Genomic DNA, 144179 nt, shown 5'->3' with positions numbered 1-144179 from the left:
CATTTGATAAAATACAACACCCTTTCATGATGAAAACTCTAAGCAAACTGGGTATGGAAGGAACATTCCTCAATACAATCAAAGCAATAAATGAAAAACCCACGGCCAACATCCTATTGAATGGGGAAAAGTTGGAAGCATTTCCGCTGAGATCTGGTACCAGACAGGGATGCCCACTCTCACCACTGCTATTCAATATAGTTCTGGAAGTTTAAGCCAGAGCTATTAGGCAAGAAAAAGAAATTAAAGGGATACAAATCGGGAAGGACGAACTCAAACTATCCCTCTTTGCAGATGATATGATTCTTTATTTAGGGGACCCAAAGAACTCTACTAAGAGACTACTGGAAAACTCGAAGAGTTTGGCAAAGTAGCAGGATATAAAATCAATCCACAAAAATCAAGAGCCTTTGTATACACAGGCAATGCCACGGCTGAGGAAGAACTGCTAAGATCAATCCCATTCACAATAGCTACAAAAACAATCAAACACCTTGGAATAAACTTAACCAAGGACGTTAAAGATCTCTACGATGAAAACTACAAAACCTTAAAGAAAGAAATAGAAGAGGATACCAAAAAATGGAGAAATCTTCCATGCTCATGGACTGGAAGAATCAATATCATCAAAATGTCTATTCTCCCAAAAGCAATTTATACATTCAATGCAATACCAATCAAGATACCGAAGACCTTCTTCTCAGATCTGGAAAAAATGATGCTGAAATTCATATGGAGACACAGAAGACCTCGAATAGTCAAAGCAATCTTGTACAACAAAAACAAAGCCGGAGGCATCACAATACCTGATTTCAGGACATACTACAGGGCAGTTGTTATCAAAACAGCATGGTACAGGTACAGAAACAGATGGATAGACCAATGGAACAGAATAGAAACACCAGAAATCAATCCAAACATCTACAGCCAACTTATATTTGATCAAAGATCCAAATCTAATCCCTGGAATAAGGACAGTCTATTCAATAAATGGTGCTGGGAAAATGGGATTTCCATGTGCAGAAGCTTGAAGCAAGACCCATACCTTTCACCTTACACAAAAATTCACTCAATGTGGATTAAAGACTTAAATCTACAACCCGAAACCATCAAATTATTAGAGAGCATTGGAGAAACCCTGCAAGATATAGGCACAGGCAAAGACTTCTTGGAAAAGACCCCAGGAGCACAGGTAGTCAAAACCAAAATTAACATTTGGGATTGCATCAAATTGAGAAGTTTCTGTACTTCAAAAGAAACAGTCAGGAAAGTGAAGAGGCAACCGACAGAATGGGAAAAAATATTTGCAAACTATACTACAGATAAAGGGTTGATAACCAGAATCTACAAAGCAATCAAGAAAATCCACAACAACAGAACAAACAACCCACTTAAGAGATGGGCCAAGGACCTCAATAGACATTTTTCGAAAGAGGAAATCCAAATGGCCAACAGACACATGAAAAAATGTTCAAGATCACTAGCAATCAGAGAAATGCAAATCAAAACCACAATGAGGTTTCACCTCATCCCGGTGAGAATGGCTCACATCCAGAAATCTACCCACAATAGATGCTGATGAGATGTGGGGGAAAAGGGACACTAACCCACTGTTGGTGGGAATGCAAACTGGTTAAGCCACTATGGAAGTCAGTCTGGAGATTCCTCAGAAACCTGAACATAACCCTACCATACAACCCAGCCATCCCACTCCTTGGAATTTACCCAAAGGAAATTAATTTGGCTAATAAAAAAGCCATCTGCACATTAATGTTTATTGCAGCTCAATTCACAATAGCTAAGACCTGGAACCAACCCAAATGCCCATCAACAGTAGACTGGATAAAGAAATTATGGGACATGTACTCCATAGAATACTATACAGCAGTAAGGAACAATGAAACCCAGTCATTTGCAACAAGATGGAGGGATCTGGAAACCATCATGCTGAGTGAATTAAGCCAGTCCCAAAGAGACAAATATCATTTGTTTTCCCTGATCGGCGACAACTGAGCACCAAAGGGGAAACCTGTTGAAGTGAAATGGACACTATAAGAAACAATGACCTGATGAGCTTTTGTCCTGACTCTAGATGTACAATGTAATACTTTATCCTTTTTAGTATTTGTTGTTGTTGTTGTTGTTGTTCTAGTACTAGTGGTTGAACTCTGTAAATAACACACAATTATTCTTAGGTGTTTAAATTTTAACTGAAAAGTGATCCCTGTTAAATTTCAGAGTGGAAAAAGAGAGGGAGGAGATGCACAATTTGGGACATGCACAATCAGTCTTGCCCCAAATGATGGAGTTAGAAATGTGCCAGTGGATTCCAATACAATCCCATCAAGGTGGCATGTACCAATGCCATCTCACTAGTCCAAGTGATCAATTTCAGTTCACATTCGATGGCTTGGATAGGTCTAAGAATCAAAGGGATCACACAAACAAGACAAGTGTCTGCTAATACTAACTGATAGAATCAAAAAGGGAGAGAAAGATCCAACATGGGAAGTGGGATACACAGCAGACTCATAGAATGGCAGATTTCCTAAACAACACTCTGGCCTCAGAATCAGCCCTTAAGGCATTCGGATCTGGCTGAAGAGCCCATGAGAGTATTTCAGGCATGGAAAGCCAAGATATCATGGAAAAGAAAAAAAGAAGAAGACCTAAATGAAAGATCTCTGTGAGTGAGATCCCAGTGGAAAGAACGGGGCCATCAAAGAAGGAGGTACCTTTCTCTGAAGGGAGGACAGAACTTCCACTTTGACTGTGACCCTATCCGAATAAGATCAAAGTCAGCGAACTCTAAAGGCTTCCATAGCCCTGGCAACTCATGACTAGAGCCTAGGGAGATTACTGATGACATGAACAGGAGTGTCAAATTGTTAAGTCAGCAACAGAAGTCACTGTGTACTTACATCCCATGTGGGATCTGTCCTTAATGTGTTGTCTAATGTGCAGTGATGCTATAACTAGTACTGAAACAGTATTTTTACACTTTGTGTTTCTGCATGGGTACAAACTGATGAGATCTTTACTAATTATATACTGAATCAATCTTCTGTATATAAGGATAATTGGAAATGAAAAAAAAAAAACCTGGTGTTAAATTGGAAATGGCATAGAAAATTAATTAATTTTTTAAAAAAAATATTATGTAGGATCTCTGTCCTTAATGTGCTGTACATTGTGATTTAATGCTATAACTAGTACTCCAACAGTATTTTTTTTTCACTTTGTGTTGCTATATGGCGGCAAACTGTTGAAATCGTTACCTAATATATACTAAACTGATCTTTTGTATATAAAGATAATTGAAAATGAATCATGATGTGATAGGAAGGGGAGAGGGAGCGGGAAAGGGGAGGGTTGTGGGTGGGAGAAAAGTTTTGGGAGGGGGAAGCCATTGTAACCCATAAGCTGTACTTTGGAAATTTATATTCATTAAATAAAAGTTTAATTAAAAAAATAAAAAAATAAAAATATTGATCTCATGGAAGTTGAGAGCATAATGGTGATTACCAGAAGCTCAAGAGGGAAAGGAGGAGGGAGGGACAGGGAAAGGTTAATTAACAGGTATCAAGTTGTAGTTAGAAAAGAATAAGAAATTCTGGCATTCTGTTACACAATAAAGTGACAACAGGAGTAATGCACTGTCTATTTCTTTAAAAGTACTAGAATGGAAGATTGTAATGTTTTCCCATATAGAAACTTTAAGTGTTTATGGTAATACTAGTTTATCCTGATTGTATATTACATAATATATACATGCATTGAAACATCATATGGTACCCCATAAATATGCAGTTTGTCAGTTAAACATTTGAAAAATACATTTTTAAAAAGAGGTATAAGAAAACTCACCTTGGGTAAAATATAGCTGAAGGGATGCCACACGGCGATCCTGATGCCTTCTTCAAGTACTTTCCCAAGTCAAATAACTACCAGCTTCAGCAGATTTAAAGTGGATTAACCTCAGAACTCACTTATCAATTCTCAATCACTATGGTCCATCAATAGCTTCTCATCTTTCCCCTGGATTATTGCCTTGACCTTCAAAATGGTCTGGCTGCTTTTGCTTTTGACTCATTGCAGCAACTTGTTCTAAACACAGCGGGCTGAGTGCCTGCCCAACATTTCAATGATATTCAAATCCCCACCACCACTCTTGCTAGAACTTTCTGTTGTACCTAGGATAAAACCCAAAATCCTTATCCTGTCCAGTAAGGGCCTGTGTCATTTTGCCTTCCCATTTCCAGCCTCCTGTAATTGCATGCCACACTTGCCTTCCTCGAAGCCAGTTCCTCCAGTCCCGTTCATTTATTCAAAGTTGCTCAATTCTTTCCTGCAACCAAACTTTTGCATGCATTGTCCACTTTTCCCAGAAAGCTCCAAACCCACCACACTGCTCCCCCTTCATTGGCTAAGACACAGTCCTACTCCTAGTCTTGACAGGTCTCACAGAGGATGTTGTTGGTCATGCTTACTAACTTCCAAATTTTCATGTTATGAAGTACTTTTTACAATTTGTCATCTTGGGCCGGCACTGTGGCTCACTTGGTTGATCCTCCGCCTGAGGCGCCGGCACCCAATATGGGCGCCGGCTTCTGATCCCGGTTGTTCCTCTTCAGCTCTCTGCTATGGCCCAGGAGGGCAGTAGAAGATGGCCCAGGTACTTGGGCCCCTGCACCCACATGGTAGACCAGGAAGGGGCACCTGGCTCCTGGCTTCGGATGGGTGCAGCGCCGGCCATGCCGGCCATTTGGGGAGTGAGCCTACGGAAGGAAGACCTTTCTCTGTCTCTCACTCTCACTGTCTGTAACTCTACCTGTCAAATAAAAAAAAAAAAAAAAAAAAAAGGTCTCCCGGAAAAAAAAAATTGTCATCTTACTATTATATTATTATATATACTATTATATTATTATATTATATATATTATATTATTTTTTCTTTAATATTTCGCTGTCGGAGGCCACCCGACAAACCACATGGAGACACGCAGCACTCAGTCAATTCATCACCACGTTTATTGCCTCATCGCGTTCCAAGCCAAAGTAGGGGGCCCGGCGATGAGGGACTGGAGGCAGTCTCCCTAAGGAAACCCTTCAGTCTCCAGCCCCGAGCACACAGAAAGACAAGGATATATACCCCAGACCCCATACAGATAACATTCATTGTGTGCAATCATGCATAGCACAGGACTAGAGCAAGTTTACAAAGTAGCAATGATCAGGGTACAAGCTCTGCAGATAGAGCAAAGAACATCATAAACCTTCATCAGAAGTCACATCCTGCCTGCAGGAATATGGGACGAAAAGTCTTGGAAACAGGATTAGATAAGGGACAGCCTCAGCCTGCTGCATCTCATGTCGGGCCAGGGCCACTGGCCCCGACATTTCGCTCCTTACCACAGCAATATGCATGCAAGCAGGAATTACCTATTGGAAACAAATGAACAGTGAAACAATCTATAAAAATTTTTCTAGCTTGATACCAGGCAGGATAAGAAATCATTTTAAGTGAATGAATAAATGAAGGGATATGTTTGCCTCTCCCAGGTTGATGATCATTTCTTTTTTATAAAAGAATTATTTTATTTCTTTGAAAGACAGAATTACAGAGAGAGGCAAAGCCAGAGACAGAGAGGTCCTCCATCTGCTGGTTCACTCCCCAGATGGCTGCAACAGCCGGAGCTGTGCCAATCCGAAGCCAGGAGCCAGGAGCTTCTTCTGGGTCTCCCATGTGAGTGCAGGGGCCCAAGTACTTGAGCCATATTCTACTGCTTTCCCAGGCCACAGCAGAGAGCTGGATTGGAAAAGGAGCAGCCAGGACTAGAACCAGCGCCCATATGGGATGCTGGCGCCTCAGGCCAGGGCCTTAGCCCATTGCGCCACAGCATCGGCCCTGATGTTAATTTCTTAAAAAAAAATTTAGCCCACTTTCTTCATCACCACATGAAGTATTTCAAAGTAAACTGGAACCCCAGACCAATATACCACAATGCAGAAGTGTTATTAATAGTGTTATTATTTTGTTAATAAAATATTAACTAAAATACTATTCTAGTGAGTAGAAACATCCTTGGATGTCACTGGCAAAAACAGACCATTCTTTTCATATTTTCTTCATCAATAGGCAAGTGGGTGTCTTAGTGCTGCTAATCACTTGCACTGCTAGGATCCCAGTTACCAGGGGAACCCAGCATCATCCTTGTTTAAACTGTCCTATCTTAACTCACATTAATTTCTGATTGGCTTAATTTTTATACCCTTCTACCTTTATAAATAGTACCACAGCTGATCTGTTCTTACACCCCTCCAACTTAGAAGTTTCCTTTTGATGAAGGAGGTGGTAATATGGGGAAATGTAGGAAAGCCTTCTACTAAAAATATCCTTTTGAGGAGAAAGACAAACTGAAGTCTAATCTATGAGTCAAGTGTTGCACTCTTCTTTTAGATGAGCTTTCCAAAAGGTTTCATCAACATGCAAGCTTTCTTCATAAGCTCCAGAGTTACATTTGTCCAAATTTTATTTCTTTTTCCCACCAGAAATATCTTGAAACCGCATTTTATACTAGCTCATAAAATGCCTTACACTAATGTTAATTAAGTTTTTGGAAGCTGTGTAAAGTAGAACCCAGAGGCACTCAAAAATAAAGACAAAAAATGTTTTAGATAGTTTATAAAATATTAAAGACTAGCAAAAAACACTGGAAAACATGGGAACCATGCTGCTCAAAATTCATCAGCTTTTTTAAAAAATATTTTTATTGCCCTCCTCATATGCCATCAACGTTTCCCATTATCTCCAACAAACATAATGTGATAGTTCCTGCATCTGTAAAGAAATATGACTATAAATTTATCTTTTATTTAAAATTTTTAAGTTATCTTACTCTGTTACATGATTATAAAAAGTTTTATGGTTTTATCTGGCACATATAAGTGTTCAATATCATTGGAGAAAATAATGTCAGATAGACATCTATGGAAGTTCTAGTACAGATTACTGATTTTGATATATGAGCACCTAAAACGAGTTAAAGTTATAGCCCCAGAATATCCAGTGAGTATTAAAGAACTACTCCATTCTCAATCCACGTATGCACTTGTGAACAACCTCCAAAGGCAGAAATAATTTGTAGTGAGACCCTTCAGAACCTGGTTAGATTTCCAGAATGCATCCAATTTTGATTTAATGACCTCTTCAAATGTTATTTCTCTAAATTCAGTGATATCAATGCCTTCTCTTATTTAAAATTTTTAGCCTTTTTAAATATGTCCAACATGTAAGTTGCATAGATGGCAGCAATAGAAACACAAAAAACTTGTGTCAAAATGACATTCAGGACTGAGGTCAGAGTCTACTTTAGGTTTTACCCTAAAACACTGCTACTTTTGTGACTTCTTTAACATAAATATTTCACTTTAGAAAGATCCAATATTTTCAGTAAATAGTGATTGTGTTGTAAATAACTGCTAAAATGTCAAGTGTGATGGTGTTTCAAGACTCTAAGCAAGGAATTACATACAAAGACAAGATTTCTTCTCCTTGCTGGACCTCTGCCAATCACCTCTATAGACAGATTAGACTGACTCTTGAAGATTTCATATTATGGGATTGGGCTATAGAAGAAAAGAGTTTGTTGTTTTTTTCTTCCCCAGGTAATTCTTTTACACAAAAGCTCTTCAAAATGCCTAATTTGAATATAAGTATTTACTTTCATAGAACTTATTTTTTGACATCCAGAACAAACACAGTTGTCTGTTCCTTTCTCAATATTTATCTGGTTAAAATTTTCAAAGCAAGATGCTGATTGGACCAGCTTGAGTTTGGTGCTTATGTCAGTGTCCAGTAGCCACTACCATCTAAAACCACTTCTGTGAATGGAGTAGGCAGGAAGAGGTGCTTGGAAGACCTCTCACTGGGGACTCATCACACACAGGCTATGAATTTTGTTGAAACAATTTATAGATTGATAATAATTCTATAATTAATAATATATTCATAATACAATAATATAATTAATTGTTAATAATTCTAAATTGTAGATGAATAACTTATTGAGAAATTTTGAGAGTCATATCTAACCATAGGGTTCTGAAGAGAAATACCTGAACCTTGTCCAAAAACAGAGAAAGTTGTAGGACACTGAGGCACACAAGAAACTCGTATGCTTGAGAGTGGATTGTTGACCTTAAAGCAATATGGTGTTGTATTTCTCCAGAACTGAATGCAAGAAAGGGCATTTTCTTTTGTCCATAGTGTTTTTCTTGACTTTGACTATCTTCCCTTCTTCTTACTCACCTGAATTCTCACCATCAGTTCTCTTTGGTTTATCTCCATATCCTACTACAACCCCATTATCTTTGTTACTTCATAATATTGCCCTCAACTTATCGTTCCCAAAGATTCACATTGGTAATCATTCCTTTGCCTAGAGTTATATACCTTCTTTATTACACCTTTCATGTGTTACAAAGATTAATCTTTCTAAAGTACCAGTTTTGTCATGATGGCAAACTGCTCAAAAATATTTTCCCATTTTTGTTCCCTATATAATTAGTCAACATTCTATGATTATCTTTTCGGTTCCTTTGATAGCTTGGACATGCTTATCCACATTTAATTCCTACTCTCCCTTAGCCTAACTACTTTGGCTGATTGACTTGCTTCATTTATTATTTTATTTTTTTAAAAGATTTATTTATTTATTTGTAAAAGTTACAGAGAGAGAGAGGAGAGGCAGAGAGAGAGAGAGAGAGAGAGAGAGAGCGAGGTCTTCCATCCAATGGTTCACTCCTCAATTGGCCGGAATGGCCGGAGCCGCACCGATCCGAAGCCAGGAGCCAGGAGCTTCTTTGGGTTTCCCACACTGGTGCAGGGGCCCAAGTACTTGGGCAATCCTTCACTTCTATCCCAGGCCATAGCAGAGAGCTGGATCAGAAGAGGAGCAGCCGGAACTAGAACCGGCACCGATATGGGATGCCGGCGCTTCAGGCCAGGACTTTAACCTGCTGCTCCACAGCACTGGTCCCTCATTTATTATTTTAAACAAATATTTATCACAAACCTTCCACATGCCTCTCATTGTTCTAGATAATGAAGGTTTAAAAAAACAAAACAAACAAGAACACATATTCTCATGGGGCTAAATTATGGAGGCAGAAGGTACTCATAGATTGCATTCTGGGCAAGGTAAGAAGTCTCAACAGGCAGGGCAGTGCAAAACTGCGGAGGAATTGAAAACTATGATCTAGAGAACATTTCATGATTTCTCTTCCATCTGCTCCTTTCCATCTTCCTCCTGTTTTCCTCTCATGTTAAACAGCATGGATTTTTAAGTGCAATGGATGACCATCACTTCTTTGTAGAGCAAGGTAGGAGGGCAAAAGGAACAATGGAGAAGACATGCAGAGATCTAAGAATGAGATAACTGAGTTGAGAGCAAGGTGACAATAATAGCACTGGAGGAATTGTTTCCTGGTCAAGTGTGAGCTCACCTAATGTATTAAAAATTATCACTGATGGTGTCATATCTTAATGGATGAAATATCTCACAGGTAAAAACACATAGCAAATGTTCCATATGTGTCTGCTGGTGAGGTTATTGAATTTTATTTATCTCTGTGTTACTTTAAGAAAAATTGAGAGATAGAATACTGGTGGTATATAATGTCTGAACTGACTATTTTTGCTAAATATCTACCTTCATCATCATGATGGGTAGCTGCAATATTTATTTGTCCAATTTTTCCAGACAATGATATTCCATTAAGTCAGAGCCAAACTACTAACTTGAATTTTCCTGATTCTTTCCATTTAGCCAAACTACTAACTTGAATGTTCCTGATTCTTTCCATTTTTGGACATGTCCTCAATATGTCACAACATTTTAAGTATTTTTAATAAGAAAATCGCAAGGTAATATAAGATGACTGAACATTATTTCTCCTCACAAATGCATTTTATTTTAGCTCAGTATATTTCCCTGTATATAACTAAATATCATGGCAATGTTTCAAATAATTATTTAGTCCCAAATGTATAGTTTTTTTGAGTAGGATGTGCCAATGATTAAAAATCTGTGTGTGGAAATATAACTGCTGCTTACAAAGGCTGTGAAATCTCAAAACTGTGCCTGGGTGTATAATTCATTTTTCTTTTTATAACTGTAACTTGACTGTTTGAGAATTAACTTTCCCCAAGTAGCTTTCTTTAACAATTAAATACTCAGAAGAGAAAAGCTTTGTATAAGTGAGCTGAGCCAATGACATGTGATTTGCTCCTTGCAGATCAATTATGCAGTGGATGGAGAGTCTAAGATATCAGGTTGCTAGTTCAGAATGTATCTGAAAAAAATCATTACTAAGTTAGAGAAAGTGAACTCATAAATACAAAACATGTTTAGTGTTTAGTAATTTTCAAAACATTTGTACATATTTGGTACTTTTTGTTTAATCAATCAGATACCTTTTTTTTTTTTTTTTTCACTTTTTCTGGAACAGTTCTAAGTCCATGGTATCTAACGAAGGGGTTATTTAAGGGACTTGACTAAAAGTCAAAATTCGCTTTACCAACTTGAAAAGCCTCTTCAACAACATCTACTATTGCCATTAAAAAAAAAAAACCACATTTCTAACTAAATAATTTATTGTTTTAAAAAATTATGCCATTTTCTCTTCTTGTTTTTAATTTTTTTTTTTTTTTAATTTTTGACAGGCAGAGTGGACAGTGAGAGAGAGACAGAGAGAAAGGTCTTCCTTTTGCCGTTGGTTCACCCTCCAATGGCCGCCACGGTAGGCGCGCTGTAGCCAGCGCACCACGCTGAACCGATGGCAGGAGCCAGGTGCTTCTCCTGGTCTCCCATGCGGGTGCAGGGCCCAAGCACTTGGACCATCCTCCACTGCACTCCCTGGCCACAGCAGAGAGCTGGCCTGGAAGAGGGGCGACAGGGACAGAATCTGGTGCTCCGACCGGGACTAGAACTTGGTGTGCCGGCGCCGCAAGGCTGAGGATTAGCCTAGTGAGCCACGTAAGCCTGGGCTTCAGCAGAAGTCAGCTTGTGAAGAGCCCTGGCAGCTCTGCCAAGAGTTGGATCACTGGAAATGGACCTGCCCTGGAGTCGAAGGATGCCCAGGTCAGAGCCACAGATCTTATTGGCTCTAAGCTGAAAAGCCCTTCACTCAGCCCAACTTCCAAAGTGACCACAGCAGCTGAGGGGATGGCCAATAGAGATGCCCCCTGCCTTTATCTGGCCAGCTCTCCTCCCAGGCCAGCTAAGTAATTAAAGTCAACAGAGTGCCTTCCCCTAGGAGGTTCACACCTCCCTTAGGATGTACCCCATGTAAAGAGATAGATAGGTCTGGGCCTCTTAACTTACAAGGCCTAAAGCCCACCAGATTATTATCAAGCCCCTTCTATCAGGTTCTATTTGCCTCTCAATCAGAAAACTTAATTGTAGCTTAGACAGCACCTTTCGTAGCTCCTCTAATAATGACTCTGTCCTTTGTTCTAGACCCTGTCTAGCGTACTTGGGCCTCATTCCTTTGTAATCATAACCTCTACTCTACCACCAATGGCTCTACTCCCAACCTGTGTGCACTGATGGTCCTCTTCCCCACTTAATGCTGTGTAATTGTTCAAACCTGGTAAATGCCACTCTTCGGATCATTGGTTACTATCCTCACTCTGTCTTTTATGACCTTGTCTAAATATGATCAGAGTCGGCAAACTTGGAAGGCTTCCATAGCCTTGGCAACTCATGACGACAGCCTAGGGTGGTTACTGGCGCCATAAACTAGAGTGTCAATTTGTTGGGTCAACAACAGGAGCCACTGTACACTTGCTTCTCATGTGGGATCTCTTTCCTTAATGTGCTGTACATTTTGATTTAATGCTATAACTAGTACTCAAACAGTATGTTTCACTTTGTGTTTCTATGTGGGTGCAAACTGTTGAAATCTTTATACTAAATTGATCTTCTGTATATAAAGAGAATTGAAAATGAATCTTGATGCAAATGGAGGGGGAGAGGGAGCGGGAGAGGGGAGGGTTGCGGGTGGGAGGGAAGTTATGGGAGGGGGAAGCCATTGTAATCCATAAGCTGTACACTGGAAATTTATATTCATTAAATAAAAGTTAAAAAAAAAGAAAAAAAAAGAAAAAAAATTATGCCAAGACCCAAGTTATTGGAACTGAATCACAGAATTTTTGAAGTGGATAGGTCAGTATAAATTTTATTGTTGAAGTTCTTCATTTGTCACATTAGCAGTGAAAAACAGGCCAGATAAACGAATGAACCAATATAACTCTATCCTCATAATAAAATTAAACACTGTTGACTGACTTACCTGAACTCCTTTGTGGCAGTTTAAGGTTCACAAACATTCCACTAAACAAACTGTGGGAATCAAATTTTCCATGACTTTATTAAGTTCCAGGAACTATTCTAGCATTCTATATGTATTAAATTGTTTCATCAACACCATGGCCCGATGAGAGTCATACCATTATTATTTCTACTTTACAGATGACAAAAGGCACAAGCATTTGGTCACTCATCAAAATCGCAGGGCTACTGAGTGATAGTCTGGATATGAAATCACACAATATGAGAACTAAATCCTTGCTCACTATTTATGGCTATCTGGAGTAGTCAAGTCAAAATTATAAAAGAAGATGGTGGCTGAGCAAGCGGCTCTGGGCAAATACCTCCCCACAGATAGAGCAATGTAAAAAACTACACGCACACACACACACACACCAAGTCACCACCACAAGAACTATGGAATCCAGCTGAGTACATGTAGATACATTCTATGGACTTGCCTCTATGTCAGGCAGAGAACTGTGCCCTGGTAAAACAGACTGGTTTGGATCACCTACCTCTCCTGGGCATGGTGTACATCTTTGCATATTTAAGATTGCACAGTGCCCAGTGACTGTGAGACTCAGGTGTGACCTTCCTAAGGCCTGTCTGGGTGGCTGAAGCTGCCTCTGTCACTCCTTTGTACAGCCCTGAGCAGACAGCAAGAAATCTCAAGACTGTCTTGGAATTCAGTGCCAAGTTCATCAAATTCATCCTTGAGTAGATTATATTTGTCCCTTTCCCCAGCTGAGTGCCTACAGACAGTGCCTCAGGACCTGCTTCAGTGCCCAGTGGAGCTTCATAGTCCTGGCTAAGCAGTCATACAGCCCAACCAGTATTACCAGTGAGTGATATATGCACCATAAGACTGATTAGAAATTTTAGGACAACCACAAAGCCAGATTACTAAAATCAGTCCTTCATTGTGCAGATGACACCACACTTCACATGCATCAGAAACTTCCAGGAAACCATGACCTCACCTAAAGAGCAAAACAGGTTGCCAGATACCAACTATCTAAGGAATTGAAATTTCCAAATACTCCAGTGAAGATTTCAAAATAACCATTGAAGGGAAACTCAGCAAAATTCAAGAGAATACAGAGAAATGGTTTGATTTTCCAACAGACAGATTGAAGTAATTAAACAAAATCAATAGCCAGACATTGACAAAACATTTTGTCCAACAGCTGTGAAATACACATTCTTCTCAACAGCTTTTGGACCATTTTCCAGTATAGCTCATATCGTAGGTTAGAAAATGTCTTTTATTTATTTATTTAAATGTAAAGAGAACAGATTTAATGTAGTTCATTGGTACAATTCTAAAAAAATTATAATACTTCCCTTCATCCCTTCCCCTCTCCTGCTTTCCTTCTCTCCCCCCTTCTTTTAAGTTTTGAAATAACAAATATTTTTTTAATATTTCTTTGAAAGGCAGAGCTACAGAGAGGCAGAGGCAGAGAAAGGTCTTCTATCCACTGGTTCACTCCCCAAAAGGCTGCAATGGCCTAGATGACCCGATCCAAAGCCAGGATCCAGGAGCTTCTTCTGGGTATCCCATGCGGGTTCAGGGGCCCAAGGACTTGGGCCATCTTAAACTGCTTCCCCAGGCTACAGCAAAGGGCTTGATCAGAAGTGGAGCAGCTGGGTCTCCAATTTGCTCCGTATGGGATGCCAGCACTGCAGGCAGCAGGTTGGAAACAACACAAATAAATGGAAATTAAAAAACTTACTCTGGAAAAACCATTGTACCAAGTGAAACCTCAAAGGAAATTTCAATGTTTATTAAAATGAATGAAAATGGAGACAGAACACATTAAAACCTGCAGGATATGGCAAAAGCAGTGCTAAGAGGGAAGCTTATAGTAATCAATTCCTGCACCAGAAAAAAAAAATCCAGAAAGCTCTGAAATCAACAAGTTATCATCACACCTCAAAGAACTAGAAAAAAAGAAAAAGAAAAAAAGGCTCTCTAATGTGTTTGTCATTTGATCTATTGAATTCTTCATTTCATTATGATTTCTGGTCACTATCACAGTTTCTTGTTCTACTAGTTATTTCATTTCATTTTGAGTCCTCCTTAAGATTTCATTTTCACGAGAGAGATTTTCTATCTTGTCCATTAAGGATTTCTGTAGTTCAAGAATTTGTTTTTGAGAACTTCTTAATGTTCTTATCAATTTTTTGAGATCCGCTTCTTGCATTTCTTCTATCTCATCATCTTCATAATCTTGAATTGGGGTGTCTTTTTCATTTGCGGGTGTCATAGTGTCTTCCTTGTTCTTGTTACCTCGGTTTTTGCGTTTGTTGTATGGCATGTTGGAGATATTTGGTTTCTTCACTGTGGTGTTTTTTCTTGTTACACTATGGCTCTATATTAAGTGGACTGTCTGCTTTCGGTGGAGCCTTAGAGGCTTGAGATGAGTGTGGACTGAGAGCTGGGTTTGGTTCCTCAGGGTTGAGGGTGTGTCAAAGATGACACTCCCAGGTTAGGTGTGGTAAATCTCTCTTTCTTTCTTTTTTTGATTCAAAAGGGAAGTAATTCCGCACAGCTGAATGCAATTGGAGGTAGTTAGCAGGCAAATGATATACCCACAGGAGCCAGAGATCGGAAGCTCTTTCCCAAGGACCACACAGGGAATCTGTGCTGCCCTCAGTGTGGGCTCCAATTCTCCTGCAATCTCCCACTGGGTTGCCAAGTTAGATGCTAATCTCCTGTTATTTCACCCCTCCCCCCAGAGTCAGGTTTTTCTGCTAGGCTCAGGGCCGGTGCAGACCTGAGGTCGCCCTGCTTATGACGTATGTCCAAAATGGCGCCTGCTCTTTGTCTTGCTCGCCTTTGAGGGGTGAGCAGAGAGAGAGAAACTTGTGTCCGTATCGGTCACTTTTTTTTTTCCTCTCTCTCTTGTAGTTAGCCTTGTGAACTTTTCCCCACGGAGTTTCAAGCCTTGTTCCCTCTAGTCTCCTCTTTCCGCTTTCCCGCTGGTGTCTCGGGCTATTGATGTTCAGCTCACCTCGCGTTCCAGCGCTGGTGTGTTGATTCTGCCGCTGGTTTCCCGAACTTGGGCTCCCACACTCTCCACGCAGGTCCACTGTGAATCACTAGTTCCAGAAGAGTTTCCTCTGCTGTTTCTTCCCCTACTCTTCCTTGACCCTGCAGTATCTCCACTTTATTAAAGTGTCTCTCCCCTGGACTAATAGTGTGCTACCTTCCTATTCCGCCAGATCAAATGACAAACACATTAGAGAGCCTTAAAAACAGAATGGGCGAAGCAGAAGAGAGAATATCAGACTTATAAGACAGAGAACAGGAAAGGAAACAGGCAAACCAAAGAAAAGAAGAGGAAATTAGAAATCTAAAAATATTGTCAGGAATCTACAGGATACTATTAAAAAACCCAACATTTGAGTTCTAGGAGTTCCTGAAGGCATGGAGAGGGAGAAAGGATTAGAAGGCATTTTCAGTGAGATACTAGCAGAAAATTTCCCAGGTTTGGAGAAGGACAGAGGCATCTTAGTTCATGAAGCTCATAGAACCCCTAGTAAACCTGACCAAAAGAGATCCTCACCACGACATGTTGTAACAAAACTCACCACAGTGAAACATAAAGAAAAGATTCTAAAAGGTGCAAGAGAGAAACGTCAGATTACTCTTAGAGGATCTCCAATTAGACTCACAGCAGACTTCTCATCAGAAACCCTACAAGCTAGAAGGGAATGGCGAGACATAGCCCAGGCACTAAGAGAGAAAAACTGCCAGCCCAGAATATTATATCCTGCAAAGCTCTCATTTGTGAATGAAAGTGAAATTAAGACTTTTCATAGCAAACAGAAACTGAAAGAATTTGTTGCCACTCGTCCTGCCCTGCAAAAGTTGCTTAAAGATGTGTTACACACAGAAACACAGAAACATGGTCACCAATATGAAAGAAGGTAAAGGAAGGAAACCTCACAGCAAAAGATCACAGGAAGCTCAATTTCTCTTTGACATAGAATTAAACTCTGATGCTCTGTTAAATCAATGTGTTAAAGTAATCTATTATGTTCTCTTGATGTCTGTTAAATTCTAATTGTTCAAAAACAGCTGCATTTTTATTAAGAGCTATGGGTTATTTAAATATGTGCTTCTTTTCAAAGATTTGAATAATCACCTTGTAACAATGATCAGATTTGGTCTATGTTATGTCATGATTTTAAGGAATCTAATTTCAACCAGATATTTTGGATTTTGAGCCTTCTTGGCATTCTTGACAGGCATTCAAAAAATCAACGTTTCAAACAATCTGGTCTCTAAAATTTCCAGTAAATCCTGGACTTTGGTTTTTCCAGTTTGGGCCCAACTGAAAAAAATCGAAGGACCTATGTCTCTCATCTTATAGAGACACCGACTAATCAGGCTATTTGGATTATATGAGAAGTACTGTCAAGATGTGAAGTGGTACCAGACTTTAACTTTCTATAATGGAAATGCTATTAATACAAATGTTTGAGAATTAAAAAGTCTAATGATCTTGTGTTACTAGACATGATAGTTATCTTAATGAGAAAGCCCCAGAGGCCTAAAGGGTTAAATACTTGTAAAATCCTACAGGTGCTTTCAAAAATACTGTGAAGTAAGCAAGTGCCTCTTGTTGGTTGATAATTTTAAACATGGCGACTTAAAGTCTTTTGTCATCCACAGTTATATATGATTTGCTGCTCATAAAACTAAGGCGTTGTTGGTTCTGTGTTTAGCTGTCCTCCTATAGGTTCCTATGGACTTTTTCCAGCCACTTTTATTGTATTCAGTACTTTGGGATGGCTCTGTAAACAGATGAAGCCAATAATGTATTAACAGTACCAACTGAGAGAAAGTATGGTTAACCGAGGTTACTAAAACCAAAAAGCAATTCAAATCAATTGGCAATCTACAAAAAGAGTTAAAGATTTTAAAATCTATTATTAACATTGCTATATTGGTCTATTATGCTATGTTATATGTGTGTACATATTGTATGTCCACATGGGGAAATTTTTATTAAGAGTTTTATTTTAAATGGCTTATAGATAAGATTGTCCATAAATTTAAGCTGCTAAAATCAATCAAAGATACATTTTAATTTGTGTGACCTGAATCTGTGTATCATATGTTTTAAACTTGTTGGTAGAAAGAAACTAAAAACATTTTATATGGTTGTGCTTAAGTTTACTGGTTAAACAAACTACACCATGTTAGATATTTAAGAGGTGTTCTCAAATACATGATTCTTAAAATTTATAGAAGGCATCGGATCTTCTGGTAAATGTTTTCTTAAGTTGTTATCTAATGGTTGAAACGGTTTGCTAAGTATTCATGTAATATTGCTATTGTCAGCAAGCGATCTAGGACTTGCTCCCTCATTTCTCTATTCTAAGCCCAACTTGTTCTTTCATTTCTCTATTCTCTTCAAGGTAGGAAACTAATTCTATTATGAAGGAATCTGTAGGACGCACAATTTAATCTTTAGACCTTAGAAAAGAGATGGCTAACATTGTTCTGTAATAGCATAGCCAAAATAAGAACTTAAATAATAATCTCATAGCTAGATTCACTTCGCCATCAGCGAAGTATACAGTAAGTAGAAAAAACCTCCCTTTCAGACCAAAGGGAAAGAAAGTTTTAAAGTGAGAATATAATTTTCCTCATGGGCATTGTCTACCTTAGAAAAACTACTACAGAATGTGCCTGTGACTATAGACTTGTAGTTCAGGCCACCGAAGATTAGAGATGGGACACGGGCACTCCCTTGACTTGCATCCCCTGGTTTGTTTTAACACAAACCAGGAAGAAAAGAAAGCTAGGCATCAGAAGCAATGGGTGGCAGGCCTATTAATGTCTGATATACAGTGATCTGCCCTCAAGGAGACCCAACAGGCCAGTCCACTGCAGTGGCTTTCAAAGTGGTAAGCCTGGGCTTCAGCAGAAGTCAGCTTGTGAAGAGCCCTGGCAGCTCTGCCAAGAGTTGGATCACTGGAAATGGACCTGCCCTGGAGTCGAAGGATGCTCAGGTCAGAGCCACAGATCTTATTGGCTCTAAGCTGAAAAGCCCTTCACTCAGCCCAACTTCCAAAGTGACCACTGCAGCTGAGGGTATGGCCAAGTAGGGTCAGCAACATTGCAGGCAGAACTGTAAATTTCTTGTTAGAGATGCCCCTGCCTTTACCTGGCCAGCTCTCCTCCCAGGCCAGCTAAGTAATGAAAGTCAACAGAGTGCCTTCCCCTAGAAGGTTCACACCTCCCTTAGGATGTACCCCATGTGAAGAGATAGATAGGTCTGGGCCTCTTAACTTACAAGGCCTAAAGCCCACCAGATTATTATCAAGCCCCTTCTATCAGGTTCTATTTGCCTCTCAATCAGAAAACTTAATTGTAGCTTAGACAGCACCTTTCTTAGCTCCTCTAATAATGACTCTGTCCTTTGTTCTAGACCCTGTCTAGTGCACTTGGGCCTCATTCCTTTGTAATCATAACCTCTATTCTACCACCAATGGCTCTACTCCCAACCTGTGTGCACTGATGGTCCTCTTCCCCACTTAATGCTGTGTAATTGTTCAAACCTGGTAAATGCCACTCTTAGGATCATTGGTTACTATCCTCACTCTGTCTTTTATGACCTTGTCTAAATATGATCAGAGTCGGCGATCTTGGAAAGCTTCCATAGCCTTGGCAACTCATGACGACAGCCTAGGGTGGTTACTGGCGCCATAAACTAGAGTGTCAATTTGTTGGGTCAACAACAGGAGCCACTGTGCACTTGCTCCTCATGTGGGATCTCTGTCCTTAATGTGCTGTACATTTTGATTTAATGCTATAACTAGTACTCAAACAGTATGTTTCACTTTGTGTTTCTATGTGGGTGCAAACTGTTGAAATCTTTATACTAAATTGATCTTCTGTATATAAAGAGAAGTGAAAATGAATCTTGATGCAAATGGAAGGGGAGAGGGAGCGGGAGAGGGGAGGGTTGCGGGTGGGAGGGAAGTTATGGGAGGGGGAAGCCATTGTAATCCATAAGGTGTACACTGGAAATTTATATTCATTAAATAAAAGTTAAAAAAAAAAACCCTCCAGTTTAACCTTTTCCCAGTCAAGAAAAAAAAAAGAAAAAAAAAGAAAAAAACCTCAAAATTGGTAGGAGATAATAAAATTTGGAGCACAAATAAATGATGTAGAAACTGAAAAACAAATAAAAAATCAATCAAATAAAGAGCTGGTTCTTTGAAGACACACAAAATAAACTTATCTAGACTTATCAGTAAAAAAGAGAAAATCTTCAAATATGTAGAATCACAGATGAAAATGAAGAAATTACCATTGGCACCACAGAAATACAAAGAATTGTTAGAATTACTTTGAACAAATATTTGTAAAGAAATTCAATAACCTAGAAGAAATGGACAAATTCTTGGACACAAACACTGCCCAAATTGAATCATGAGGAAATAGAATACATAAACTGACCAATAACAAGAAACAAATTGAATCAGTAATAATAATAATTTAAAAAATCCTCTCATCAAAAAAAGTCCAGGACCACGTGACTTCATTGCTGAATCCTATCAAACATTTAAAGAAGAATTAACACCAACCCTTTTAAAATAATTAAAAAAAAAAAAAAACAAAACAGAAAAGGAATTCCAGATTCTTTCATTGAGGCCAGCACTAACTTGATAAATAAATTGGACAAGGACATGGCAAAAAAAGAAAGTTATTGGCCAATATCCTTGATTAGAGAATAGATTCAGTGCCAAGTTGATCAAATTCATCACTGAGCAGATTATAATTGTCCCACTCCCCAGGTGAGTGCCCATAGACAGTACCTCAGGACCTGCTTCATTGCCCAGTGGCGTTTCGTAGTAATGGCTGAGTAGTCATACAGCCCAGCCAGTATTACCAGTGACTGATATCCTTGGTTAGAGAATAGATACATAAATCCTCGTCAAAATATTAGCAAATAAAATCCAATAGCATATTAAAAAATCATTCACTCTAATTAAGTGGAATTCATCCCAGAGATCCAATGGTGATTCAACATAAACAAATCAATAAAAATAAACAGAATGAAGGACATAAATCATACTGTCCTCTCAAAAGATTCAAAAAAGGCATTTGCTAGAACTCAGCTTCCCTTCATCACAAAAACTCTAACCAAATTAGGCATGAAGGGAACATACTTCAATATCGTAAAGGTCACATATATAGCAAGCCAACAGCTAACATCATGTTGAATGGGGAAAAGCTGAAGGCTTTCTCTCTAAAATCTGGTGAAAGAAAAGGAAGCCTACTTTTACCACTTCTGTTCAACACAGTATGGGTAGTCCTAGCTTGGGCAATTAGTTGAGAGAATTCGAAAGAAAGTGAAATCGTCACTGTTTGCAAAAAACATTGTCTTCGTGTATAAAGCTCTATAAAGATTCACCAAAAAGCTGTTAGAATAAACAAATTCAGCAAAGTTGCAGGATACAATTTCAATGTGCACAAAATCAGTGGCATTGTTATACTTTAATACTGAATCTTAAAAAATAATCAAGGAAATAATCCCGTTTACAAAAGCTATGGAAAGAAAATACATGTGAATAAATTTAACCAAAGAAGTCACATTGAGGACTATAAATTATTGATAAAAGAAATTAAAGAAGACATAAAAATACAGAAATATATCCTTTATTCATAGATTAGAAGAATCAATATCATTAAAATGTGCAGAATACTAAAAATGATTTACTGATTCAAAGCAATCCATATCAGAATTCCGATGAGATTTTTCATAAAACTAGGGTAACACTATTATAATTAATATGAACCGACAAAGGACCCTGAGTAGCACAAGCACTTCTTTTTTAAAAAAAGATTTATTGATTTATTTGAAAGGCAGAGTGATAGTAAGGGGGTGGGGGAGAAAGGACAAAAGAGGTCTTCCATCCACTTGTCTACTCCCAAAATGGCCACAGCAACCAGGTCTGAGCCACAGAAAGTTCTATCCTGTTCTCCCATACAGGAGGCAAGGACTTAAGTATCTTGAATATCCTCCATTGCCTTCCTAAGTGCATTAGCAGGAGTTGAATCAGAAGCGGAACAACCAGGACTTGAACTGGTGTTCCAAAATTGGATGGTGTTCCAAAATTGGAGTCATAAGTGGTGGCTTAAACCATTGTGCCACAACACCAGTCTCAATCATCTTAACTATTTTAAAAATAAGATATATTTGGGGCCAGTGCTATGGCATAGCAGGTAAAGCTGCTGCCTGTAGTGCTGGAATCCCATATGGGAACTTGTTCTAGTTCCAGCTGCTCCTTTTCCTATTCAGCTCTCTGCTATGGCCTGAGAAAGCAGTAGAAGATGGTCCAAGCCCTTGGGTTTCTGCACCCAAGTGGGAGACCCGAAAGAAGCTCCTGGATCCTGGCTTCAGATCAGCACAACCCTGGCCATTGTGGTGAATTGGGGAGTGAACCAGTGGATGGAAGACCTTTCTCTTTGTCTCTCCCTCTCGTAACTCTACCTCTCAAATAAATAAATAAATCTTTAAAAAATAACTTTAATTATATTCAAATTCAGTATAATAGGTGAGAGGATTTCATATTCAGCCCGAGTATATTTGAATATTTCTTGAACTAAATACTTCTTGGTTGCATTGAATAGTATCACATCCTGGGCAGTTGGTTTGATTATAATGACATTAACTTTCAAATAATGGGATTTCTTAGATTTTTTCAATACTAATTGACCTACCATATTGACTTGACCTATCATAATTGACCTGTGATAGTATATTTCTAGTCAATTATTAAAGATTATATTCAGAGAATCAAATTTCATACTTATTCAGAGTAATATTCAAAGTTATTACTTGTTTGCTTTGTTGGTCGTTGGTATCTTCTCCAATAATTTAAATGATTCAATGATCCTGCGGGGGAAGCAGGACACACAGCAGACTCATAGAATGGCAAATGCCCAAAACAGCACTCCTGCCTCAGAATCAACCCTTGGGACATTCAGATCTGGCTAAAAGGTCCATGAGAGTCTCACAGGCATGGAAAGCCATGACATGGTGGCAAAAAACAATCTAAATGAAAGACCCTGGTGAATAAGACCCCAGCAGAAGGAACAGGCCATCAAGGAGAGAGGTGTCTTTCTCTGAAGGGAGGAAGGAACCTCCACTGTGACATGGCCTTGACTAAACAAGTTCAGAGTCGGTGAACTCAAGGAGCTTCCATAGTCTAGACAGCTCATAGCAAGAGTCTCTGGTGATTGCTGACGTCATAAATAAGAGTGCCAATTGTTAAATCAACAACGGGAGTCACTGGGTACATGCTCCCCACGTAGGATCTCTGCCCTTAATGTGTTTTACTATGAAACTTAAAACACTACTAGTCGAACAATACCCTATACCCTGTGTGGTTGTGTGAATGCAGCCTGTTGAAATCCTTGCTTAGTATATACTAGGTTGATCTTCAGTATATGAAGGTAATTGAAAATGAAACTCGATAAAGGGCGGGATGGGAGAGGGAGAGGGGAGGGCCACGGGAGGGAGGGAGGTTGGGGGGGAAGCCACAACAATACAAAAGTTGCACTTTGTAAATTCACATTTATGAAATAAAAAATTAAAAAAATATAAATGATTCAACTCTTCTCTTCACTAGTATGTGGTGGAAGTTTCAAAAACTAAAGTTTTCAAGAACTTCTTGTTTTGATATCATCTTGCACAGACTTCTACTATACCCTAAATTATTTTTTGAATAATATTTCCCTAAAGCAAAGAATAACTGTATAATTTTCACCTTCTCTAACCATCAGCTCTTGCCTTTCCTTCTCTCCAACAACCCCACCGATGGTTGATGCCATATCATCATTGGTTGTTGGAATTCTTGGTTACTTTAAAGGCTACAGAGAAAGTTAAGAGTAAATATACCCAGTAACAAGCACTTATCAGAGTGGTAAAAATAATTCCACCATAAGATCTGAAGACTGAATGCTAACTGAAAACGCAGTCATGGAGCCAGTGCTGTGACACAGTGGGTTAAAGCCCTGGCCTGAAGAGCTGGCATCCCATATGGGTGCCGGTTCTAGATCCGGCTGCTCCTTTTCTGATCCAGCTTTCTGTTATGGCCTGGAAAAGCAGTAGAAGATGGCCCAAGTCCTTGGGCCCCTGCACCCACGTGGGAGACCCAGAAGAACCTCCTGGCTCCTGGCTTTGGATAGGCGCAGCTCCAGCTATTGCGGCCATCTAGGGAGTGAACCAGCAGATGGAAGACCTCTCTCTCTCTCTCTCTCTCTTTCAAATACATAAAATAAATCTTAAAAAAAGAAAAAAGAAAACACAGTCATGTCTTGACCTGGCTGGCTTGACACCATGATGGCAGAGCACAATTGGCTGAAACTGGTGGATCATTCCTAAGAAGTCTCCTCCTTGAAGAAATCTGCTGGATTCCACATGAGAAATGGTATCAATGCCAGCATCCAGCATCACCCATCTGGGAGAAGAGTACAGGGGCCGGAAAGATAAGTTCATCTGCTAACAGATTTATCTGTCCTCTCTACTTCCCAACACTTATTTTTTTTCCTTTTTCTTTCCTGTCACCAAAAATATTATTTTAATAGTATATTTTTGGGACCAGTGCTATGGCATAGCAGGTAAAGCTGCTGCCTGCGATACCAGCATCCCATGTGGGTGCTGGGTCAAGTCTCGGCTGCTCCACTTCCAATCCAGCTTCCAGGTAATGCACCTGGGAAAACAGCAGAGGCCGACCCAAGTGTTTGGGCCCCTGAACTCATATGGGTGACCTGGAAGAAGCTCATGGATTCTTGATTTTGGCCTGGTCCAGCCCCAGCCATGGTGGCCATTTGGGGAGTGAACCAGCAGATGGAAGACCCTCTTTCTATCTCTGCCTCTCTCTCTCTCTCTCTGTAACTCTTTCAAATAAATGAAGTAAATCTTAAGAAAAAGAGTTTATTTTTTTGCTAGAAAAAAATTTCTTTTTTTATATTAAAAACTTTTATTTAATGAATATAAATTTCCAAAGTACAGCTTATGAATTACATTGGCTTCCCCCCTCCTATAACTTCCCTCCCACTTGCAACCCTCCCCTTTCCCGATCCCTCTCCCCTTCCATTCACATCAAGATTCATTTTCAATTCTCTTTATATACAGAAGATCTGTTCAGTATATATTAAGTAAAGATTTCAACAGTTTGCCCCCACATAGCAACACAAAGTGAAAAAATACTGTTGGAATACTAGTTATAGCATTAAATAACAGTGTACAGCCATTAAAGAAAGAGATCCTACATGATATTTTTTAAAAATTAATTAATTTTCTATGCCATTTCCAATTTAACACCAGGCTTTTTTTTTTTTTTCATTTCCAATTATCTTTATATACAGAAGATCGATTCTGCATATACTTAGTAAAGATTTCATCAGTTTGCACCCACACAGAAACACAAAGTGTAAAAATACTGTTTTAGTACTAGTTATAGCATCACTTCACATTAGACAACACATTAAGGACAGATCCCACATGGGATGTAAGTACACAGTGACTCCTGTTGCTGACTTAACAATTTTCAATAGGAGAATAATTCAACAGTGCGATCAGCTCTCTGTGACTATGAATTGTAAGCATTTACAAGTGAACATTTTTATAAAAAAATGTATTTATTTGAAAGGCAGAGTGAGAGAGAGAGAGAGAGAGAGATTCTATCCACTGGTTCTCTTCCCCAATGGTCAGAGCTGGGCTGATCTGAAGCTAGGATCCAGGAGCTTCTTCTGGGCCCAAGGACTTAGGCCATCCTCCACTGCTTTCCCAGGTGCATTAGTAGGGAGCTTGATGAGAAGTGGAGCAGCTGGGACTTGAATTGGCACTGCTGGTACTGTAGACAGTGACTTAACCCGCTACACCACAACGCCAGTTTCACAAGTGAACTTTTAAATGAGACGCATGATTCCAAAATTCACTTGGATATATTGGATGGTAAAGTAGGACTAAGGCTTTAGACAGATTGTAGTAGCAATATTTCATCTCATTTTTGTTTTTGTTTGTCTCTTTCAAGTAGAATTATCACCAGGAATTAATCCAACAGCCTTGCAAATGTTGTAAGCTGAAGTCCCTGAGAGCCTTCACTTGATTCTTTTGATCAGCTTTTCCTTCTCTTATTTTTGAAGCATACTTTTCTTCTCTTAAAGAAACATACTTGGTATGGATTTTCTTTTTGTAAAAAATTGAATTTAATAACCATTTTTTTCTTTTTGGTCGGTAATGCAGGAGGACTTCCTGTTTCAGAGAAGGGCCTTCAAGACTAAGGTAGAGGGGCCAATTTCAGTTTTTTTTTTTTTTTTTTTTGAAACTTCCAGTGGGGACCTTGGCACTATGGATTGATAAATGCAAACTCTGCAGAGGGCACCCTTTTATTTTCCAGAAACTCCTGCCCTGGGTAGCACTGTGTTGTTCCCCCTACATAAACAGAAAGTGTGAACATTCTTCCTCTGATCAGCAGTAGGTTACCTTGCATAGATTTCAGAGCTCGTAAAAGATGACTGCTGGTCAGTGCATCTCAGTGTCTGCATGTCCTCTATTAGCTATGCTGTAAGGAATGCTACTTGCTCTTTGTGTTCTGTGAAGCAGAACAATAGGACACTCTCCTCTGAAGAGCTGTTGATTCCTTCAAAGTTCAGTCAAAGCCCACATTTTTCCCCTCTGAATAATGTATGAGCTCGGTTCCCCCATGTGCTGCTAATCTAGTATGGAGGGAATTTTCAACAGCTTCAGTCTTCTGGTCTGATGTCACTAAGAAAACTTCACCAATTCAAACAGGAAGACCTTGTGTTCTTACTTTGTTTGGCAGAGGGTTGTGATGAAAAGGTAGGAATGGGAGGAACTCAGAGGAGTATGCGTGGGCATGCAAGCACCAGGGATGCTGACTTTGAAACTGCACTCAGTCCAGTGTGTTTTACCTTACAGGCACATGCTAAACAGAAGATAAACTCTGCTCCTAAAGCATAGCATGAGCAGATGTTCTGTAGAGTTACCTACTACCCTGCCTCCTTATGAGGTTCAGGACCCAGTCTGTGACTGGCTCTTCAAACTAATGATTCTAACATAGTCGCTGGAGACCGAAGGACAAACCTCTATCATTCACCCATGTGCTTATCCTAAGACTACTCTTGTAAATTATCACAAACTAGGTCATTTAAAACAACGGAAATGTATTCTCTCCCAGGTCTGCAGACAAGAAACCAAAATCAAGGTGTTGGCAGGGGCATGCTCCCTCCAAAGTTGCAAGGAAAGACTCCTGCCTTACCTGTTCCATCTTATGGCTCTTGTAATTCTTTGGCATGTGTTAGTGTTACCTCTAGATTCCATCTCCTTCCCTCTGTGTCTTCATCTACCTTCCTATTGGATGCAGGCCTACTTGTCCTGACAAAGGATTTAAACTAAGATATTTACCTAGTGGATGATTTCTGAATGATGAAAGAGCATATTATAAAAGAAGCAAAAGATCACAAAATAGAAGTCATCTGTTTTGGTCCTTTGGTACTTTTGTAACGGTATTTGATACTGAGTAATTTACAAATAACAAAGATTTATTTCTCACAATTCTGAAGCCTGGGCAGTCCAAGATTGAAGGACTGAATCTGGTGAGGCCCTTATTGCTACCTCATTAAATGGCAGCAGTCATAATATGATGAGAGAGACAGAGAGAGGGAGAGAGAGAGAGAGAGGAAAAGTGCCTAAACTCATCATTGTGTCAGAAACCCCATTCCCATGAAACCTTACCCATTCCCACAATGTTGATCCATTTATGAGGGCAGAAACCTCATGACCTAATCATATCTGTAGGCCCCTACCTGTCAATGTTATTAAATTGGGCATTTAGCTTCAGCATATGAATTTTGAGGGAAACATTAAAACTACAATGTCATCTATTTTATAACTTTGCCTTAAGCTATCCTGAAGCTCACAGAGACCTCTTCTGATCTCAATTCTTGTATATTGAAAAATCAGTGCAGGGTCATGTTAATCCTCTGTGTTGTAGTTTACCAATATCTGCCATACTTGGACATGGTATATCATCTAAGAGTGGAGGAGGAATGTGAGGGGGAAGAGAGTAAGTGAAGGTATTTTTTGTGTTCTGATTCCAAAGAATCCCTGGCTCTCTAATGCCCAGCAGAGAGGCCAGGGAAAAGCAGAGACAGCATTCTCTACGTGACTTGTCATAGATTTGAACATTACAGCAAAATTCCTGTAGTTGCATCATCTCTTTCTAGTGCATTTGTACACTTTCATAAATGTGTGATCTTTATTATTGAGAAGGTTTTTTATTATTATTTGATTATTAAAACATTCATGAAAAATGTGGCCTATAAAACTAAGAATTATTGGGGCCGGTGCTATGATGCAGCGGGTTAACACCCTGGCCTGAAGTGCCGGCATCCCATATGGGCACCAGTTTGAGACCTGGCTGCTCCACTGCAAGATATAGGCACAGGAAAAGACTTATTGGAAAACACCCTAGAGGCACAGGCAGTCAAAGCCAAAATTAACAATTGGGATTACATCAAATTAAGGTTTCTGTAATGAAAAAGAAACAGTCAGGAAAGTGAATAGGCAACCAACAGAATGGGAAAAAAATATTTGCAAACTATGCAACCGATAAAGGTTTAATAACCAGAATCTACAAAGAGATCAAGAAACTCCCAACAACAAAACAAACAACCCACTCAAGAGATGGGCCAAGGACCTCAATAGACATTTTTCAAAAGAGGAAATCCAAATGGCCAACAGGTACATGAAAAAGTGTTCAGGATCAATAGCCATCAGGGAAATGCAAATCAAAACCACAATGAGGTTTCACCTCACCCCGGTGAGAATGGCTTACACACAGAAATCTACCAACAATAGATGCTGTTGAGGATGTGGGGAAAAAGGGACACTAACCCACTGTTGGTGGGAATGCAAACTGGTAAAGCCATTATGGGAGTCAGTTTGCAGATTGCTCAGAAACCTGAATATAGCCCTACCATACAACCCAGCCATCCCACTCCTTGGAATTTACCCAAAGGAAATTAAATTGACAAAAGAGCTGTCTACACCTCAATGTTTATTGCAGCTCAATTCACAATAGCTAAGACCTGGAATCAACCTAAATGACCATCAACAGAAGACAGTATAAAGAAATTATGGGATATCTACTCTATCGAATATTATACAGCAGTCAAAAACAATGAAATCCAGTCATTTGCAACAAAATGGAGGAATCTGGAACACATCATGCTGAGTGAAATAAGCCAGTCCCAAAGGGGCAAATATCATATGTTCTCCCTGATTGGTGACATCTAACTGAGCACCTAAAAGGAAACCTGCTGAAGTAAAAGGGACACTGTGAGAAACAGTGACTTGATCAGCCCTTGTCCTGACTGTTGAGGGACAAATTACTCCTTTATTCCTTTTATTATTTTTTTTTGTTCTACTAAATACCATTGGTTGAACTCTTCAAGTAACACATTTTATTCTTAGCCGTTTAAATTTAACAGAAAAGTGATCCCTGTTAAATAAAAGAATGGAAATAAGAGAGGGAGCAGATGTACAGTTTGGGACATGCTCAAGCTGACTTGCCCCAAATGGTGGAGTTAGAAATGTGCTAGGGGATTCCAATTCAATTCCATCAAGGTGGCATGTACGGATGCCATCTCATTAGTCAAAGTGATCAGTTTCAGTTCAAAATTGATCATAATGATAGGATTAGAGTCAAAGGGATCTCATAAACAAGACTAGTATCTGCTAATACTAACTGATAGAATTACAAAGATGAGAACAATCCAACATGGGAAGCAGGATACACAGCAGACTCATAGAATGGCAGATGTCCTAAACAACACTCTGGCCTCAGAATCAGCTCTTAAGGCATTTGGATCCAGCTAAAAAGCCGATGACAGTATTTCAGGCATGGAAAGCCAAGACACTGTGGCAAAAAAATGGCCTAAGTGAAAGATCTCTGTGAGTGAGATCCCAGTGGAAAAAACGGGCCATCAAAGAAGGAGGTACCTTTCTCTGAAGGGAGGGGAGAACTTCCAATTTGACTATGGCCTTGTCTAAATAAGATCAGAATTGGCGAACTCAAGAGGCTTCCATAGCCTTGGCAACTCATGACAAGAGCCTTGGGTGATTACTGACACCATAAACAAGAGTGTCAATTGTTAAATCAACAAGAGGAGTCACTGTGCACTTACTCCCCATGTAGGATCTCTGTCCTTAATGTGTTGCACTATGTGAATTAATGACATAACTAGTACTCAAATAGTACTTTATACTTTGTGTTTTTGTGTGGGTGCAAACTGTTGAAATCCTTACTTATTATATACTAAATTGATCTTCTTCTGTGTATAAAGATAATTGAAAATGAATCTTGATGTGAATGGGATGGGAGAGGGAGTGGGAGATGGGATGTGTGTGGCAGGGAGGTTGTGGGGGGAAAAAGCCCCTGTAGTTCAAAAGTTGTACTTTGGAAATTTAAATTTATTAAATAAAAGGTTAAAAAAATGAATCTTAATGAAGAATGGGATGGGAGAGGGAGTAGGAGATGGGATGGTTTGTGGGTGGGAGGGTGGTTTTGGGGGGAAGAACCACTATAATCCAAAAGTTATACTTTTTAAATTTATATTTATTAAATAAAAGTTTTCTATTAAATAAAAGATATGACTCCAAGTGTTTCTGTGGGTTTCTCCACACCTACAGTAAATAAAGACTACCATGAGAGGCTAAGAAGAGAGGAGAGATGGTTTAGATTTTAAGGTTTAATTTGACTCCACGAACTTTGTAGACTATGCATTGGTTTTCTCTGTCAAGCAATTTTTTTTTTCTAGACACTCCCATGAGATTGTAGTTCTTCAAAACCCAGAGTTAGAGTACGTGAGCCAATGACTGCCCAATGATTGAGAATATTCCAATTGGCATAGATCAATAGAGATTCACTTTTGGTCAAGGATGATCTGCTTATGTGAACTTGTGGCTACTCAAAATATTAAAACAAAGTCAAGGTCTTCAACCAAGGAAAGATGGGAATAGGATGCAATAGGGATTGGGATTTGCATAGCAAACCAGAAGCACTGGGGGCCAGCATTGTGGCATAGCTGGTAAAGCTTCCACCTCTGATGTCAGCATCCCAAATCCCAGTCCTAGCTGCTCTACTTCTGATCCAGACCCCTGCTACTGGTCTTGGTAATGCAGTCGACAATGGCCCAAGTACTTGGGCCCTTGTCAGCCACATTGCTCCTGATTTTGGCCTCGCCCAGATGTGGCCATTGAGGTTTTCTGGGGAGTAAACTAGTGGATAGAAGATTCTCACTCTCTCTCTCTCACTCTGTGTGTGTGTGTGTTGTGTGAGTGTTTGTGTGTCCCTCTCTGTAACTCTGACTTTCAAATAAATATAAATCTTTAAAAACGAAAAAGAAAACCAGTTGCATATGTCACACTGTTCTCTCCCTGACTTATTTCTTTATATTATTTTATAATACCAGCTAGAGAAGCCATAATGATCCTCAGAAATAATCTAACCTCAATTTTCTCCTGTTATTTTAGCAGTGGGAACTTTTCTTCTAATGAAATCCCATAGTGAACCTCAGAATATCAGAATAATATTGTGAATATCAATGATATATCAGAAAGCATTAAGAAAAATGAAACACAACTACTTTGAAAGAGATGAGCACTGCCTGGGTCCTCACAAATTAGGGAACCATTGTCTCTAAATGAAAGTCTATCAAACCAACTCAGTACTGTCAACTTAAGAGTTATTGTCTGAAAATATTTCTGTGCTAATTACATTATTTTCTTGAAAACTCAAAAATATCTTCAAAACTGATGTTTGATCATCAGTTGATGTTTGACTTTTTTCATTTTCTAATTCTAATATAATATGTTCCCCATTCAGTGCATATAAAGTAAACTAATCCATCAGGAAGAGATACTATAAAAACTAATGTTTTTAACTTCAGTTGAATTCTTGTCTTTATTTAGGTATTTAGTATCTCACTAGGACTGCTGATGTTGTGGCTCCTCTACTTAAGTTCTACAACACCAGGGTTACATTAGAATCCTCAACTTCTTGGAAATCAATGACTTGATTGACTAGCTGAGTGTTCTTGAACAACAAACTGAGTTGGAAGTTGATTTTGCTTTCTTTCCACATCAAATCCTCAGCTACATAGCAGGCAGATCTGAAGTATTTCTTTAACCATTGTTCTACAAGATTTCCATGCCAACCATTCAGTACTAACTGTTCAGGTGCATTCCCACAGAGGTACACATGCAACCCACTGAGAATGTCAGAAGAGGAAATCCAAGCCTGACTGTGCCCTTGGGCATGAGGGAAAATGTTGTCAACTTGGAGAGACTTCAACAGAGTGTGTCCTAAGCCTGCCACATTCCATCCACCACTTTAACAGGGTACAAATTCATACATTGCAGAGCCTTATCCAAAAAAATACACACTGTAATCCACACAATTGCACCCCTGTGCCCATATGGTTAGAAACACAGAAGATTTCTTCCACACAGGAATTCTGAAACTAAAGGCCAGAGTCTGGGGTTTTCACTACAAGGCCTCTACCAGGATTAACACAGCTGCCTGGGAAAAGGGGCTCAGACAGGCCAAACACTTCATTCAGGTTCAACTGAGCCTTGCTAGTGTAACTGAGGAAAGCACCTAAGATTCAGGCAGGCTGTAGCATCTTACTGACCATGCTATGAAACCATGCTTTCGTTTATGTTGGTGCACTGTCAGAGATGTTCTTGTGGTGTCTGTCAATGTTTCTTGGCTTTGTTCTAATCTTAAACCAATGACACAGCATACTAAGATCACTTTCCTAGAAGGAGTGCACAAAGAGGATGAGGTAAGTAGTGAACATAGATTAGTACTTGAAAACAATGAACGTTCAAACACTTAAAATACACTATTACTTAAGCAATATCTTTGTCATAAAGAAGAGCATGATGAGATAAGAATCGTACTTTGACCTGCTATTTGTAGATTACTGCAGGGCAGCCAAGCGAGTTCCAGTATTTTACATGGCATTTAAGTATGAGGGAACTTCCAAAAGTTTCTGGAGAAATGACATTAAAAGATATATTTCTTTATTGAAAAAATTGAAAGTCCATGCGTAGTTTTATCAAAATACCCATTTCTGTGAACTCTTTGAAGGCCTCTCAAATATTGGAGATGCCAGATTTGTCTAACATATAGAATAACAAACATAAGCTAATATTGATAGTGAAAGTGTTTAGTAACCTAAGAGAACATTCTTGTTATTTGGTCAAACTCTTTATTTCCAGAGTCAGAATGAAGTCTCTGTGGGTTGTGTGACTTGCCTTTAGTCATGTGACTTCCAGTCTCCTGCTCTCAGTCCAGTCACCACAAAGCAGACAGATATTAAAAAAGATACCCAGAGCAGATTTTTTGGGGTTAGTTAACTTGGTCAGGTATATTATTACACATATAATATTAATAGTTACAATTTGGCTGGAAACCAACATCGTTAACTCTAGTAAGTCCAGGGTGGGTTTTTTTTTTTTGTAATGATCATTTTCCTATGACTCAGGTCAGTCATTGGTTTTGGAACTCAGAGAACTGAAGAAATACAAGAAGTACATTATTTGGCTCCTCTGGTCATCATGGGAAAGAATTCTCTTCTGAGACCAGAGGGACAGGCTGGTGATGAATATATGACCCAGAGCTTGGGGACGCTTGCTAGTATTCCCATTTACAGGACATTTAAGTGACTGTGTGCTGCTGTCGTTCCATGCACTCTGGGCTATGCATCAGTCATGGTCATCCTATATGGGGTCATCAGGTATGGGGTAACAAGTTTGGGAAGAAATTGTAGTTTTAGCAAAGCAGCTAAGTCAGGTAGAAGTTAAAGGTCTACCCTAGCTCTCTGGTTATGCTGAGAGGTTAATAACAGGGCAGCAGGAAACCATGTTTAATCAAAGATGGGATTACTTTGTGGAAAGAACTTCTTTAATTTTTTCCTATTTAAAAATAATTAAATGATGTGTGCACGTTTGGTTTCTAGCTTTGATGCTTGCTTGATAGAAACCGGTTATAAGTTGAATATAAGCATATTTTGGATCTATCACTTTATGATCAGGATGCATAATCTAATCAGAATCTAATCAGTTCTACTGTCCACAGGATTATGTTACTCAGGGATCAGCACATTTGTTCAGTAAAGCACTAGATAGAAAATATGTTGGGCTTTGTTGGTTATACGGTCTCTGTTGGCACTATTCAACATTACCATTTTTGGGTGAAAGTAGCCATAGATAATTTGTACAGAAATGGGGATTATTGTGTCCCAACAAAACTTTGCCAAACAGGAAGGGGGTTGGATTTGACCCATGGGATCATAGTTTGGCAACCTCTACTCTAAGAGTTCTGAAGTTCCTGCTCTCAATATAGAGTGAGAGACCCGACTTAAGAGGTTCAGGGACTTTTTAAACTGGAAGAAAGCCAGCCCAGTGTGAAAGAAAAAGGCAGAGTTCCCCATGTCTCTTAGCTGCCTTTAGGAGTCTGGGCAGGGAGATCTGAAAGTTCCAGTCCTATGAATGTCCCACTGAGGCTTCCCTAGAAGGGTTCAACCCTCTGTGTTTGAGTTGGCTTGACTGATCCCATTACAGCCTTCTGCAAATGCTTCATGCTAAAGATGGAAGAGATCTGTCCAGTGTATCCATCTCATTGCATCTTGAAAGAAAAACCTCACTTGAAGACTGTATACCTCAGTGGAAAATTAAATATGATTTTTCTCAGTGCATGTAACTTTCAGTAGAGAGATACATGGCCTGAACCTGTGGGGGATGTGTGTGTGTGTATGTGTGTGTGTGTGTGAAACAGAAAACAGTACCATCTAACTAAACAGGAAGCTTAGTGCCAGTTGCCAAACTGACTGAAGCAGGCACAAAAGTGAACAAAGCTAACCTCAGCCTCCACTTCCTCCTCCCCCAAGAATCTATTAAAAGACTGAAACAGCCTGTTTAGCATCAGAGAGTAGGACATGATGCTAAAGCGCACATTTTCCAGTGTTGGAAGCAGCAGCAGCTGTAGCCAACTTTTGGTGTCAATCAACACTACTGTCATACCTCAGTACACCTCAGAACTCAGAGGCAGAAACTATGTAGGACTTTCAGTTGGTAGGGATCTGGGCAGGAAATGGAACAAAGCATGCATTATAGGGCCATGGAAGATAGCTAGGTAGACAGAAACTTTCTCTGCCATTCCAAGAGCAGAGAGAGGTCAATTCTGTTGGTGATAAACTTTACTGCACTTTGCCTCTGAAGTAAAACTTAGTGGGGAATAAATGAAGTGACAAAGAAGCAGCCTTTGATCTTGCTGAAGAAGAGGCAAGAATCCTGGGACTTCGAAGTTGGCTAGCTCTTCCACATGTGTGCTCTTGTAGACACAAAGTGAATTGTTTATCAAGTGAATAGTATTTTTACATTAAATATACATCATAGAATCTTTGAAACACACAAGGATGGACTGAGATAGCAAACACCTGTGTATCCACTATGCAAATCAATTAAGGCCTAAGGTTTGCCAAGTTGTGTCAATTTAAAGAAATGAAAGACTAAAATACTAATGAAATAAAACATTACAGACAGAGTTGAAACCTTCTGTGTATCATTCTCTTCTTTTATTTCAATTGCTCTGTTCTCAGAAGTAACTTGAGTAATTTTGGAGTTTGTTGCATATTGTATACTGTCACTATATGAGTAAGGTACTTCACAAAATCATGGAAAAATATAATCAAAAATATGTTTACTTCAATACGAAAAAATTGAAATGCATGCAAAGTTTTCTATAACATGCCTTCAAATGAACTTTTCAAAGACTCCACATGTATATTTATTATTTTGTATGTATTCAATATTTGTACTAATATTATGTTCCTTTAAAAATTTATCTATCTTCTTTTTATTTGAAAGATAGAACAAAAGAGAGAGAGAGAGAGAGAGAGAGAGAGAGAGAGAGCTCTTTCATCCATTAGTTCACTCTCCAAATGCTTGCACCAGCCAGGGCTGTGCCAGGCTAAAACCAAGATCTAGGAATTCCATCTGAGTCTCCCATGTGGGTGACAGGGATGCAAGCACTTCAGCCACCATCTGCATCTCCCAGGGTGCACATTAGCAGGAAGCTGGATCAGAAGCAGAGCTAGAATCCAAACCTGGCTCTCTGATAGGGGATGCAAGCTTGCCAAATGACATCCTAACTGCTGCACCAGATGCCATGCCCATGTTATGCTAATTTGGGGAACTTTTTGTACGGCAGATATTTTAAACTTTAATGTAGTAAGCTCTGGCAATAATACCATTTCCAGTTTGTGTACTTTTGTGTTTTTAAGGACTTATTTCCTATCTTCAGGTCACAGAGTATTGTCTTGTAAAAATTTTCCTCTTCATACTTAAGTCTTAACATTGCCTGATTTCCTGAGATCTAGACAGGCTTATTTTTGTTTTACAATGACTATTTGTTCTATAGCCATTCACTGAATTTTCCTTTTACCTCCCTGACCTACAGGGTCACCTTCATAAATAGGCAAACCTTCCTTTTGTAGCATCTGCTCTTCCACTTGCAGAGAAGAGGCTGAGTGCATCACCTAGCACCTGCTTGGGAGGCTCCTTGTTATTCTAAGAAGCTGCTCCTGTGCTCCTTGATTCAGCAAAAGAGAAAAAACTTGAACACTGTGGGATCTGTCGTTGTGCATTTATGACTTGTGGTGAGCAAACTTTGCAGAGAACTTTTGACTCAAGACCTATTTAAAATCATAAGTGAATTAGTCATGCTAAGCTCATGTGCTATTATCATGAGCTCCTGCCTCCAGAGCATCAGAATGAATCATAGCAAGGTATGGGATGTGCTCCAGAGTTTTCCACAGACTCAAGCCAACCGTCCAATTTCACATATTCCAGGTTCAAAAATTGTAATTAGTTCACCTACAATAAACACATTTTGTCACTTAGGGGCATTTTGTTCTGTTTCTTGCAAACTGTGAGACATGTGCATTAGAAACCTCATACATTATTTAGAAAGTTTGTTTCCTTAAAAAATGGTTTGGCAAAATAATATTGGAATTATACCAATTCAGCTTTCTGGACTTTAAAATGGCACAAATCCAGATTGAGATTCAGGAAAACCTCTCCTCGGCTATTTTAGTAAACGACCAGCACAACAAATCAACCACTTAAAGAAAAATTTAACAAATAACCTTAAGGTAGAAATTGCTGCTAATGTAAATACCAAGGAAATACCAGCAAATTAAAAGGAAAAAGAATCTAACTTTGACTGGACACTTACCATGGTTCAATTTCCACAGAAACCTCTTTCACATATGCTTTGCCATTTAACATTTACCACAGCCCTCAACGATGTTTTTTAGATGCCTGCTTTTAGGATGCAAGCTAAGGTTTTAACAGTCTGCTAAACTTGCCAAGGGTACAGAATTGGTAAATGTTAGGTCAGAGACTCCAACTGGGATCTCCATTGCCTGATGAATTTGCTCATCCACACTCTATTGTGGTTTCTGATTTTAGTACTTGAATATGTTGCTCTTAGAAGAATCATTCAGAGGGACATCCAAACCAGGGATCAAGGTGAAGATCAATACTGGAATTGTTTGTCATCTCTGTGGCTATTATCTTGAGTCTGCATTGAAGTAAACCCAACCTATGACTGTTCCTAGAACCACTAACCTGTGAAATCTGCATAATCTATTTCCAGGACTGTGATATTCCATCAGTGGTGGCTTCTAAACTGGATCAATAGGATCCTGTTCTTGTTACAAACCTCATAATGCATCCAAAAATCCCTAAGGCTGATATGTATTGGAATATAGGGTGTTTGGATTTTAGAAATAAAATAAGCTATATTAGCAATTACAGATATTAACAAATAAATATTCATACTAAATAAAGAAAAATAAGAAAATAAATAGGCTTGTCAGTTCATCTAAAACTTTGTTACTAAATGAGTTAGAATAACCTTGAGTTTTGGAGCTCTGGGTATTTGGGAATTGCAGATAATTGATTGTGTACCTGTTTCATTATAACTGGATGCTTTTGGGAAACTATAGTTACTGTTTGGAGAAGGATAAAAGCATAAGCAGACACAAACTTTGAGTAATATCTTGTTGTCAACAAAATTACTTTCACACATTATTTCATCCTCAGAACAACAGTGTAAGAAGCTTTTATTTTATTCTCTTAATGAAGCTTCTTGAGACCAGAGAGCTTGAGAAACTTGCAGAGAGTCACATAGCCAGGAAACTGGAGGCCTGGAAACACTCAGATCCTTTGACCTTGACAGGAGATCTGATACTGGGTCCTACTTCCAGTTTAACTCCTTCCTACGTGGGAACATGCAAATCACTAAAGCTCAGCAAAGTTCAATTTCCTTGTCTATAACCTGGGGACAATGATATTTTCTGCCTTGTTTAAAGGATTATAGTGGGAAACATATCCTATTGTGTTATGTAAATAAAATATATCATTATTACTATACACCTGCATCCGTTTGGCTGAAAGCCTGAACCGGAATCTGTCAGGGCAGAGAGTGCCGTTGTCTGTACTCCCTGGTGAGCTCATCAGAGCTCCTTGTAGTATGGCCAGAAGGGGACCTGCCGTCTCCTGCTGAGTCTGAGCACTGAGCCACAGCTGCAAAGCACTCATTTTTAAAAACTTTCAGCTGATCTCTGAGCACATTCCATTCTCATGATGTGCAAATTTAGAAGACATTTGCCTCCAAACATGCAGGAAGAAAAGTGGAACATCTTTTTTCAGTTTTGGACCTCAGAATATTTAATTCAGATAATAAAATATACATCATACCACATGTTTCCTGGCACATTTTCATGTAATACAGATATGCATATTTGGATGGAAGTGATCTTTCTTTTTGTTACAGTCTTTTCAGGATCTCACTAACAAAGTAGTGATGCCAAAACCTGTTTATTGGAAAACTGTTGAAAGGCATGTCCTTAAAAATGTAATAAAGGATATTATTATACTAAAGATTTAGTTAAAATGCAGACCAAACCAGTTTCTGTCCTTATATTTGGTAGGTTATCACTTGCACTTAACAGCAAAGGACAAACTGGGCAAGATCCTATTTTCTCAACACTAGCATGATGGAAATATTATACCATATTGGTCATTTACTTCCTTCTAATTTTAGGCACATAAAATTTCATATAAATAAATAAACATATTTAAATTCATGTGTGTGTATCTATTACACATTTATTTATATAAGCACACACATACTCCATGAGTGACCATTTTTCTTTTTTTTTAAAGATTTATTTTATTTATTTGAGAGGTAGAGTTACATACAGTGAGAGGGAGAGACAGAGAGAGAGAGAGGTCTTCTATCCATTAGTTCATGCCCCTAATTGGCCGCTATGGCCAGAGCTGTGCCGATCTGAAGCCAGGAGCCAGGTGCTTCTTCTGGATCTCCCATGCAGGTGCAGGGGCCCAAGCTCTTGGGCCATCTTCTACTGCTTTCCTAGGCCACAACAGAGAGCTGGATTGGAGGAGGAGCAGCCGGGACTAGAACTGGTGCCCATATGGGATGCCGGCGCTGCAGGGGCCATTTTTAAACAAATGTATTTCCATTACCTTCTATGAATTAGCTAATATATGAAGCAGTGAGGATAAAACAAAACGATATATTCGCTCATCTCTAACAGTAGGACAACCATGAATATGAATAAGTTGATTAATATAGTATAAGAAAATTATTGGTTTTATTGAGGCCCAAGGAATTTGTAAAGAGAATGTATGTGTATCTCCTTGATTAGTTATAAATATGCTAGAATCTAGGACTATAGAGATACCATTTTGTATTTTTAATAGGTAGTTTATCGTTCTTTTTTAAAAAAAAAAAACTTTTATTTAATGAATATAAATTCCCAAAGTGCAGTTTATGGATTACAATGGCTTCCCCCCTGCCATAACTTCCCTCCCACCCGCAACCCTCCCCTTTCCCGCTCCCACTCCCCTTCCATTCACATCAAGATTCATTTTCAATTCTCTTTATATATAGAAGATCAGTTTAGTATATATTAAGTAAAGATTTCAACAGTTTGCACCCATATAGCAACATAAAGTGAAAAATACTGTTGGAGTACTAGTAATAGCATTAAATCACAATGTACAGCACATTAAGGACAGAGATCCTACATGATATTTTTAAAAAATTGATTAATTTTCTATGCAATGTCCAATTTAAAACCAAGGTTTTTTTTATTTTCAATTATCTTTATATACAGAAGATCGATTCAGTAGATACTAAGTAAAGATTTCATCAGTTTGCACCCACACAGAAACACAAAGTGTAAAAATACTGTTTCAGCACTAGTTATAGCATTACTTCACATTGGACAACACATTAAGGACAGATCCCACATGAGACGTAAGTACACAGTGACTCTTGTTGTTGACTTAACAATTTGACACTCTTGTTCATGGCGACAGTAATCTCCCTAGGGTCTAGTCATGAGTTGCCAAGGCTATGGAAGCCTTTAGGGTTTGCCGACTTCAATCTTATTCCAACAGGATCATAGTCAAAGTGGAAGTTCTGTCCTCCCTTCAGAGAAAGGTGCCTCCTTCTTTCCTTCTTTGATGGCCCCGTTCTTTCCACTGGGATCTCACTCACAGAGATCTTTCATTTAGGTCTTCTTCTTTTTTTTTTTTCCAGAGTGTCTTGGCTTTCTCATGGGCTCTTCAGCCAGATCTGAATGCCTTAAGGGCTGATTCTGAGGCCAGAGTGCTATTTAGGACATCTGCCATTCTATGAGTCTGCTGTGCATCCTGCTTCCCATGTTGGATCTTTCTCTCCCTTTTTGATTCTATCAGTTAGTATTAGCAGACACTAGTCTTGTTTGTGTGATCCCTTTGACTCTTAGACCTATCAGTGTGATCAATTGTGAACTGAAATTGATCACTTGGACTAGTGAGATGGCATTGGTACATGCCACCTTGATGGGATTGTATTGGAATCCCCTGGCACGTTTCTAACTTCACCATTTGGGGCCAGTCCGATTGAGCATGTCCCAAATTGTACATCTCCTCCCTCTCTTTTTCCCACTCTTATATTTAACAGGGATCACTTTTCGGTTAAAATTTAAACACCTAAGAATAATTGTGTATTAATTACAGAGTTCAAGCAATAGTACTAGAATAAAAAAAAATACTATAATGGATAAAGTATTGCATTGTACATCAACAGTCAGGACAAGAGCTGATCAAGTCACTGTTTCTTATAGTGTCCAATTCACTTCAACAGGTTTCCCCTTTGATGCTCTGTTAGTTATTGTTCTATACATAGTACATGCTAAATTCATATTTTATTTTATTTAATAAGATTTATTTATTTATTTGAAAGGAGAGACCTAGAGAAAAAGAGAAAGAGAGAGAGAAAGTTTCTATCTGCCGATTCACTCCCCAAATGGTGCAACAGTTGGGGCTGGGCCAGGCTGAAGCCAGGAGATCTATCCAGGTCTCGCACATGAGTGGCAGAGACCCCAAGTGATTGGAATATCTTCTATTGCCTTCCTAGGCACATTATCAAGGAGCTGGATCTGAAGAGGAGCAGCTGGTACTCAAACTCTTGCCCATATGGGATGCTGGATTTGCACATACTAGCTTAATCCACAGTACCACAATGCCAGCCACTGAATTCACATTTTATTAACTGTTATTATTTGGTTTCAAAATCTGGGAGAAAGGGATAAACTTTGCATTTGAAGGTCATCCTTGCTGGAGTTATTTCTGCATAGAACTCAGTCAAATCAATGGTTTTTTTTTTTTTCTTTTGGTCCCGGATATTAAATTGTCTTTTCACTTTCTAATAAGTTCCTAAAATGGTGGTCTTGCACCATTTCTTTAGGTCTTAAGTCTTTTTTTATCAGGTTACTATATATGAAGATATGTGTGTTACATTCAAATTGGAGATTTCAGAATACCAATGCCCTGCCAGTTTAAAAACTGGGACACTTCCTGTGTGAGTTTTTTTTTTTTCTATGCTGCATGCTGTCTTGTGTAATGTTTTATAAGAATCTTTGGGATTAAAGTCTGCTTAGGAAAAAAGTAATGTGATGGGGAACTCTTCATGGGTTTTAGTGTACCTTGGGCAATTAAAGTTGGTTCTGATGGTGAAGAAAAATGGGGCTAGGAATGTACCTTGAATGAGATAAAAGAGATAGAAAAACTCCTGTCTCAAGTGTTAAGCTAGTGGCCTTAGTTTTTCTTAGCATCCTTTGTTGAATTGGGTTTAAGTACATGCACAGAGTTGTCACTATTAATTTCTGTTTATGAGGCATTCCAAAGACATAGTAGTATAAAAATAATAACCAACATTGGTATTTTCAGGTATGTGAGCTGTAAAGCTGACATTTTAGCCCTTTGGCCATTTTTCAAGACATTACCTAATACATTACCTCATTATGATGACTAGAGGAAAATATTTTCAAAAGCACAGTCATAGAGTGCTTCAATAAAGCCCACCCTAGATCCTGTAGCAAAACCTAGATGTTAAGACCTCCTTAATGAGTGAGGGGCATCACGGTATCTGTTCACTTGTAGCAGTATCATTTATCTCCTTCAAGAATCTCTATTTGGGACACAGATATTGGCAGGTACACTATGTGACATATATTGAACCTAATTCTGCCCTGTGGAGAAAGAGCTAATGAGTAGCTATGACAGACAAAATTATATTTCCCTCTTTAATTTTTAATTTCTATCAGTGGGAAAAATTATCAGTCAATAAAGCTTTGCTCTTGTAACACTGCTTCTCAGAGCTCGTGTCTATAGGAAGAGACAGGATTGGGACATACAGGCGCAGAGTGAAAGCAGAGACCTACAAAGACACCAACCACTAGGATCCTGTGAAAGAAATGACTGTTGGCACCAAGGCCAAAATCAGATAAACCACAATGAGTGTGGCTAAGGGACTGTAACTGGCAAGCGTGGGTAATGTGGTTCAGTCCCCTTTCACACTCAGAGAGTCAAAACTGTATCTCCCTTCCCAGGACATCTGCAAGCAACACCTCAATGGGCTCAATTCTCTCCTTCTTATTCTGTATTCCACACCATTGTCCCCGTCATTTCCTAACCTGAGTTCTTGAAAAATTATCCAATATAGTGGTACTTAATGCTCATTGCATTTGAGAAGCTTTAAAATGGATGCCAACACTTGGGCCTCACTGTATATAGCACTTCTAATTCAGAGGGTGCAGGCATCAGGATGTTTAAAAATCTCACCAGTTCATTCTAATGTGTGCTGAAGGTCAACAACCATTGACATCCATAGGGGTGTGTGTGAGCAAGATAAATCTGGTGACATTTTGCAAGATAGGGAGAAACTAGATATGGAAAATACAGATTCATCAATTCTGTCAACATTCAAAGAGGAATCATTTCTAGTCATATCAGGTGAAACAACACCACTGAAAATCTTTGTTCTAGCCATATTTGGTATCTTGTTTAAATGTCATTTTAAAATGTCTTCTTCTGGGGTAGAAGATAAAACACACTCAGAATGCATTTATAATGAGGGGAGGGTTTGTGACTGACCATGGATTTGCAGTGATTCCTAAGAAAAATATCTTTGTCTGTGAATTTATATATTAACTTCCTTTCCCACTCTGGACAGGTGCAGGCACCCTCAAACCTATTCTCCCATGACTTTCTTAGGTGAACTTCCCCCTCTTAAAGTCTTTTTGGACTTATTGATTCAACCATATTGGAGATGGCAGAAGGCAGTAAATAATGGCATCTATTCACTACAGACCAGAAAGTGTGGTAGCTACTAGAATCAGTATTGTACAAAGGTAATCTGATCAGAAGTCAAAAAAAGGAGGCATTTGTTATAAAGCATATTCATGCTGCTGGTACTATATTATATATTGCTCTTTTCTAAGAAGTGGAAGAAGTCAGAGAGAAAGAAGTGATCCCAATTTGCTGTAAATATAATAAAATATTATAGAAAAATATAATAATTTTTACTAATTATATACTGAATCGATCTTCTGTATATAAAGAGAATTGGAAATGAAAAAAAAACCTGGTGTTAAATTGGAAATGGTATAGAAAATTAATTAATTTTAAAAAAATATATTATGTAGGATCTCTGTCTTTAATGTGTTGTACACTGTTATTTAATGCTATAACCAGTAATCACTAATCCATTCTTTTAAAAATTTATAATTAAAATAACAAAGTTAACCAATTTTAAATGAAAAAACTTAGATATCATTTAGTACTTTCACACTAACATTAATTTTAAAATGTTTAACTTACCAACCTTACTGTCATCTATGTTGTACCAAACACAGTAAATTATATAAAGAAAAATAAGATCTAATTTATACCCTTAAGATTTAAATATTTAGTTGAGGGCTTGACCACTTTAACCATTAAAATGCAGGATAACATGTAATAAATTGTGTTTTAAAAATAGCACTAAGGAAGGGCAATCTCTAACTTGTGGATGCCACTGGTCATAAAAAAGCATTTGAAACTGGCATCAGATAGGATAGAAGAACAAGTAGAAAGGGCCATATTGTCATGGTAGCAGAAATATTATGAGACTTGGGGAGAAAGAAGAGACATAAAAACATTCCTGGAGTGTTGCATGGCTACTTCTGGGAAGATGGGTGGAGTGGTATATGTTCAGACTAGAAAAGCAGGTTGAGCCATCATCTTGGAGATCTTTGAGTAAATGACTAAGGAATGTGGATTCCATTTAATAAGCAGTAAGCAGTTCCTGAATATTCTCTGAGCATGAAGATATATATATATATATATATATATATATATATATATATAAAACACAGTATTTTAGGAAGGTTAATCTGATGACTTGGCATTGAGTGAATTAGAGAGAGAGAAATTGTCCCTTTAGGTAGTTAGCAATGCAGAAGGGACTGCTTTGCCAATGTGTAAATTAGAAAACAAATCTAGTGCGAAATTTCCAAGCCACCCACAATGAGAAGGTAGGGGCCAGCAGTGAGGAGAACTTAAGGACCTCAACCATTCCATCCTGCTTCTACATTGGTTGCTTCTCCCCTAGAGTCTCTAAGTAACATGGCAGCCTTATTGTAAATCACAAAGCCAGCTTTAACAGCAAATTGCAGCCCAGGAGTTAGTAGTGGTCACCCTTCAGCAATAGCTCTTCAAGGGAGTCTAGTCCAGGGAAACTCATGTCTCTACTGGCAGTGTCTGCTTGACCTCCAGGCATCGGTAGCAGGGGTTATTCTTACAAGTAATGAGCTTAAGCTTGTTTTACGCTTTAGCAGGAGCACATTTTTTTAATGTGCAAAGACTCCATTAGAACATGAGGTGTGTAGACTCATTTCACTACTCACACCAGGATCCCCATTCAATACAAATTTACTGATTGCCTGTAGAGTGTGGACTTTCACAATGTAGAAAGAGTATCAAGGCTGAATGTACCATTTCCCTAACCCACAGGTGAAAAATAGATGGCACATGTGTCTGCTCTTGGCTCCTGATTATACAGGGTCATGGCACATCTCCGCCTTGGGTCTGGTTACAGCTTCCAGTCAACCTCAGCCCAGAATTGCAGGCCATCTTTACTCTCTTCTTCCTCCCAGTATTCAAAAACTTGCTCTGGAACAATATTGTTCATTGAGAATCTTTACCATCATTCAATTTTAAATTTCTCCCTTGTTTAAGTCTCTTTCAAGCTAGGGAAAACACAGCACAAAAGGTAGGTGTGTTCAGTCCTCTCTTTTGAGAAGGCACATACCCAAAGCTTATCTTGTGCTTTCTAGGGTCAGTTTAAATGTGTAGCATCTTTGGGCAAGCATTTGGTACACAGACTCAGATGCTGCTTGGGGTGCCCACATCCTATTTTAGAGAACTATCAATTTCAGCTTCTTGCTAATGTGTACTCTGGAAGGGAGCATGTGATAGCTCTGGTAATTGAATTGTTTCCCACTCATAAAGAAGAACCTGGACTGAAATTTCTGGCTCCTGGCTTTGGCCTAACCCAGTCCTGGCTGTTTTGGGCATTTAAGAGCGAGCCAACACATGAGAGATTTCTCTGTACTTCTCTGTCTCCATATCTTTCAATAAATTGAAATATACAAATTTATATTTAAAAATAAATACATAGGATCTGAAGAGTTATTACATAACCGGAAAAGTTACAACTGTCATGGGAGACTGCTGGATACATCATACCCAATGGAAAGTCTCACCTTAGCATTTTATGACTCCTCCTCCCACATGCTGAGAGCCTCAAGCTTTGAGCAATCAATCCTGCATCTCCTCACTCACCTGACTCTCCCTCAAGGACACCCTTTTTCATGAGTTGGCTTCTAGACCTCAAGGCTGTTCATTCTGCCTTCCCAAACTGTGACTTGTCCCAACTTAGAATTGCTGTTTTCCTCTCTCATCTACAGGAGAAATTCCAAATGCAGCCTTATGCGCAGACACTTTTTGGGGGACAATCATATTCTAGTCCTTGCATCTTCCAGATGTTCACACGTGAGGTTCTATCTGCATTCCTCCGGGGTCCATTCCTTCCTGACACTGAGGTGAGCACCCCTCATGTCCTCCTAGAGTATAGAGGGGTGGATAACACACCAACAGTTCTCCCCTTAAAGAAGTCTGATTATCAATCTATTTAGTCTCCAATGAATTCTTGGCCATATTTTCCACATCCTAGAGATGGATGATAGACTAATCTTGGCAGGATAAAGACCACAATATCCAAGTTTTTCCCACAAGGGTCAATTAACATTTACTTTAGGCTATGCATTTTTTTCTCTGAAAGTCCAAGAGGATAAAACAAATTTAATGTCCAATAGCACCTTCAAATTTTTGTGAGTTAAAGAACACACAAAATCTGTAAATTATATGTCTATAGTCCTTTGTTTAAAACACCTCAGGGCAGATAAGTCTTAGAATTGATAAATATACAGAGTTTACAATTGCAATATGGAATATATTTATTTCACTTTTATAATGGCTTTATTTCCAAATAATAGGTCTGAATGTAGACATTTTGTAGTTTCCTACCAGTAGTGATATTAAAATCATTGTGATTATTTCTAAATACTAGCAACTTGTCTATCATCTGCAATAGTTCTTCAAAAAGTTAATCACAGAGTAATCATATGACCTTGCAACTATTAGGAAAATACCCAAAAGAACTAAAAACATATGTTCCCACACAAACTTTTACACAGATATTTACCAAATTATTTTTAAAAAGCCTAGAGGTGGAAGTGTCCATCAACTGATGGAGAACAAAATGTGATATATTTGTACAGTGGAACACAGAAAGGAATGAAGTGCTGATACATGCTATGGCATGAGTGACCACTGGAAACGATGAAAGCTACACACAAAAGGCCACATATTACAGTATTTCATTTATATGAAATATCCACAGGGCCCAGTGTTGTGACACAGGTTAAGCTGCCACCTGCAACATTGGCATCACATATGGGTGCCAGTTCAAGTACCGGCTGCTCCACTTCTGATCCAGCTTTCTGCTAACGTGCCAGGGAAGGCAGCAGAGAATGGCTCAAATACTTGGGCCCCCCTGCCACCCATGTGGGAGACCAGGACAGAGTTACAAGATCTTGGCTTGGACCTGGCCCTGCTCTGGCCATCGCAGTCATTTGGAGAGTACACCAGCAGATAGAAGATCTGTCTCTCTTTCTCTCTCTCCCTCTCCCTGTAACTCAGTCCTTCAATTAAATAAATTAATCTTTAAAAAAGAAGAAGAAGAAGAAAGAAATGTCTTCTTAGCAAACCCAAAATAAGCTCATCTTTTCCATCTCAGATTACTCATTTTTCTTAATAGCATTACCCTTTTCCAAACCACTTTGAAGTCATTTTGGACTGCACCCAAGTTGCCAAATCAAACGATTTCTCCCTAAAGCATTTAACTTCCTTTTCATTGATTCTTGTTCTATATACCGATACACCTCTCAGCATAAATTCTACAAAAAGCACTTTAACTTTCCTCCTCAAATACAGGTTACAGTAAAGCACCAAAGGCTGCCAAAACAAATATCGTAAAGGACAACTCCAATGAAAAATACCATGCCAAAAGGCATAAGCAGACAAGCTATAAGAGGAAATATAAACTGGAAATCCAACATTAAAGAAAGAATATTGAAGAATTAAAATCAAAAAGGAAATTTACCTCACTAGCACTGTCCTGGCATCATAAGCTGATGTAACCATTTTGAAAAGAAATCTGTTAATAAGTATTCAGAGCCTTAAAATGTATCATTTTGCGTATACCATCTTTCCTGAGATATTCCAGGTGTAGACTAGTTTACACAGATACAAGGTAACAGTACCAAGGATCCTCCAAGGAGAACTAGAAGACAGTGGCAAGGACATGGGAAACTGCATTTTCTAATAAACCTTTTTTTACTCAATAATATCTACTAAAAACAATTTAAGATGGTCAACTCTGAGACCAATATGAATATAAATTAAACCTTGATTATCAAGGCCAGGATAAAGACTCAGGATAGAACGCTGTTTTTACCTCTCAGGGACTTAAGGATCTACATCCTGATCTCACGTCTCTCTTATTTTCCTACTGCATGTGATGACACTATTTTTTTTTCTACCACTTAGGAAATGTCCACAAATCCTGTTACTCCAGTGTTGAGGTTTTTTGTTTGTTTGTTTGTTTTTTCTCTAGACTTGCTCACTCTTTCAGAACCAGTTGAAGGATGAAGGAAGTCATGGAATCCATCTTACAGCAAGTCTTTTACAGAAATTCACCTGTAAACTATTGTAACTGATGAATAAGATGTTTTATTGAAACATTTGAAGGTTTGGTGTCTCATTAAATGACCTCCAGAACTTACTTAATTTCGTTTTTGATCCAGTAATTCCACTTCTGAGAATGCTTTCTACCAAAATAACTTTAAAGACAGAAAATATTTTAAGCCTTCCATGCTATGTTTAACATAAGAAAATTTAGAATAGTAAAAAATTTAGGAGCAACCTACATGTCCAACACAGAGAAATGGTTAAGAAAATGGTAACTATTGGTAAATTGCTTTTCAACAAGGATGCCAGTGCCATTCAGTAGGAAAAGCACACTCTTCCACAAATGGTGCTGAGAAAATTGGATATCCTCATGCAAAAGAATGATATAAAAATTAAGTAGGTCAAAAACCTCTTGTAATGAATTAATACTATAAAACAAAATATTGAGATTAATTTTAGTGACTCTGGATTTGACAATGGTTTCTAGATATAACACAAAAGGCACAAAGCAACCAAAGGGAAAAAATTGGTAAGTTGAACTTAACCAAAATTTTAAACTTTTGTTTTTAAAGGACATCATTAAAGAAAGTGAAAAGACAACTCACCAAACGAGAGAAAATATTGCAAATCATGTATATAATAAGGGCCTTGTGTCCAGATTGCAGAAAAAAAAAAAAAAACCTCATACAACTTCAAAATAAGAGAACTAAACTTAAAAAAGAGCAAAGGAATAGAGTAGACAGTTCTCCAAAGACACACAAAAGACATAGCACATGAAAAGATGTTTAACATGGTTAGTCATCACAGAAATGAATACCATAAGTACAACGAGCCACCACTTCAGACATCAAGATGTTTATGATAAAAAAAAAAAAAAAGTATTAGCAAGAACTAGAGAATACAAACTACTCTAATGTACTGAAAAGAAGGTAATCTGGTACAGCCACTATGAAAAACACTCAGCAATACCTCAAAAAAGTTCAAAAAAGATGCCACCATGACCCGGTGACGCCATTTCTAGGTATAGACCCATAATAACTCAAAATGTTTTTCCACACAAAAATTTACACAAGGATGTTTCTGAAACTGTTAGAAACAGCCAAAAGGTGAAAACAAGCCAGACATAAACTGATGGTGGACAAGCAAAATAGGTGGTACATTTCCATTCATGCAATGGAACACCAACCATCCATAAAAAAAGAATGAAATACTGATAGACAAGGATGAACCTTGAAAGCACTGTGCTAACTGAAAGAAGCTAGACACAGGGAGCCACATTTTATGACTCCACCTACATGGCATGTTCAAAACAGGAAAATCCACCATAGTGATTGCAAGACCTGAGTGGAAGAGGTGGGCAAGAAGAGCAGAATCTAATGGAGAGTGACCCCTGTAAGCACAGAATTTCTTTGGTGGGGGAGGGGGTGATGAAAATGTTCAGGAATTAAATAGCGATGATGAACATATTACTTTGTGACTATATTAAAACCAGTGCATTTTACAACTTAAAAGGATTAATTGTATGGCATGTGAAATATATCTCAGCAAGGGAAAAAACTGACAATCTAGCCATGCGATAGATGCAATGTACACAAATTATGTTTTTCAGTTACAACCGTATTTTATACTATACTCACAGACTAATGTGCATACAAAATTAGAACAAATGATGGGTTCGTAGAACCACAGATGATCTCGTAAGTATGCCTGCATTTCCAGTTATTCTTTAATATCCACTGCTTTTTTAAGTGGTGGAGAAAAGCTTTATTTACAACAAACAGAAAGGGAAATTATCCAATTCCCAAGTGTATGAGCAAAAATTCCTTAGCTTATTACTCAACGATCTCAGTCACAGGGTCCCCAATATACCTTTCTTTCCGCTCCCCTACAGAAGCAAGCCAGGTTGCGCTCCCTCCTTCCGGAAACACGATGCCCTTTATTGCCTGGGCACCTCCAGTTCCTGCTTTTCGCCCTCCTCGCCAGCTGCTCCATCTTCTGGGTGCTTTACTGCTCCTGTGCCAGGGCAGTAGACACTCAGGTCCCACAGGATTCTAACCGGACCTCTCTTACACTACACAGGGCTGCCTTGCCGCCAACCCGCCACCCAAGGCTAAGGGTACACACTTTCGGATCTCTGTGAGCCTCGGACTCCAAGACACCTCCAGCCCCGGACTGCAAGGCTGGTGAGGGCTCTGAGAACTCCCAGACAGTCGTTCCCCGCCACTACACAGAAGCCAAGAGGCCGCCAAACCGGAGACTGGGCTGGATAGAGGGCTGACGCTGGCCCCACGCGAGACCGAGACAAGAGACATCCCAGGCCCTCAACTCCAGCCCCGCCCCGGGCAAGGGCTTCCAGTGTGCTGTCCCCTCCCGGTCCCAGAGAGCAAGTCCCAGCGAGCCTAACGGGACCCACATCCAAGTAGCAGTACGGCGGCAGCAGCCGCGCAGACAGCGTGAGAGAGACGCTCACCCGCTCCCGCAATATGGAATATATTTCATCAAATATGCTATGCTTCCCAGCAGGTTCAGGGCAGCATTCCTTAATGAAATTTAGAAAAATGTTTACATATCCACCCAAAGTGCTGTACAGAAAGATGTCAAATAGCCACAATAAACGATTTGTTGCCTGGATGAAATAAATTGAAGTAAGACACTACTGTGGCTTCTGTCTTCCTTCTATTCTCCTAACTTCTACCAATGACTACTATGGTCCATTAACCTACTGGCAAGAGGATCTGGGATATACAGAATAAGTTATCCTAGACACATAGTAGAGGAGGGACGAACAAGTTCCAACTGGCACAGGCCATCCCTTTCAGGAGCTCCTCATTTTATTTACTGTCCTTCTTCTCATTTCATTGACATGTCTTCTCAGCTAATTCTCAATAGCCTGAAATTAAATAAAAATCCAAGTAATCTAGGTTCTGGTTAGAGGTCTACCATTATATCTTAATGCATTTAGAGTTCCTAAAATGTCAGAGAGGTTTTGAGAAGTACAAATAATCATTTTATGTCATAAGAAAAGAAATTGAATCTATATTTATTTGTCAAGTATAGATATATTTTTAAGGTTTGGCTCAAAGATTTAGAGTGAATAAGAATATATACTATATTAGAGTACTTCAAAAAGTTTATGGAAAGTGCATATTATGAAAAACTATGCATGGATTTCTCATTTTATACAAAAATAAATTTATTTTTTAAAAAATGCTTTAGAGGCTTGGGGACACAGAGAGAATGAGAAAGGGAGAGAGAGATCCTATCCATTGGCTCACTCTCTAAATGCATGCACTAGCCAGGCTGGGCCAAGGCCACAGCTAGGATTCAGGAGTCAGATATTCAATCCAGGTCTCTCATGTTGGTGTCAGAAGCTCACTGGAACCACTATCGCTGCCTTCTAGGGTCTGCATTGGTAGGAAGCTTGAGTCAGGAGTCTGAGCCAGGAATCTAACCAAGGTACTCTGATGTGGAACACTGGTATCTTTTTTTTTTTTTTTTTTTTTTTGACAGGCAGAGTGGACAGTGAGAGAGAGAGACAGAGAGAAAGGTCTTCCTTTTTGCCGTTGGTTCACCCTCCAATGGCCGCCGCGGTAGTGCGCTGCGGCCAGCGCACCGCGCTGATCCGATGGCAGGAGCCAGGTGCTTCTCCTGGTCTCCCATGGGGTGCAGGGCCCAAGCACTTGGGCCATCCTCCACTGCACTCCCTGGCCACAGCAGAGAGCTGGCCTGGAAGAGGGGCAACCGGGACAGGATCGGTGCCCCGACCGGGACTAGAACCCGGTGTGCCGGCGCCGCAAGGCGGAGGATTAGCCTGTTGAGCCACGGCGCCGGCTGGAACACTGGTATCTTAATCGCTATGCTAAATGCCTGCTCCTAAATTTAACATTTAATTCCATTTTTCCATGAGCTTTTTGAAGTGTCCTCATCTATTAATTAATAATTAGTAATTTAAATATTAGAAACTTAATTGATAATTTAAGGAAAAGAAAGTACATAAACACATCAAAGCATTTGGTTTTTAAAATTTATTTATATTGTAAGGAAAAAGTCACTAATGAATGCATATTTATACTTTGCCATTCCACTAAAGAAAATCATGTTGGTGCTTGAGCTTTTGCTGTACTGAAAGACAGTTGTAGAACAGGTTTAGCTAAATGAATCAAAATAATTTTTATTAGATGGCATACAACATTTTGTTATAAAACATAACTGCTCTTCTAAGACCCGAGTGTAAAAGTGTGAGAAAGGATGGGATGGAAAGAAGAGAGAAGGGGGGAGGCACCTGGCTCCTGGCTTCGGATAGGCGCAGCACGCCAGCCACAGCATGCCAGCCGTGGAGGCCATTTGGGGGTGAACCAACGGAAAAGGAGGACCTTTCTCTCTGTCTCTCTCTCTCTGTCTAACTCTGCCTGTCAAAAAAAAAAAAAAAAAAAAGAGAGAGAGAGAGACAAAGTTTGAACTTGGGGGTAGACAACCACCTAGGGCAGAAGTTCTGCTATGTAATCTCTTGGGAGAGAGAAAGATAGAGATTTTTAGGAAGTATTGCTACGTGTTCTTAATGACAGACATTTTTGCTGCCTCTCCATGGTCTTCACTATGACTTCAATTGTTTTTATGCTCAGATGGGTGTTTCTTTTTGTATGACACATGCTGATGTAAGTCACAGATAGGCCGGGATCTAATAGGGTTATATTTTGATAACATCTTTTTAAAATAATCTTTAATGCTGTTGTTTAGCTTTATTAAATAATTCTACCTTTGAGTTTTAAATAATGAGAAGAAAGCTTGTTAATCTTTTTCTCAGTTAACCAGGACCCTGTTGGAATTCTCCACAGAATTATAGACATGCTGATAGAACCAAAGCAAAGTACTTAAGAGGAAAAAAGGCAGCCATTGAGCAATGAACTTGGAAACCCAAACCTACAATATTTCAAGATGAATTATCCCAACAAAAATGCATTTTGTTTTCTAATTTCTGAACACTCTGTGTTCTCTACTTGGAAACAGATACACTGAGGTTTTACAAGCTATTCCCAAGGGAGCATTTCAGTAAAATTTCTCCTTTGTATGTAATGAAGTACATGAACAACTCCAGCATTGAGGTCCATTAATTTCACAGACCCTCTCATTCTAGTCTTTTTGGTCCCAGCTCCAAATCCTATCACGGAGGGGGCATTGCACCTGGTCCTCCTGCAATATTCACCATGCTGGGTCTTTGACAGATGTGTCTTTGTTCTTTATGACTGCATAGAACATCTTTTTCTTTTTTATCTATTTCAAAACCTGGATGTTAGTTTCCCACTCCTTTTCCAATTCTCTTTGTTTATAGCAAAACATTTCTGGTTATTTTCTAGACTCTCACTACAGGTTGAAGGTTTGATAGGTTCTCCTGGAAAATTTGTCTGGGTTTATGTCTCTTCCTTCCCATGGGCACCAGTACTGGCATGCTTCAAACTTCCTTCTGAGGCCAATTCACTATTCTAAAGTAATACATCTTCACAACCTTGTCCTGGGGTGATAACCGACCCTTCTCCCAGGAGTTTGATGACAAGATTGTGGTAGAAATTTTTTTCTAGTGATATTTACCTCCCAGTACATATAAAATACTTTTTTCCTTCCACTGAAACTAATTTCTTTTTTTAACTTCTATTTAATAAATATAAATTTCCAAAGTACAGCTTATGGATTACAATGGCTTTCCCCCCCCATAACTTCCCTCCCACACGCAACCCTCCCATCTCCCACTCCTTCTCCCATTCCATTCACATCAAAATTCATTTTCCATTATCTTTATATACAGAAGATCAATTTAATATATATTAAGTAAAGATTTCAGCACTGAAACTAATTTCAAATATCTCTATCACTGCTTTCATTGTCTTGAACCACTGCTTTTGTCTTGGATTGATTTGTAACTCCCTGACTTATTCTTTTCATTGTCTGTGCATGAGACTCCTGGAAGCTCAGCTGCACTATTGTTTCTCTTCTGTTGACTAATCATGCTAAGAGAAATAAGCCAGACCCAAAAAGAAAATCATATTTTTTTTCCTTTATTTGTAGTAGTTAGTATATAATGAGAGGATGAAAATTGAGTGGATGTCAGATCATTTGGTATATAATTATTAATATTGCTCCACTGAATCATATCATGTAAATGACAATATACTCTTGTTTCATACATTTAAAAGAAAAGAAATGGAGGTGGGGAGTGAGTGAGGACTCTTGGATCACTCTTAATGCTTTGTTCTTAATCTGGCTGTTGGTTATGAGTGTGACAGGATGACCAAAAAAACCCTCATTGATCTGTTCACTTGAGAGCATTTCTGGTTCTGTATACTATATTTCAATAAATGGTTTTTTAAAATTATGATTTTAAATGTTCTCCCATAGAATGGTAGACTCATCTCCATGTGTGTGTGTGCATGTAAATCTTTCAGCTGAACAAACATATGTGATGGTTGACAGATAAATCCAATCAAAAGATATTTGTCATCTACCAATGAAGTATTTTATTTAACAATAATATTTTTATGAATGTACTTTGTGAAAATTCAAATTTCAATACTACTTCAGTTTTCAGTTATCAGTTGTAAAGAAACTGTGCTACTTAGTAAGCCTCCAAGTTTACCAAGTTTGAATTCTTCTTAATAGAAGTTACATGGACTCCAAACCAGGTAACATGAATTCAAATCTTGGTTGCACCATTTAATAGCTCTCAGGGACTTATCACTTCATTTGTAAATTGAGAATAGATTTATTTTGCAATATGGTAGTTGAGATATATCTACCTAAAAAAATGCTTGAAAAATAATAACCACCCCCAAAATGGTGACCACTTGTACATTATTATTGATTTTCCTGACCCTTAGTCTGCTATACTCTAGTGCTCTCACTAGTATGATTAACTGTTATTCTCAAATTTCATAAAACACATTTGGCTTTAATGAAATGATACATATATCCATCTGGAAAGTAAGTTAAAAAAATAAATATAACTCTACAGGGTGACTAATAGCCCCTGGAGAGGAGAAAAGCGCTTGGCAGACTGAGGATTTTTAGGAAGGTCACAGAAATTTTGCCTGGTGGTAAACAATGAATGCTAACTTCTTAATTTTAAAATGCCAGGAGAAATGTACTCCTGCATTCTAAATCTATATTTCCAAGGATTCATTGCTGCAATTTCTCAAAAGTAAATCCCACTGCATTCAATATATCTCCAAGAGAACCAACCACACTCTGGGATATGATAGATCTAAAGGAACATTCCATTATTTGACTTCACTCTGAAAATTATTTAAGACATACTATGAATGCACTTATATGAGTTTGTTTATTAAGAAAGTGATCACTTAGGAAATATAGCCATTCTTGACTCCTAGATTAAAAACAAACAAAAGGATGCAAATGAGATAATATCTTAGATTGAAAGTAAATAAAATTATGAAAATGGGATAAAAATTTTTCACTCTGGCAATGAAGCAAGCCTTTATGGAACTTGTAATTCTTAGGAATTTCTATAGGGTAAATAGTTTTCTATCAGCAGATCTGACCCCTGTGGAACTAAGAAAAACATTTGAGATGAAAATATCCTCCATAAAAATTACTACAAAAGCATAAGTTTTGATTCATGGTGAAAATACCCACAAACAGTTCAATTTTCTAGCAATTGTTATTTAATAAATTTCCATTTTACAATTAAATCCAAAGCATATATAAAAAGTCACTATGCAAAAACAAGTTTAGATATATACCAAAATTAGTTTGCCTGTATGAAACAAATCTTTCAAATCGCACATTATTTTGATGCTTTATTCTCCTGAAGCACAGTGCAGGATTAAGTTAATTAACCCATCATTATTGAATTCAAAGTATGTTTGTTATTTTAAGTACCTTCCATATGCCCTCTAAGTAACTGTGTATTACTTAATCAACATTTTAACAATTCATATTTAAACCACTTGATATATAAAACCCATGATGAATTATAGCTCAGTATCTTCAAATGATAGGAGTTAGGCTACTCTAAGATTTCCAATAAAAAGTAGAATTTTTTCAGCTAACAGAATTAATTTTTCAACTTAAAAAATCTTGTAGGTTCCCTGAGGCAAGAGATACATCCACCATTGGTTAGAATAAAGAGAAAGAGATTGAAAATGTAGGGTCTGGAGCTGGCATTGTGGCACAGTGGGTTAAAGCTCTAGCCTGTGGCACCGGCATCCCATAAGGGTGCCCGTTCAAGTCCTGGCTGCTCCACTTCTGATCTAGCTCTCCGCAGAAACTCCTGGCTTCTGGCTTTGGATCAGCTCAGCTCTGGCAATTGTGGTCATCGGGGGAGTGAAACCAGTGGATGGAAGACCTCTCTGTCTGGTTCTACCTCTCTCTGTAAGTCTTTCAAATAAATAAATCTTAAAAAAAAAAAAAAGAAAGAAAGAAATGTGGAGTACAACAAACGCTGAAGTCAGGGAGAGATTTGACACTCCATACCTGAGAATAGCACATCTGTCAGGCATCATCAACTTTGACATTTACTACACATTTTCTCCAGAAGGTGGTGCTTGTCAGTCACTCCTGGAAAGCATTGTACCTGGGTTCTTCATATACCCTCATTCTTTAAGAGCACCCCCTCATTAAGTCAATGAATGCACAAGCGTTCTTAGATTGGCAACAAAGCACAATATTTTGGCATATCCATGACTTTCAAAGAATATGGATCAGAAGAGTATGTGCTAAAGTATGGTTGGAGATGCATGAGGGTGTTAACACCATGAAAGAAAAATTCACAGAATAATGGAATTTTATGCTGAATAAGACTTTAAATGTCACAGTCCAGAGTTCTTAACAAGCTTCTAGGAGGTATGTGGGTAAGCTCTTGGGAGTCCATAATAACCCTGAAGTTGTTTGTGAATTTCATATGTGTATTTTATTCACAAAGAGATTGCATAGTTTTCCTTTATTCCCCAAACTGCCCCCATAACAAATAAAATTAACAAGCATTCATTTTATATAAAGAAGGAAGGCAACCCATAACATGGTTAAGTATCTTGTTCCTCTTTGAGAACATTTCCCTGAAGTCTGTTGTAAGTACACAAAATTCCAACAAAATTTCTACATTCTAAAGAAATAGATATGTTTACAATGGATTCCACTAAGTTTGCTTTCTAAATCACATCAAAGTAACTATCTTTGGTTAAATAGTCAAAGCTATTAGCGTTACGCTAATCGTTTTAAAATGACTTTTGGTCAAATGTTTCCGTTTTGATTGATTATGTTGGCAATATCCAGACATAGTCCAAATAGCAGCACACACCCATGACCATGATCCTGTAAATATGCTGGCATCTCCCCCATTACCAATAAAATGAATCAGCACAAGCATGTAGTAGAAAAGGAGAAAAATGGGAAACATATGTATGAGGTCTCCCTGTGAAATTCATAACCACTAAATGACTAATTTGCATTATGTATCCTAAGCATACAGTTGGTTGGAAACCGTGGGACCCAGAAAAGTGAAAAGAACTTCGGTTTGAAAAAATAAATGCTTTCACAGGAGAGAAAAATTGCAATCTTTCCTTCTGAAATAAGCCAAAAGCTAGCCCAGTGAGAAGGCATTTATATAGGAGACAAGAAGTCCAAAATCATGGACTCCTGTGATCAGATGTGATTTCTAAAGATTTCAGATAATAGAAAGGCAAGTATTTGGAGAAAACCTGCAAGCAAATAACTTACAAAGTAGCTAACAATATATCCCAAATCTAAGTGAAGCAAACATCGTGAACAACAAAATAACAACTGAGACGCCAAGCAAGCATCACAGGACAACAATTATTATCAGCCCCAACTGTGAGTCTCTGGAAGTGTGAGCTTCATGCTGTGGCTGGGTTAGAGACTCTAGAAGTGTGTGTGTGTGTGTGTGTGTTGAGGGGTACACGCCTATGATAAGAGAGTAGTGTAGTATAGAAGAGGAAAAGTCTCTGGGGGTAGTTATACCAGGAAAAAAGAGACGAGATGAAGATAAATAGACAAAGAGAAACTGGAAACCCTGACTGTCCTGAGAGACACACAGTAATGTGTGACAATTCCAATTTAGGGTTTGGGAGAGGTGGTCCCTTAAATGAGACAGTGTTGATTAAGAGGTCAGGGCAGAAAATGGTCAAGACTTTATGAAAGACTTACACAAGAACAAGAAAAGGGATGGAAAGGAAAAGAAAGAAAAAGAAAGGAAGGGAAGGGAATCCTGTAATCTAAAAACAATGTTCAGGTAGAATTGATATTTAAGACATGGACCCAGGAAGAGTGACTTAATTTTTACAAGGGACACAATGGGGGTCACTCTACATTCCATATAATGGATATATTTATCATCATGTTCACCACAAAAAGAGGTTTTCAGCATGAAATTGAGTCTCATCATAAAGTTGGTGGTAAGGACAAGGGCTGGAAGAAAATGAAGATCAGAAGAAAAGGCCAGATGTACATGCCCAGAAACCCATATGCAGGTCACCTGCAAAGTTCAATATTTGGTAACACCAGGAAGTGAGTGGTGTCTGTGTATCTCCATTTGGGATGACTGCTACCTGCATTAGTCAACTAAGGAAACAAATGAGTCTTGTTCTTCATGTTTGTGAAGGTGGGGAGCACAGGCGAGTGTCCACACTTATTGAGTGTCCACAGCCCCAAGAGAACAGAGTCAATCCTTCCATATATAGGCAAAGACTTTGGATGTGTTTCCTTTGTTTTCCCAGCTCCCAGCAGTCTTTGCTTTAGTGCCTTACTTGCTAGGGAAGGTTTTGAATCAGAACTCACTGTGTGAACTCTTCAAATTATAATTCCATGGAAATGGCTAGGAAGGAAGAACTTTATTGCAGATTAAATATGTGGTATTGGGTTGTTGTTGAGTGAAAGCTTGTGTGGGCAGTTTTTCAGAAACCCATGGGACATTCACACTTAACTGTTTGAAGTGGGTTTTAATGACTTACCACTTTCCATTACTGCAACTAAGCAGCATTGTGTGCTAGACAGCGGGTGCCATTACTCACTGATCACAGCCAGTGGCAGCATGACTCAGGGTAAATTTCACCCAAGTTGGCTTGTGTGTGATATCTCAGACATGATCAATGTTCTGAAACTTCTGCCAAATCAGAAACTTGTTTCAGTGATTGTGGGTTATGTGGATTATCACACTTCCAGATACACTTTTTCTTCTTAAGACTCCTGGGAAGGTATCCCACAGCACGGCAGCATTTCAGCCTTCAAAATTCCCAACATGAAGAATGTATCTGAGATCATGGTATTTTGGAAATGTGGTTTGTCCCAGAGTATGCTTCTCAGTAATCTTCAACCCAGATTAAGAGGGAACCCAGTCCTTACCTCAAAGGACACATCCTCTTCCCATATTGCTATGAAGTCCCCTCAGGTGCTGACAACAGGGATGGACCTGTTTGCTCCCCACTGCACCTAGGATGGACTCCTGCATGCTGTTTTGGGTCTGAAGAATATCATAGCTAGTACACTAGAGCAGCTGCAGCAGAGTGACTCCCACCTATCCATCATGACTGCTGCTGGCAAAGCTGGAGCTCTGCCATGCATCGAAAGAGCCAAGCAAAAGAGCTCTGTTGCTACTATTCATGTAGCAGGGCAGTGCATTTTGCTCATGTCTGAATCAGGACTCCTGGGGTCTGTAACCCCATAATTTAGTCACATCCATTAGTGCATGTCTTTGCTGAGGCCCCCAGAGATTCCAAGACTTGCTTTTTCACCCAAAGGCATCTCCTTTCCAAGTAGCCTTTCCCAAAGTCTCCAATTTCACTGACATATTTTCTGACTACCTAAATAAAACTCGGGCAAGTTTTGGTACTCAGCATACAGGTTACATGACCAACCTCATTGTTTTCTCCATTAAGAAATTTTTTTCACTAGGCTAATCCTTCACCTGTGGCACCGGCACCCCGGGTTCTAGTCCCAGTTGGGGTGCCGGATTCTGTCCCAGTTGCTCCTCTTCCACTCCAGCTCTCTGCTGTGGCCCGGGAAGGCAGTGGAGGATGGCCAAAGTGCTTGGGCCCTGCACCTGCATGGGAGACCAGGAGGAAGCACCTGGCTCCTGGCTTTGGATCGGCACAGCGGGCTGGCCGTGGCGGCCATTTGCGGGATGAACCAATGGAAGGAATACCTTTCTCTCTGTCTCTCTCTCTCTCACTGTCTAACTCTGCCTGTCAAAATTTTTTTTTTCTTTGTGGCATTTGTAGCCCTTCCCAACCATTGGCCATTGATAAAGACTTTCCTGATGAGTCAGAAGAGCTTTGAAAATTGAGCAGGAATTAAGCAGGTCCATAGCCTAATATAGCTTGTTCCATCCTCTCTGTAGCCACCATAAAAGGTGAGGTGTAAGTAGATGTTTTCTTATTCACTTTTCCCCTGAAATCCTCCTAACTCAATACTCCATGATTCAAAGTATAACACAATGGCCAAGTATGAATGTGAGGATTGAGAAGTACTGAAAAATTTAAAAGCTCAATTCTAGTTATGTGTTCTTGAAGAAGTTCCCAAGTCTCCTAACATTGAGCTTCTTTATATATACCCTGATAATAATAAATGTGATAATAACTTCTGGGGTTGTTAATATGATTAGAATTAGCTAACAATGGAAAGCATTTAGAGAGGAATATGGCAAATAGTAAGTTTACAGCACAGGGTAGTTTTAACAAACACCAGTTGTACACCATCATGAATGTCTATTTGTAAACCACAGGTGTGTTCCAGCCATTCCTAGTGGAGCTTATGGAAACATCATGTTGGTGCAAGATTCATTTGTTCCACCCCTCTTGAATAACAGAATCTCCACTACAATTGGCAATAGGGGTCCTCTTATTCCAGGTACTGATCTATGGTAATGCCTGGCTTGCTTCTTCTATATATAAGAATTTTTCTATGAAAGTTTAAAAATTACTAGCTGAAAATGGCTGAATCCAGTCAATGGAAAGAAAATACTTACTATATTTTTCTTCCTTATCATTCAAATGTTTCTATATTTTATATTTTTATTATGAAACAAATTCATGAATCTCTGTCTCAAAACAACACAAGGTTAAATTTTATAAATTCAAAAGTAAGGATTTTGTAAGAAGACAAAATCAGAAGGTTCCTATGAACCTTCTCTCTACTTTTTATCATCTCACTGCTGAGAAGTAGACACTGTAGATAATTTGGTGTGTGGACTTCTGCTAATGTCTATCCTTATATAAATCAATGAGCATGCACATATGTGGATATATACATTTTTTATTAAACTTTTATTTAATGAATATAAATTTCCAAAGTACAGCTTATGGGTTACAATGGCTTCCCCCTCCCAAAACTTCCCTCCCACCCACAACCCTCCCCTTTCCTGCTCCCTCTCCCCTTCCAATCACATCATGATTCATTTTCAATTCTCTTTATATACAGAAGATCAGTTTAGTATATATTAGGTAACGATTTCACCAGTTTGCCCCCATATAGCAACACAAAGTGAAAAAAAATTCTATTGGAGTACTAGTTATAGCATTAAATAAGAGTGTACAAAACATTAAAGACAGAGATCCTACATAATATTTTTTTAAAAAATTAATTCATTTTCTATGCCATTTCCAATTTAACACCAGGTTTTTTTTTTTCATTTCCAATTCTCTTTATATACAGAAGATCAATTCAGTATATAATTAGTAAAGACCTCATCAGTTTGTACCCACACAGAAACACAAAGTATAAAAATACTGTTTCAGTACTAGTTATAGCATCACTGCATATTAGACAACACATTAAGGACAGATCCCACATGGGATGTAAGTACACAGTGACTTCTGTTGCTGACTTAACAATTTGACACTCCTGTTCATGGCGTCAGTAATCTTCCTAGGCTCTAGTCATGAGTTGCCAGGGCTATGGAAGCCTTTCCCTGTTAAATTTAAGAGTGGAAAAAGAGAGGGAGGAGATGTACAATTTGGGACATGCTCAATCAGACTTGCCCCAAATGATGGAGTTAGAAATGTGCCAGGGGATTCCAATACAATCCCATCAAGGTGGCATGTACCAATGCCATCTCACTAGTCCAAGTGATCAATTTCAGTTCACAATCGATGGCTCTGATAGGTCTAAGAATCCAACGGATCACACAAACAAGACAAGTGTCTGCTAATACTAACTGATAGAATCAAAAAGGGAGAGAAAGATCCAACATGGGAAGTGGGATACACAGCAGACTCATAGAATGACAGATGTCCTAAACAACACTCTGGCCTCAGAATCAGCACTTAAGGCATTCGAATTTGGCTGAAGAGCCCATGAGAGTATTGTAGGCATGGAAAGCCAAGATACCATGGAAAAGAAAAAAAAAAAAGAAGACCTAAATGAAAGATCTCTGTGAGTGAGATCCCAGTGGAAAGAACGGGGCCATCAAAGAAGGAGGTACCTTTCTCTGAAGGGAGGAGAGAACTTCCACTTTGACTATGATCCTATCGGAATAGGATATATATATATATTTAGCAAAAATAATCTCATACTAAATGTGTTGTTCTATTCTGCAATGTGCTTTTTTCCTATAACAATATACTTTGGACAGAATATATTTTTTAAACTGTTAACCATTATGCAGTTTAGATTTCTACGACTTTTATTAACATTTGGTATTACTTGTCATTTTAAAGTTTTTGTTTAAAAAACTTAAACAATCAATTTCTTGTTTTGTGATAAGCAAGACTGCAGATGGCCACAATGGCTGGAGCTGCGCTGATCTATAGCCAAGAGTCAGGGACTTCTGGGTCTCCCACGCAGGTGCAGGGACCCATCTTCTACTACTTTCCCATGCCATATCAGAGAGCTAGATCTGAAGTAGAGCAGCTGGGACTGGAACCAGGGTTCATATAGGATGGCGGCATTGCAGGTGGTGGCTTTACCTGTTATACCACAGCACCAGCTCCTATATTTTGTTTTAAACATAAATGTTTGAAAATTTTAGTAGTCAAATTGGTCCAGGTTCATTACTTAGAGATTTGCTGTCACATTGAAATATGTCTTTTCTAGTCCAAGTTTACCAAACACAGAGTACATTTTTTTCTTCATGTATTTTACATTTTAAAAAATATTTAAATCTTCCATCTGTCTGGAATTCGTTATGAAGTAAGGGGGGAGTATTGTCTTTTGTTAAAATAGCTACACATTTGAACCAACAATATTGACTAAATTCTTCATCTTTCCCCAAATGTTGTGCAAAACTATTTTAACATAAACACTAAAGTCTCAAGCTTCTTCTTCATATATACAGTTCTGAATACTCCATTCATTCCATACAGGATTCTCCACTGATCTCTGTACTTTTGTACTATCACTTTAACTATTATCTCTTTTGTGAAGTTTTTAATATGTTGTTTGTTATTATCTCCCTCATTAGATTTTTTTTCAGATTTTTTTCATATTTCACAAGTTCATCCTTTCAAATAAATTATAAAATGGATTTTGTATAAATAATTTTATTATTTTTGACTGAATTTGCAAGTAATTTCAACATCATTTTAGGTTGAATTTGCATCTTTAAAATGTTAAGCGATTTTTTTCTCCAAGAAAAAATATTGCTTTTCCATTTATGCAAGCCATATTCCATGTGACTCAGAAAAACATAAAAAAATTTCTTTCAAATATATTCTATACATTTATGCTCATTGTTTAGTATTTTAATATTTCACTGCTGTTTGTTATAGGATCTTACATTTAATTTTATTTATTTTTATTTATTTTTGATATGAAAGATACTTACTGATCCTACCTAATACTTCAGATACCACCCTGAGAGGTTTTTCATGTTTTCTTTTGTATTTTTCAGGTACAAAAAATTATTATTTCCTAGAATCTATGTAATGAGTGTATAGGTGTTTGCTGCACAAGCTTTTTCAATTTTTTTTTGATTTTGAAAAATTTATGTATGCTTGAAATTTTTCATAATAGAATATGCAAGAGAAATCATTTATCTGATGCAAAATGCCACACTTTGAATATTTCCTTATAATCTATCTACAGTTATAAGGCTACATGCAGTATTATTCATTTCAGATTGTATTTGACCATGTAAGCTTTGCTGTTAGATATGTTTTCTTATTCTTATTTCTAACCCCCCTCCTTTTATCAGAATTTTTGAAAAAACAATGTTTCAAAATTATATATTATTGGAATTATTACTTGTTATTATCATTTCTAAGCACATTCTACATAACCTGCTCTGGGGAGTATATCAAAGCTCAGATTTAATTATTATCTTGAAATTTCATGGTATTCTAGGTACCAACAAAAGCTATGAGAGTCTAGAAATAATTAAAGCATATAATTAATATTACCAGTTTAATGTTACATACACAATCTCCAATTAGACAAATAAATAATTATTTAAAGCTCCAAGATTATTAAAACTAACATCTGTTGGGACAATTTGGCAATAACCTCAAGTCATGATGCCTTATCACTCATATGCCATTAATTTTATTGCTTTTCTGCTTCAATACCCAAATAGAATAAAAGGATTAACTCTGGTTAAGGATTTATATGAGAATAGGTACGCAAATGCTTAGTTCATAAACTGATTCATTAATTATATTATGCTGCACATTACCCTGAGAGGTTTACAGTGCAGGCACTTTACTATAGTTTATGTTTTAGGGAAACTCAAGCATATACACTTATGTGATGAACTTTTTATGGAACGACAAAAGCTACATACAATATTTGAGCTAATTTTAATAAAGTGACAAATTTATTTGAGTTTCTGGGTGTGCTTCTAAGCCCTTTTTTAATCAAGTGTTGGAAATATTATTCCCTTTATGTGTTAAGTTTCTAAAGGACGAAAACATGCTCTTCCTTTTCCTATTGAACTTTCTCAAGCCAACAGGAGTTCTGTTTTGTTCACAAGGAATTTTCAATAAATTATTGTGTGACTGACAAAGCATCTGGGAAGAGTACACTTTTGTAGTCATAAACTCTTATTGCCTTCCCTGTGATCAGCTGTGGTCTTTAAAGGAGAGAGTGGGGAAGAGTTCTAATAAGATTCTACTTGCATTTGGACACCTACCACCTGAAGACTTAGCAGAAAAAGTACCATCTTGTGTCCAATTGGATCAATTCACTTCCAATACTGCCTGTGGGGATGGGAAATTTTATTTAATACAATGCTCTAGTCTCATGAGGTAATAGAGTTTGAAATAGTATAGATGTTCAACCATTATTTGTGTAAAGAATAAATACTAGGAACCCCAAGAAAGGCTTGTTTCTAAGTAAAAATGAACAAAATGAAGAGTGTGGTTCAAAACACTCCCAGTTGTGGACAATCCACTCACAGAAGGATCTGAATCTTCTTTTTTGTGATATAGACCCTTCTGGAAAATTGCTTTAAGATACACTAGATATAGGAGGAATGTCAGGAAACTACGCTTTAGTTATGAACTAGAAAATAAAGATCTGTTCAGTTTTCACAAAGTTTCACATTTTCTTCCCATTATATAATTTATCTTTTCTAGCTTTAGAAAAATATCAACTCTTTCAGTTTTGGTATTCTTTGCTCATGACAATATCTGCCTTTAGGAGATTTCATCACTTCTCTCTTTTTTAATTTTTTTTTTTATTTGACAGATAGAGTTAGACAGTGAGAGAGAGAGAGAGAGAGAGAGAGAGAGAGAGAGAGAGAGAGAGAGAGAGAGAGAGAGGTCTTCCTTCTATTGGTTCACCCCCCCAAAATGGCTGCCACAGCCTGAGCTATACCGATCTGAAGCCAGGAGCCTGGTGCTTCCTCCTGGTCTCCCATGTGGGTACAGGGGCCCAAGCACTTGGGCCATCCCCCATTGCCTTCCCGGGCCACAGCAGAGAGCTGGACTGGAAGAGGAGCAACGGGGACAGAATCCAGCGCCCATATGGGATGCTGGCGCCGCAGATGGAGGATTAACCAAGTGAGCCACGGCACTGGCCCCTACTTCTCTTAATTTCTGCTCTGACTTCTGTTTTGCTGCTCAGAGCCATCTGAAAGTTTTAGGTATAGCTCTAGAATTAGCTCCTTTTTTGATCAAGGTGACCATCAGGGACACAGCTTCTCTGTTGATACTTGAAGGTAATGAAGTCTTGGCCAATTTTAAAGACAGTCTATTGTCCTGGAGTTCTAAGATTTGATGATAATCATAGTTGGGTCCAGTATCTTAATTAGAAACAGACTCTAAAATGTTTTAGCTCTCTCAACCCCTTTGTTAATTGCCTTGAAGCCAGTATCTATTGGTAAAGTCCATTGACCAGGGAGATCCATGCACTATTCTAGGCTCCAAAGCACTAAGTGATTTTATAGATGTGCAATGTATTCTGATGATTTCCAATGTTTTTCTGACCTTTTTCAATATCTTTAAACAACAGTCTATTATGGCTTAGAGATCTCTTTCTTGGTCTCTAGTATTGGAAAAGCAATGCAATCTTCTAGAACTTTTGAGAGCATTTCATTTTGTTGGACTATGTTTTGTCAACTGATTTGATGTTTAAGTTGTTACAGTTATTTTTAAGAAGGAATTCCATCACAGATATAGATAAGTGTGCCACATGGAGTTGCAGAAGTTTCCACTTCTAATCTGCCAAATGTACCTGCAGAAATGTGAACAAACAATAAACATTTCCTGCATTCTATTTTTCTTAATCTACAATGTATTGTTTTGGAAAGGGGCTGCTATTTCTTATCTTTTTGCTTGTTTTATAATTTTTAACTTCTGTTTTGTGTATAATACTTGACCATCAAATAGACTACTTGGGAATACATCAATGGGCATAGGTTAATTATATGAGATAAATTAGCTGTCTGAGGTCAGTTACTCTCTTCTTCATTAATGATGTAACCTGATTTTTTTCTAGTTATTTGGGAAATGTTTTCTTCTTTGATGAAAAGAAAGCTGCAGAGGTGAAGAGCCCCAGGTTCCCTTCTCAACTTCTGGGAACACTGTCATGTGAGAGATGATGCTTGGGGCTCCTCCAACCACTTTGCTCCATGAGAGACAGAACAGAACAAGAGAACTCAGAATAGTTCATTCAAATGTTTACATTATTAATCTACTCAACCAACCACCAAATCACAGATTTTCATACTTTTGTGACAATGAAATGTCTTATTAAGTCTCAATAACTATAAAATTTATTTATTTAAATTCACATAGTTGCATCTGAACCAATATATAAGTAAAAGTGAAGTTATTATTTACCTCTAAACATATCTAATGAAAAAATATTTGCATTATTTCCTTTTAAACATTCTTCTGTGCATGTATACAAATATATTGAATTTCTGTTTGTATAAAACCAGAATCATTGATATACAATTTTGTGTCCTGCTTTTTGCTCACCATTATATTGTGTTTTAGAATGTCACTGAATAATCCCCAAAACCATGGTTTACAATAGTAAGAATGTGTTGAAATTAATTTGCATATATTTTTAAACAGAATATCAGGCTTTTGTTGCATAAAAGCTATTATACTACTTTCAGAGCAAGGAATAGATGCACAGTAATTTTTAGTGAAAACTAAACATTCACAGGAAACAAAATTACACTTCTTTAGAAATTAACAATTGCCTAGGAAGCCAGACAAAACACAATCTAAGACCTGTGACATTTCTAAAACACAGGTGTGAATAGCTGAATATGCAAAGAGAAGAGAGCAGAGCAAGCGAGTGTTAAGTTTTGAGTGTTGGAAAGGTAATTGTTTCCGTTTGGTCCCTCAAAGGGACCAGCATAGACACTCACCCTGCTCTTGTAGCTCCAGGATCTAAATCTATTTCAGCTCCGTTTAATAAGCAGAAAGTGCATATCCAGAGCTCTGGTCCTTTGTGTGGGCCATTAAGTTTCTTATGTTTTCTAGAATTGTGACCAGGAGAGTACTCAAATCTAGCTGAAATTTCTCCAAAAGTTTCTGGCATGTTTCCTCCCATATAAATCATGGGGGAAAATCATGGGGAAGGAAAGTTTGTTAGTTCATGCACTCCACATGTATGGGTCCCCAGGATCAGATCACCTGTGTATAATTGATGTAGCAGTAGGCACCTGCTGCAACCAGAATACCTTTCATGAAAGTTTGTCTTGGAAGTAGAATGGCTGTTATTTACAGAGACAGAACACTCTCACTGGCTTTCTTCTACCTGACTAACACATACTGACTTAGTAACACGTAGTAAGTCCGTTGAAGTACTCATATGTTTATAATAATATCCACTTTATGAGGAAAGAGATGGGAGAACATAGAGTTTTAGCTTAAAATGGCACAGCTGGTAAGTAGTGAAGCTGTAATCCAACTCTGGAATCCACATTCTTAACAATTATGACAAAGATTCTGAAACTTTCTTAGTTCATGGTGCCTTTACTGTTTTGTAAATTTTATTCTTACATTGTCCCAAGGCCAGGAAATATCTAAGATTTCCATTTATGAAGTAGCTAAGTCAAACAACTTAGCTTTATATCCAATCATTTACTGTCCATTTTAAAAAATAATATGCTTACATTGAAAGAAAATATATTTGAATTTACTGTTACAAAGCTACAACTAGTTACTAATGTGCAGTATATACCTGCTGGTCATAACACACTTAAATCTTAGAAACAGGTTGGTATGGCTACTCATTTCCTGATTTACATTCATTATAATGGTATATTTGGTTTTTATTATAGCAACTGCTAAAAAATCAGCTTTATAGTATAAGCTGCCATTGAAAGAAATACAGCGAACTAATGTTTTTTTTTAATTTTTTTATTTGCTTGAAAGAGTGACACAGAGAGAGAAGGAGAGGCAGAGAGATAAAGATAGGTCCTCCATCCACTGGTTCACTACCCAGTTGGCTGCAATGGCCGGAGCTGCGCCAATCCGAAGCCAGGAGCCAGGTGCATCTTCCCAGTCTCCCATGTGGGTACAGGGGCCCAAGTTGGACCATCTTCTACTGCTTTCCCAGGCCATAGCAGAGCTGGATTGGAAGTGGAGCATCCGGGACTCAAACCTGCACCCATATGGGATGCCAGCACTGCAGGCGGCGGCCTTACCCGCTATGCCACAGCACTGGCTCCAATGACCTAATGTTTACATTTGAACTCTCTCGAAATAGTAGTTCTCATGTTGTCTGGAAATATTTTTAAATACTTTGTTTTTCTCTAAAAATTTAAAATATTCTGTGTATCCCCTGTGAGTTATCTCTATTGCCCTGGTGCACATCAGTGCAATTTGGGAACTATCACCACAGGACATATTGCCACCTGAGTTTAGGACCTAGTAAAGAAGTAGTTGTGACTACTTTAATTCAAAAAAATCACTTACTATGTGAGGGCAAACTGTTGAAATCTTTACTTAATATATACTAAACTGATTTTCTGTATATAAAGAGAATTGAAAATGAATCTTGATGCAAATGGAAGGGGAGAGGGAGCGGGAAAGGGGAGGGTTGCGAGTGGGAGGGAAGTTATGGGGGGGGGAAGCCATTGTAATCCATAAGCTGTACTTTGGAAATTTATATTCATTAAATAAAAGCTTTAAAATAAAAAAAGAGAAAGGTCCACAATAAGGCTTTCCGGAGCTCAGCTGACAAATTGTAAATTACACTGTGTGTGAATAAATTCCATTTATATTAAAAAATTACTTATTGAAAAATTACATATTCAACATAGCCAGCTTCATTATTCAAATCTATCTTGTGCACTCTCTCTATACACACACACACACACACATATATACGGATGTATCTCAATATATATCAATGCATATTGAGGGATTCTTCCACCTGGCTTAGCACTCAATGAGAAAATAGGAATGAGAATGAAACCATGTGGATTTTACACATTTTGGGTTTCTATAACTGTGAAACATGGAACCGGACTAAACAATTTCTAAAGTCTTTCTAAACTTGATCACGAATTTTTCACTCAGGTCCTCATTTTACATGTAGTTATAGCATTGCTTTTTAATATGAGTATTCCTTGGTATCATAGTTTCCTTAAGCCTTGAGCCATAGGCTTTGTTACAATAAACAGAATAGGTCCATGTTGGGAAATCTCCTGGCTTCTATTCAATATTCCACTTATACAATCTATAAGACTGTGGGAAAGTCACCTCAATTTTTGCACCTATTTTCCTAATATATAAAATAACGATAACTGTGTTTGTCTTACCAAAATGTAGAGATAAAATGACATGTCAATATTCTTTAAATTGTAAAGCACCATGTATAGGACTCTATTAAGAAGATGGTGACAATGGGCTTATATGCTGCAAATGTTAACATCTGTCAGATTAGTGCCACTAGTGGGCTGTGGTAATGATTCTAAACTAATATACATGCTGATCCCAGTCTGAAATTTGTCAATTTATGATTATTTGAATACTTGCTTGATTGTGTTAGCACATTATAGTGCAAGATATCTCCAGTTTCATTTATCTCAGTGCCCTTGAACCCTGCTCCTCTGAAAAATGAGAACATGATTTTATTTCAACACTGCATGGAGATTTTTCTTAGCAAAATCATAGAAGTTAGACAGTAACATTTTGATGCTTTTGGGAAACTTTTTTCAGATGATTCATTGGGCCATTAAGAATGTGGCTAAAGATATCATTCATTGCATCAGTTTCCTCTTTATAATAGTGGAATTTTCTATTTATGAAGGATGTTGTGTTTCTCCTATAAGCTTTCTCTCTCATATTTTGTTTTCTCTATGGCTTTGGCTATTAATAAATTCAGACAAAAGGGCTTCAATTTTATATATTAATACAATTTCTCATTTCAGTTAAGATCGTAACCTTTATTTTCCCATTTGCCTTACTTTTTAAACCTCTATTTATTTCATTATACATATTTGGTGGATTATTCTTAGTTAAATAAAATGACTCAGATAAAAATCATGGATTAATAAAGCTTACTAATCACTTAGAAAACACACAAACAAATCGAAATAAATTTGTCCTGATTCTCTACCAGGTCAAGGCTTGACAAATAGTGAATGGCACATCCAAGAAGAATAAGATTAGTAAAAGGAAGTGACTACAAAGTGGTGGGTAGGCTTATGGACCGCCAAATGAGGCAGCAATCCCCACTCCCTCGGTATTGGCAGGTTTTCTGCCTCTAGGCTTGATGTGAGAAAGAGAAGAACCTTTATTAGAAGCCAAAAAGGACTGTAGTGTAAAAGGGGATGTCTGGCCTTTGGTTGTGAGGCCATCAATGTTCAACACCTCAGCTTTGCTTTTTTCTTGTCTTCTGATCTCTTGACAGATGTCAAACCAACAGGAAGATGGTTATCTCTGTTGAAATACACTTGGACAAAGCTGTGTCAAGGTCACAGAATAGGGTGATCAATAAAATGGCAAGCGGATTTTCAGGTGCAAACGGAAGATCTCCAGCATTCTCAGCAATGGTCCATAATGGAAAGAAATGATCTATAAAGAGATCAATCTATACCCTTGAGGAAATAATGCATGGCACCTACTATCCCTCCAAGTCTGTTTCGAAAAGTAATTATTCAATAAATCCACGATCATCTAACAAGATAGTCTAGTGTATGTTTTTAAAAAAAGCTCAACATTAATTTAAAATAATTTCATAGTATAAAATAAAAACTTACAGCATATCCTCATCATAACCAAAAAAATAGGAATTGTTTACATATTTTTCTTATCCAATGCTGCAGGCAAATTACATAGAAAGTTTGGTGTTGAAGTGCAGAAACTTTATGCATTCTTTATTATCCTGTCATGGCAAAGACTCAGAGCAATGATTGCAGAGATGGCAAGACAGAAATGAAATACGTTTGAATCAATGAAACTGAGGACATAAAACATTAGGAGATTAATTTCAGAAATGTGGACTTGGGCATTTAGAGTCTTGACAAGAGATGTGTTGTTCAGCCAATGCATTATATACAAATGAAAATCTGATAGGAAGGATGAAAATATACAGAATCATACTTTAAAATATTTTATATTTGTTGAGTTTTTTTCTTACCCCCTGTTCAGCAATCACTCCCACTGAGCCAATATAAGTTGCTATAATTATGATTTCCCACTATCTGGTCTCTTTGCCATAGAGATTTAAAAAAAAAAAATCATCTTAGGCTGGCGCCACGGCTCACTTGGTTAATCTTCCGCCTGCTGCGCTGGCACCCTAGGTTCTAGTCCCGGTTGGGGCGCCTGATTCTGTCCTGGTTGCTCCTCTTCCAGTCCAGCTCTCTGTTGTGGCCCAGGAAGGCAGCAGAGGATGACCCAAGTGCTTGGGCTCTGCACCCTCATGGGAGACCAGGAGGAAGCACCTGGCTCCTGGCTTCAGATCAGTGCAGCGTGCTGGCCATAGCAGCCATTTGGGGGGTGAGCCAACTGAAGGAAGACTTTTCTCTCTGTCTCTCCTCTCTCTCAGTGTCTAACTCTGCCTGTTGAAAAATTAAAAAAAAATCATCTTCAAAGTAAGGGTAAAGAAAGGAACTAAGGAAAAATAAATGAAATGAAAAAGAAAAGAATGTTGGGTACCCTGAGAAGGCACAATGAATTTAAGGGATCAAGAGAGCCTTTACCTGGGTATATTCACCAGTATAACCCCTCAATGTTTTGTTACAGAAATCTTTACCTTTGTCACCTGCTTTGATAATTTCTGTGGATTATTGTGAGCTTTAAATTGATTGTGCCACTTGTGCCTGCTTGTCTTCTCTGGATCATTTAGATTTAAACATTTATCAGTAAGTTAAATAATAACTTTTGCCTAATTTTAAAATTGGATCATTGTTTTTTCTATCACTTTATGAATTAAATCAGATTTTCAGTGTTACTACTATCAAGCAACTCCACTGAGTATTGACTTTAATTAATTTTCTGTCTCTGACTGCAAAGCAATCAACAATTAAACCAAATTTAGCCACCTTTGGGGTGTTAGTTGCTTGAAATACAATTTTCTTTTGTGATTTATCTTAAAATCTCTTTTATTATGATACCTAAAACAAATTTCTTGTGCTTGCAGTAATAAAACTGTGTAGATAACATTTTTAAAAATCAGAATCTCTATCATGAACGCATCAAGTTTCTGAAATTCTTGATCTAAAACTCAGACAGTTTAGAAAATAGCTAATTCCTATTTCCTAAATAAACAACACTTGTAAATTTCTGATAGCCTTCATTCATTCATTCCTTAAGTTTCTGAAATGAGCTTTCACTCCTTCCTGATAAAATAACAGCTTTGTTGGACATGCCACTGGATACTTACACATTAGCCTTCAACCAGATTGTCTTACAGCCCAGAAGAAGTGTGTATGGGAACAAATAACTGGAGGTTGCTCCCAGGGTCATGGGAAATTTCCACAGCATACAGAGAAATGTGAGATATGTGTAAGGAAAATATTTAGCCTCATAATTTGGGAATAGGATTTCATTGAGTACTTTCAGAACATGTGTTCAAATCAGTGAGCAGGGAACAGTCCTGAAGTGTTAGAGCTCCCATTCTTCTCCTCATGAGATCTGATGGCCATTAGGTTCATATGTGGTGAGCAGGCATGGAAGCAATGGGTCAAGAAAACACACTCACTTCATTTCCTGTGTGTGTTGCATATAAAACTTGCTGAGGGTTATCTTGTTGTTTATGCGGTTATGTCCAGAATTTGTCATTTTATTCCCTCAATTCTCTGGCTTTCCTTGGGCCTTAGACCATATGTATACCTTCTCTGCATTTCCCTCTCAATAAGGAGCTGACTTTGACAGGAAAAAACTAAATCCATATAAACTTCTCTATCATTTCCTTACCTTGGACTTACTGATTACCCAAAGGCTCCAGATTTCTGTGAGTCAGGAAAAAGAGGATCTTGCCTAAGGCTATGGAAATGTATGGCTTTGACATTTAGGAAACATTTCTTCCCCCTCTAATTTTTGCTCCTCTTGGAGGTGAACTTTTGGTATTTCCACCAACCTACTGCCAAAACAAACCAAAGTTTGAAACCCATGTATCAACCTGCCCCTGGCACTTTCCAGTTGGTGTGTACAGGGCAGATTCCACTACCTAAGCTCAAGTGTAAGAGTCAAAATCTTGGTCACCACTGTCCATTTTCCACAATTCTGACTATTTCTGAAAAAGCACTTTGCTGTGATTTTGGAAATCATCTGATGATTTGGTTATCTTGTAGAGTACAAAATACAGTGTTAGAGGCACGTGTCCATTTTAGATTCACATTAATAATATAAACTACAGAGTTCACTAATAGGCAGGATTGCATAGTATTATAAATCAGAACTGTAGCACACAGAGCACATGACTTCATAGACAACTTCCACCACGTGTTGGCTGTATTGTATAAACTGAAGCAAACAACTTCAACCTCTGTGTTTCTTCATCTTTAAAATAGGAATAATAAAAATGACATGTAAAGGGCCATGGACAGTAAGTACAAGATGAGTATGAGCTATTGCATCAACAACCAGTTAAAGGCTGTCCCTAACCACTGCCAGGCAAGTGTGGTAAATTGAGTCCAGGCCAAGCCCTGCCCTCTCCTATGCAAGCTAAGGATGCAATGCAGACATTCCACAGAATTGCCATAGAAGCACTCCCACCCTTTACCATTAGGCAAATGTAATGTAAAGCATCTAAGTGTGTGACAATAAATTACATCTGAAAAGAGATCTGGGAAAGAACACTCCACAACTTCCTGTTATGACAAACTGATGATGGTATGGAAAAGTTGCATCATCCCTAAATCCTTTGTAGTGTAGTTTAGACCAATTTCCTTAATCTGTTGTCCTTGAAGGGGAGAGGCTTCTGTTCACTAGATTCTGTAAATGGTGAGTAGCTGGGAATTTGTGGGGGAGAGAAGCAGGAAATGAGAACACCTAACTTTAACTAGGAGATCTTTATTCTACACCTAGTTTTATCCCAGCTAGCACAGTGATCCTGGCAAGTCATCATTTTGCTTATGTATATGACCTTTCCAGGCTGGTGCTGAGGCTCACTAGGCTAATCCTCCACCTGCGGCACCAGCACCCCGGATTCTAGTCCCAGTTGGGGCACCGGTTCTGTCCTGGTTGCTCCTCTTCCAGTCCAGCTCTCTGCTGTGGCCCGGGAGTTCAGTGGACGATGGCCCAAGTGCTGGGGCCCTGCACCCGCATAGGAGACCAGGAGAAGCACCTGGCTCCTGTCTTCAGATTGGTGCAGTGCGCCTGCCATAGCAGCCATTTGGGGGCTGAACCAATGGAAGGAAGACCTTTCTCTCTGTCTCTCTCTCCCACTGTCTAACTCTGCCTGTCAAAAAAAAAAAAAAAAAAAAAGAACTTTCCAGTTTATTTCACCTCTAATCTGCAATGGCTCTCACACATCTTTATGTGTGAATATAGCTTTTAAATTGCTTTTCAGAGATAACACAGTAAAATGTACACTACGGTTCCTGACTTATATATGAAATGCATTTTTGCTCTTTCTTTTTCCCCCTCTCTTCACTTGTCTTAGTTTTAAAAGGAACCCCATTACTAGAGAATTATTTCTATGATAACAGTCCTATTGTAATTCTTAGATTACTAACATATTGCAACTTTGTCATTCTCTTTACCACTAGACACCAAGCAGGGCTTATTCATTGAAGATAGTGGATAAAAGGAAAGAACAGTACAAATGTCACGTTCTCTCCTTATCCTGGATTGAAGGGATCTTCATTGGTATCAATGGAGGTGGTGATGGTGTTAACAACTTGTCTGATTCCTTGACTGTGCCATGTTGATGATGTGTTCCCATTTACAATTTTGTTTGTTCTTCTGGTAGAAATTAAAAGGAATCTAATTTGATATCAAAATGCATCTGAACTCAGTAGCAGCTCCACATCTGTGTATAGAGGGCTTTATTGCCTACACTTTGCACTTAGAACTATTTTTTACAGTTATTGATTTATTTAATTGAAATGGAAAGACAGACACAGAGAGAACTTCTATCCATTGGAATGCCTGACTGCAACAGCTGGAGAACCACGCCTGAACTTATATTTGAGCCATCAGAGAACTGAAATTCACACAAGTTCATACACCTTTACTGATTATATGTAAGTATATATGTGCATGTGTGTATATGTGCATGCATTTGTTTGAGTGCAAGTATGGGAGAACAGAAGAAATTGAAGTTATCATTAATGAGCTCAATTATGTTCAGTAGTATGAGATATCAAAATATTTCTCCAGTCAGATTTTGTTGACTGGTAGAAAATTGTATCTGACCCACTTTTGACATTTGCACTCCAAATGTGAGGATATCCAGAACTGGAAATATAACATTTTGCAGGAAAACGTCTCCAGTGCAAAGCATAACACATGTCTGACTATTACAAGGCAAACACAAGCCACCAAGTTTGATTAATTGTAAGCAGAACTTGAAGAAAAATGCTTCCAGTGAGTGGTTCTGAAACTTGGCCATACCATGTAATAAACTGAAAATCTTTACAAAGAGTTACATTGGAAGTTGTCTGGAGTACAGCCTAGACATGAGGTTATTTAAGAACTTTCCAAGTGATACTAATATATAGCTAAGTTTTAGAATCATGTTCTTTATCTGTACATCTTAAATTCAGCTTATCAAAAAAAAAAAAATCCAGGGAGGATGGAGGAGATCTAAATTTGCATTCCTTAAAGACAAACCAATTACTTCTGAATTGTGAACATAAACATTTTCCTCTTTAGGATGCTACAGGAATGTGGAAAGAGATTGAAGATGAGGTGGAGAATTTGTGCCCTCTTCAAGAACCTGGCATAGCCATCAAGTAAAAGAGATAGATGTTTCTGCTACTTTTAAGGAAAACTGTCTAGAGGTATGCATACTCATGGTTATAGAGTGGCTACACAGATCATAGGGACCTTCTGTCCTCTCATTGTGTTCCACTTCTATTTTAATAGTGTGTTTATCCAAAAGTTGTAGCCATCTCAGCAGAATAGAAGAAGCAGCAAAGGATGTCCCACTTAAAGCTATTTCCTAGAAGTGAAATAGGCTCACATAAATTCCTTAATTCAGTTTTTCTCTGCCTGGGGCAGATTTGCCACTCAGGCAATATTTGACAATTCCCTCATGCATTCTTTTTTTGGTCACAGCTGTGATGGGGGGTTTGCCACCAGGTGAGAGGCTTCAGTATTCTCCCCTCATTGATGGGAGAATAATTTTCAAGACCCCTAGTGAATGCCTGAAACTATGGATTCTACCATACCCTATATATACTGTTTTTCCTGTATGTATGAATATGTACATATGACCAAATTTAACTTATAAATAAGACTCAGGAACAAATCACCAATAACAAAATATAACAACTATAATAATACACTGTAATAAAATTTCCAGCATCACTACTTTTTATCTATGAGGCCATTATTAAGTAAAATGAGGGTTAGTTGACACACATACTGCATATCATGACAGATACCATGAGAGTTGGTCTGATAACTGACATAGTTACTAAGCAACTAGCAAGTGAATAACAAAAACAGTATATATACACTGGACAAAGGGATAATTAACATCCTGGGCAGAATGAAACGAGGTGATATGAGATTTCATCATGCTACTTGGAAGAGTGTCAGATTTAAAATTTAAAATTATTGATATCTGAAATTTTCTTTTTATTACCTTTGAATCATGGTTGAACATGGGTAACTGAATCTGCAGATAAGGGAGGACTACTACACTATCTAGTGGGTAGAGGCCAGAGATGTTGCTAAACATTCCATAGTACACAGGAAAGTCACCCACAACAAAGAATTATCCAGCCCCAAATGTCAACATTGGCAATGATAAGAAACCTTGCAGTGTTTAGCCATAACTATCTGCAAAGACAATAAGAAATTGTAGTCCATATTCTGAAAGTCTATTTGCCCATTTCAAATCAGAGATTAGGGACTCCATTACAGACACTAATAGATAATTTCTGTGTCATACTCTCCTAAACATTTTAATTTTTGACTCTGGACAAAAAGGTTTGAGAAGGAAAGTCTGTTCACTCATCCATGATCCATTGTGCAACCATGCTGTGAAATTTATACCCAAATTTTGAGGCAAAAACCATCCATTTGGATGAAAAGAAATGCAATTTTCATGAGGGAATTTCTGGCTGCTATTCCTAGAAAGCTTGGGTTATATTTTAATCAAGTAATCTCTCATGAATACTCAGTAAGCGCCATACGCATTGGCTTCCTCATTGATGGGTTACATTCTTTCATTCAGAATAAAGTACAAAAAATATACCCTGTACTGTCTTTGCTTCTCCACTTGGATAGAAATATCCCTTGAAACAGAGTACAGGTACGACTGATTTCCATCTTTTGTGGTCTCTTCCAGTGATTGATGTATATGAAGGCAATAAAGTAGAATAAAGCTAGACCTCCTAGTACATATAGTTCAACCTCATCTAATAGATGAGAAAGCAGGTTAAAGATTGAGTTTCTAGTACTAAAACACCTTCAAAATAAAGACATGATCTTAGTTAAGTTTTTTACCATCTCTTTGCCTCAGTTTATCTTGGAAATGAAAATTGGAATAGATGTTTCTTCAATACCTTCTAAGTTGTGTCATGAATCTCTAAGAGTTTTAGGTGGCCATATAGAATGAAGAATGGAGTAGCTAAGCCTAGAATTTACCTTGTGAAGTTGAATTCACTTGTGGATTTACACCTTTTTTTTTTTTTTTTCCTCAGGTTTGTATTGGCTGTCAGTTAACATGGTAGAAAAACAAAAGACCTGAAAAGGCAGGCTTTCTTTGGAAAAAAAATTAGTTTAACAGTGTTCAAATTGGAACATTCCAAAGAGTTTTGTACTTCCATCTCAAATAAATTCAGTATTAATTCTGGGATACTGATAATTCACAGATAATGACTGAAGTTATCTGAGATTTGGAAAAAGAGCTCAATGAAATTCAAAGTATGAAGCAGTTCTTCTAAAGTGTATGTCTTCTATAATCAATTTATATATAACTCAAACTTTGTTTTTAATATAAAAGCAAAACATCTGGTCTGATACTATGGTTGCATTTCAAAATATTAAAAGAAAGAAAGTTCAATATAGTGTTCAGAAGTTTACTGTTAATCCTTCCTGAGGTGGAAGAAGTACCTTATGGCTGACTTCTTCCATCTGATTAACAAACTTACATACAGTAAGCTTCAGCCACTACACAGAATGTTCTCACAATATCCTTTAGAACATTATGAAGAAGATTTATTTTCTTGGAATATTTTTACTTGCCTTGATATCTTGTTGGCTGCAAACACACAACAATAATACCATACAGATTTTTTCTCTCTTGCACTATTCTGTTTCCTTCTTGGAGATGAAGAAGAAGACTACTACTGCTTTAAATGGACCCTTCCAGGAAGGGATGCTGTCATTCAACTGTGACAATGAAAAAATGTGGAGAGACCATTCCCTGGTAATTTCTATATAAGTTGTTAAGTCCCAAAACTGTCCTATGTTTTCTGAGAAAAAGCCACAAGGTCAAGGTGTAATCTTCTTTGTAAATATAATGGCCTAAAAAAACTCTTAGTATGGAATCCTGCCGGTTTATATCTATCAGGTATGATTTCCAGTATAGACTCCAGATAATACTGGACTTGATTGAACCAAAATCTGAATGCTTATGTAACTTTTTAAAATATTTCATGTTCTATTTTTCAAAATACCAATCTACTTGATTTCTCACCTCTTAGAGTTTAACTTCCGAAACTAGTTGACACAAATTACATTGAGCAGGAATATTTTTAACAAGTAGATAAAAATAGGCCTTAGTTCAAATCAGAGGGTTTTGGAAAAGTTAGTAAACGTTTAACGTGCTTTTAGAGTATCCAAATATTTTGAAAAGTGAGTTCTTTGGAGGTTGCCATGGCAGCCTCAAATGAGGCTAGAAATATCTTCAAGATTATATGTTATGTTGGTGTCAAAAATTGTCTTGTTATAGAAAATGTCACAGATTTTCAATTCAACACTACTTGGTAACAGTCACGGCAGGTAAGACAAATCTAAGGAAAGTACTGGGGAAGGCATCTATTGCTAATACTTCCTCATTTAACTCAGCCTTCCTAGGCAATTTAAAAAGAATGAAATACGCTACCTGGTACATATTTCTTTCATTCATTGTAACTCCATTTCTTTGATAATGACATTCAGCACATAACAATAACCTGGTATAAATGTCTGCCCAAGATATAGAATATGCTTCACATAATGTGTCCAATTTTGCTGGGCTAGTTTTGTAAACAGAAGATGATTACTTCTTCAGTAGAGATCAGACAAAGCAAAATAGCAGAAATGTTAGATGTTACCTCTAGGGCGACATCCAGGGAGTCCCCTTCAGAGTTGATTAACTTTACATGGGAATCTAAGATAATTATGACTACATATGCTGAAGAATGAAATGTTCCCATCAGGCAATGATTACCACCAGCATCAAGAAAGAATTTCAGCCAGGCAGTCAGAAATCACCAATTATGCAGAATATCTGTAAGAGATGTTGTAGTTAGCTCATTAAAGTGCAGAAATGAATAACTGGATAAGATTTTTAAAGGCAGCAGATGGGCCCATTTTGAGTCTCAATAGCTGTATGCACAGGTTCAGATTATGACCCATGATAACAGCCAACTTGCCATGCTAGGTACATGGTTACCCACATTCACTTACAAAATGCTCTCAACCACAAAAATGAAAAATAAAGTAGAAAAATTCTTGTTCAAACTGATTTTATTTTCTCTATACTTTGGCTTCCCAAGTCTCTTACTTTTTCCCAAAAGCATGTGTTTCTAATTTACGTATCAATGAGGCATGTAACAAGGCATGTAACAACTGCTTTATTTGTTTGGCCTGGGTATTTTTCAGATGTATATTGTTCCACCACAATAGTTGCCATCTAATCCATCCATCTTTAGGATTTATCCTGCTGGTCACTCTTACTGAAATTTTACTTTTCTGATAGTTCAAGGATGGACTCAACTTAGTAGTGTTGGGGGGAATTCCCCATAACAATGGAACAAAAAGAAAGTTTAGATTTTACATGTTTCACATTTTCACATTTTAGATGTGGGATACCAATTATTGGTAAAGCCAAGACTAGAATGCATGACAGCAATGGCCAGAGCTGGGCTGATCCAAAACCAGGAGCCAGGAGCTTCTTCAGTTTTCTCACACGGGTGCAGGGGCCCTTGGGCCATCTTCCACTGTTTTTCCAGGTCATAGCAGAGAATTGAATCCAAAGTGGAGCAGCTGGGATTTAAACCAATGCCCACCTGGGGTGCCAGAATTTCAGGCAGTGGCTTTACTCCCTATGCCACAGTGCCATCCCCAATTCATAAGCTTTAAACCTTGTGTTGTTCTGAGTAGGGTGCTGAAATCTCCTGCCACTGTGCTCTGTCCTAATTGGGATGTGAGCCATCCTCTTTTCTAGTGTACCCATGATATAGTCACATATACTACCTGCCTGTTAGTCACTTAGTAACAGTCTCAGTTATCAGATTAACTGCCATACTTGTTTCAAGTAACTCATTTTACTTTAGAGCAGCCCCAAAACACAAGAGTAATGATGCTGGTGATTCAGAAATGCCGAAGGGAAGCCTTAAAGTGATCCCTTTAAGTGAAAAGATGAAAATCTTCTACTTAATAAAGAAAAAATCATATGCTGTGGGTGGGATGATCTACAGAAAGAATGACTCTGAAATTGTGAACACGAAAATGAGATTCATGCTAGTTTTGTTGTCACATCTCAAACTGCAAAATATACAACCATAATGACTGATAAATACAGAGTTAGGATGGAAAAGGCATTTGGGAGTGGAAGAGAATGTGTTCTGATTGACGGCAACATACTGCACCAGAAAACACTGAATGTATGTCAAGACTTCGGCAGAGTTTCCTGAAACAAGCGCAGTAAGGGATGGTTACTGATTCAACAATAGGCTATCACTAAAAAGTGTAAAAATGACAGTGATGGTTGCATCTACTGATGACGGAACTGATGCTGCATTTCCAGTAGAGTTAAAAATGATTAATGGGAAAGGATACCATTCAAATGAGTCCACAATTGTAATGAAACCAGGCTCTTCTGTAAGAAGATGCTCAATAGAACCCACATTCATAAAAGTGCAAATGGAGTGCCAGGGGCAGATTAACATCTGGTCTCTGATGCTTACTGAATTTCCCTGACAAATAGCAATAAGCACTTACTAAATGCTCAGACTTGTGAATTGTATTTTTCATGGTGTGGGAGCTATTTTGAATTTTTATTTCAATCTTAGCTCTGCACTTACTGGTTGTATCACCTTGTGCAAGTTATTTAATTTCTCTAGCCTCGGCTTTCCCCTTTGGAAGGTAGGAAATAAAAGTAGCGCCAGTTTCATAGGAGACTTATTTGATCAAATAGTATTTTATCATAGGGGAATCTATGTGTAGAGGAAAACATAATATGAATAAGACTTGATACTAGTTGCAGTTTCAGGCATGTGTTTAGAGGTCTTGGATCACATCCTTGTGATAAAGGAAGACTATTGTCAAGAGGAGGAGAAATGGACTTCCTTTGTTAAAGGAAGGAGAAGCTAGCAAGCAGGCAAAGAGGCATGGAAGAAATTGTCACAACATAGGTGCAAAGACTTTTCCCTATCAGGCTGCCAATTACAAGAAGTAAGGACAACATTATAAAATTGGCCCTTTTGCTATTTGCATCACTGCTACTTGCACAATGAAAGATATGTTCCAGCTTTTCTGTGAACACCTGGCCAATGTCCAATTTGTAGGGAGATCATGATCTGTGCTGTGCTGCTTTATCTATCAGTGAAAAGTTTTAAACCATCTAGTAAAAATAACTAGGTTCTCTTAAAATTAGCTTGATCTATAACCCAATAAATTTTACAAAGCAATAAAACCTCGAGAAAGACTTTTTGTGATCTTAAGTAGGATCTTGAAAGTTTGATTAGTTTCCAACAGCAAGCTGTTGAGTTCAGCAAAAAGCCTGTGTTCACAGTTTATGAGGATGCCATTTGGTAACCTGAGGGTGGCAGATGTGAAGGCCGAAAGTGGAGGGTGCTGGTGGGGCCTAGGTCGGGGCCTCCAGTTGTTTTTCTTGATGGACTCTTTGTTAAAGCCTATCTCCTAAGGAACGTGACTCCATGCATGTGGCCATTGGTCTTTGAATAAATATTTCATTAGTCATGATGGTTTTGAAAACTTAAAGCTGTGAAGGACACATTGGAATCTCTGTGATTTATGATAAAGCTGAAAGAAACTTGATCATTCCAGTCCTGCCATATGTAGCTCTGTGGAATGTGCAAACGAGTTGAACTAGCAAACTCCATAGATTTTTTTTTCTTGATTAAAAAAAAAAAGTCTTAAGTCAGATCAACTAACAGGCAATTTGAAACAGGGTCTTAGCGAGGCAGCTGTTTTAGATGAAATTCCTTCCAAATGCTTCTCTCTCCCTTCCCCCTTCTGTATTTTTCTTTAAGGACTCAAGAAGCTTCTCTTTCAAAATTTTCTTGGTGCTGCATATCAATGATTTAAAAACTAAAAGCCTGGCATGATCCTGTAGCTGCATATGTTACACCTCTACCAGCTTGTTCCCTGAAGGTTGGTAATATGTCTCAGCCGTCCCAGTATGCTCACCCAGGCTTACTCCTGATGTATAATATCATCTGGGTCTGGTACTGTAGCTTAGTGGGTAAAGCTTCTGCCTACAGTGCTGGCATCTCATATGAGTGCCATTTTGAATCTTGCATGCTTCACTTCCAATGCAGCTCTCTTTATGGCCTGGGAAAGCAGTAGAAGATGGCCTAATTGCTTGGACCCCCGGACCCATGTGGGAGACCCAGAAGAAGCTCCTGGCTCCTGGCTACTGGCTTCAGATTGGCACAGCTCGAGCCGTTGTGGTCAACTGGAGAGTGAACCAGTGGATGGAAGACCTCTCTCTCTCTCTCTCTCTCTGCCTCTCCTCTCTCTGTGTAACTCTTTCAAATAAACAAATAAATCTTTAATTAAAAACTTATTTAAATGATACATGTAAAGTATTTGCCATAGAAGCTTAGTAAAATGTACAAATGTGCTTTTGGTTATAGTAATAATTTTAATCATATGTGTCTAGAGAGAAAGTAAGAAAGAAGCTAAGTGACTTGCCAAACTTTATACAGCAGTTACATAGCTAGGTCAGTCATAACCCAGATCTTATGCTTTGAAGATCAGTTCTTTTCCTATTACAGTGCTTGAAGTTCCATAGTAGGTTCTATATAAATATTTATAGAATAAATGAGTGACTGAATAAAACCTCATTAATTGTCTTTGCTATTGGACATTGCAGTTTAGTGAACAAAACATATTTTATTTTAGAATCTAAAATTTAGATCAGTACTACTATTCTAGAACACAGGGGTTGTTTCACTTTCATCTTCTGTTTCCCATGAGCAGGCCAGACTTGATGAATATAAAGTGACTGATAAGCAGTGATCAGGTCATTTGAACAAGGTCTTCATTCTCCTCTATGGTCATGGGTCACCAACACTTCCCCCACTACCATAACTCAGATTAAGGGATTTGAACTTTCTGCTCTCTGGGATATAGATCCAAGTTCCCTTATCCAACATCCTTGAGTAGAGATTCAGGAAATTTTAGATGTTAGAAAGTGAATGCAATGTGTATCATAAATGTTATGTATTGTAAGACTGAGGAGCATCATGTAACAAATATAGCAATATTTCTGTTATAAAATTAGTACTCTTTCAGTAGAATAACATCTAAAGATAACTGTTGCTGTGGATTTGTTCTGAGAGGAGGAGTGTGGTGGGGGCAAGAGGTGCAGAGTCACCACCCAGACACGGGGAGTTGAGTGAAAGCAGGCCAGAGGCGAGCAGCCCACAGACTCATTTATTTCAGTTGGTATAGCAGCTTATATAGCCAAGGCAGCCAATCTAGTCAAGGGGCAGTTTATGCCTTAACCAATCATAGCCCATTGCTAGGCAGGCTCCATTGCCAAGTGGTTTCCCAGGTGGTTTCCCAGGGGGTTTCTGAAGCCATTCCTGAGTAACTGATGCTTGCTTGCCAGCAGCCATCTTGGCATGGCCTTCTCATTCCACCACAGATAACCTTATATTAGATGAAAAGCTTTTTGCCACGAAATGAGCTTTGGAGCCAAACTTGCCAGAATGTTTATAGTTTTTCAATTTTTTTTTTTTGACAGGCAGAGTGGACAGTGAGAGAGAGAGACAGAGAGAAAGGTCTTCCTTTTGCCGTTGGTTCACCCTCCAATGGCCGCCGTGGTAGCGCGCTGCAGCCGGTGCACCGCGCTGTTCCGATGGCAGGAGCCAGGTGCTTCTCCTGGTCTCCCATGGGGTGCAGGACCCAAGGACTTGGGCCATCCTCCACTGCACTCCCTGGCCACAGCAGAGAGCTGGCCTGGAAGAGGAGCATCCGGGACAGGATCGGTGCCCCGACCGGGACTAGAACCCGGTGTGCTGGCGCCGCAAGGCGGAGGATTAGCCTAGTGAGCCGCGGCGCCGGCCTAGTTTTTCAATTTTTAATTTTGTGATTGTAGGCAAGAGATTGCAGGCTTAAATTTCAACACTAAGGCATCCATATAAACATATTCAAAGACTGTATTTCTCTTTTAATATTTAATATATTTATTTGAGAGAGAGCGAGAAAGAGAGAGAGAAATCATTCAACTGCTGTTTCATTGCACAAATGCCTGTAATAGATAGGACTTGGCCAAGTCGAAGCCAGGAGCCTGGAATTCAAGCTGGGTCTCTCACATGCACAGCAGGAACTCAAGTACTTTAGTCATTATCTATTGCCTCACAAAGTGTGCATTAACAGGAGCTGTATATGAAGCACAGGAGCCAGAACTTAAGCCAGGCATTCCAATATATGATACAGGTGTTCCAATCAACATATTTTCTTTAAAATTTTATTTAAGTTGTACAAGTTTCATGTATCTTATATATACAGATTTAGGAACATAGTGATACATCCCACCCTCCCATGGTCCAACCTCCCTCCTGCCCATGGTCCAACTCTTCTTCCTCCTCTCTCCAATTCCCACTCCAAATTTTTACAAATACCTATTTTCAATTTATTTAATGATCAAATAGTAGACCCTACATGGAGTAAAAGAGTTCAATAAACAGTGTGTTGTGGAAGTTCTCTGTTACTATTGTGTTGGAATCTATGTCTCCATTTAAATACATTAATACTTTTTAAATAGCCAGACGCCTTGTAATTGGATGCATATACATTTATTATAGTCACATCTTCCTGTTGAATTAATCCCTTAGTCATAACATAGTATTTATCTTTGTCTCTTTTAATGCTTTTTGTGTTAAAGTCTATTTTTCAGTATTTTTAATACTGAAATTTTGTTGTGTTCCATTGTAGAGGTTCATAGTGTCTTCTTATTCTTGTTTCTTGAATTTCTGCATTCATTTCAGGCATTTGTGAAGTTAATTTTTTTCCTTTGATGGCTTTTATCTTTGAGCTATGCCACTGTAGCTTGTGGAATTTCTGCACTTTCAGTGAATAACAAGAGTTGTGTGGTGGATGTGGCCAGGGAGCTCTGGTCAGTGCTCCAGAATGGGGTGAGTATCCAGGTTAACGCCCAAGTTAGGCATGGTAGATCTTTTATTAACAGAAAGGGGAGAATGATTACCTCTGTTGGTGTGATCACCTCCTCACATCCTCTCCTTCAAGCTGAGCAATCAATGCCCAGTTACTAGCCCCCAGTATGTGCACCACTCATCCATGCTGCCATATGAACCACACAAATAATCTGTGCAGTCCTCTTCCCACTGTGAGTACTCTTCCCATTGCAATGTCCTGCCTCAGGCAACCAAGGAACTCTTAGCTCCTTCATTAACCAATAATTGCCCAGAGACCCAGCTACACCCTGCACTTTCTCATGTAACCACTGAGTCCCCATGGTTTCAGCACAAAAGGTTCCCACAGTTGCTGGGTGCAGAGCTTTGGCTCTGCCCTGCCAGTCAACAGAGAGGCAGATGTTCCCCGAGACTGCTCCACCTGATGTCTTCATCTTGGGAGGCTGGGTGCCCAGCCACGTCCCAGCCAGGTTCCAAGTCAGAGGGTATTGTGGAGTGCTGCCAGTACTGCTGAGAAGACGGCATCCTTCCTCAGACATTTGCTGTGCTTGTGCAGAAAGGGTTCTGCAGCTCCTGCTCAAACCCAAAATAGCATCTGCCCTTTCTCAGCCAAGCAGTGTGTGCTCTTGTGGGAAGTTGAGGCAAGATAAACATTCGCCCTCTACTTTCATCGGTTTGTGAGCAATCACTAGCCACCGCTAGCCCCCAGGGCTCCAGTCTATACTCACACCACACCCTCCCTCCGGCTATATCATTATGAATTGTTGCAGTCCTATCTCACCTCTGGCTCCAAGCTAACACCGGCTCTGCTGCAGTGTTCCTTTTCTTCTTGTAGGCTTTCCAGTGTAGTTTTCTCTCCAATTCTCCCTTGAGCTTGCACTTCCTATACTTTTTTTTTTTTATATTATTCCTAGCCTAGCACTATATGCCATTTCCTAATCTGCCATCTTGGAATCCATGGCCCAAGCAACAGCTTAACCACTGTGCCAAATTATCTGCTCTGGGAAAACATTTTTTGAGTGACTTTTAATCATTTGGAAAGTAAGCAAGGTAACATCTCACTTCTATGGTTTACGCCATCATAAGATGAAAGGCAAAACTTCTTTCTTAGATGGAGGAGACAACTTGTGTGGTATGAATCTCTCTATTGTCTTACTTTTAAAAGCCTACTTTTATAGATGGCAGCAGCCATGTTGGAGCTCTTTAATGGCTATTTGAGTGCTTTCTGTAAGTAACACAGTTATTTCCAGAAAAATCTACATTTCATTTGTAGTGCAAGTCAACCAGAATCTTACCTGACATGTATCAAGTGTATAGATGCAATCTCCAGCAGAGCTTTTTTTGTTATCTCTGTGCTTGACAAGCAAGGGTTCAACTAATAGCTACTGCCTTTTTGATCCAAAGCTGTCATATTCCATTATCATAGGCCCAATGCAGTAAAGGTTCAACAGAGAAGCAGCAAAAATACCATAGGTCTTGGAGCATCCATCCATTCTACTTGAAGCAGGGTGGGGGCATATGATGCTTTAAGATAACTACTCTTTATTTTATTTTATTTTATTTTTTTGACAGGCAGAGTGGACAGTGAGAGAGAGAGAGAGACAGAGAGAAAGGTCTTCCTTTTTCTGTTGGTTCACCCTCCAATGGCCGCCGCGGCTGGCGCGCTGCGGCAGGTGCATCTCACGGATCTGAAGCCAGGAGCCAGGTGCTTCTCCTGGTTTCCCATGCGGGTGCAGGGCCCAAGTACTTGGGCCATCTTCCACTGCACTCCTGGGCCATAGCAGAGAGCTGGCCTGGAAGAGGGGCAACCAGGACAGAATCCGGCACCCTGACCGGGACTAGAACCCGGTGTGCCGGCGTCACAAGCAGAGGATTAGCCTATTGAGCCATGGCGCCAGCCTTAAGATAACTACTCTTAAAATCTGAAACCATATATCCTGTATCACTTTCCAGATTCAAAGAGTTATTTTCTTATGTTGCATTTTATTTTTCTGGGAATATCTGCCCTACTTATTTTATCTTGTGTGTAAATGAGCTATAATAACAATTTATGCAACTCTTGCCAATGATCTTGAATCAAAGTTATCAGGGACCCTTTTGAGAAAGTGTAGAGAGAATGATGTGTCCTGTAAAATTGGAGTCCTATGTTGTTTTGGCCAACCAAAGATCTGGGAAAATATATGCTTTGCCATTATCCCCAGCAACCAACAGTCTTTGCATATATCACACATTTAAGTAATACACATAAAATATGCAGTTTCAGCTAAAAGAAGGCATTTTTTTGACAGGCAGAGTTAGACAGTGAGAGAGAGAGAAACAGAGAAAGGTCTTCCTTTTTCTGTTGGTTCAGCCCCCAAATGGCCGCTATGGCCGGCACGCTGCAGCCAGCGCTCTGCGCTGATCCAAAGCCAGGAGCCAGGTTCTTCCTCCTGGTCTCCCATGGGGTGCAGGGTCCAAACACCTGGGCCATCCTCCACTGCACTCCCGGGCCACAGCAGAGAGCTGGCCTGGAAGAGGGGCAACCGGGACAGAATCCGGCACCCCAACCAGGACTAGAACCCAGGATGCCAGCGCCGCAGGCAGAGGATTAACCTAGTGAGCCACAGTGCCAGCCAAGAAGGCATTTTTTTAAAACATCAATTTTTTCCAAAGAATTTAGCCTGTACTATCTTTGAAAGAAATTGAACAGGCTAATAACATTAACATAAAATCAGGTGCAGTTGCAAAATGAAACAGCTATTCATGTGCCAAGGTGTCTGAGATTTCACATTATGAAAGCTAACAAAATGAGATCAAGTTAGAGGAGAAGAAACCTACCAGTTATTTATCATATCCTTGGTTCAAGTCTCCTAATTCACCTTCCAATGCCTTTCCTTCTCTATAACCAACAGTCATTGTGATTGTTTATAAATGGTACATCTCACTCCCCTACTTTAAACTCTTCAGTGGCTTCCTGTGTTACTTATACCCACAATTCTTAGCACACTCAGAAGACTGCATCTGAGCTGGCCCAGGTTACTCCCTGCAGCCTCAACATGTATCATCTACACCCCTATTCACCACACTCAACATAGTGACTTTTCTCCAGTTCTTTATAATTGCCACTTTCTTTCTTGCCTCTAATCCTTGCCATATGCTGTCCAAAAAGTCTTTATTCCAACTTGCTAGCCTTGAGCATTTAATCTGAACATCATAATTAGGCAAATTTCCCCCAATTTCATAGACTCGATTTCTCATAAAATCGGTGTTTCCTCCGAGACAAAGTCTTACTGCTTTTGCTTGTATGCTTATTGGTGTGATTGTTAATTCGCTGTCTATTTGCCTCCAAACTTCGAAGTTCTTTTAGGTCTGGAATTGTGCATACTTATCTTTACTAAATTCTCAATGCTTAGCACAGCTCTCAGAACACACAGAGTATCCAATGAATGCTTAAATAAACCATACAGATATCACTTTTGTCATATAAATCTTTTTTTAACTGAACAGTGCTTTTTGTGTTACATGAGTCACTTGCCTACTACTTCTTGAACAGTGTCTTTCAGGAGTGAAATGGATGTAGCCCTCTGTGATTAGGTGAGGTGAGAACTGACAGAGGATCACTATATCACAGAGAAAGGCCTGGGTGAGGAGTGAGGATCCCCAATACTCCTCCAGGCTCTCTGTCTAAGCAGCTCAGTGGTTTGCCATTTAATCCAAAGTTTATCCTACATCTCATTTATGAACTATGATCATAATATCTCCTATACCTACTCATAAAATTCTATCAGAAGTAAAGGGATGAAGATGAAGATTGCTTGGAATCTGCTAGATACTTCACTATGAAGAAAATCTCTTATTTAATTAACGTTGTGCTTCCTTATATGCATCTAATCTAAACAAGATTGTATTAAAGAGAAAAAGAGCTGGTTTTCCAAATATACACCTCCAAAATGGTAATAGAATACTAATAAAGAAATAATAGAAATTTCTTGAATTATATCTTAGCTTTCTAGAAAACAGAAAACAACAACGCTTAGAAGTTCCTGACTATGAAAAGAAGTTCTTACTGAAAGGGCAACTAGTTATACCTAATTACACATGTGAAACAGCCTATATCAAATACATCACAATATGAGAAATCTTCAAAAAATTCAAGGAGACTGCATATTATAAAAAAACTATGCATGCATTTCAAATTTTCTTTGCATAAAAATAAAGCTGTCCTTCAATTCCAATTTTCTAGGAAGTTTTTGAAGTGCTTTTGCCCATGTGCTTTATTAAATAAATGTTTAGAGCGAGACAGTACTGACAAAAGCACAGGAAGACAGTACAAAATGATGCTGAGGATATAATCTGAAAGTAGAATTAATGCCCTTCCAGATTCAACAACAATTTTAGACTAAAATGAGAGTATCCATTATGTTAAAGGGAGAGGAAGGATGGAGAGGGGAACAATTATTAATTCTTGGCCTTTTAAAACATGATTTATTTATCTTGGATTCAGAGAGAGATTGGGACACAGATCATTTCTTGTTGGACATTTTTCTTCGCTGTCTGCTCAACTATGGTTCAGTGCTATTGTGTGTATGTTAGGAGACGTTGTATGGTACTTCAAACAAATAATCTTGCAGCCACTAGCAGCTGTTTCTGGTTTCTTTTAATAACCCATGACAAAAATATTGAGTGTACAGTAATGAAAACAACAAAACAATGAAATGAAAAAAGCAGAAGCAGTCATTTGCTCTAACTCTCTCCATTTTATCTGAATATAGAATGTGTTTAGATGTTGAAATAGTTATTACTATCTATGAGACAACACAATTCTGGCACCAGTATTTCATGTCATGTGATTTTGTAAAAATCTTCATTCTAATGGTGAAGAATTGAATGTTAATTTTGTTACTTTTGCTATGAAGATCTTATTAATATATCTTTATTTTTTCCCCTTTGGGTCATTTTTTGACTTTTTCATTATCTAACTCAGCCAGATTTTGGGGAAGCACTTCCAATGAGTTAAAGCATGTACTATCTCAATAGCAGGTCACAGAATTCTTCTAAGATAAGGAACTGGTTTTTGTTAGGAAAAAGCCTCATTAGTGCCACCCACTCTCCTAATCACCATGTTCTTAATACGCTGGCCTTCCTCCAGTTTCTTGAACATTCCACTTCCTTTCTTTTTTTTTTTTTTTTTTTTTTTTGACAGGCAGAGTGGATAGTGAGAGAGAGAGAGACAGAGAGAAAGGTCTTCCTTTTGCCGTTGGTTCACCCTCCAATGGCCGCCGCGGTAGCGCGCTGCGGCCGGCGCACCGCGCTGTTCTGATGGCAGGAGCCAGGTGCTTCTCCTGGTCTCCCATGGGGTGCAGGACCCAAGCACTTGGGCCATCCTCCACTGCACTCCCTGGCCACAGCAGAGAGCTGGCCTGGAAGAGGGGCAACCGGGACAGGATCGGTGCCCCGACCGGGACTAGAACCCGGTGTGCTGGCGCCGCAAGGCGGAGGATTAGCCTAGTGAGCCGCAGCGCCGGCATCCACTTCCTTTCTTGTCACAGAGCCTTTGAATGTTCTGCAAGTTGGAGCTGGTAGGTGAGGCTGTGATGGCAGAGGTTAGCTCAGGAAAAGGAAATAGAAGAATAGATACAACACTTTAACACTTTAAATTTCATAAATCTTGGTTTCCTGGGCTGCTGTAACAAATTACTGCAATCTGGGACATTAAAAAAAAATGAAAATTGGAGGAGGCATTTGGTTCAACTGTTAAGTTGCCCACATCCTACATTGGAGTGCCTGGTTTGAGTTCTGGCTATTGTATTCTTGATCCAGTTACCTACTAATGTGCATCCTTGGAGGCAGCAGGTGATGGCTTATGTTTTCGGTCTCTGACACCCAGCTGAGAGACCTGGATTGAGTTTTGGGCTGCTTGCTTTGGCCTGGCCCAGTCCTGGCTTTTGTGGGCTTTTGGGGAATGAACAGATGGAAGATCTCTCTTTTGTCTCTCTGTCAATTTCTCTGTCTCTGATTTTGAAATAAAGTGGAAAAAATGAAAACAATAGAAATGTACACTCTTACAGTTACAGAAGTCAAAGATCTGAAATCATGGTGTCTAATCCTGCTGCCTCTGAAGACTCCAAAGGAAGAGCTGTACATGCCTCTTCCAGCTATTGGTGGCTCTAGGTGTTACTTGGATTGTGGCCACATCACTCCAATCTCTGCCTCCATGTTCATATTGTCTTTTCCTCTTCTGTTTCTCTTTGATGACAAAATTTGTCATTAGATTTATGGCCCATTTGACTACCACAGACTAATCTCACCTCAAATTATTTGGCAAATTCATATATAAAGATGCTTCTCTCAAATAAGATAACATTTAAAAATTTGAGGAATTGGGATCTAAACTTGGGTGATCTTGATTCCATTACCTTCTTTAAACTTACTTGAAAAATGGTTAATAAAGGCTTGTCTTAGGTTTTTTTTAATGTACTTTTTGGTCCTTTCCATTTTATAACTTTTTTAATGTATTTTTGCATCCTCCATTTATCATAACTAGGATTGAAATTTTATAGTTTTCAAGGATACAACTCAGGATTTGGCTATAAATTTTTGTTATTTTTTATTTAAATTTTTACATTTTCATATTAATTATTTCGTCTTTTATTGTGGTGAGTTTTTTCCCAATTTGAGAGATGTTTTATTTATCTATTTGTATGCATATTAATTTTTGTTGTTTGATATAAGGATTTAGTGTTATTTTCTTCCAATAACCTCTTTAATCAAACCTAGTTACTAATGTGTATTCAAATTTTGACCCAAGAGATTTTCTTGAAAGAAAGCTTCTTTTTATTTAGAGGTAACATAGTAATTTCATTTGTTTCCTAATTTCTACATTAATTTTTATAGTAATACATAATTATCAGAGAAAGTAACCTCTATCATTATTTGCTTTTATGAGCTCATAAGGCTGTCATGAGGCCAAGTTTTGTGACTGTTCAAGGAAACTTGACTGAAATGTCGTATTTTCAGAGTTGGAAATCAAATCAAGCTATCTTATTGTGTAATTTTGGTCTCCCATACCCTTTATTGAAGTTTTAAAGTTGATTAAGCACAAAATGATAGTAACTAAGGGTCTCTTCCTGTTATCATGATACTTATTATTTTTCTTTGTGTTACTTGTATTATCTCTGATTGTTAAGTCTAGATGATTTGGTGTATTAATATTCTGATCTGCTGAATATCACTGTAAATCTCACCCTTTACCTCTATAAGTTGCCCATAATTTTATCATCCCGTGTGTTTTCTCCCAATTAATTCTTTCTGAAACTTTCTTTTCTACCTGTTTGCAGTCTCCTCATCAACATTTTCTCATATTTTGATTTTCATCTTTTTGGGTTATTTTAATTGTTTATTATATAAAGCATGTAATTTAATCTAGCTTTGAAATTTTAAAAACTTAATAAATAATAAATTTATTAATATGAAAATAATTCTTTTTTTAACTTTTTTAAAATTTTCAATTATCTTTATATACAGATCAATTTAGCATATATTAAGTAAAGACTTCAACAGCTTGCACCCACACAGAAACACAAAGTGTAAAATACTATTTGAGTACTAGTTATAGCATTAATTAAACACCTAAGAATAATTGTGTATCAATTACAGAGTTCAACCAATAGTTTTAAGTAGAACATAAAAAATACTAAAAGCGTAAAGTATTTTCTTTTTTTTTCTTTTTTTATTATATAGTTATTATTTTTTTATTTAATAAATGTGAATTTACAAAGTGCAACTTTTGTATTGTTGTGGCTTCTCCCCCCAATCTCCCTCCCTCCCGTGGCCCTCCCCTCTCCCACACCCTCTCCCATCCCGCCCTCCATCAAGTTTCATTTTCAATTACCTTCATATACTGAAGATCAACTTAGTATATACTAAGCAAGGATTTCAACAGGCTACACTCACACAACCGCACAAGGTATAGGGTATTGTTCGACTAGTAGTGTTTTTAAGTTTCATAGTAAAACACATTAAGGACAGAGATCCTACGTGGGGAGCATGTACCCAGTGACTCCCGTTGTTGATTTAACAATTGGCACTCTTATTTATGACGTCAGCAATCACCCAACACTCTTGCTATGAGCTGTCTAGGCTACGGAAGCTCCTTGAGTTCACCGACTCTGAACTTGTTTAGTCGAGGCCGTATCACAGTGGAGGTTCCTTCCTCCCTTCAGAGAAAGGCGCCTCTCTCCTTGATGGCCTGTTCCTTCTGCTGGGGTATTGTTCACTAGGATCTTTCATTTAGATTGTTTTTTGCCACCATGTCATGGCTTTCCATGCCTGTGAGACTCTCATGGACCTTTTAGCCAGATCCGAATGTCCCAAGGGTTGATTCTGAGGCAGAAGTGCTGTTTTGGGCATTTGCCATTCTATGAGTCTGCTGTGTGTCCTGCTTCCCCCGCAGGATCATTCTCTCCCTTTTAATGCTATCCTTCATTATTTGCTTACACTGGTCTTATTTGTGAAATCTCTTCGACACATACCCTATCTTCTTGATCGGTTGTGTATTTATACTTATCACTTTACCAAATGTGCTGGCGTTGGTACCTGCCTCCTTAGTAATAATTCTTGATCTTAGATATAATAACTTACATTACCATCTTTGTTTTATTCATAATTTATGATTTTCTGTAAGATATGCTTTCATTGTGTATGCATCTTGATTCTTCAAAAGATTTTCAAGTATGAATGCCATTACACAAGAGGATCTTCAAAAATTTCATGGATAATGTGTATTTGAAAAATATATGCTTGGGGGCTGGCGCTGTGGCGCAGCGGATTGAAGCCCTGGCCTGAAGCGCCGGCATTCCATGTGGGCACCAGTTCTAGTCCCAGTTGCTCCTCTTCTGATCCAGCTCTCTGCTATGGCCTGGGAAAGCAGTGGAGGATGGCCCAAGTGCTTGGGCCCCTGCACTCACGTGGGAGAAGAAGCTCTTGGCTTTGGATCGGCTCAGCTCCGGCTGTTGCGGCTGTCTGGGGAGTGAACCAGCATGTGAAAGACCTCTCTCGCTGTCTCTATCTCTCTCTGTAGCTCTGTCTTTCAAATACATAAAATAAAAATTAACAAAAAGAAAAATGTATGCTTGAATTTCAAAATTTTTTTCAGCAAAATAAATGTATCTTTCAAAAAATATGTATTTATTTGAAAGGCAGAGTTTACAGAGAAAGAGAGAGAGAGAGAGAGAGAGAGAGAGAGAGATCTTCCATAAGCTGGTTCACAACCCAAATAACCACAATGGCCAGAGCTGGGTTGATCCAAAGCCAGGAGTCAGGAGTTTCTTCTGGGTCTCCAATGTAGTTGCAGAAGAACAATTGGGTCGTCTTAAGGTCCTTTCCCAGGGAGCTGGATTGAAAGTGGAGCAGCATATTGGATGTCAGAGTCATAGGTGATGGCTTTACCTGCTATACCACAACAACAGCCCCATAAATGTATTTTTTAATTTCATCTATTGACCCCTTTTACAATGTACTTACGTCTCTATTTCTTTTGAAAGACTAATTTTCTCCCACGAGCAAAGGCGCAATACAAACTGTTTCATTTTCTGCTTGCTTTTCATGGTATCATCCAATTTTTGGGTAATTGTGTGTTTTGTCTTATTTGGCTGTTTAAAGAAAAGATTTATTTATTTATTGGAAAGTCAGAGTTATAGAGAGAGGGGTAGAGACAGAGAGAGAGAGAAAGAAAGAGATCTTCCATCTGCTGGTTCACTCCCCAAATGTCCACAACAGGCCAGGCTGCACCAGGCTCAAGACAGGAGTCAAGATCTTCATCCGGGTCTCCCACAAGGATGTTAGGGACCCAAGTACTTGGACCACCTGCTTCTTTTCCCAGGAAATTTGCATGGAAATGGATTGGAAGTGGAGCATCCGGGATACTAATCAGTGCCAAAATGGGATGCCTGGGTCACAGGTGACAACTTTTCCCACTGCACAACAATGCAGGTCCCTGACTTTCTATCATTAAACATGCTTCATTCTTTGTTACTTAACTGTAAAGACTTAAATAACTTTGTATTCATATATCTCATAGATTAAATTTAGCCTTTAGCTGGTGCCTTGGCTCACTAGGCTAATCTTCTGCCTGTGGCGCCGGCACCCTGGGTTCTAGTCCCGGTCGGGGCACCGGATTCTGTCCCAGTTGCTGCTCTTCCAGTCCAGCTCTCTGCTGTGGCCCGGGAGTGCAGTGGAAGATGGCCCAAGTGCTTGGGCCCTGCACCCGCATGGGAGACCAGGAGGAAGCACCTGGCTCCTGGCTTCGGATTAGCGCAGCGCGCCGGCCGCAACACGCTGGCCATAGTGGTCACTTGGAGGGTGAACCAACAGAAAAAGGAAGACCTTACTCTCCGTCTCTCTCTCTCTCTCTCACTGTCTAACTCTGCCTGTCAAATAAATAAATAAATAAATAAATAAATAAATAAATTTAGTTTTCATTGCAAAGCCCTCACTACCCACTTCTAAGCTAATTGTGCTTTTTGGATTTTGTCAATGATCCTGGGGGAGAAGAGCCAATAACCTGCACAGAGCTGTCTGTACAACTGCACAGAATTCAGAAGAGTGGCCCAGGTAGTAACATGATCATCACAGGCACCTGCTCCAGAGTCCACAGAAGGGTGGGTGTTAAATCAAACAGCCTCAGTTGAGCATTAATTTCATGCCTGAGTCTCACGTTGCCTCATCTTGATGACAGCAACAAGTGTGGGAAAGGCTGTAGAAAAGGTTGATCAGTTCACACCATCTTCTGGTGTTTATCTGATCTGTTTTTGCTGGTTTTGATACCATGAGAACAGACACAGGCCATGTGTCTTATAAAGGTATACACTACTTAGTGTCTGACCTGGTTTCCACTAGAGATATACACTAAAACTAGAATTGGCCAAGATCAAACACATCGTATTTGTGGTTCAAAAAAATGGCTATCATAAATCAGGGATTAAAAATGAATCATTCAATCCATCCTGCTAACTTTGCCTTTTTTTTTTTTTTGGTGCCATTTTATGAAGTAAAGCATATGTTTTTTGTTCCACTTATTCAAAGAATCGCTAGTTTCTGCTGTGAGTTTGAACATAACTTTGAAAACTGTAGTTATATTTCCCCTCTAGTGGCAAGATCAGGTTGATAGATCAAGCCACCCATGTCTACTCCATAACTGCCATACACACAGTCTTAAACAATACAGGTATTTGATGTTTGTTTTCACTGGACTATTCCGAATATGTGGCCTTTCAGGCAAACCCTGGAAAAGATTCAGTTCTCAGTTCTGCCCACCCTCCCCTAACAACTATCCTGCTCCTTTACCCTCAAAACCAATCACCGATACCTCTGCAGCTCTATGGATACAGACAAGTAAATTTCCAAATATTCTGATGTACATAATTACTTTTTTTTGGCACTCCACCACTTTTTAAAAACCCCATGTCCATAAAGTGCTATTGATATGTCTCAAATTAAATGCAGAGGTGTTGAATCAAAGATTTTGGGTTTCCAGGCACTCTGAGGGAACACAAGACTGTAGGCACTGGGAGGAGGCAGCTATGGATGTGGAATTGTCCTATGCAGGAGTCCTAGGACTACTAATTGCAGGGAGACAGTTTGCATTCAATTGACATTTTAAGGATCACACTCATTGGCTGGGCATGCCTTGTACAAACTGAGCAAGAGCAGAAGAGAACATTTATTGAGCTTGTCATGCTAGGTGCATAATCTAGCATGCATTCACTCTCCTGTGAATATTATAATTATTCTTCTTATAAATGAGGGAAAACTGAACCTCAGAAAGTAGAAGTTATTTGTTTGAGGCCTAGAAGGAAAGAAAAAACTAATCTTTGACCATTATTCACTGCTGAAAAATAACGTTGGCTCCTCCTAAGTCTCAGTTATTAACTTTAATGTATCCTTACTTCTCTTTATTTGTGTGAGATTTCACAATAGAGAGAGGCTTCCTTGGTTGCATGAGCCACAGTTTCTATCCTCAGACATTGGCCTTTCTGTCAAACATCCCTATTTACTTGAGGTTTCCATATTTTTGCCCCATACCACTCCCCATGACTACTCAGGTAGAAAGTAATGCCCTTGTTATCTGCATTTTAATGAGTGTTTATACTCTAGCACATGCAATATATTCTTCTCTTGACTGTTTCTTACTGAATTAATTTTCTTGCTGAGTTCTCCAATTCTGTTTTTACTTCTCAGTCTCCCTTGCTGATTCATACTCCAAGTATCTGCAGGTATTTTGGGAATTGAACACCATTACCCTCTTACCTAACATTATTCTTTTATGACTTTCATTACAATTTCTTTCTTTTTTTTTTTTTTTTTTTTTGACAGGCAGAATGGATAGTGAGAGAGAGAGACAGAGAGAAAGGTCTTCCTTTTTGCCGTTGGTTCACCCTCCAATGGCCACTGCGGCCAGCGCATCGTGCTGATCCGAAGCTAGGAGCCAGGTGCTTCTCCTGGTCTCCCCTGTGGGTGCAGGGCCCAAGCACTTGGGCCATCCTCCACTACCTTCCCGGGCCATAGCAGAGAGCTGGCCTGGAAGAGGGGCAACTGGGACAGAATCCGGCGCCCCAACTGGGACTAGAACCCCGTGTGCCGGCGCCGCAAGGTGGAGGATTAGCCTGTTAAGCCACTGCGCTGGCCAACTTTCATTACCATTTCTATTCAGATGTTTTATTTCTCTATTTCTGAGCTCTCTGTTGAGCTCAAGACTTGCATTTCCAACACCCAGTTGGACATTCAATGAAGGCTTGCTCAGGTTTGGACATGTTAAATTTGAGATGTTGGCCTAAAATACATTTGAAGACTTTCAGTTCTCCTCTGTATTGTTCATTCATCCATAACTGGATGCCAAGCCAATGCTTCAAACTCAACAGGCCCAGACTTGTCTTTGTTCCCTAGTTTGATGAATATTATCACTGAGTCATCCAAAGTCAGAAACTCACAATTGCCTTTGTCTTTCTATCTCCTCTTAAACTTCACATATATTAAGTCATCAAATTTTATGGATTGTATTCAACCATACTAAACCCAATTTTTATCAGTCCTTTATTAGGGGACTGGTTAATCTTAACATCTTTTTCTGGATCCTTTCCTGCATCCTTTTAATTAATCATCATCCCATTACATATTTGTGAAAACTCATTGACATCGACACTGGAGGTATTTTTTTAAATCATGGATCTTAGAAATCTATCAATAAGAATCTACATTTAAGGATCTTATATTTAAGTTATATTATTGATGTTTTTAATGAGGGATTATAAATTGTTGGCATCATTTTAGAGGAAAAATGTATACAAAGGACATATTTGATGAAAATCAGCTGATTCAGATCAGCGCGGTGCACCGGCCGCAGCATGCCTGCCGCGGCGGCCATTGGAGGGTGAATCAACGGGAAAGGAAGACCTTTCTCTCTGTCTCTCTCTCACTGTCCACTCTGCCTGTCAAAAAGAAAAAAAAGTTATAGAAGATTTTAGAGCAAAATTTGATACTCAATACCTTAGTGTCATTCTTGACTCTAGGATTATCTAAAACAGAAGCCACCAGCCTAAGGAAACTGCTTAAATGTAAATTAGCTAAAATTAAAGATGGACTTCTGTTACTCAATCACACTTTAAGTTTCAGTAATCACACATAGCTAGTAACTACTGTATTGGGATCATCAAGGTAGACATTTTGGTTATTATAGAAAGTTCTCTTTAAGTTCACAGTTTCATTTCCCTTCATTTTTACTTTGTAGCATATATCAGGAATCTTCAAAATGTTCATGGAAAATGGATCATATTAAAAAACTATGCATGAATTTAAACAATTTTTACACCAAAAGAAATGCATACTGGCCTGTTACAAAAAGTCTGAATAGAATCTAGTTTAAGGCAAAAAGAACAAAATATCAGTTGGAAATCAACCCCAAACAGAGCAACATAAATTCTGCTACAATTGCAACAAGAATAAGCATCAAGTTTATGTTGAAGCTTGGGTGGAGAAATTGTGAAATCACTGATGCTTTATGAAAAGTTTATAGGCTGATGCTTTAAATAAGTCAATAACTTACAAATATATAACTCAGTATAGAAGGGATAAGATTATATTGAAGAGCAAGCCCATAGCAGCAGACCATCCAATCAATTTGCAAGGCATAAAATAATCCTTTGTGTGCCTTAAGGGAAGATGGATGATTAACAGTAGAAACAAGAGGTAACACTGTACACATCAAAATAGGTTTTCGTTATACAATACTGACAAAAAAATAAAGTGGAAAAACTTACTGCTAACATGGGTGCCAAAAAATGTCCTGCCCAGGTTAGCAATAGACAAGAGCAGAACTTTCAATGGATACTTTAAACAAATAAAATTAAGATCCAGATGCATTTCTTTGAAGAACTATAGCAGGTATGAAACATGGCTTTACCAGTATGATACTGAAGATAAAAAAAAAAATCAAAGTAATGGCTACCAAGAGTTGAAAGTAGTTCAGTTACTAGAAAAGTGGACCAGTCAGAGGCAAAGGTGATGCAACAGGTTTTGAGGAATGCACATGGCATTTTTCTTGTTGACTTTCAGGAGGGTGTAAGAATGATCACATCTGATTATTATTATAATGAGTCTTGTGAGAAAGTTAGCCAAAGCTTCAGTAGAAAAATGCCAGAGAAAGCTTCAATAGTTGAGTCCTTTTCCATCAAGTATTGCTCCTGATTATTCTAGTCATCAAATAGAGGCAAATTTGGGAGAGTTTCAATGAGAAATCAATCAATAGGCATCTCCTTCCAGGCTTGATTTGGTATGTTTTGGCTTATTTTCATTTTCTAATCTTTAAACCTTTGATAAATATAAAGAGAACAGATTTCATGTATTTCATAAGTAAAATTCTAGAAAGATAACCATACTACTTTCCTTTTTTACCGCCCTCCTACAACTCACCTACCTTCCTCCTTCCTTTCTTTTTTTTCTTTAATTATTTTTTAAGATTTATTTTTATTTATTTGAAAGACAGAGTTATAGAGAGAGGTAGAGACAGAGAGAGAAGTCTTCCATCTCCTGGTTCACTCCCCAGAAGGCCACAATGGCAGGAGCTGTGGCAATCCGAAGCCAGGAGACAGGAGTTTCTTCTGGGTCTCCCATGTAGGTGCAGGGTACCAAGGACTTGGGCCATCTTCTACTGCTATCCCATCCATAGCAGAGAGCTGGATCGGAAGAGGATCAGCCGGAACTAGAACAGGTCTTTAACCCGCTACACCACAGAGTCGGGCCCTTTTCTTTAATTTTATAAAGATGAAAATTCAATCCCCTCCATAATCACAGGTTTAATGCACTACTAACATGATAGTCAACAAATAAAAAACTAGAAAGACCACAGTTTCATAGGAGTAAACAAGGACAACAATCATATCAAAATATGTCTGTTTCATTCCTATGCATTTTTGTATTCTATGTTAACTGCCACATATCAGTAAAATGTGTATTTGTCTATCTGAGGCTGTCTTATTTCACTAAGCATAATGGTTACCAGTTGAATACATTTTATTGCAGAAGAAAGGACTTCATTCTCTTTTATGGCTGAGTAATGCTCCATATTGTATATAAATCAAATTTTCTTCATCTAGTCATCAGTTGATGGACATCTGGGTTGATTCCATATCTTAGGTAGGTGAATTGAGCTACAATAAACAAGGGTACAAATAACTATTTCATATGTTGATTTTATTTGGGTAAATTCCCAGCAGTGTGATGGCTGAGTCATATGGTAGATTTATCTTCAGATTTCTATGCTTATCAGCGATATTGGTCTGTAGTCCTCTTTATTTACTGTATCTTTCTGGGTTTGGAATCAAGATGATGCTGGCCTTATAGAAGGAAGTTAGGAAGATACCCCTCTTTTCAATTATTTTGAATAGTTTGAGAATAATTAGAATTATTTCTTTTTTAAAAGTGGTAGCAGCAGTGAAGCCAAAAGTCCAGGGCGTTTCTTTGTTGGGGGAGGGGGCAGTCTTTATTACTGATTCAATATCCGTCTTGGTTATTGGCCTATTTAGATTTTGTATGTCTTTATGATTTAATGTTCCATGTGTGCAAATATCTAGGCATTTCTTTTACATTTTCCAATTTGTTGGCATATAGCTGCTTGTAGTAATTCATGATGATTCTTTTTTTTGAGGTATCCATTGAAACATCACTTTTTCATCTCTGATTTTATTAATTTGAGTGTTCTTCCTACTGCCCTCTTTTTGGTTAGTTGAGCCAATGGTATATCAGTTTCAATTTTTTTTTTTTGAAAAAAAAAACAGCTCTTTGTTTCAGTGATCTTTTGTATTGTTTTGGGTTTTGATTTTGCTTATTTTTCTAATTTTAATTATTACACTTCTACTGCTTTTAGTTTGGTGTGTTGGTTTTTGTAGGCACTTGAGATGTATTATTAGATCATTTATTTGATGGCTTTCCAAATTCTTGATGTAGGCATTAATTGCTATAAACTTTTGCTGCTTTTGCTGTATTCCATAAATTTTGATATGTTGTGTTGTCATCTTCATTTCATCAGTTTCTAGGATTTTTTAAATTTCCCTTTTGATTTTGATTTCTAGGATCCACTGTTCATACATGGCATGTTGTTCAGTCTCCATGTATTTGCTTATATTCTAGAGTTTCTTAAGTTGCTAATTTCTGGCTTTGTTCCCTTGTGGTCAGAAAAGATACAAGGTATGATTTCAATATTTTTTTAATTTGTTGAGACTTGCTTTATGGCCTAGCATATGGTCTATCCTAGAGAAAGTTCCATGCTCTGATGAAAAGAATGTTTATTCTGCAGCTTAAGGATAAAATGTTTTGGAGATATCAATTAGGTCCATTTGGTCCATAGTTTAGATTAGTTCTGCTGTTTCTTTGTTGATTTTTTTGTCTAGTTGATCTGTCCATTATTGTATCATGTTGACATTCTCCAGTGTTATTGTATTGGAGCCTTTGTCTCCCATTCAATCCATTATCTTTTGTCTTAAATAAGCAGGCTCCCTCTCGTTGAGTGTATGTATATTTACTATAGTCACATTTTCCTGTTGAATTGATCCCTTAGTTGTTATGTAATGCTCTTCTTAGATTATTTTAACTATTTTTATGTTCAAGTCTCTTTGTCTTTTTTCTGATATTAGGATGACTACACCTGCTTGTTTTGTTTTCTGTTAGAATGGAATATCATTTTCCATCTTTTCACTTTCAGTCTGTGTGTATCTTTGTGGGTGAGGTGTGCTTTCTGTAAGTAGCAAATAATGGGACATATTTTTTAATCCATATGGTCAGTTTGTATCATTCAATTGAAGAATTAGAATTTAGGCAATTTACTTTCAAGATTATTATTGATAAGTAACAACTTGGTCCTGTGATTTGTCCATAAAGATTCCTATTATTTGCTTTGGATTTCATCTATACTTTTACTAGATTTTCTGATTTCACTTTCTTTTATGATAATGACTATTTTTCTCTGTCTCTGTGTGTAGCACATCCTTAAGTATCATATTTGTAAGTCTAGATGAGTGGTGACAAATTCTTTCAATTTCTGTTTTCTTTGGAAGGTCTTTATTTCACCTTCATTTCTAAGTCAGCTTTGCTGAGTACAGTATTTTGTGTTGACAATTTTTTTTCTTTTAGGACTAGCACTATGTCTATGTTCTCTCCTAGTCTATAGGATTCCTGATGAGAAATCAGCTGGGAGTCTAAATGGAGAACCTTTGAAAGTAATCTGACATTTCTCTCATATAAATTTTAGAAAGTTTTCTTTATGATTTATGTTTGAAATTTGACTATAATGTGTTGTGATGAAGACTTTTCTGATCATGTCTATTAGGAGTTTTGTGTACTTCCTGTACTTGGATATCCCTAGCTTTCTCAAAATTATAGAAGTTTTATGCTATTATTACATTGAATGGCTGTTCTAATCCATTCTCTTTCCACATTTTCAGGAACTCCTAAGACACATATGTTTAGTCATTTGATAGTATCCCATAAATCTTGAACACTATTTTCAGTGTTTCTCATTTTTTCTTCCTTTGTTTTTATCTGAGATATTTACAAAGTTTCACCTTTTGGCTCAGGTTTTTTTCTCTCTTAAGGGCATCTTATGCAACTATTTTGATGTTTCTGATCTTGATTTTATTTGCTTCAGTTCTGGTGTTTGTACTGTGTCAGAATGAACAAGTATCATATGGTTTTCCAAATACCTTTTATAAACTGGCTTACTTCCTCCCAAGTCCTCAGAATTTCTTTCAGTTCAGCTTCCACTGAGCTGAAGTCATACAAAAATGAATCACTTACATATGATGCTTTCTATAGGGAATTAAACAATAAACTGCTTTTTTTGCAAATCCATTACACATTTTAGTTACAAGTTTGTATGTCTCCCACTCCATTTTCTCTGGTTTAATTATCAGCACAAGGCCATAAAACTCCATTTTCCCCCACAAATAGAAGTATTAGCAATGAAACTCACAATTTGATTCACTTCACTTACAGAGAACAAGAAAGATAAGGTGGTAATTTCTTGTTCTATCAGTCTTTTCACTTAACACACACACACACACACCAGCACTGCATCTTACTACTTGAGTATGAAGTAATTTATTCCAAATGTAATCTACAAAGTGCTCTAATATTAAGATCTCTTATCAGTTGTACTTTTTGAATATTCTTTTTTACCTTAATGTATAGAAAACCTGAACTTAATTCCAGAACAATAAACTAACTCATTCTGTCTCTGTGGTATTCTAGATCCTGTAGATAGTTCATGTATTATTGCTTATATTGTGTTTGTCTACATGTAAATTTCTTTGACTACAGTGAGAATATTTAAACCCGGTGTGCTCAATAGTATTTTTATCCACAGCTTATAGTACAATGCTTGACAATAATTAGAAAGCTGATACAGCTAATCTATTCCTGTCTTCTATATCCTTGGGCACATTCACCATCCACTATCATTAGCTCTCCTTGCATCATGGTGTTTCAGGGAAAGAAGAAATTCCCAGAAGAAATAGTGATTATCTCTCTTTCCAGTGGTGGACAATTCTCTGCTCTGCCAAATACACTGACTTCCACTTCGAAACTCGTAACTCCATATTCAATAAGCCAGCCAAGGCATGTGAACAAAGTCTCTGCTGCAGAGGAGTCCCATGGGCATCTTCTTGTTGGGTGCTGGCTGGATACAATTAGATTAGATTTTCATGATTGCTTTGCTTTCACACAGGGGAAGGAGAGATTGAAGGCATATTCTCATTGTTCTATGTCCAAATGAAAACACAGGTAATGCTTTCCTTAGCTCCAAAATGATAATTGAGCTAGTCAGTACTTCAGATCTAGCCATGGGCAAAACTAGGATTTTTCTAAAAGATTTTCACTTGTTAGCAACTTTTTTTTGTATGTAAGCTTGGATCAAGTTGAAATTTTTAACTGGTTATATCTTTAAATACCCAACAAAGTTAAAGACCACTACATGGTTGCTAATAATGTTTTAGGTGAATTGGGGTTTTGTGCAGAGGAGTTGGCTACGCACAGAAATGTAAAGTTTACACAATACTTACAGTTACTTAATCCATCAGTCATGAGTCCACCCTGCTAAGGCTGGTCTCAAATTGGGGAAAATCCTAAAAATAAAAATAATTCATTAAGCTTTGAGATGAGAGTCTAAAAGTTGTGGGAAGAATTTCATCTTTTCCTCCAAAATAGAAAGAATTACAGTGTGCTCAGTCTCCAGTGTAGATTTTTCATTACATATGAAGCAACTAAATTCTTTCTTCCACAGAGGCCAGCTTTCATTACCAAGTTTTGAATCCTGAAAGAGGAAAGGATGACACTCAGTTTAAACAAGTGGTTAAATGAAACATATGTGTGCTTTTTATTTTGTTTTTATTAATAAATGACTTAATAGCTGAAGCTGGACTTACAAAACTGCATTTACTGTCAATCTTCTGTATCAAGATAATTCAATCTTTTACACGGCCAAATTAGTTACTCAAAATTACCTATTAGAAGGGCTAACATAAAAAAAAAAGAAATAAAAAGAGAGAGAGAAAGCAAAAGGAAGGAAGGAAGGAAGGAAGAAAGGAAGGAAGGAAAAAAAGGCAACAAGAAAAGAGGGAACAAGAAATGGAGGGAGGGAAGGAGGAAGGAAGGAAAGGAGGGAGAGAGGGAAAAGGGAAGAAGGAAGGAAGGAAGAAAAAAGAGAAAAGAAAGGAAAGGAAAGAAAGGGAAAGGAAAGGAACAAAGAAAAGAAAGAAAAATAATAAGGAAAATCAATTCAAATAAGAGCACGAAGATAGAGCTATCATGATGTTAGGAAATTTTAGGAAGTTTATATAGCATGAAGAGAAGTTTTTCTAAAGTTTTCTTTTGAAAGGATAGTATTCATCTTTTTGGACAAAAGCAAATATATTTTCCCCAGACCTACCCTGTTTTCTAAAGCTATCTGATTTATTTTTTAGAATATTCTTCCCTTGCTCTGTCAACATAGCCTGTATCTGTAGCTCATAAATTATACAAAAATGTATATTGAAATGCTTGTTGAGACCAGGAAAATTCTTCCCTCTATTACCTTTTTTCTCTTTACTTTTTGTTTGTAACTTATCTCGTTTTCTCATGTTTAGAGCTTAATCTAAATACAAAAACATATTAGAAATATAATGAGGATTGAGAATGAAGAAGCCCCAGTTATGCAAAAGGCATATGGGCTGTGCATTTTTATTCCGCCCATGTCTACTCTGCATTGCACAGTCAGTTTAGGATGTGCTTTTCTAAAGCAGAATTTTACTAAACAGGGCAATCTGTGTCTCTGTAGATTTTGGGTAGAGAGATGCTATTCACATAATTATACTGAAAAAAAGTCAACATTCAATGACTTTGATTTGTACATTTAATATCCAAATTGACATCCTTGATGCTGTTTTGTGTAGCATGTAGTCCTCAGAAACAAAATGCCTAGTTTGGAAGTGCCTTGACAGGCAACTAAAGAATTGACACTGGAAGCAGACACTTTGGAGCATTAAGCAATTGTGAATAGCAGATAAGCATTTGAGAGTCCATTTTCCTTTTAAACAGCAAAGACGCCAGTAGTGGTAGGTCAAGGTTACGTTTTTGCACATTTGGCGTCTGTCTTAAGCTACAGGATATAAATGCCCTCAGACAATGCGAGCTTAAAATTGACAGTTTCATAGAAGTTGGAGAGGGAGAGTGGTGATTGTGCAACTAGATTACAGAGGCCAGTCACATTCCAAAGAATTCACGTTTACTCAGCATCTGGGATAGTTTAAAGCTTATAGAAAATGGAAATGGATGTTGACAAAAGTAAAATAATATACATCAAGTTCAAAGACAATACAAACAAACATATACAACCAGTGACATTGTATGTGAAAAGAGACCTAATGGGAATAATCAGGGAAAGATCTATATACCCTTTGGGGTGTCTAGACACTTAGGTGGATGGAAACTGACCAAAAATCCAAACCACACTTTTTGTTCCATTGACTGAATCTGGCTGCAATGACTCAGCCTCTGTCTTAAAAAGAACAAATCCCTTATCTCCTCTTTCTCCTCCACTGTTAAAAATGTTTCAGGTTAATATCTTGAGTCAAGAGTGTTACAAAAAACATTTGAGGCATGTACCTTTGTTTGAGAGTTTCCTCCATTTATAGATGTTCTGCTTTTCCTAAGCTATCCACCTTCATGTGCTCAAGCCTTAATCTGTAGTGGTAATGACTGACCTTCTCCAAAAAGCCTCACCATAATCAATGTTGAGCATACTTGTAGGCAAGGACTTCTGATTTTTTAAAACCTTCTTTGAGTTCTCCATAGAGATCTAAAACTAACTTGTTTTACAAAAGATTTATTTATGTTACATTTGAAAGACATAGTTACAGAGAGAGATGGAAAGACAGAGAGAGAGAGAGAGAGAGAGAGAGAGAGAGAGAGAGAATCTTTCATCTGCTGGTTCAGTCCCCAAATAGCTGCAGGGGCCTGGAACCCCATCTGGGTCTCTTACATGGGTACAGGATCCAAGAAATTGTGCTATCTTCTACTACTTTACTGGGTGTGTTAGTAGGGAGCTGAATCAAAAGTGGAGCAGCCAGGACTGAAACCAGTGTCTATATGGGATGCCAGTGTCCCAGGTGGTGGCTTTATCCACTACCCCACAACACTGGCTCCTAAAACTAACTTCTAATGAAAGGAAGATCCAGAACATGCTTAACTTTTTCCCTCCTTGCTAGATATTGGGACAACTGGTGAATTGTTGGTTGATTATATCCATTCTTGGGTTAATTTAAAGCCATGTCTCCAGGATCACTTTTATTTAAGGGTCAACAATTGAATCTGGATCTTGAAAAGGAAAGGGATTATATATCTATATCTATATATCTATATATCTATATCTATATCTATCTATATATATAGAGAGAGAAAGAGAAACATTACAAAAGAAACAAAAGAATCTAGTATTATTTAATTAAATTTACATAAAATAAACAACTTCTAAAATGATGACATTTTTAAATATACCTACTAATAATAAGTATTGAAATATTCCAGGACAGTGTTCTCTGAGTAAAGAGCACGGTAAACATTAAAATCTACAACAGTTGTAACACCAATTCAAATTATTTTAGTCCTCTATTTTTTAACCAATAACAATTTGTTATAAGAAAACAATTACTTCTTTTTTTAAAGTTTTATTTAATGAATATAAATTTTCAAAGTACAGTTTATGGATTACAATGGCTTCCCCCCCCGCCATAACTTCCCTCCCACCCGCAACCCTCCCCTCTCCTGGTCCCTCTCCCCTTCCATTCACATCAAGATTCATTTTCAATTCTCTTTATATACAGAAGATCAGTTTAGTATATATTAAGTAAAGATTTCAACAATTTGCCCCCACATAGCAACACAAAGTGAAAAATACTGATGGAATACTAGTTATAGCATTAAATCACAATGTACAGCGCATTAAGGACAGAGATCCTACATGATATTTTATTAGGAATTGATTAATTTTCTATGCAATTTCTAATTTAACACCAAGTTTTTTTTTTTCATTTTCAATTATCTTTATATACAGAAGATCGATTCAGTATATACTAAGTAAGGATTTCATCAGTTTGCACCCACACAGAAACATAAGATGTAAAAATACTGTTTCAGTACTAGTTATAGCATTACTTCACATTGGACAACACATTAAGGACAGATCCCACATGAGACGTAAGTACACAGTGACTTCTGTTGGGGACTTAACAATTTGACACTCTTAGAAAACAATTACTTCTTAAAATCAACTCTAAAAGATTAGGGATGTGTCTCCAATGAATAACTGCTTGTAATCAAACATGTATTTAAGTTCTTCGGTGACACTGCATGGGGCATCGTATTTCAACTAACCAAAAATCATTAAGAACAAATTCCACAGAGTAGTCTGCATTCATTGATGATTTTGAAATTATAAAGAGAATGCTTGGTTAATCTATGGGAGTATAGAATTGTCTTGAATTTCTTCCTTCAAACATCCTATGTTCAGAGTCTGGCTCTACAACCGTACTCTTGTATGACTGTGTCTGCCAGGGCTCTTCAAAAAAACAGAACAAAGAGTAAGTGTACATATATGCACACACCCATAGGTTTTCTATGTCTTTGGGATTCAGTTTTGGTAAGTTATATGTTTTGAGAAATTTATTCATTTCTTGTAGGCTTTTCAGTTTGTTAGCTTATAGTTGTCCACAATAGTTCATAATCATTCTTTGAATTTTTGTAGTATTAGTTGTAATATGTTCTTTTTCATCTCTGATGTTATTGTTAGGGTCATCTTTTTTCTTAATCTGGCTAGCAGTTTATCAATTTTGTTTATCATCTCAAGGAATCAGTTCCTCAGTCAATTAATTTTTAATATTATGTTTTAAGTTTTTATTTTGCATATTTTTCTCTTTTCAATTCTTTTTTATTTACCATTTTTAAACTTTTTCAATAAATATAAATTTCCAAAGTACAACTTTTGGGTTATAGCAGCTTTTTCTCCCCATAACCTCCCTCCCACCCACAACCCCATCCCATCCTCCACTCTCTCTCTCATCCCATTCTTCATCAAGATTCATTTTTCTGTTTTCTTTATATACAGATCTACTTAGTATTTACTAAGTAAAGATTTCAATAGTTTGCACCCACAAAGACACACAAAATATAGAGTACTGTTTAGTAGTAGTTTTACCATTAATTCACATAGTACAACACATTAAGTACAGAAATCCTACATGGCCAGTAAGTGCACAGTGAATACTATTGTTGATTTAACAATTGACGCTCTTATTTATAACGTCAGTAATCACCCAAGGCATTTGTCATGAGCTGCCAAGGCTATGGAAGCCTCTTGAGTTCACCAACTCCAATCTTATTTAGAAAAGGCCCTAGTCAAAGTGAAAGTTCTACCCTCCCTCCAGAGAAAGGTACCTCCTTCTTTGATGGCCCATTCTTCCCGCTGGGATCTCACTCACAGAAATATTTCATTTATGTCACTTTTTTTACCACAGAGTCTTGGCTTTCCATGCTGGCAAAACTCTTATGAGGTTGTTAGCCAGATCCACATGCCTTAAGGGCTGATTCTGAGGCCAGAGTGCTGTTTAGGACATCTGCCATTCTATGAGTCTGCTGTATATTCCCCTTTCCATGTTGGATCATTCTCTCCTTTATAATTCCATCAGTTAGTATTAGCTAGTTAGTACTAGCCTTGTTTATGTGATCCCTTTGACACTTAATCCTATCATTATGATCAATTATGAACTGAAACTGATCTCTTTGACTAGTGAGGCAGCATTGGTACATGCCACCTTGATAAGATTGAATTGGAATCCCCTGGCACGTTTCTAACTCTACCATTAGGGGTAAGTCTGATTGAGCATGTCCCAAACTGTACATCTCCTCACTCTCTTATTCCCACTCTTATATTTAACAGGGATCACTTTTCAGTTAAATTTAAACTCCTAAGAATAATTGTGTGTTAGTTACAGAGTTGAACCAATGGTATTAAGAAGAACAAAAAATACTAAAAGGAATAAAATAGTAAGATGTTCCTCGACAGTCAGGACAAGGACTGTTCAAGTCATTGTTTCTCATAGTGTCCCTTTCACTTCAACAGGTTTCCTTTTAGGTGCTCTGTTAGTTGTCACCAAACAGGGCGAACATATGATATTTGTGCTTTTGGGACTGGCTTTTTTCACTCAGCATAATGTTTTCCATATTCCTCCATTTTGTTGCAAATGACTGGATTTCATTGTTTTTGACTGCTGTATAGTATTCTATAGAGTACATTTCCCATAATTTCTTTATCCAGTCTACTATTGATGGGCATTTAGGTTGATTCTAGGTCTTAGCTATTGTGAATTGAGCTGCAATAAACAATGAGGTGCAGACATCTCTTTTATTGGCCGATTTAATTTCCTTTGGGTAAATTCCAAGGAGTGGGATGGCTGAGTCATGTGGTAGGGCTATATTCAGGTTTCTGAGGAATCTCCAAACTGACTTCCATAGTGGCTTAACCAGTTTGCATTCCCACCAACAGTGGGTTAGTGTCTCTTTTTCACCACATCCTCGACAGCATTTGTTGTTTGTAGATTTCTGTATGTAAGCCATTTTAACTGGGGTGAGGTGAAATCTTATTGTAGTTTTGATTTGCATTTGCCTGATTGCTAGTGACCTGAGTATTTTGTCATGTGTCTGTTGGCCATTTGGATTTCCTCTTTTGAAAAATGTCTATTGAGGTCCTTCGCCCATCTCTTGAGTGGGTTGTTTGTTTTGTTGTTGGGAGTTTCTTGATCTCTTTGTAGATTCTGGTTATTAAACCTTTATCGGTTGCATAGTTTGCAAATATTTTTTCCCATTCTGTCGGTTGCCTATTCACTTTCCTGACTGTTTCTTTTTCATTACAGAAACCTCAATTTGATGTAATCCCAATTGTTAATTTTGGCTTTGACTGCCTATGCCTCCAGGGTGTTTTCCAATAAGTCTTTTCCTGTGCCTATATCTTGCAGGATTTTTCCAATGTTCTTTAATAATTTGATGGTGCCGGGTCGTAGATTTACATCTCTAATCCATGTTGAGTGGTTTTTTTCTGTAAGGTGAAAGGTAGGGGTCTTGCTTCATGCTTCTGCATGTGGAAATCCAGTTCCCCCAGCACCATTTGTTGAATGGACTGTCTTTGCTCCAGGAATTGGTTTTAGATCCTTGATCAAATATAAGTTGACTGGCGATGCTTGATTTCTGGTGTTTCTATTCTGTTGCATTGGTCTATCCATCTGTTCCTGTACCAGTACCATGCTCTTTTGATTATAAAAGCCATGTAGTATATCCTGAAATCTGGTATTTTAATTCCTCTGGCTTTGTTTTTTGTTGTACAAGATTGATTTAGCTACTCAAGGTCTCCTTGTGCATCCATATGAATTTCAGAATCATTTTTTCCAGATCTGAGAAGAAAGTCTTTGGTATTTTGATTGGTATTGTATTGGATCTATAAATTGCTTTTGGGAGAATGGTCATTTTGATGATATTGAGTCTTCCAATCCATGAGCATACAAGATTTTTCCATCTTTTGGTATCCTCTTATATTTCTTTCTAGAAGATTTTGTAATTTTTATTGTAGAGATCTTTGATGTCCTTGGTTAAGCTTATTCCACGGTATTTTTTTAGCTATTGTGAATGGGATTGATCTTAGAAGTTCTTTCTCAGCTGTGGCATTGCCTGTGTATACAAAGGCTGTTGATTTTTGTGCATTGCTTTTATATCCTGCTACTTTGCCAAACTCCTCTATGAGTTCCAATAGTGTCTTAGTAGAATTCTTAGATTCCCTAAGTAAAGAATCATATCATCTGCAAAGAGGGATAGTTTGACTTCTTCCTTCCCCATTTGTATCCCTTTAATTTCTTTTTCTTGCCTAATGGCTCTGGCTAAATCTTCAGGTACAATATTAAATAGCAGTGGTGAGAGTGGGCATCCCTGTCTGGTACCAGATCTCAGTGGAAATGTTTCCAACTTTTCCCCATTCAATAGGATGCTGGCCATGGGTTTTTCATATATTGCTTTGATTGTATTGGGGAATGTTCCTTCTATATTCAATTTGCTTAGAGTTTTCATCATGAAAGGGTGTTGTATTTTATCAAATGCTTTCTCTGTGTCTGTTGAGATAATCATAGGGTTTTCCATCTGCAGTTTGTTAATGTGGTGTATCACATTGATTGGTTTATGAACATTGCACCATCCCTGCATTCCAGGGATAAATCCCACTTGGTCTGGGTGGATGATCTTTCTGATGTGTTGTTGCATTCTATTGGCCAGAATCTTATTGATGATTGTTGCATCTATGTTCATCAGGGAAATTGGTCTGTAATTTTCTTTCTTTTTTTTTTTTTTAACCACCAGTCCAGGAACTGCAGGAAAAATATGCCCACAGAAAGGCCAGTAGAGAGGGATATGGCAGCGCCCCCCACAGCTTTCTTGAGTGGATTTAATCTGCTCACCGATGTTCTTTGCCGGTTGCTGGATCTTGCTGGCTTCAGCCGGTTTTTGCTCCAGAGCTTGAATATCCTGAACCGTCAGTCAACCTAGCCGAACGCCAGCCAGCTTCAGCAGCAGCGAGTGATGCTGAGCTTTCCCTAGGATGTAGCGAAGCTGCTGTATGAGAAACCAGCCTTTCCATGCCATGTTAACGAATGGATAGGCTGCCAGGAAGGCTCTGTAAAACCGTTTCCAGGGAGAAGAAGGGGGATGAATGGAATATTCATCCTCTTCTCGCAGGCTAGAAACCAGCTTCTCCAGCTTCACTTTCAGGTATGGAAGAAGAACCAGGAACATGACTGATTTCCACAGCTGCTGCTTGGGGAGACCAGCACTGGCCAACCGCTGAACCATGTGTGTGTCTCGCATGAGAATCCTCTTCAAGCCATAAAAGTTTTCAGAAAATGAGGCACTGGTTTTAGATAAATAATGTTGCTGAAGCTGAAGATCCAGCAGAGTAAAGATTTCATCAAACCATCTCCACAAGAAGCCATAGTAGGCAGGGTTTGATTCTGCAAGAACCTTGACCACATGCTGAAGCGCAGGTCTCACTGCTGTCATTAAAGTGTCCTGTGCTACCACCTCAAAGATGGAAGGTTGGTCATCGGCCACAGAAGCAGTTGTGATGTGCGCCCCGTGCTCAGCCATGGTTTCCCCACCAACTCTCTCGTTAGCATGAAATTCTTCTTTTTGTATCAAATGCTCCGTCTTAAAGGTAATCTTTCTGCGTAATTTTCTTTCAATGCTGCATCTTTTTCAGGTTTAGGACTTAAGGTGATGCTGGCTTCATAGAAAGAATTTGGGAGGATTCCTTCTTTTTTGATTGTTCTGAATAGTTTGAGAAGAATTGGAGTTAGTTCTTCTTTAAATGTCTGGTAGAATTCAACAGTGAATCCATCTGGTCCTGGGCTTTCTTTTTTGTTAGGGTCTTACTTATTGATTCAATTTCTGACTTGGTCATGGGTTCATTTTGGTTTTCTCTATCTTCATGGTTCAATTTAGGTAGGTTGCATGTGTCCAGGAATCTATCCATTTCTCATAGAGTTCCCTGTTTGCTGGCATACAAGTCCTTGTAGTAATTTCTGATGATTCTTTTTATTTTTGTAGTGTCTGTTGGTACATCCCCTTATTCATTTCTGATTATATTGACTTAGGTCTTTTGTCTTCGCTTTTTAGTTAGTTGGGGCAATGGTGTGCCAGTTTTTTCTATTTTTTCAAAAAAACAGCTCTTCATTTGGCCGATCTTTTGTAATCTTTTTTTTGGGATTCAATCCAGTTGATTTCTTCTCTGATTTTAATTATTTCTCTTCTCCTACTAGATTTGGTTCTGGTTTGCTGCCATTTTTCTAGATCCTTGAGATGCACTGAAAGCTCATTTATTTGGTGCCTTTCCAATTTCTTGATGTAGGCACCTATTGATATAAACTTTCCTCTTAACACTGCTTTTGCTGAATCCCGTAAGTTTTGGTATGTTGTGCTGTTATCCTCATTTACTTCCAGAAAGTTTTTGATTTCTCTTTTGATTTCTTCTATGACCCATTGTTCATTCAGGAGCATGTTGTTCAGTCTCCATGTGTTTGCATATGATTTAGGGATTCCTGACTTGCTGATTTCCAGCTTCATTCCACTGTAGTATAAGAAGCTGCATGGTATGATTCTAATTCTTTTGAATTTGCTGAGACTTGCTTCATGGCCTAGTATGTGGTCAATCCTAGAGAAGGTTCCATGCATTTCTGAGAAGAATGTAAATTCTTTAGATATCTGTTAGATCCACTTGGGCTATAGTATCTATTAAATCTGCTGTTTCTTTGTTGATCTTTAGTCTGGTTGATCTGTCTATTTCTGAAAGCGGAATATTGAAGTCACACAATACTATTGTATTGGAGTCTAAGTCTCCCTTTAAGTCCCTTAACATATCTTTTAAAAAAACCAGTGTCCTGTAATTAGGTGCATATACATTGATAATAGTTACATCTTCCTGTTGAATTGAACCCTTAATCATTATATAGTGCCCCTCTTTTTCTCTCTTAACAGTTTTTGTGTTAAAGTTTATTTTTTCTGATATTAAGATGGCTACGCCTGCTCTTTTTTTTTTTTTTGTTTCTGTTGCAATGGAATATCTTTTTCCAACCTTCCACTTTCAGTCTCCATACATCTTTGTGGAGAGATGTGTTTCTTGTAAGCAGCAAATAGATAGGTTTTGTTTTTTTATCCATTTGGCCAATCCGTGTCTTTTAACTGGAGAGTTGAGGCCATTTATATTCAATGTGACTATTAAAAGTAGTGACTTTGCCCTGCCATTTTTCAAAGATATTTCTAATATATGTATTGAACTTCCTGTGATCTTTTACTGAGAGATTTTCTTCCTTGACCTTCTTTCATATTGATGGCCATGTTTCTGTATTTCTGTGTGTAACACATCTTTAAGCATCTTTTGCAGGGCTGGACAAGTGGTAACAAATTCTTCAATTTCTGTTTGCTATGAAACATCTTTATTTCACTTTCATTCACAAATGACAGCTGGGGTGGCAGTTTTTTTCTCTTAGTACTTGGGCTATATCTCGTCATTTCCTCCTAGCCTTTAGGGTTTATTTTTATTTTTATTTATTTTTATTTTTTTGACAGGCAGAGTGGACAGTGAGAGAGATAGACAGAGAGAAAGGTCTTCCCTTTGCCTTTGGTTCACCCTCCAATGGCCGCCGCGGCCAGCGCGCTGCAGACGGCGCACCACGCTGATCCGATGGCAGGAGCCAGGTGCTTTTCCTGGTCTCCCATGGAGTGCAGGGCCCAAGGACTTGGGCCATCCTCCACTACACTCCCAGGCCATAGCAGAGAGCTGGCCCGGAAGAGGGGCACCAGGACAGAATCTGGTGCCCCGACCAGGACTAGAAGAACCCGGTGAGCTGGCGCCGCAAGGTGGAGGATTAGCCTATTGAGCCATGGCGCTGGCCACCTTCAGGGTTTCTGATGAGAAGTCTGCTGTGAGTCTAATTGGAGATCTTCTGAGAGTAATCTGATGTTTCTCCCTTGCACATTTTAGAATATTTTTTTTTTATGTTTCACTGTGGTGAGTTTGATTACAATGTGTCGTGGTGAGGATCTCTTTTGGTCATGTTTATTGAGGGTTCTGCGTGCTTCCTGTACTTGTATGTCTCTTTCTTTCTCCAAACCTGGGAAGTTTTCTGCTAGTATCTCACTGAAAAAGGCCTTCTAATCCTTTCTCTCTCTCCATGTCTTCAGGAACTCCTAGAACCTCAATGTTGAGATTTTTAGTAGCATCCTGTAGATTCCCAACAATATCTTTTAGATTTCTAATTTTCTCTTCTTTTCTTTGGTTTGACTGTATACCTTCCTGTGCTTTGTCTTCTAAGTCCAATATTCTCTCTTCTGCCTCACTGATTCTGTTTTTAAGGCTCTCAAATGTGTTTTTTATTTGTTCTATTGAATTCTTCATTTCATTTTGATTTCTCTTCAATATCTCAATTTCATGTTCTACTAAATTCCTCATTTCATTTTGATTCCTCTTTAAGATTTCATGTCATGAGAGAGATTTTCTGTCCTGTCCTGTATGGATTTCTGTAGTTCATGCATTTGTTTTTGATAACTTCTAAATGTTCTTATAAATTTTTTGAAATCCGTATCTTGCATTTCTTCTATCTCATCACCTTCATAATTTCCATAATCTTGTATTGGAGTGTCATGTTCATTTGGGAGCATCATGATGTCTTCCTTGTTCTTGTTTCCTTGGTTTTTGTGATTGTTGTTTGGCATTGTGAAGATATTCTTTGGTTTCTTCTCTTTTTCCGTTGTGGTGGCTTTTCTTGTTATGCAATGATTCTAGATTAAATGGACTGTCTGCTTTTGGTGAATCTCTAGAGGTTTGTGGTGGGTGTGGCCAGAGATCTCTATTCAGTTCTTCAGGGTTAAGAGTGTGCCAAAAGTGACACACCCAGGTTTGGTGTGGTGAATCTTTTCTCTCTCTCCCTCTCTTTTTTATTCAGAATGGAATAATTCCGCTCAGCTAAGCTCTTCTCCTTGATGGCAATCAGTGCCTGAGTGCTCTATCCCAAGGACCACACAAAGGATCTGTGCAGTCCTCAGTGTAAGCTCAGATTCCCCTGCAATGTCTCTCACCAGCAGCCAAGGCTGCCCAAGTTTGTGGTGTCTCCCACCGAGACTACGCAGCCACACCATGAGTTCTCCCACATACCCTGGTTTTTTTTTTTTTTTCACTATCCTGGTTCATAAGCTGAGGGTGGGCACAGCCTCCAGCTGGTGCAGCTCTTACATATGTCCAACAAAGAGTTGTAGAGTGGCAATTCAAATTCAAAGATCATTACTTTGCAGGCTAGGAAGTGTGGATGTTGCAAATGAAGTCTGTTGGCAGAATTCCCTGTTAGTCTGGGGAGGTCCATCTTTTGTGATATCTAGGCTTTTCAATTGGATGAGGCTCACCAATGTTTTGAAGGGAACTATGCTTTACTCAAAGTCTACTGAATAAAGTAAATCATCCAAAAATACTCTCATAAGCATTGAGAATATTTGAAAAGATATATGCAAATGATAGCATTGTATAGATTACACATGAAATAAATCACTGAAATGACCTTGTGCTTCAGTGGACTTAAAAATAGACTTTAAAATAGAATTAAAGTATAGGTATACACTTCATGGGATGACTGTAATGATGAAACAAGTTCATTTCCAACTGATGTGCTTGGAACAGTACCTGACACATAGCAAATACTACATTATAGAACATTGGAACAGGAAGGAACTTTTGAGATACTCAGATTTACTCTGAGATTCAGTGTGATGAAATGACTTGCCCCAGATAGCAGACTTAGTTGATATTATAGATGAGATTAGAATTATAATGTTCTAAATATTGACCCAATGACCATCATGGATGCCTTACTGTTGCTTCACTTGACTGTGTAGAAGCACTAACAGGTTTTCAGATGCAGCATATTATTATTGAAATTTAGAATTCCTTAACTTCTGAGATGTTCTTAAAATAAGTTCTAGATAATTTATATTTCACAAATGTACATTTGGTTTTAACTACAGATAATGGAAAATGTGCCTCTCCTTTGCATTGGATGATTCATTAAAACCGAGATTCCTCTATTCTTTTTTATTCCACATTAGTCACTTTATTCTTTTGGGATAGACTTCGTTCACGCAAACACCTGACATTTCCATGGAATCTATCCTAAATGGACTATGTATGTGAATGTATATACATGTATAGTTTGAGCTGTTTTGTTTCTTCTTGCTTTAGGATTAGAGCTACATTCCATTCCAAGTCTGCTGAAAAGAGCCTTCTTTTCAGAGCCTTTAATTCCTTCTGATTCAAAGAAAAATTCAACCTTAGATTCTATATCAATGTTTCTTTGAGTGAGTTCTACCAAGATCACCTGAAATATAATTACCTAGAGCACTTGATAACAATACAAATAACTGACTAGAACCATAGAGTGACTGTGCTGGACTATCAAGGGGTAAGATTCAGGAAAACACACTCTTTGCTATTTCCTTATATTGATCCTTGTGCCAAAGAAACTTGAAAATCACTGCCCTAGGTTACCTTGATCTTGCTAAATAACACTGCATCATGGAATTGTAAAGCTATAATGATATCCATTAAAGTTTCTAAGTAGATCTATCTCTACTTGCTTAATTATTTTGCATTATGCATTCCTTCTTCATTAATGAAGTGTAGCTGTGCTTACACGGTGTTTCCTGATTTGAGCTCCTAGGCTGGTGGTTATTGCTAGCCTTATAGAAGCTCCAGGAGAGGTATTGCTTGTTTTTAATGCTGACTGTTAACATTCGTGGATCGTTACACTTGGTGCACATTCTTAATCACCTAGTATAAAAGCTTCCATTTTCAAAGCACATTAAATCCCAACTATATTCTGTACTGAAGTCATTCACTTCCTTAAGAAATAGTTTTGTAAATACCTGTTGTGAAGTAGCAGTTGGTATCACGTAGAAAGATGTGTTTAGGCATTGGTACTGACTACATAGACTTATACCAAGGAAAGAAATCACTGCACATTCAAAGTGAAAATATCCACCTTAATTGATGCTTGACTACTGCCTAACTAGTTACTATTAACCAAACTAAGATTGAGAATTTAATGTTAAGTGAATGCTTTCAACATATTCATAACAGCCTGGCATAAGCCAGACTGAAGCCAGGAGCAATGAACTCAGTCCAGGTCTCCCATGTGGGTGACAGAGACTAAGTACTTGAGCCATCACCTGCTGTTTCTCAGGTTGTGCATTTGCAGGAAACTGGAATCCAAAAATGAAACCAGGACTTGAACCAAGGTGCTTGGATATGGGATTCAGGCTTCCCAAACAATGTCTTGACCATCATGCCAAACACCCACCACCTAGACTAGGTGATTTTACCTATTTCCATTTTTCAAAGGAGTAACTGGGGCTTAGGGAGGTCATGCCTTGTCTGTAATCACAGTTTGTCAGGGCAAGAGAGGGGTTTTGGGAATGAGTAGATCCGACTGTAAAGCCTGTACATTAGCCTTGCCTCTCATTGTATATTCTCCCTCCCTTGCTTGTTCTACCTGACTTTTTTCATATATAGAAATGCTAAAAAACTTTAAAAGAGAGGAAGAAAATTGACTTTGGCCTTTGAAAAGAGTATCACTCTTGACATTTTCCACATGCTGCCACTCCAAAATTAAAGCTTCATCGTTTTCCTGCACCGGAGGATAGTACTACCTTGGGCCCAACTGATCTGAGCTTTAGAATAAATTCTATTACCTGTTAACTATGGACTCTGTGTAAAACATATAATTTATTTGGACTCCATTAAATGCATTGATAAGATGTAAAGCAAGGGGGTTGGCATCTCTTTAAGCTTACAGTGTTTTGCAAGTATAATTTTGTATTTTCTCTTTTTCTAAAGATTTATTTTATTTATGTGAAAGAGTTATAAAGAGAGAGGGAGAGACAGAAAGAGAGAGAGAGATTGAGAACCACCATCTGTTGGTTCACTCCCCCAAATGACTGCAATGGCCAAGGCTGGGCCACACTGAAGCCAGGAGCCAGAAGCTTCTTCTGAGTCCCCCACATGGCTACAGGGGCCCAAACATTTGGGCTGTCTTCCACTGCTTTCCCAGGTGCATTAGCAGGGAGCTGAATCAGAAGTGGAGCAGAGGCCGGCACCACGGCTCACTAGGCTAATCCTCCGCCTTGCGGCGCCGGCACACCGGGTTCTAGTCCCGGTCGGGGCACCGGATTCTGTCCCGGTTGCCCCTCTTCCAGGCCAGCTCTCTGCTGTGGCCAGGGAGTGCAGTGGAGGATGGCCCAAGTCCTTGGGCCCTGCACCCCATGGGAGACCAGGAGAAGCACCTGGCTCCTGCCATCGGATCAGCGTGGTGCGCCGTCTGCAGCGCGCCAACCGCGGCGGCCATTGGAGGGTGAACCAACGGCAAAGGAAGACCTTTCTCTCTGTCTCTCTCTCTCACTGTCCACTCTGCCTGTCAAAAAAAAAAAAAAAAAAAAAAAAAGAAGTGGAGCAGACCCCATCCAGGAGATAGTGGCTTGAGACATCACCCCATGACAGCAGAGAGTACCTTGTCACCCCATATCAGCTTAAGTAGCTCTAAAGACAGATCAACATTCCTCAACCCCTCCTGGACTTTTGGGGCTAATGTAATCCCATACAATTCTTTCTTTATAAAAAACAAAAGGGGGGAATGTTAGTAAAATGGCACAATCTTATCTGTGGCACAATCTATGCCCTGGACACCATCCTAAACTCTAGTCTGCCACGACTGGAAGCCTAGTGATCAAATGGCCCAACCACCAGGGTCAGATCCACCCTCATCCTAATTGGATTGGCTGCTCCTACTTCCTTGCCCACCCTCAAGCAAAGGTTCAAGAGTACCTGTTCCTGAACACAGGCTCTTTTTCTCTTGATCTCTCTCTCTCCTGACCTCTCTCTTATGCTCTTCTTCTCCCTCTTTTCCTTCTTTGCCCCTTCCCTCTGGCCTGCCAGATTTCTTCACCAATAAACCCCTTTTCCCTTAAAAAAAAAAAAAACAAAAAGTGGTGGAGTAGACAGAACTTAAACCAGCCCCCATACAGGATGCTAGCGATGCAGGAGGTGACTTTACCTGCTATGCCACAATACCAACACTGATTTTGTATTTTTTCACATAGCTTTAAAAATGTCAGAGATTTATCTGGTCAGGAACCATTTTGTTGCCACTCAAGCTTGTTTAAGTAAAGTAAATGTGTTGTAAGGAAAATCTTTGATTCTCATATAAACATAATTAAGGGATACAGCTGGACTTCAGATGAACGAAAAGTCATCCTTTGTCTCCTTTCTACTTTTTATCTGCAAAGGATCAAGTGATCTCCACATTAATATCTTGCTACTTTATTCCATGCCACATCTGCAGATTGACTTCCATTCCTCATTTGCTCATGGCCCTAAGAGCTCCCCAACATGGATCTATCCAAAACAGGCTCATTTCAGTGTGACTTCTAAATCTCAAAACGAAAGCTGATCAGATCTTCTTTCTACTGCCTCACCAAGTCTGTTGTTAAGGCTTAACAATATATCTCTTATTTGACATATTGCATTCCTCATTTCTAATATTTCAGTTTGATTTCTCTTCAAAATCTCAATCTCATGGGAGGATTTTTTTTTCCATGTCATGTATGGATTTCTTTAACTCATGAATTTGCTTCTCATTGCTTCTGAGTAATTCTGTGATTAATCTTTTGAATTCCTATTTGAGGATGCAGGGGAAAAGGTATTCTAATTCACTGTTGTTTGGAATATAAACTAGTACAGCCATTGTGCAAGACAGTATAGATATATCTCAGAAAATAGAAAATGGATATAGCATATAACCCAGCAATCCCACTCCTGGGAATTTACTCAAGGGAAATGAAAGATTTATCTGTACCCTCATGTTTATTGAAGCCCAGTTCACAGCTAAGATATGGAATCAACTCAGATGTCCATCAACTGATGATTGGCTAAAGAAATATGGTAAATATACTCTATGGAATACTACTCAGCTGTAAAAAGAGTGGGATCCTATCTTTTGCAACAAATGGATACAACTGGAAATTATTAAATTTAGTGAAATGAGCCAGTCCCAAAAAGACAAATACCATATGTTTTCCCTTATCTGTGGTAACTAACAGTTGCAAAATTGTAACATATACAAGTGAAATTAATATTTTGAGCTTTGATGATTGTTTACAGCTTGGAACAGTGCCTTTTTTTTCCTTCTTGCTATTTGATGAACTCTTTACTTCATGTAGGATTAATCTTAAGGTTATAAGGTAAACAGGGGTTGGTGCTATGGCATAGCAGGTAAAGCCATCATCTGCAGTGCCAGTATCCCATATGGGTGCCGGTTTGAGTCCCCTCTGCTCCACTTCCAATCCAGCTCTCTGCTTATGGCCTGGGAAAGCAGTGGAAGATGGTCCAAGTCCTTGGATCCCTGCACTCATGTGAGAGATTCAGAAAAAGTTCTAGGCTCCTGGCTTTGGATAGGCTCGGCTCCAGCCACTGGGGGAGTGAACCAGTGGATGGAAGACCTCTCTCTCTTTCTCTCTCTCTGTCTTTCTCTCTCTGTCTTTCTCTCTCTGTCTCTCTCTCTCTCTCCCTACCTCTCTGTAACTTTGCCTTTCAAATAAATAAATAAATCTTTGAAAAATAAAGTAAACTGAAAGTAGATCATTATAAAAATTAAGAGAGTGATTAGGAGAGGAAGGAAGAGGAATGCTGGGAGCATGGGTGGGAGTGAGGGTAGGGTGCGAAGTATCACTATGTTCCTAAACATGTATATATGAAATACATGAAATTTGTATACCTAAAATAAAATTTTTAAAAAAATTTTAAAGTTTAAAAAACAAAAAAAGAAGTTAAAAACAAATGAAAGTTGAGTACAGATCACATGTCCATCATTGAGCCAGTCAGCCAAGTTAAAGTGAAGGAAGAGATTGTTTGGTATTTGTAATGTTCATTCAAAGAAATTGTATCAATCATACATGCAGAAAGATACAACATTTATAAGGAACAGAGAATGAATCTCTAAAGGATAGTATGGACATGATTTGCCCTAGTAAAATCAACAGTATTTTTCAGATAGTATTTTTCAGATACTCCTTTTCATCCTAGTTCTGTGACTTTTGATTGTTTTTTCTCTCCTTTCTCAGTGCCTTCATGCTGCTCTCCACTCCAGTCTTCTGTTTCCATGGATTCTTTCCCTCTTCTATTCAGGAAATGTCTTCTTTCTTGGAGGTGTTACAGACAGGTTTTCAGAGCAGCCACAAAACAAACAAATTGAATGAAGAAATTCCTATCTTGAGTTAAAATAAATAGATTATCATTATTCCCTGAGCGATTATGATGTGTCAAATCCAATGCTAAGCCCTTCATGTATTTGTATATTTTATTTATCCCTCACTACAAACACACAAAACAGACGTTAACTTACTTTTCCATTAAAAAAAATTGAGGCTCTGTGTAGCTAGGTAGGTTTCCCAAGCTCACTCATCTAACAAGTGGAAGAACTAGTAAATTTAGCTTCCAGAGCCTGAGCCACTAAGGCCGTTATTGTTACCCAAGGACATGATGTAGCTGACTCATTTTGACTTGCAAAAGCCAAGTGTTACATTTGCAGGAATTTTGAGAACTGGTTGCTAAATATAGCCATTATGGAAAATTAAAATTATAAAAATGTACAATTGAATTAAATTTGAAAAACATTGAAGAATGAATTAAAATTTTAAAATCTCCACTTTCTAAATATTTTACTATTTTTTGTCATTTTATACATTTATTCATATCCATTGTGTCTGTGTGGGAGAAGTACTATTTAGTGGTGTGTTACCAAACATCTTTTCCAAAAACAGTGGGGTGGCTTGAAACCCAACATTGTAAGAATATTTGCACCACGGAATTTGAAAATTATCCACCTAAATGTATTTGTAATAAAAAAATTAAATAATAGATTTCCAAGCCACGCAATGGCAGAATGGGATTACAGCCTATCAATCTTCACTTCTCTTTTAAAGCAATGTATCTGTAGTGGATGAATATCAAGAAACCCTGCCAGAGTACTCTCTTGAGTGTAGGTACCTGACACAATCACAGTCTGGTCAATTGATATTGTGCCAAGTATCACCAATAGTGTATTGTCTAGAGAAAAAGGAGTTCAGTCAATCCTAGCCAGTGGCTGCATGCTGTCCCATAAGTGGGTTTTGAGGTCTGGGTAAAGTTTTCTGTCCTGTATAGCCAGGAACTGGCATTGGCAGATGCGGAATCATCATATTCTTTGCGAAGAGCTGGCTTGGCTCCTTGACTGAAACAAGAATGAGCAAGGAGGAGGGATCTAGAGATTACATTTTTGCTCACCCAGGCAGTGGCACTTTTAAAGCATCCTGCCTTTGCATTTCTTTTAGACTTTCTTTATCCATTAGTTTGTTTTTCTAGGTCAATGTGAGGCCAAAGAGAAGAGGGTCAAACAGCTGGAGGAAATAAAGACGTGATGGGATGTGTGGGTGGTCATTTAATTGCTATCTGGGCTGAAATGATGCTGGTTTCTCTTGTTGTCCATGAAAGTAGCAATTAGCCTCCTTTCTTTGACTGAAGTAGTTATTTTTGGTAAAAAGCTACTAAATCTTTTGACTAAGAACATTTTGGGTACCCTGTGGTTGGTTGGCTATCTTTAGATCACTTGTTCTGTGACCTTAGACACATCTCCCAGCCTTTCCATTTCTCTCTTGTTAAGCTACAAAAGAACAACTTGTCGTGTCATGATCTGGACAATGGAACAAAAATATCTTTTAAAGGCAACTTTTGAACTAGGATAGTAGTTCAACTCCCCAATTAATGTTTAACACAGGAAACAAAAATATCATATTGTTTATTTAAACAATTACCACTAACTGATAATGTGCTTTGAACACTGATTCATATCTATAACATTTTCAAAATTTTAGCATCAGTACCATACCCTTAGTTTTCTAAATGTTTCTGTGTTCTGATTGTTCGCTCTAGTATAGATTACGGTATATTGTTTATGGTTGTGACCTTTTAGGACATTTCCCATCAATGGATTTCTAAAATTTTCATTTCACCTTATCATGAGAGTGTAATCAGCAAATAGAATGTATTAAATTCTTATATTTTAAATATTTTATTTATATAAGGTGAACAAATTTCACATATTTCATATGTACAGATTTAGAAGCATAGTGGTTATGGCCACCCTACTCTCACCCCCTGCCCAAGCTCCCACCCTCCCTTCTCCTTCCTTTCTTACTTTTTAAAAATTTTTTTATAAACATTAATATTCATATAAGTATATAAACATATACAAATGTATCTAAATGTACTTTCTTTTTTCTTTTTTCTTTTTTTTGACAGGCAGAGTTAGACAGTGAGAGAGAGGAGAGACAAAGAGAAAAGTCTTCCTTTTCTGTTGGTTCAGTCCCCAAATGGCCGCCACAGCTGGCGTGCTGCCCCGATCCAAAGCCAGGAGCCAGGTGCTTTCTCCTGGTCTCCCATGCGGGTGCAGGGCCCAAGCACTTAGGCCATCCTCCACTGCCTTCCGGGGCCACAGCAGAGAGCTGGACTGGAAGAGGAGCAACTGGGACTGAATCCGGCGCCACAACCAGGACTAGAACCCGGGGTGCTGGCGCTGCAGCCGGAGGATTAGCCAAGTGAGCTGTGGCGCCGGCCTCTAAATGTACTTTCTATATAATTTCACTCTTTTGCTCTGAGAGAGATGCTAAAGGAATCTGAAACTAGTTCCTGCCCTGTAGAGCCAAATACCCTTTAATGGAAAGATGATTATCTCCCCCAAAGCACAATGTAATTAGAGTCAAGTAAAAGCTACATTACAGATGTAAAGGAAAATAATCTCTCTTTATCATTGACTTAACTAACCCTCTGGACCATGTCATCTCTCCATGCACTCTGCAAAATACACTAGCCTTTGTCACTGCAGACTGTCTGCTCGCAGCCAGCTGATCACCCTCTAGTATAGCTATACTGCTCTGTTCAGGCCAGTTGAGCAGTATGCCAGAAAGCAGATTTGTTCCAATTTGTCAGTGATATGAAAATCAATAATGAACATCGAATAAATATTGGAGCATAAAGGAAAGTGTGAGTTGTTTTTTAAATTTTTTTTTCATTTTTTTTTTTTTTTGACAGGCAGAGTGGACAGTGAGAGAGAGAGACAGAGAGAAAGGTCTTCCTTTGCCGTTGGTTCACCCTCCAATGGCCGCCGCGGTAGCGCGCTGCGGCCGGCGCACCGCGCTGTTCCGATGGCAGGAGCCAGGTGCTTCTCCTGGTCTCCCATGGGGTGCAGGGCCCAAGCACTTGGGCCATCCTCCACTGCACTCCCTGGCCACAGCAGAGAGCTGGCCTGGAAGAGGGGCAACCGGGACAGAATCCGGTGCCCCGACCGGGACTAGAACCCCGTGTGCCGGCGCCGCAAGGCGGAGGATTAGCCTGTTGAGCCACGGTGCCGGCTTTTTAAATTTCATTTACTTATTTGAGAGGCAGAGAAAGATATAAACAAAGCTCCCACTGATTCATTCTCTAGCTGCTTGCAATGAGTGGGGCTGGACAGAGGCAAAAGACCACAGCCAAGAACTGAATCCAGGTCTCCCTTGTGGGTGGCAGGAACCCAATTACTTGAGTCATCACTGCTGCTTCCCTTGGTTTGCATTAACAGGTAGTTGAAGATAGGAGCGAGAGGTAGGTATTGAACACAGGCACTGTCCTGTGTGATGTGGGCATCTTAGCATCTTAGCTGGTTTCTAAACCACTAGGCTCACCACCAAGCTCAAGTGTGAGCTTTTTGGTATGAAAACTAAATCAATTGCTGAATAAAAACTTTTAAATAAAAGCAGCTAAAATAATTACTAGTGAAGTAAGTATTAAAAGGAAAGGAAAGTCAAGATTGGATTTGAGGGATTCATACAAAAACTCAAGAGAATATTGCATTCACAATACTTGGAAGATTCTTCTCCAGCTTTAATTAAACCAAGACTGTGAATCATGGAAATTGCATTATGGGCAGATTCTATTTTTTCAAAAATTACTGGGGGCCAGTGTTGTGACATATAGGGTTAAGCCCTGCCTGTAGCGCCAGCCTCCCATATGGGTGCTGGTTTGAGTCCCAGCTGCTCCACTTACTCTCAGCTCCCTGTTAATGTGCCTAAAAAAGCAGTGGAAGATGGCCCAAGTACTTGGGCCTTTGCACCCATGTTGGAGAACCATGTGGGAGACCTGGCTTTGGCCTGACCCAGTCCCAGCCACTGCGGCCATTTGGGAGTGAACCAGAAGATGGGAAACCTCTCTTTCTGTTTCTCTCTCTCTCTCTCTCTCTCTCTCTCTCTCTCTCTCTGCCTCTCCTCTCTATGTGTAACTCTGACTTTAAAATAAAGGAGAAATGAAAATCTATAAAATTGTTGTTCTAAGATTTGGGACTTTCTGGCTTCTTAACCTTAAAAGAAAACTGAACTAATTATACAAAGAAAAATAAGTTAGAATAAATATTTCCAAGTCTTTGAAAAAGAAATATCAACATTTCTTTTTTCCACTAGAAACTGGAAATTATAAATCCTTCCCTCTTCCTGAACCACTATTTGACCAACATTTGTAGAATACTTTGTAAATGAAGCACTACAATGTCTTTGGAGCCATGGTCTGAACTACGGAGTACTGTGTACCCGTATGGACACATTGCCAAGGCTTTCTTCTCCTATCTCTGTCCAGTGGGCACTGAATTCTTGACAATGCGTGGTCACACAGTTGAGCATCCATTCATAGGATTTCCCAGATTTCCTGTGACAAGCTTTTAATGTTCATTTAAAACAAGGATTTGGCAAACTCTTGGCAGAGAATTTCTTTTTTAAAACAAGTACAGAGCTCTTCATTTGGCACCACTCTTTAACACGTAGGTTTGTTAGTTTGTATTTTCTGTCTTCTGTTTCCTTAAAAATGTTGTGGAAACACATGTGTACCCATTCATTAAGCATTTTAAAGCCACAGTCTATGATACTTCCAAACAAAACTTTGCTTTACCACCACAGTTTGTTTCAAAGTCTCCTTCCTATGGAATTCTTCCAACTGGTACTTCAGACCAAAAAAAGTCCCCAAAGTAGGTTCGTATTAGTTGTATAGTGCATTACTTGTGGCAGAGAAAGACAAAGATCAGGTTCCATCCAAGAGAAATATCACCAGTCATCATATTATTATGTCCAGACAGTGTATGGACAATCAGAGTGTGAATATTCTTTGCAAAGCCTGTATCTCCTCTTCAACTTTTTCTTTGAAGCTGTTTGCAAATGGTAATTTTGCAATATATCATAAATATTTACAGCATGACTAAACTGTTACAATTATTTTCTGTTACTGCGAACTATTCAAGCACATCTAATTCTAACCTTGCACATGCCTAAATAACAGCATCAAAAAAGTTGACACCAAAATGCTATTTGCATGGAATTAAACATCAAGTAACTAGCCTTTAAAATGTGTCCACTCAAGGTTTGAAAATTTGCAAACTCTTCCTTTATAACGTGAGTTGAAGAAAATTTCAACAGTGCATTTTTCATCCTAAGTGATCTGTCCCCATCTTTTCAAAGGGCACAGAAATTTCACCCAGCAAAGATGCCCTGTCAAAATGATTTAAAAGGAGGAAAGAAAGTTGCTTGAGGGGAATTGTACTCCAGATCAAAAACAAGTTTAAGTGGTCTTCTCTGGTGGCCTATGTTGAGACATACAACAGCCCAGACTCCTGTTTTTGCAAGAGGTTAAATTTCAAAAAGAGGAAACAATGGTATATAAGCTGCCAGCTTACTCAACAATGTCACAACTAGCTGGAGACTTGTTCAAAGTGAAACCACTGATTTACAAATTCCTGGGTCTGCCTTACTCTTAAATATTAACACTTCTTAGGAAATGTTAGAACTTGCATGTCACATTTATGACTCCTGGGTAGACACGCTCTGTTGAAACACAGTGGTCCTCACGACAACTCTCCGCCTTGTAATTCAGTCCCGGGGGAAGCCACTGTCGACTGGATCTGAGATGCCCTGGGCAGCCCCTCCTGCCAAAGGACAAAGATCAGAGTTAATAGTCAAAGCTTTTGTGTGTGGAGGAGGTCAAGGAGGAGATTTCAACATGGTTCCAAAGTAATATTCATAATAGGCAGAAGTTCCTCTTCTACCAGGCACTAAGACCTCGTTAGTGAAGGAGCTAGCCAGACCATGATTTAATTTCCCTGGTAATCTTTCTGCAAGTGAGAAATTCTGCTGGCTGGCAGTGGTAGCAAAAAGGAAACCATCTCAGAATGCTGAGGAACAGGGTGGAGAGGAATCAGTATGGAAGCTGTGCAAAAAGATATGTTGGTAGAGGAATAAAGAACACAGAAATGGGGAGAAGTATGTGCTAAGTAGCCCCAAATTCTAAAATTTAGAGACATATAACAGCCTTTCAATACCTATATACTCCAAGCAATGATTCCTTCCAGAAAGTGGAAATTTCTCCAGTTTATTCAGCTGCAAGCAGGATCCAGGATCCAATTAGAGAACAAAATTAAAATAAGTCTGATGAAAGTTGCAAGACTATATATAGGAAAATGCTAAATGCTTTTCTAAAGAAAGGAAATAATGACCCTGAAATGTATGTTCGTATGCAAATCCCAGGAAAAGCACAAGACATGCACTGAAAGTTGCATGATCATACTGTACTACGAAATTCATTTTTTATATATTTGTGTGTGTTAGTTGCTTTCTATTAGCTGTCATGTCTATCTATATCTATTTTACATCTACACTTGTATCTAAGATCTATCTATCTATATCTACCTATCTCTACCTATCATCTATCTACTAGTTTACCTGTTGTCCTTGGAAATGGTAAAGCTATAAGAATAACACATTAGGGGAAACAATAGTGTTAATCATAATTATAGACTGAAGTTTCTCTGACATCCTTAGGTGGTTTCTCATGTCTTTGTTGTTCATCCAGAATTAAAAACATATGTGGTGGACTGAACACAAATGAAACTCCTTATTGCTAATTGCTTTATATCCATTCTCTGGGATTAGTAAAGTAACACCTCAGATTGATTGCATATTTCACTCCTGCTAAGCACTTTCCAGTGCTTATCATGCAGTTTCATCCTTGTAATAATCCTAATGCAATAGATCCCATTATTTCCCCCTTTTTAGTTGATGGGTCTAAGAATTAGAGAAGTTGACAATGGCCCACTAAGGACAGCTATGTGTAATGACTCAGAAGATACATGATTTGACTTCAGGTTTCAGCAAATTACTTTAATAATCGTAATATTATAAATCAATTATTTAATGTTGTCTAAGGAGGAGATTTTAGAGGAGTTAAATGAAAAAACATCTGAGAAAGCAGGTTAGTTGCTTGGAGAGCTCATGGGCCTTGGTATGGTACTTCAGGGAATATTTGACAAATATACATTTGTGTACAAATTGCTAAAAAATGGAATTAAAAATAAGCATACTTTATCACAAAAACTTAATCTATAAATAGTTTTTTCATGATACATATTTTCTATGAGCTTTTCTTTCATTTTATTTTCTTTATTACTTGAAGGTTAGAGGGATGGTTGGAGAGTGATCTGCTGGTTTATTCTCTAAATGCCTGCAACAGTCAGCACTGTGTTAGGCCAATGCTGAGTTAGGCCAAACCAGAAGCTTAATGTTCCATCTGGGTTTCCCACCTGAGTGATAAGTACTCAAGTTTTTGAGTCATCATCTGCTGAGTCCCAGTATGTGCATTAACAGGAAGCTGGATCAGAAGCTGAGTAACTAAGACTTGACACAGACACTCTGCTATGGAATGTCAGTGTCCCAAGCAGTGACTTAACCACTGAACAATTGCCTGCTCCACCATGAACTTTGTGAAGACTCCTACAACTTTAGTATTTCTTTTATGCAGATTATAGCTGGGATTTACCCTAGAACTAGCTTTGTTGTCCAGAAATTCACAAAACTAATAATCTTTGTTTTCTTCTTTCATAATAAGCAGGTGATATTTTCAAGCAATGCTTTCAAACTACTTTAGTATAATGACACCAAAAAATATATACCAGAAGTATATACAGAAAGATGTAAATTATTATTGTTCTCAGGTTACAATAATGGAAATTTGAAGCTTCAAGAAAATATCTTATGAAAGATGTTATAAATTTTCAATAATTTCACCAGAAATAACCCAGTCATAGTAATATTTTAACTAAGCTTTGAGCTAACTCTTCATTTATTATATTGCATCAAGTGTAACTTCAGGATTTTTTTAGTTATTTTTTTTTGCCCAGAAGGGTTTTATTTAAGGTATAAAAACCATGCATTTCATACATATAACCTTAGGAACATAGTGATTCTTCCCACCTTACCTACCCTCCCACCTTCACTCCTAACCTTCTTCCTCCTCACTCTTGTATTAATATTCTAATTTTTTACTAAGATCTATTTTCAATCAATTTTATACACATATGATTAACTCTGTGCTAAGTAAAGAGTTCAACAAGTAGTATGAAAAAAAATCTGTTCCTCAACAGTCAAGACAAGGACTGTTAAAAGTCATTGCATCTCAAAGTGTCAATTTCAATTCTATAGATTGCCTTTTAGGTATGTTATCAGTTACCACAGAGCAGGAAGAACATATGGTATCTATCCTTTTGGGACTGACTTATTTCACTAAGTATAATGGTTTCCAATTTTATCTATTTTGTTGCAAATGAAAGAAATCTTTTTTACCACTGTGTAGTACTGAATGGTATGCATATCCCATAATTTCTTTATCCGGTCTTCAGTTAATGGGCATTTGGGTTGAGTCCATGTCTTAGCTATTGTGAACTGAGCTGCAACAAACATGGGGGTACATATAAATCTTTCATATGCTAATTTCATTTCCCTTGGCTGGATCATGTGGGAGGTCTATATTCAGATTTCTGAGGTATCTACATAGAGTATTCCACAGTGGATGTATCACTGTACATTCCCACTAAGAGTAACCAGGGTACCATTTTCCTGACATCCTGGCCAGCATTTGTTTGCTAATTTCGGTATAAAGGACATTCTAAGGTGTTTGAAGTGAAAGATTATTGTTGTTTTGAATTGCATTTCCCTGATGGTTATTGACCCAGAACATTTTTTCATGTGTCTGTTGACTAATTGGATTTCCTCTTTTGAAAAATGCCTGTGGGGCCGGCACTGTGGTGTAGCGGGTAAAGCTGCCTCCTGTAGTGCAGGCATCCCATATGGGTGCCAGTTCAAGTCCTAGCTGCTCCACTTCCAATCCAACTCTCTGCTATAGCCTGGGAAAAAAATAGCAGATGGCCCAAGTTCTTGGACCCCTGCACCCTCATGGGAGACCTGGAGGAAGCTACTGGCTCCTGGCTTCAAATTGACACAGCTCCATCCATTGTGACAAATTGGGGAATGAACCAGTGGTGAAAGACCTCTCAATCTCTCTGACTCTCCTTCTCTCTCTGTGTAATTCTGGCTTTCAAATAAATAAATAAATCTTTAAAAAAGATTTATTAAAAGAAAAATGCCTATTTAAGTCATATGCCCATTTCTTTTTTTTTTAATTTATTTTTTTAACTTTTATTTAATGAATATAAATTTCCAGTGTACAGCTTATGGATTACAATGGTTTCCCCCCCCCATAACTTCCCTCCCACCCGCAACCCTCCCCTCTCCCGCTCCCTCTCCCCTTCCATTTGCATCAAGATTCATTTTCAATTCTCTTTATATACAGAAGATCAATTTAGTATAAAGATTTCAACAGTTTGCACCCACATAGAAACACAAAGTGAAACATACTGTTTGAGTACTAGTTATAGCATTAAATCACAATGTACAGCACATTAAGGACAGAGATCCCACATGAGGAGTAAGTGCACAGTGACTCCTGTTGTTGACCCAACAAATTGACACTCTAGTTTATGGCTGTCGTCATGAGTTGCCAAGGCTATGGAAGCCTTCAAAGTTTGCCGACTCTGATCATATTTAGACAAGGTCATAAAAGACAGAGTGAGGATAGTAACCAATGATCCTAAGAGTGGCATTTACCAGGTTTGAACAATTATACAGCATTAAGTGGGGAAGAGGACCATCAGTACACACAGGTTGGGAGTAGAGCCATTGGTAGTAGAGTAGAGGTTATGATTACAAAGGAATGAGGCCCAAGTGCGCTAGACAGGGTCTAGAACAAAGGACAGAGTCATTATTAGAGGAGCTAAGAAAGGTGCTGTCTAAGCTACAATTAAGTTTTCTGATTGAGAGGCAAATAGAACCTGATAGAAGGGGCTTGATAATAATCTGGTGGGCTTTAGGCCTTGTAAGTTAAGAGGCCCAGACCTATCTAGCTCTTCACATGGGGTATGTCCTAAGGGAGGTGTGAACCTCCTAGGGGAAGGCACTCTGTTGACTTTCATTACTTGGCTGGCCTGGGAGGAGAGCTGGCCAGGGAAAGGCAGGGGGCATCTCTAACAAGAAATTTACAGTTCTGCCTGCAATGTTGCTGACCCTACTTGGCTGTCCCCTCAGCTGCAGTGGTCACTTTGGAAGTTGGGCTGAGTGAAGGGCTTTTCAGCTTAGAGCCAATAAGATCTGTGGCTCTGACCTGGGCATCCTTCGACTCCAGGGAAGGTCCATTTCCAGTGATCCAAGTCTTGGCAGAGCTGCTAGGGCTCTTCACAAGCTGCCTTCTGCTGAAGCCCAGGCTTACCACATTGAAAGCCACTGCAGTGGACTGGCCTGTTGGGTCTGCTTGAGGACAGATCACTGTACAGATCAGCCATTAATAGGACTGCCACCCATTGCTTCTGATGCCGAGCTTTCTTTTCCTCCTGGTTTGTGTTAAAGCAGACCAGAGGATGCAAGTCAAGGGAGTGCCCGTTTCCCATCTCTAATCTTCGGTGGCCTGAACTACAAGTCTATAGTCACAGGCATGTTCTTTAGTAGTTTTTCTAAGGTAGACAATGCCCATGAGGAAAATTATATTCTCACTTAAAAACTTTCTTTCCCTTTCGTCTGAAAGGGAGGTTTTTTCTACTTACTGTTTACTTCGCTGATGGCGAAGTGAATCTAGCTATGAGATTATTATTTAAGTTCTTATTTTGGCTATGCTAGTACAGAAAGATGTTAGCCATCTCTTTTATAAGGTCTAAAGATTAAATTGTGCATCCTACAGATTCCTTCATAACAGAATTAGTTTCCTACCTTGAAGAGAATAGAGAAATGAAAGAACAAGTTGGGCTTAGAATAGAGAAATGAGGGGGCAAGTGCTAGATCGCTTGCTGACAATAGCAATACTACATGAATACTTAGCAAACCGTTTCAACCATTAGATAACAACTTAAGAAAACATTTACCAGAAGGTCCAATGCCTTCTATAAATTTTAAGAATCATGTATTTGAAAACACCTTTTAAATATCTAACATGGTGTAGTTTGTTTAACTTAAGTCCAACTATATAAAATGTTTTTAGTTTCTTTCTACCAACAAGTATAAAACATATGATACAGAGATTCAGGTCACACGAATTAAAATGTATCTTTGATTGATTTTAGCAGCTTAAATTTATGGACAGTCTTATCTATAAGCCATTTAAAATAAAACTCTTAATAAAATTTCCCCATGTGGACATACAATATGTACACACATATAACATAGCATAGTAGACCAATATAGCAATTTTAATAATAGCTTTTAAAATCTTTAACTCTTTTTGTAGATTGCCAATTGATTTGAATTGCTTTTTCTTTTTAGTAACCTCAGTTAACCATACTTTCTCTCAGTTGGTACTGTTAATACATTATTGGCTTCATCTGTTTACAGAGCCATCCCAAAGTGCTGAATACAATAGAAGTGGCTGGAAAAAAAAAAAAAAAGAAAAAGTCCATAGGAACCTATAGGAGGACAGCTAAACACAGAACCAACAACGCTTTAGTTTAATGAGCAGCACATCATATATAACTATGGATGACAAAGACTTTAAGTCGCCATGTTTAAAATTATAAACTCATCAACCAACAAGAGGCACTTGCTTACTTCACAGTATTTTTGAAAGCACCTGTAGGATTTTACAAGTATTTAACCCTTTAGGCCTCTGGGGCTTTCTCATTAAGATAACTATCATGTCTAGTAACACAAGATCATTAGACTTTTTAATTCTCAAACATCTGTATTAATAGCATTTTCCATTATAGAAACTTAAAGTTTGGTACCATCACAACTTGACAGTACTTCTAATATAATCCAAATAGCCTGATTAGTTGGTGTCTCTATAAGATGAGAGACATAGGTCCTTCGATTCTTTCAGTTGGGCCCAAACTGGAAAAACCAAAGTCCAAGACTTACTGGAAAATTTAGAGACCAGATTGTTTGAAACGTTGATTTTTTGAATGCCTGTCAAGAATGCCAGGAAGGCTCAAAATCCAAAATATCTGGTTGAAATAAGATTCCTTAAAATCATGACATAACATAGACCAAATTTGATCATTATTACAAGGTGATTATTCAAATCTTTGAAAATAAGCATATATTTAAATAACCCATAGCTCTTAATAAAAATTCAGCTGTTTTTGAACAATTAGAATTTAACAGACATCAAGAGAACATAATAGATTACTTTAACACATTGCTTTAACAGAGCATCAGAGTTTAGTTCTATGTCAAAGAGAAATTGAGCTTCCTGTGATCTTTTGCTGTGAGGTTTCCTTCCTTTACCTTCTTTCATATTGGTGACCATGTTTCTGTGTTTCTGTGTGTAAGACATCTTTAAGCATCTTTTGCAGGGCCGGATGAGTGGCAACAAATTCTTTCAGTTTCTGTTTGCTATAAAAAGTCTTAATTTCACCTTCATTCACAAATGAGAGCTTTGCAGGATATAATATTCTGGGCTGGCAGTTTTTCTCTCTTAGTACCTGGGCTAAGTCTCGCCAATACCTTCTAGCTTGTAGGGCTTCTGATGAGAAGTCTGCTGTGAGTCTAATTGGAGATCCTCTGAGAGTAATCTGACGTTTCTCCCTTGCACATTTTAGAATCTTTTCTTTATGTTTCACTGTGGTGAGTTTGATTACAATGTGTCGTGGTGAGGATCTCTTTTGGTCATGTTTATTAGGGGTTCTATGAGCTTCCTGTACTAAGATGCCTCTGTCCTTCTCCAAACCTGGGAAATTTTCTGCTAGTATCTCACTGAAAATGCCTTCTAATCCTTTCTCCCTCTCCATGCCTTCAGGAACTCCTAGAACCTGAATGTTGGGTTTTTTAATAGTATACTGTGGATTCCCAACAATATTTTTTAGATTTCTAATTTCTTCTTCTTTTCTTTGGTTTGCCTGTTTCCTTTCCTGTTCTCTGTCTTATAAGTCTGATATACTTTCTTCCGCTTCGTCCATTCTGTTTTTAAGGCTCTCTAATGTGTTTGTCATTTGATCTATTGAATTCTTCATTTCATTATGATTTCTCGTCACTATCACAGTTTCTTGTTCCACTAGTTGTTTCATTTCATTTTGATTCCTCCTTAATATTTCATTTTCACGAGAGAGATTTTCTATCTGGTCCATTAAGGATTTCTGTAGTTCAAGAATTTGTTTTTGAGAACTTCTTAATGTTCTTATCAATTTTTTGAGATCCGCTTCTTGCATTTCTTCTATCTCATCATCTTCATAATCTTGAATTGGGGTGTCTTTTTCATTTGGGGGCGTCATAGTGTCTTCTTTGTTCTTGTTACCTCGGGTTTCCCGTTTGTTGTATGGCATGTTGGAGATATTTGGTTTCTTCCCTGTGGTGTTTTTTCTTGTTACACTATGGCTCTATATTAAGTGGACTGTCTGCTTTCAGTGGAGCCTTAGAGGCTTGAGATGAGTGTGGACTGAGAGCTGTGTTTGGTTCCTCAGGGTTGAGGGTATGTCAAAGATGACACTCCCAGGTTAGGTGTGGTAAATCTCTCTTTCTTTCTTTCTTTTTTTGATTCAAAAGGGAAGTAATTCCGCACAGCTGAACGTAATTGGAGGTAGTTAGCAGGCAAATGATATTCCCACAGGAGCCAGAGATCGGAAGCTTTTCCCAAGGACCTCACAGGGAATCTGTGCTGCCCTCAGTGTGGGCTCCAATTCTCCTGCAGTTTCCCACTGGGTTGCCAAGTTAGATGCTAATCTCCTGTTATTTCATCCCTCCCCCCAGAGTCAGGTTTTTCTGCTAGGCTCAGGGCCGGTGCAGACCTGAGGTCGCCCTGCTTATGACGTATATCAAAATGGCGCCTGCTCTTTGTCTTGCTAGCCTTTGAGGGGTGAATGGAGAGAGAGAAACTCGTGTCCGTATCGGTCACTTTTTTTTTTTCCTCTCTCTCTTCTAGTTAGCCTGGTGAACTTTTCCCCATGGAGTTTCAAGCCTCGTTCCCTCTAGTCTCCTCTTTCTGCTTGCCCGCTGGTGTCTCGGGCTATTGAGGTTCGGCTCACCTCGCGTTCCAGCGCAGCTGGTGTCCCGAACTTGGGCTCCCACGCTCTCCACACAGGTCCACTGTGAATCACTAGTTCCGGAAGAGTTTCCTCTGCTGTTTCTTCCCCTACTCTTCCTTGACCCTGTAGTATCTCCACTTTTATTAACCTGTGTCTTGCCGAACTATCAATGTGCTCCCTTCCTATTCCGCCATCTTGCCGCATTTGCCCATTTCTTAACTGGGGAGTTTGTTTTGTTGCTGAGTTTCTTGAGCTTTTGGTAGATTCTGGATATTAATCCTTTATCAGTTGCATAGTTTACAAATAATTTCTTCCATTCTGTCAGTTACCTCTTCACCCTCCTGAGTGTTTCGTTTGCAGTACAGAAGCTTCTCAATTTCATGTAATCCCATTTGTCAATTTTGGCTTCGAATGCCTGCACCCCTGATGTCTTTTCCAAGAATTCTTTGCCTATGTCATTGTCTTCAAAGGCTTCCCCAATATTTTCTAACAGTTTGATTGTATTGGGTCATAGATTTAGATCTTTGATTCATTTTGAGTGGATTTTTGTGTGAGGTGTAAGGTAGGTGTCATGCTTCATCTGCATGCAGAGATCCAGGTTTAACAGCACCATTTGTTGATGAGACTGTCCTTGCTCCAGGGATTGATTTTAGCTCCTTTGTCAAAGATAAGTTGTATGTAGATGCCTGGATTGATTTCTGGCATTTCTATTCTGTTCCATTGGTCTATCCGTCTGTTTTTCTGCTAGTACCAGGCTATTTTGATTATAATTACCCTTTAGTATGAATTGAAATCTGAAGACTTTCACCTGCATGTTTTATTTGATCTATTGAAATCTTCATTTCTAATGTCTTTTTTGATTTCTCTTTAAAATCTCAAATTCATCGGAAAAATTTTCATTCATATCATATATGGTTTTCTTTAGTTCATGTATTTACCTCTGATTGCTTTTGAATAATCCTATGATTAAGCCTTTGAATTCAATTTCTGGCATTTCATCAATCTTCATTTTCACATTCTAACATTGAAGTGTTGTTTTGTTCCTTTGGATGCTTCATGATGTCTTCTTTATTCTGGGTTCTTGAATTTCTGTGTTTATTTTTAGACGTTGTAGAGATACTTGTTGGGTTTTTTCCCCTGTGATGTCTTTTATCTTGGATCTATGCCTCTGTGGCTTAGTGGAATATCTATTCTTTCACTGAATACCCAGAGTTGTGTGCTGAGCATGGCTTGTGAGCTCTGTTCAGTGCTTCAGAGTGTAGGGAGTGTCCAAGGTGAAACCCAAGTTGGGAGGGTTCCAAGATGGCAGAGTAGGGAGGGAGCTTACTACTGTAGCCCAGGAGAAGATAGTTTAAAAAAAGTGGAGAAAGTATAGTCTCAGGGAAGAGTTAGGGAGAAAATGGCAGAGGAAACCCTACTGAAAGCAAAGGGACACGGTGAACCTACAAGGATGAAATAGGAACCCAGCTCTTTGGACTCCAACTACAAACCAGCCAACAAACCAGTGAAATTTAACCCTGGTATGCAGGAATGATTCAGCATCCACAAATCAATCAGTGTGATACATCACATTAACAAACTCCTGAACAAAAACAATATGATTGTCTCAATGGATACAGAGAAAGCATTTGCTAAAATAGAAAACACTCTCATGATAAAAACTCTAAGCAAACTGAGTATAGAAATAACATTCCTCAACACAGTCAAGACAATTTATGACAAACTCATGGCCAGAATCACACAGAATAGGGAAAAGTTAGAAGCATTCCCAATGAGATCCAGTACCAGACAGGGATGCCCACTCTCACCATTGCTATTCAGTATAGTCCTGGAAGCTTTAGCCAGAGCCATTAGGCAAGAAAAATAAGTTAAAGGGATACAAATTTGGAAGGAGGAATTCAAATTATCCCTATTTACATATGACATGATTCTCTATAAAGGGGATCCAAAGGACTCCACTAAGAGACTGTTGGAACTCATAGAATAGTTTGGTAAAGTAGCAGTATATAAAGTCAATACACAAAAATTAACAGCCTTAGTATACACAGACAATGCCAGAGATGAGAAAGAACTTCTAAGATCAATCCCATTCACAATAGTTACTAAAGAATTGAATATCTTGGCATAAATTTAACCAAGGATGTCAAAGATCTCTACGATGAGAATTAGAAAACATTAAAGAAAGATAGAAGGTGATACAAAAAAATGGAAAAATCCATGTTTACGATTGGAAAATCAATATAATCAAAATGTCCATCTTTCTGAAAGAAGTTTACAGATTCAATGTGATACCAATCAAAATACCACAGACATTCTCTCAGATCTAGAAAAAAACGATGCTTAAATTCATATGGAGGCACAGGAGACCTTGAATAACTAAACCAATCTTATACAACAAAAACAAAGCTGGAGGCATCACAATACCAGATTTCAAGACATACTACAAGGCAGTTATAATCAAAATAGCCTGGTAGTGATTAAAAAAACATAGATGGATAGACCAATGGAACAGAACAGAAACACCAGAAATCAATCCAAATATTTACAACCAACTCATATTTGATTAAGGACCTAAAACCAATCCCTGGAGCAAGGACAGTCTCTTCAACAAAAGGTGCTGGGAAAACTGGATTCCCACATGCAGAAGTATGAAGCAAGACCCTTACCTTACACCTTACACAAAAATTCACTCAACATGGATTAAAGATCTAAATCTGTGACCTGACACCATCAACTTATTAGAGAACATTGGTGAAACTCTGCAAGACATTGTCATAGGCAAAGAGTTCTTGGAAAAGATCCCAGAGGTGCAGGTAGTCAAGCCAAAATTAACAAATAGGATTACTTCAATTTGAGAAGCTTCTGTATGGCATAAGAAGCAGTCAGGAAAGTGAAGAGGCAACTGACAAAATCGGAGAAAATATTTGCAAACTATGCAACTGATAAAGGATTAATAACCAGAATCTACAAAGAGATGAAGAAACTCCACAACATCAAAACAAACAACCCAGTTAAGAAATGGGCCAAGAATGTATATAGACATTTTTCAAAAAGAGGAAATCCAAATGGTCAACAGACACATGAAAAAATGTTCAGGATCACTAACCATCAGGGAAATACAAATCAAAACCACAATGAGGTTTCACCTCATCCTGTTAGAATGACTTTATATAAAAATCAACAAACGACAAATGTTGGCAAGGATGCGGAAGAAAAGGTATCCTAATGCAAGCAGGTAAAACCACCATGGAAGACAGTTTGAAGATACCTCAGAAATTTGAATATAGTCCTACCATACAACTCAGCCATCCCACTCCTCAGAATTTATCCAAGGGAAATGACATCAGCAAATAAAATAGTTATCTCTACATCCAATGTTTATTGTAGCTCAATTCACAATAGCTAAGATACGGAATCAACCTAAGTGCCTGTCAATGGAAGACTGGATAAAGAAATTATGTGATATATACTCTATGGAATATTACACAGCAGTAAAAAAAAAGAAAGGAAAACAAAGAGAGAGAGAGAGAGATCTGGTCATTTGCGACAAAATGGATGAATTTGGAAAACATCATACTTAGTGAAACAACCCAGTCTCAAAGGGGCAAGTACCTTATGTTCTCTCTGATCTGTGACAACTAACAGAGCACCTAAAAGGAAACCTGTAGAAGTGAAATTGACACAATGAGAAGCAATGACTTAAATAGCCCTTGTCTTGACTGTTGAGGAACAGTTTATTATTTTATTTTTTTAGTATTTTCTTTTTCTACTTAATACCATTGGTTGAACTCTTTACTTAACGTATAATAATTCATAGGTGTATAAATCCAGTGTAAAATAGATTCCAGTAAAAAACAAGAGAGGGAATAAGAGAGGGAGGAGCTGTACAGTTCTGCACACATTCCCACATTGTTATCCCTAAGGGTAAAGCTAAAAACTTGCCATAGGACTCCAAATCCCATTAAGTGGGGTGGTACTAACACCATCTTCCATGTTAAAGTGATCATATTAAGTGTGTAATTGATCATAAACATAGTATTAAGAGTAAAAGGAATCACATAAATAAGACCAAGTTTCTAGTAATAACAATAGATTGAATTAAAAAGGAGAGAATGTTGCAACATGGGAAGCAGTGCACACAGCAGACTCATAAAATGACAAATGCCTTAAACAGCCCTCTGATTTCAGAATCAGCCCTTAAGCTATTCAGATCTGGCTGAAAAGCCCATGAGAGCATTTCAGGCATTGAAAGCCAGGACACTGTGGTAAAAATTATCTGCATGAAGGATCTCTGTGAGACCTCAGTGGAAAGAAGAGGCCATCAAAGAAGGATATACTTTTCTCTGAAGGGAGGAGAGAACTTTCACTCTGCTTATGGCCCTGTTTAAATACTGACAGTTTTTGGACTCAAAAGGCTTCCATAGCCTTGGCAGCTCATGTCAAGAGCCTCGGGTGATCACTGATGTCTTTTTTTTTTTAAATTTATTTGAAAGATAGAGTTAGACAGTGAGAGAGAGACAGAGAGAAAGGTCTTCCTTCCACTGGTTCACCCCTCAAATGACCGCTACCGAAGGAACTACACAGATCTGAAGACAGGAGCCAGGCACTTCCTTCTGGTCTCCTATCAGGGAGCCCTGAGCATGCAAAGCCACCCACAGTGACTGCTCAGGGACCCAGCTACACCCTGTGCCCTCCCACACAGCCCTAGTGTTTTCACAGTTCGTCCCCACATACAAGGCTCACACATCACAAGCATCCAGCCCCCTGTCGGTTCTCCCTGCCAGACAGGCGTCCCCTCTCATCTGGTTGCTTAGCATGCAGATACAAGCTGGCACAGCTGTTAAGTATGTTCAAAATGGGGCCCGCTGTCTTTCAGTTAGCTACAGGATGCTGGTGCTGGGTGGTCAGGGAGAGAGACACATGCCCGCCACCTTTTTTATCCTCTAGGTTGACAGGTACACTCTGTATTCCACTGGGCTCCAAGCAAGGCTCACATCAGGCTCTTCCCACAGCTTTATCACCAGTGGCTTGGGCTGCTGCAGTCTGGTCTCACCTCATTCTCCAAAGCTGGTGTTGAAGCTGTTGGCTGCTGAGGTCCTGAATTGTGTGTGTCCACACCCTCCACATAGATTTAGTGTCCCTCTAACTTGGGTGGAGTTTCCTCTGCGGTTTTCTCCCTAACTCTTCTCTGAGATTGCTCTTTCCCCACTTTTTAAAAACTATCTTCTCCTAGATTAGAGCAATAA

At 38.4% G+C, this 144179-nt stretch overlaps 1 pseudogene; it reads right to left on the bottom strand.

Annotated features, from left to right (window-relative positions):
* Positions 1 to 50326: 50326 nt before the first annotated feature.
* On the bottom strand, positions 50327 to 115083 carry LOC133762934 (peroxisome assembly protein 12-like; annotated as a pseudogene).
* Positions 115084 to 144179: the final 29096 nt, after the last annotated feature.

The sequence above is a fragment of the Lepus europaeus genome, chromosome 1 (assembly GCF_033115175.1).
Source record: "Lepus europaeus isolate LE1 chromosome 1, mLepTim1.pri, whole genome shotgun sequence".
In the NCBI taxonomy this organism is placed as follows: Eukaryota; Metazoa; Chordata; class Mammalia; order Lagomorpha; family Leporidae; genus Lepus; species Lepus europaeus.
The sequence above is the reverse complement of the archived record's forward strand: the minus strand, read 5'-3'. Positions and strand labels throughout refer to the sequence as shown.